Raw genomic sequence first — 142,975 nt, forward strand, 5'->3', positions numbered from 1 at the left:
CGCGCACCTCTGGATGACCTAAAAAAATAATCTTTAATATCTCTTAAACAAAAGTAGCACAAACAATATTTTTTTCTGCACAAATCTGCACTAACGTTGCACTAACCATTCAGTCTATTTGCAGAGTTTTTTGACGTGGGTGGGGTGTCAGCTTCACGCAGCTGCGCACGAGTCCTAACATGAAAAAAGGTTCATTGCGCGACCTAAGTAACGCGCAGTAACGGGGTGCCTGCAATGGTAACTGCGTTATAGTTACAGTCAAAGTAATTAGTTAGATTACTCGTTACTAACACAAGGTAACGGCGTTAGTAACGCCGTTACTTTCAACGCCGTTAGTCCCATCACTGCAAAGTAGTGTGTCTAAAAACAACTTTTCATATCAACAGAAATGCCTGTTTCTTTTTAAAGACAGAGCTGTATCGTTTTTTTAATGAAAATTCAAATGACCAATAGTAGCATATAATTTTGGTCACTTTTTGCTGGGGCATCTTTTGAAATGTTGAATTTTATATATTTTTTAATAAATTAAATTAAGTAACAAAATTAGCAGCATTGGATAAGAAAATTAAAAAGCAGTTTGGATTATTTGTTGGTATGAAGAAAACAAATGCAGGTTTGACTGTGTAATGAAAAATTATTTCTGCTAATGCATGTTGATGAACAAATTTGTCATTTAGAAATACATTTTTAAACTTTTTTGCTGGGCTATCTTTTGAAATTGTATCTTAAATATCACATTCTTAATTATTTTAACTAAATGAAATAGGAAAATGAAATTGCAATTTAAATAATCTAGTACCGATTTCATTTAGTCAAAAAAAGACTTCCTGTTAATGCATTTAATGTTTAAATTGGTTATTTCAAAATGCGTTTTTGCCACTTTTTGCAGGGACATAGGAAAATTCTATGTAAAAAGTTATTTTATTTATAATTTTTAAAAACTTACAAATTAAGTAATCTTTGAGAAGTTAATTAAAATGTTGCTGAAATTATTTATTTCTGATTTTATAAGTTAAAATTGCCTCTTCCTTTTAATAATGATAAAACAATTTTTTTCCATGTTACTAAAGCAGTTTTATTATTTTATTTTAACTTTACTTTACTTTAAATAAAGTTAATTATTAAGGTTGTATGGATGTAAAGTTTTTGTTTATTCTCAAACCTAAACATCTGTCTATCTATCTATCTATCTATCTATCTATCTATCTGTCTGTCTGTCTGTCTGTCTGTCTGTCTGTCTGTCTGTCTGTCTGTCTGTCTGTCTGTCTGTCTGTCTGTCTGTCTGTCTATCTATCTATCTATCTATAAACTGTCTTATCATGGGGAAATTATTTCTTCTTTATTCTAACTTATACAGGATTTTTGCTTCTATAACCTCTTTATAAATGTATAGTTTTCGATAGGATTGTGGTCACTTGTGAAATGTTGCATTTGGCCTGCAGTACATAAACACAAAACCTGATATGGATGGTATAATCTGAAGAAAAGCATTTTCTAGGTTTCTCTGTGGTGTTCTATATTTTGTGGCGTTTGGGGCATGTTTGACCACAGTGTTGATTTTTGAGCCGAGATGACAATGTTTTGAATCAATAGCTTCCTTTTCTTGCAAAATAAGGGTTGTTCGGAAAGTCGTTAGAGCTATAGAGCAAGTGTTTTAATTGTAAAAAACACATTTCAAGATAAATACTGTAATATTCTGTGATTTCTGTGGAGCAAAAATGTTGCTCAGCTGACATTTTTAATAGGGACCAAAATATCATATTTTAATTTTTTTTCCTTCAAGGGCAAATTGTCAACGAAAGCAGAGATATATATATATATATAAAAAAAGAAGACCCAGGCATGTTCCTGCAGGGGGAGCCTTGTTTCACAAACACTAGCTTATGCCCCGTCCAATTATGATGCTCAAGAGATTACTGCAGCAGCCTCTAAATAAAGCCTTCCCCTTCACTCAGCACTCAGTCGGTGGAAGAGCAGGAATCCACATTCAGCAGAGTTGACCTACCTGTTGCACGCAGTGATGACATTTTACTGTGTTCTCCTGCTGTTATCCGGTAAGTTGAAATGTTGTGCTTCTGATTTGACCGTGAAAGAAGGCTAAAGAATACTGAAGAAGTCAGAGTTGTTTTTTGTTAAAGCTTGTTGTGAGGTGTGTTGGCAGGCAAAGCAAATAAGTGGAATAGAGTTGGACCTGATTAGTTTTGGGATTTTTTTAATTACAATTAACTATTTTCTTTTACTTGTTAAAATTGTTATATAATGTTTGATTTTAACCATTTTTTGATAAAAGATAAGAGTGAGGTTAGCGTTCTAGAACTTGTGGATTTGCTGTTTGTTTCCCTTTGCAGTGGGTGTGGCCCTTGACACAGCGCACACTCCCCAAAGGACCAAAAGAGGGTTACTTGAGCTTGCAGGAGCTATCAGATGCAGCACCGGGAGATCTGCTTTAAATTACATGATGTACGGATGCTACTGCGGGCTGGGGGGTCAGGGCTGGCCCCGAGACAAGGCAGACTGGTAAAACAACTGCTGACTCTCTTAACTTTTACTCACATAATAGTATGTCTCTGCACCTGATGACAATGTGGACCAGAATTTAAGCAATCAGACTGGTTTGCACATGTATCCTGTGTTATGAAGCATGTAATTCAGAATCCATTAGTGTGTTTTCACTCCTTTCTGCGGGGATGGTATGCCGACTTTATTTGACCCTCTTGGTTGAGCTCAAGTCTTCCTTTTTCCAAAATAGGTGTAAGCAGTTTCCACTTCTAACTCTGACTGCTAAACCACAAACAGTGGAGAGAGGGGTGGAACGAGTGAATAATGTCAAAACACTTGCCCGGTCCAACTGGGATTTTAAAATAGGTCTGAGATACCACACCCGGATCCTAATTACTATCTCTTTGTTTTCTATCTTCACCACTAGACGTCTTATTCGTTAAAAAACATTTGACTGCCAACTAAGTTTAGTGTAAAACCAAAGTGGTGATCCTGGTCTGCTTTTAAAATACCTGTGGTGTTCCCTTACCACCCACCTACACTGCTGTCCTCACGCAGTCCGCTCCAGACGGAGGACTTAATGCTTTTACTCTGTTGTGTGTATAGGTGTTGCCACAAGCATGACTGCTGTTATGGAGATGCAGAAAATCTTGGTTGCTTCACCAAAACATCCCAATATCATTGGACTTGTGAGGACAGGAAAGCAGAATGTGGTAATGATTTTTACATATTCATTAAGTGAAAGATGTGTGCATAGGTGTTCATATTCTACAGCACCCCTTCAACATTAGTCTGACCCAGAAGACAGTTCCAGTGATGTTAAAGATCTCCTGTCTGGTTCCAGTTCCAAAAACACCTCAGGCAACAGTCCTCAGTGATTATAGACCTGTTGCCCTGACATCCCACATCCTGAAGGCCCTATAGAGATTTCTGTTGGTTCACCTCAGCAAACAAAGCAGCTATCAGGACCCCCTGCAGTTTGCTTTTGCAGTTGCAGTTGAAGATCCCATCATGCACCTGCTTTAACAAACCCACTGTCATTTAGACAAGGCAGACAGGACTGTGAGGATCATGTTCTTTGATTTCTCTAGTACATTTAACACAATTCAGCCTGACGCACTTTGTGAAATACTTTAGAAGACACAGGTGGAGGCATCAACAATTGCCTGGATAAAAAACTACCTAACAAACAGACCACAGCTTGTTAGACTGAAAGTTCAGCTGCCTCATCAAGCACTCAGCAGCACAGGACGCAACAAGTCATTTGCAAGAAGGGACAGAGCAGATTGTACTTCCTAAGGAAGCGTAGGCCATTCAGCATTAGCAGCAAGATGCTACATACAGGTGCTGGTCATAAAATTAGAATATCATGAAAAAGTAGATTGATTTCAGTAATTCCATTTAAAAAGTGAAACTTGTATATTATATTCATACATTACATACAAACTCATATATTTCAGATGTTTATTTTGTTTAATTTTGATGATTACAAATGACAACAAATGAAAATCTCAAATTCATCATATCAGAAAATTAGAATATTGTGAAAAGGTTCAAAATTGATGGCCCCTGGTGCCACACTCTAATCAGCTAACTAACTCAAACCACCTGCAAAAGCCTTTAAATGGTCTTTCAGTCTAGTTCTATAGGCTACACAATCATGGGGAAGACTGCTGACTTGACAGTTGTCCAAAAGACGACCATCGACACCTTGCACAAGGAGGGCAAGACACAAAAGGTCATCGCTAAAGAGGCTGGCTGTTCACAGAGCTCAGTGTCCAAGCACATTAATAGAGAGGCGAAGGGAAGGAAAAGATGTGGTCGAAAAAAGTGTACAAGCAAGAGAGATAACCGCACCCTGGAGAGGATTGTGAAACAAAACCCCTTCAAAAATGTGGGGGAGATTCACAAAGAGTGGACTGCAGCTGGAGTGAGTGCTTCAAGAACCACCACACACAGACGTATGAAAGACATGGGTTTCTGCTGTCGCATTCCTTGTGTCAAGCCACTCTTGAACCACAGACAGCGTCAGAAGCGTCTAAAGAGAAACAGGACTGGACTGCTGGTGAGTGGTCCAAAGTCATGTTCTCTGATGAAAGTAAATTTTGCATTTCCTTTGGAAATCAAGGTCCCAGAGTCTGGAGGAAAAGAAGAGAGGCACTTCATCCACGTTGCTTGAAGTCCAGTGTAAAGTTTCCACAGTCAGTGATGGTTTGGGGTGCCATGTCATCTGCTGGTGTTGGTCCATTGTGTTTTCTGAGGTCCAGGGTCAACGCAGCCACATACCAGGAAGTTTTAGAGCACTTCATGCTTCCTGCAGCTGACCAACTTTTTGGAGATGCAGATTTCATTTTCCAACAGGACTTGGCACCTGCACACAGTGCCAAAGCTACCAGTACCTGGTGGAAGGACCATGGTATCCCTGTTCTTAATTGGCCAGCAAACTCTCCTGACCTTAACCCCATAGAAAATCTATGGGGTATTGTGAAGAAGAAGATGCAATACACCAGACCCAACAATTCAGAAGAGCTAAAAGCCACTATTAGAGCAACCTGGGCTATCATAACACCTGAGCAGTGCCACAGACTGATCGACTCCATGCCACGCCGCATTGCTGCAGTAATACAGGCCAAAGGAGGCCCAACTAAATACTGAGTGCTGTACATGCTCATACTTTTCATGTTCATACTTTTCAGTTGGCCAACATTTCTATAAATCCTTTGTTTTTATTGGTCTTCAGTAATATTCTAATTTTCTGATATGATGAATTTGAGATTTTCATTTGTTGTCATTTGTAATCATCAAAATTAAACAAAATAAACATCTGAAATATATGAGTTTGTATGTAATGTATGAATATAATATACAAGTTTCACTTTTTGAATGGAATTACTGAAATCAATCTACTTTTTCATGATATTCTAATTTTATGACCAGCACCTGTAAGTCTGTTGTGGAGAGTATTATCTCTTCCTACATCATCTACTGGGGTTACAGCATCAAAGCAAATGACCTAAAAACATAAAATATGACCTCAGATTGTTTATAACTGTAGCTCAAAAGCAATACTTATGAAACATGGGAGTTGGATCAGAGCTTGTCTGCCTGGCTTTGTGTTTCCTGTACGGGGCCGCCTTTCTGCTCTTTGTATCTCTGCTTCTGTCTCCTTGAACCCCAGTTAGCCTCGGCAGATGGCCGCTCACACTGAGCCTGCTTCTGCTGGAGGTTTCTTCCTGTTTAAAGGGAGTTTTTCCTCTCCACTGTCGCTACAAGCATGCTTAGTGTGTGGGATTGTATCCCAGTCAATGAGTCGATACAATCAACTGTTTCCCTTGGATAGAAAACTTTGAATGAATAATGTAAAGTGCCTTGAGATGACGTGTTTTGAATTGGCCCTATATAAATAAACTGAATTGAATTGAAGTAACTTGGCCTTCACTAAAAAACATCTGCAAGTGTTTTTGAATAATTCTCTACCAGTTTTTTGTTTTTTTAATGCAGACTGGAATTTTTTATTTGCCCATTGCTTTTTTTTTAAACCAAAATTCTTAAACTTAATCAGATTAGATGGATAGAGTCAATAAACTCAATTTTCCAGGTTTACCTTAGATCCCTGATGCTGATTCGACATGGACTTTGATTAGGCCAGAAATATACTTTGATCTTAACTGTGTTTTGTTCTATTTTGTTCTATTTTTCTGCAAGTTGTATGATTATAGCCATTATCCTGCTGCCTCTATGCAAACACATTAATATGTCCATGCATTAATACATTTGAAGTGTTGTTCTTCTCTTTATAATATAAAGAGAATGTAATTTAATCTGAAAAGGTAACTTTTGAAATCAACCACATTAGGGTATCAGATCCAGAGAGTTTGAATAGAGATGAAGGACACACTTTCAAATCTTTATATGGAAATTCATATAATTTTCTTCCCATTAAATAGACATTTATTATGTTTTATTTGGTTTTTCACACAAAGTTCTAGTAAAATACACTGAATGCTGTGGTCTAAACCAAAGCTGGGTAAAGAACCCTAAATCTGTATTCAAGTAAAAGCAGTACTACTTCAATAACAACACTTTTTAACCTAAGTTAAAGGGATAATTAGCCATCCAAGAGGTTTCCTTTTTTAACTTTACAGTTGTGCCTACAAGTACCTGTACGGAAAATACTGTTTACTGTACACTAACTTGTTTACTGTATGTGAAGTTGAACGAAACTAAAACAGATGGACAGCAAGCTTCATTTAAACAATATGTTTCATTGAGTAACTCTGTCTGGAGCACTGCTGATTAAATATATATATATATATAAATATATATATATATATATATATTTTTTTTTTTTTTATCACGTAAAGATAATCATTGTTTTAGAGTAGTGAAACCTATAATAGCAAATTGTATGGTGCTTTCAAACCACTTCTAAGAGCATTTTTGTTAAAAATTGACTCAGAAATTCAAAAAAATAACCAGATTCCTCTCCCCGTTATTTAGAATATGTTGTATTGTAATGTTTTTCTATAGTTTGTTTTATGTTTTTAATTACTTAACTGTCTATTCTTTTAATTTCAGAGGATTTAGAGGACAAATGTGAGAAGTTTTTATGCAAGTGTGACAGAGAGGCGGCCAAGTGTTTGAGGAAAGCGCCATACATCAAGAAGTACGCTCTATGGCCAGATTTCATGTGTGGTAACGACCACCCAACGTGCAATATGTACTGATTCAATGCATCTTCATGTCCAATGTGCCTTTTGTGGAATAGGATAAAAAAAGACATATATTTTCACCATCATCTGTTTTCAATGAAACTTTGGGAAATTTATTAAGTAAAAGATTTTCTGATAACTTTTAGAAATTATTTTTTTTAACAATGAAAAAAAGAGGGATAGAGTGAAATAGAGTGAAAGGTGTTTTTGTTCACAATAGTTTAGCAGACTATACTGGTTCTGGCGTGTTCATTTAGTGCAACAGAGAAGCACCACTGGGAAAACAACACCTTCTCTGTGTTGTTTTCCATATTTGTCCCCAGGGTAGTCAGCTACGCTGCTGGAAACAAATACGCCTTTTTGTATTATTACAGACAATCCTTCCTTGTATTACTCAAAAAAAAAAAAAAAAGATAAACTGCAAATGCATGCTTGTATATACTGCAATTGCCTTATATTGTAATTTTTATCCCTTCAATATTTTTTTTTACACGCTGAGGTTGTTGGAACTGGGAAAAACTTTTATATTTTAAAAGCCAACTCAGCTGCCCCGAAGTCCACTCGTTGTGCTTTGTCAGTGTTTTGAACATAAAATCTATAATTAAAGACTTTTATTAAGCAAACAGCTTCAAGGATTCTGAGTCATCAACAGTTATGTGTTGCTGTAGAAAGGAGGGCTAGCTGCTCAGTGGTCCTGTCCCACAATTCTTGAGCCATGTCTAGCTAGTGAATAGCTGTCAGGTCACCTGATTTACATTTTTCTTTTAATCTATGATGAATTATGTTTATTTTCAGAGTTAACTTCATTCTTATCAGAATGTAAACATACCTTTACGCCACACAGCCCCACAAAGAGTGGGGCATTTCCAAAGTCACCAAACCAGTTTCAGCTTATCAGGTGTGAGTGACATCTACATGCATACCACTGGATGGTGCATAATCCTCCACCAACACAACCAGAGCAAAACATCCAAAAGTATGAGTTAACATTCCTTTCTGAAAGAGTTTGCATTTTGCTTTGCTTTTGTTTTGTTTTTTGTTTTTTTAGAGGAAGGCGTTCTTACTGATTAATCTTATCATTTTCCTCCTCTCTGCTATATAGCGAGCTGAACACAGCATTTAATCTAGCTGTCCTAGATGTTACTATAGAAAGCTGCTCCTCTTTACTAAGGAACACACAAATACACCGCTCCTTTGTTCTGTGCTCAGCTTATGTTTCTACTAAAATGAGAGATCCATGGGAGAATTAAATGAAAAGCATTCAGTTCACAGATGGAATTGGATATCTGGGTCAAGGCCTACAAATGTCTGCACAGAATCCACAATTGTAAATGGCAAAGACAAAACCATATTAGATTCTGAGTTTATTTTTTTAATTCTTGGGTTAATAGAATTTTGGTTTCATTTATTACATCATCCATTTTTTTCCTTAATCAAAAATGTTCTTTATATATATATTTCAAGTGGCACGAGAAGTATAACGCATTAAATTTATTTGGGATATCACTTCTGTCTCTGTCTGATGCTGTATGCTGTTTTAAACTGTAAATGAAAACCTTGCAGTCCTGCACTTCTTTTAAGAAACCTGTTCATCAGGTCTTTAAGTATTTATCTACTCAGTTTGTTTGGCTGTATCTGGGTAATTAAATGAAGAGTCATCCCTTTTGCTCTATGAAAAATGGCAAAGTGAGGTATAGTTGTCTTGCTCAAGCAGCCTAAAACTACAGAGATAGCTCAGGATAAGTTGAGCCTCCATGAGCTTTATCAAAAAAAAAGTTTTAAGCCAACGTAAATGTAGACAGGATGTGACTCACAGATTAGAACTGCTTGGGTTTTTTTTTTTCCCACAAGAACACTGCAGAAAAATAGGTGCATTTTTCTTGTTTCAAGCAAGTAGGTGAGACACTTTTCCAATGGATTTTAAAATATGAAAAAAAAAAAAAAAGAAACTACATTGCCGTATGTAAAATGCATATAATTGTCATTGACAAATCATCTTATTTACCTACTCAGAATAAGGGCAAACACATTTATTTTAACATGACTGTTCATGATTTTTAATCCATTTCCCTTTATTCTACATTCTGATTTCGTGTGCTTCAAATTAAGGAACAGCCAAACTTAATTTTACCCAGAAAATGACATCCAGTGAAGTCCCACCTAGGTTAAATGCTGAGCCTTTAGATTACAAGTGTCACAAAATGTGAGTAAAACAAAAAAAATAAATAAAATAAAAATACTTATAAAACACTGATAGATTGTAGGCAAAAGGTTTCAAGGGAAGAATTAATCGAGAGGATGTTTAATAGTTAGCTCCAAAGAGTGATAGTATGCAGTATTGTAATGAACTGATTGCTAATAAAGAATTTTATCTCACAGATCTCTAAAACAAAAACTGTAATGTAGTCACAATAATATTAAATCATCTGCAACCCCTTTTAGAAGAAATAGCAGCCATAAGAAACTGAATATGACAGTGATGCAGCATATCTGAAACAAAGATACTGCAGAACTGTGCATTACCCAGGAAACTGCAGTATTGTGTCAAGTTACGGACATTTGCGGATGCATGGTTGAATTATCCATTTCACGAAACTGCAGTTTTGTGTCCAGTTACGGCGGATGCATGGTTGAATTATCCAATTTACCTGATGATATGAAATTACTGTGTAAAAACAAGAAATGGCTGTATTTTCAAATTGGAATTTTATCATCAAAGCTGTCTATGTACTAGACGGTATGATGTGGTTCCATTCAAAAGGCACGGACGGGGTTCGAACCCGCGATCTTCGGTTTACGAGACCGACGCCTTACCACTTGGCCACCGCGCCTGCGCCGCATGGTCACACATAAACCTTTTTCTCCCTGGTGACAGATCGCCACCAGCGATCATTTCGTTCTCTGTTGTGTCATATATATATATATATATATATATATATATATATATATATATATATATATATATGTTTTTTTTCTGTTTCATGTACAAACGGTCTAATGATTACAGCGAGCGGCCTAGAGCAGGCGCAGCAGTTGCCGAGAAGGTGTGTTATCTGTACTGTACCAGAAGAGGGCGGTGTTAAAGTATTGTTTTTGTTGGAGTTCATTGGCGGTGCTGAATAAAAAGCATAAAAAAGTGACGGTTTTACTGTTTGTATTACGACTGAAACAAAGTTTTTTTTTTCTACTGCTGTTTCTACTGAGGGGACATTTGATATAGAATTTTTTTAAGTTTTGTTAAATGCTTTTAAATGGTTAAACTGTTTTCCTAAAATGATTGAGAACCCAAATAAAAAAATCATCCATGCACATTATGTATGTCTACATAATGAAAAAATTGTTTGGCCTTTTATTGCTCTATAACACGAGTCCTATCTGCACCTTTTCTTGTCTTGTTTGAAAAAAATAAAATGTTATATTAACACCAAAATTGGCACCAGTTAATCGGACAAGCTGTATAACCAATACTCAGGCTGGCTAGTTAAAGCAGGTTTAAATTGCTGGATGGCTTTAAAGTTTCCTTCTCATTTTGACTCCTGCTTTTGACAATAGATCACTGTAGCCGAAGAAATATTTACAGAAATCTCATGCATCTATTATTTTTTCATGCAAGAAATATTGAGCATTTCACTAAGGAACAGCAGTTGTTGTTAAACACTGCTTCCAGAAAAGTGCTGCCTTGAAATTGTACCTTTCGATCACTGAGATTATTTGTTTCAGTTTTACTTCCCACATTTTCCATTACACTACAGCTCCTGATATCTCTGCTGATTACAAATGATCCTGTTAACAAAAGTAGGTTTTACTAGATGTTCAAATATAATTAGTAGCTATGATTTAATAAGGAATAAAAATGGAAGATATAAATGTATTGCTATGAGATGTTACTGGTTTCTTGCAATGCAATAGTTGCAATATGCAATGCAAACAATATGCAATGACATATAAATAACTGATGATGAGATTAAACGTGCTCTATTGGAGTCATACTGTGGTAGGCACTCCCAGCTGACACAGATTAAAGTACCTATGATGCTAAAATTCAGAGAGAGCGTTAGAGCAACAGCAAATACAGAGGTTAGAAAGATAGTATTAATACAACTGACATTGTCTTTAGAATGTTGCCTACCTATTTCAACTCTACCAATCTAGGCTCATTGAACCAGATTTTTTGTCCCTGTCTATTGTCAATTTGGAGGAGCCTGTGGAGTCAAATGACAATAACCAGACCAGTAGCCCTCCCTGGGAAACTTTTGTTGCAAAGCCAAAAACCGAAGAATCCAACCCAGATTTTAAAAGATGCCTGACAAGCTGAAAGCCAAATCTAGATGATAAAAACTTGTCCAGACTTCAATGTATGTCTCCTACTCCAAATAACAATAGTTGCAAAAAGCTGTTTATTCTAAAACAAAGGGTAAGAAAGGTCCCACTGAAATTACTGAGAATACTTGGATTCCGCTAAATAACAGGTTGGCTGCCCAACTTGTTGCTGACCCTGAGGAGGACAGCCAGTTTCCAGACAATAGACAAAGGTATGAGGAAATTCAGCCCTCTAAAACAGCCTCGTAATAAAAAATAATCCAAGAACATTAATAGTAAATGATACTGTTACTAAGACTGAACTCTTTCGCAATAAGAACAACACAGACACAGTTAAAGGACATTTCCTTCTCTCTAAACAAAGTACATGATGCAAATGAAAATCTGATAGAGTGTCTCCCTGATGATAAACTAAATGTCACTCTGCTAAGGCATTGGAACCAGTGTTAATTTCCTCAACTTTTTTAAATTTAGTCTTAGTCACAATGACAAAAATCTGTTTAAGTCTTAGTCAAATTTTTGTTATTTTAGTCATTTTTTAGTCAACGCTGTAAAAAATAGAACTTCACCACACATTGCTTCTCTATTTTTCTATTTTATTTATATAACACTGCAGAACAGAACTTTTCCACACACTGATTCTCTTTTTTTAAATATATCACAATGTACAGAATAAAACTTCACACACCGATTCTCTTTTAAACATTTATCTGACTGTTCACATTGAACCTTCTGTCGATTGTTTCATTCTCAATGATCTTGCAGGCAGGCCAGAACGCCCAATAGTCTTTGCCATTGAGTTCTCCAGGGCTTTCTGCTCATTGGCGTGAGGTTTGTAAGGTGGGGGTGCTCCCAACATCTCTGCGACAGAACTACTATACCAAATCAATTTCAACACCAGGATGAAGATACAGGTGATACTACTACTAGGGCCTGTTAAATAGCTTTTAAGTACTGACAGACCCACACGTTCCTTACCTTCTTCCATATGGCAGCATGTTGGCACCTCATATGTCGCTTGAGTTTCTTTGTATTCTTTCCTGCCATTTTGAACCTCAGACTCTTTGGTGGCGTCCTTCCTCCAGTGTTTCCACATCTTGGCCACCACCAGCATCGGCAGCATGATCAATCATTATCATGCAGGTTGTTTTGTTGTCCTTTGCGTTGTAAACAAAATGGCCCCATACAGCCAAGCATTGTTTTTTCCCAGCTCCTTCAACAAACAGTACACCGGTATCCGATCCCAACGCCATGACTGCGAAGTTGAGCTAGCCACAGTTAACTACTACCAGTGATTCTAGGACTATAAGCCCTCTGCTACTACTGATTGAGTGGCGTGTAGGGACAAACAGGGCAACAACATATAATCTTCTATGAAGTTCAAGAAACACTTATATTAACAAATATAAAATAATTATGAACAATTACGTTTTTTAATGCGAATTCGTCCATGGCTTGTAAATTTCGTCTGGTCTTAGTCTCGTTTACAAAAATCATTTTTTATAATCATCTTATTTTTATTTTCTGAAAACAATTTTTGTGCGTCATAATCTTGTCATCGTCAAGGAAAAAAGGGGCCTTGACGAAATTTTTTTGTAATCGTTCTGGTTGACGAAATTAACACTGCTTGGAATTGGAACAAAAACGGAAGGATTAAAGGATAAAGGTCGCCAGCTGCCATCCATGACTGTTTTGTAGCACAGTCGCCATCCGTTGAACCCCGACAAACCAGAGTGAAATCCCGACAGAAGACTGAACTCCTCCCCTACAAGGCCTCCACAACGCCATCTCCTGTATCCAGCCCAACACTACAGCTCTATCTGTTCATGTAAAATCAACTTTCTGCTTATCCGATCTGTGACTCAAAACCGTGATACGATCAGAGCCATTCATTTTGTGATCAATTGCACCAATATCTGTAAGGAAAATCATTTTTGAAATCTTGATTTTATGCTTCTTACTGAGACATGGCTAAGTGAAAATAACAAGATACCAATTTTGTTGGAGACCATACCTCCCAATTACAATTTCTCCATCAGAGTGTTTAAAAAAGAGGGAGGACTGGTTACTCTGTTTAAAGATCCACTTAAGTGTAGAAAAGAGACCCTGGGGGACTTTGAATCATTTGAATTTCTGGCTGTCAAGTACAGGGCCCTATTTGAGCCACGTTTCTGAACGTTTTTAGGCCTCCAAAATAAACTTTTTAAATCATTTTAATGATTAAGGGGAGTGGCGGCTTAGTGGTTTAGAACTAGGGCATAGAACTTGGAATCCAGCGGTTGTGAGGTCGAGCCCCCATCTCATAGATTGCCCTATGGCTCTCTGAGCAAAGACCCTTAACCCCACACTGCTCCCCGGGTGCCACACAATGACAGCCCACTGCTCCTCAATGGGGGAAAAAACATGCAAAAAAAATGCAAAAAAACATTACCACACAGGAAAAAAAGGTGACTTTTTGGTGCAATAAACTCTATTTGAGTTTTTCTCATAATTTCTACTCTGTATTTCTAAGCTTCAGTAAAAACTTGTGTCTTGTGTCTGAAGTAAAATTAAACCTTTTTTTTTAATAAATTCTGGGGAAAGAGTAAGTTTTACTTAGATTTCCTTATACTATTTAGATGTTTAATAGCAGTACGTACATCAACCTAAAAATACTATATAAATTTTATTCTATAAATATTACGTTTTGTAACGCACGCACATATGTGCACTGTAGCTCACAGCAGGACTGATTCTACTCCGAGTCCAGGATCACACACAGAGAAACAGGTAGTCCCAACGACAGTCATTTTGGCAGGGTGCAACAGTACTGCAAATGTCTGCTCGCTGCTCATGGGACTGATATATGCCCTGAACTTAACATTCCCATGTTCCCAGTTCTCCATGTGACTCTGCTCCACTTTGCGCTGCACTTTTGAAATCTTCCAAAAACCTTTCCTGGAGTTGGACGGTTTTAAACTGTCCCCAAAAGTAAACACCCTGAAGTTGATGTTGCTTTCCTAAATGCATTCATGATTTTTTCATCTTAGGGTAAGAACATGTTGCATCAAAAGCCAAGAATTAGCAGTGGGTTCCAATTAATTTTAGTGGAAGGTTCTCATTAATGTTTTTTATTTTTTGCCAAATAAGGTAGACGTTATTTCGCAAAAAATAACAGATACGTTTATTCAAATATCTAGTAGAGATTTTACTCTTCATTGGGAATGGTTAGAAAGTTTAAGCTTTTAATTTTTAATTGTGTTGATTTAGTTTCGTTATTGTTGTAATGGCATTCTTAAAATGCAATTGCATTCTTAAAAACCTACACACTGTTTCAGTGTGTAGGTTTGTAAGATTTTTATCGCATATTTGAGTAGCGAGATAATACCAGATCTGTGTTGGATGTGCTGTAAATGAAATACTGTGTAATTATTGCTTACAAGTCATACCAATCTTTTTCTTTTTTTTTTTTGATACAAATTCTAATGCAGTACAACATAATGCAGTTTTACTCTTAATGCAATATTTGTAAATGTTTTTTCTTATTTAAATCGAGGCATACATAATCTTTACACCACTGATCACAGTTTAGGTGGCTGTTCTCTACTGACCCTCACCCAGAGGTTGTTTTGAGCATGTTTGTGTAAGTTTAATATTCTTGATCTTACATATGAGTATATTTCTGTTACGAATTTTGAAACTCTCAGTTTCAGAGGGTTGCAAATTTTTTGTCGCATATTCGAAAAGTACAATTCCATGTAGATGGCTGCTGAGGGACCCAGTGTCTGCTAGTGTCTGCTTGGGTGTGTTTGTGAATGGTTGTTTGTCTCTATGTTGCCTTTACTCAATTTGTTTGGATAAATTTAACTTTTACTTAATTAGATGTAATTAAGTAAATGTGATTAATATCCTCACACCTGTTATGTCACATGGAAGTAAAATTTACTTGATACTGGCAAGTGAGTGTTACTTGATATTGTAGCATTAAATTTTACTTTTCATTTGCATGCAAATACAATATATATTTTAAGTAAATCTTATGAGTTATTTTTTTTCAATGCAGTATCAAACCTACTTCAGATATATTTATAAATCCTGTTATCGAAACACCTTTTATATTTCTCTACAAGATGTTTTGTAGGCAATAGAAAAAGTTTAAATATTTTATTTCATGCTGAGATTTTGCATTTAACCTGAGTGTTGAGGCTTAGTCTCTTTCCCAGGTCCTTCAAAGATGATGGATCCATGAATTACCTTCATCAATAATCCACCTCATCGACAACATGTTCAGATTTTTGCTGACCATCAACGCTCAATCACTGCCTTTGTCAATTTGAGATCTTAAAAAAAGAAAAATCAATGAGCTGTTGAACTTTTTTTTTTTTTTACTTTTTTGGAAAAACAATGAACTATACTGTTAAAATAAAGTTAAAAAAAATGGCCATATAAAATGTTACAGTGATTAATGTAAGAATTATATACTAAATTCTTGAAAGTTCAACTGCCTTTGATTTATGTGATCAGAAACCAAAGGATAGCCTTCACAAATTTGGTGATAAAACTTCAGATAGGTTTAACTCTCGCTCAATCCTTAAACAACACTGGACTGATAGTGTGTCATTTTAAAAAATATCAAGGCAAAGTATGGCTTGTGTGCTTACCTGCAATGTTTAACATGATCCTTAAATTGGCTACAAAGGAGTTCCTCAGCATAAATCAGACATTTTTCCTTTGGCTCACATGCTGCAGTCTCATGTTCTGTCTATTGTTAGACTGCAACAGCTATTAGGATGGTCACTTGTTGGCACTGGAGGTGTCAAAAGTAAGTACAAGTATAAATCCTACTGTTTAAAAACACTTTTACAGAAGTAAGAGTAGCAACTTCAGGTTTTTACTCAAGTAAAAGTGTAAAAGTACAATTTTTAAAATCACTTAAAGTATTAAAGTTAGTAATGCAGGTTAAACTGTTAAGGACAAAAGCTTGAAAAGACTTAGACAGATTTAATTTTTTTTTCATTTTGTACACACAACTGTGAACAAAAAGAAATTTCATTCAGTACAGCTCTCTACACCGGCAACCCAGTCTCATGGGAAAATGTACCCCCACTACGTTGGTCCACACTGGAAAACGTAGTGGATGAGACTGGGTTGACACCGGAGGTGTTCAACCGGGGGTCCACAACCCCTAGGGGATCCACAGAGTTACTGCATGAGTGTCGCAAGTTTTGATTGATTAGACTTTTTTTATATTCTCCCTGCAATTTTTTCCACTAATTGAAATGTCTTTAAATCCACATTAACATGAATTCAACAGACTGTAGTAAACAGATAAATGGAGGCAGAAGATGTCTTTCAGTCATCAATGCACACATTCAGCGACACACAGGAGATCTTTCAAGCTGGGCACCATTTAATTCATAACACCTGTCCCATCAACCAGGAATCTATAGGACCAGTTTGATATATCGCAATTCCATAAAATATATATAATTAGGGGGTCCCTGCTACATCTCACCATCAGTTTGGGGGTCCTTGGCCTGGGAAACATTGAAGACCTCTTCTTTAAGGCAATCAGTTGCCATAAATATTTTAAGTTTGGAGTGAAATGATTTTGAGTTGTAATGAGTCTATGTTTTTGAGTCATGTTTAATGAGAAGAGTGAAAGAAAAAACTAATGAGGCCTAGAATGTTAAGTTCATTAAACATAAAATCCTCTGTCTTCTTACTTGAAATGATTAAGTTTGTTTGAGTTATTTCAATAAGAAAGATGACTGAACATTCTGTGTAGCAGAAACTGTGGAATTTTGAGTTGGCTTAATTGGTCAATTTTATTTAATTATGATTTAAATGTACATTTAAAATAAACTCCAAACATATAAGCTCTGTCATACTAAAATGTTTGAGTTTAAGAGCTCAAAAGAATTGTGGCAACTGACTGCCTTACTTTTTTGAGTACTGCTAACTTATTCGGGTAACAAAGTATTTGTAATTTGTTATTTGAAACCTCTGGTTGGCACTCAAACATTTGTTTTCTTTAAGATAAAAAAGATCTCGTAAAACAAAAAGGGTATGAAAGATGAAAAAGTAACACTAACAGGAGTTCTATTGATGTTTTTTTTATTGGATGAACGTAGATGAGGGCGCTTCTGATTTGTGTCCTAATAGATTTAATTGTTTATCCTATGTTTGTGCAGGGCATTGCACAGAGCTTTTTGTTACTTTGTCATCTTTGAGGATCTTAAAATCTCAAAGCCCCAACAGTCTCTAAGTTGTGGACAGGCTACCAAGATATGACATCCCAATTCATCAGCACGGTTTTCATCACCTGTAAAATAATTAACAGTGAATAGAAGCTATTACTAATTTCACGTCTCTGTGTAAAGTGAACCAAATTATTCTACCATAACTTACCAGCATGGAAAGCAAAAACATGGCTCATATGTTTTACATTACAGTAGTGTCATAAAACAGTAACAAGGCCTGTCTGTGGTGTTAGCAATTTACCAAAAAATTTTAGTGTCTCTTCTCTCCGACCAACAGCGTTTAGTTGAGCTTTTCTTCTGCTGTTGGGACCAATGTCTGATCAGTGTTGCTTTCAGAAAAGTATGATCTTGTAAAGCATAATCAAAGCCTTGCAACAACAATTGAGTCATTCAACCCACTTAAATTGTCCTCGGTCTTTGAAAATAAAACTGTATGCAGTATTTTATGAAAAACTTATGGACATAGAAATTATTTTGGGACCTTGGATGTATCATCTTCTTTGAATTCAATTCAATTCAATTCAGTTTATTTATATAGCGCCAAATTCACAACACATGTCATCTCAAGGCACTTTACAGTTCAACCAGATCATACAGTCAAATTGATACAAAGTTTTCTATCTAAGGAAAACCAGTTGATTGCATTGACTCATTGACTCAAATACAATCCCCCACACTAAGCATGCTTGTAGCGACAGTGGAGAGGAAAAACTCCCTTTTAACAGGAAGAAACCTCCAGCAGAACCAGGCTCAGTGTGAGCGGCCATCTGCCGAGGCCGACTGGGGTTCAAGGAGACAGAAGCAGAGATACAAAAAGCAGCTGTAAAAGGCGGCCCCGTCCAGGAAACACACAGCCAGGCAGACGAGCTCCAAGGCAGCTCCAATTCCAGAGGACGAAGAGAGCACATCCACTCAGTCACGGTCATAGAAACAGGACCACACTGGAAAACAGGCCGATCTCCAACATCTATAAACAAGGGTGTTGATGGAAGCAGCACAGCTGATGTTTCTTTCCAGGATGACGTCACAGCCAAACAGGAACAAACGAGGCAAAGCTACTCTGAGGAAAAGCAGAGAGAGCAGAAGGTTAGAGATTGAACTAACAGATTCTGCAGAATAGGAGAACAGAGAGAGAATGAAGCAGAATGATGAAATGGGGGTCCCTATGTCCTCCAGGAGTCTAAGCCTATAGCAGCATAACTATAGAGATAGCTCAGGATAACCTGAGCCACTCTAACTAGAAGCGTTATCAAAAAGGAAAGTTTTAAGTCTAGCCTTAAAAGTAGACAGGGTGTCTGCCTCACGGACTAAAACTGGTAGTTGGTTCCACAGGAGAGGAGCCTGATAACTTAAAGATCTGCCTCCCATTCTACTTTTAGAAATTCTAGGAACCACTAGTAAACCTGCAGATTGAGAGCGAAGTGCTCTGTTAGGAACATAAGGAACAATCAGATCTCTGATATAAGATGGAGCTTGGCCATTTAAGGCTTTATATGTGAGAAGGAGGATTTTAAATTCTATTCTTGATTTAACAGGAAGCCAATGAAGAGAAGCCAGGATAGGAGAGATATGATCTCTCTTTTTAATTTTCATCAGAACTCTGGCTGCAGCATTTTGGATCAGCTGAAGGCATTTAACTACAGTTTGTGGACTTCCTGATAGTAAAGAATTACAATAGTCCAGCCTTGAAGTAACAAATGCATGGACTAGTTTCTCAGCATCACCCCTGGACAGGAGATTTCTAATTTTTGAAATGTTCCTCAGATGAAAGAAGGAAATTCTAGAAACCTCTTTGATATGGGATTTAAATGACAGGTCCTGATCAAAAATAACACCAAGATTTTTTACTTTATTATCTGAAATCAGTTTAATCCCATCCAAATGAAGTGACTGGCTAATCAGCTTCTTTTTCAGAGACTCTGGTCCAAAGACTATAACTTCTGTTTTGTTTTTGGAGGACAAGGGTCTGCAAGTATGGCATTGGTATTTCTTATACAATTGCTATGTTTGAAATGTTTCTTTCTAGTCAGTTATGCAACAATGAAAAATATTTTTTATCTTAATATAAAAAGATGAGAGAAAATGGATGGATAGATTTTTAAAAAAGCACAACAGAAAAATGCTATCACAGTAACTTGTTTAAAACAAAATAACTACTTATTTGTAGTGGTGCTGGTTAAGCGGCTAAGTGTTCGACTCATGTACACAGCCGTCACATGTTTGAGAGCTGGCCTGGTGACAACTGCCACATGTCTATCCCCTCTCTCAGGTTTCATTTCCTGCCTGCCTATTTAAACAAAAAATAAAAAATATTAGTATTTAGTATATTATTAATATATTAATATTTAGTATTAGGCCTATATTATCTGGAAAATCAGACAATTTGGAGAAATATCTAACTGAAAACGTTTCAATCAGAGATTCCAACAGAAGTGAGTTAATGACTCATTCATTCTCGGCAGGATTGAAGTGTGACGATCAAGGTCAATGTCAACTTTATCGATATAGCACATTTACAAGAATAACACTGCAGTGCTGCACAAAATGCTTCACAACAAACATAGAAAAGCAAGGAATACAGTAAAAACTACATACAATAACAGCATAATAAACTATAGTGTCAAGAACAAAGAAACCGAAAATACAAATAAGAAACTACAGCTGTCCTGTAGCACACTGACAGAAACAAGGCTGCAAACACAGGCAGTGTACACAGCCTTTTTGAACTCTAGTTGCAGGACAACCTACCAGCATCCTACATCACTGTCACCACAAATTGTGATGTGGTGATGTTAAGTTTTACAGGTGCTGGTCATAAAATTAGAATATCATGAAAAAGTAGATTGATTTCAGTAATTCCATTTAAAAAGTGAAACTTGTATATTATATTCATACATTACATACAAACTCATATATTTCAGATGTTTATTTTGTTTAATTTTGATGATTACAAATGACAACAAATGAAAATCTCAAATTCATCATATCAGAAAATTAGAATATTACTGAAGACCAATAAAAACAAAGGATTTATAGAAATGTTGGCCAACTGAAAAGTATGAACATGAAAAGTATGAGCATGTACAGCACTCAGTATTTAGTTGGGCCTCCTTTGGCCTGTATTACTGCAGCAATGCGGCGTGGCATGGAGTCGATCAGTCTGTGGCACTGCTCAGGTGTTATGATAGCCCAGGTTGCTCTAATAGTGGCTTTTAGCTCTTCTGAATTGTTGGGTCTGGTGTATTGCATCTTCTTCTTCACAATACCCCATAGATTTTCTATGGGGTTAAGGTCAGGAGAGTTTGCTGGCCAATTAAGAACAGGGATACCATGGTCCTTCAACCAGGTACTGGTAGCTTTGGCACTGTGTGCAGGTGCCAAGTCCTGTTGGAAAATGAAATCTGCATCTCCAAAAAGTTGGTCAGCTGCAGGAAGCATGAAGTGCTCTAAAACTTCCTGGTATGTGGCTGCGTTGACCCTGGACCTCAGAAAACACAATGGACCAACACCAGCAGATGACATGGCACCCCAAACCATCACTGACTGTGGAAACTTTACACTGGACTTCAAGCAACGTGGATGAAGTGCCTCTCTTCTTTTCCTCCAGACTCTGGGACCTTGATTTCCAAAGGAAATGCAAAATTTACTTTCATCAGAGAACATGACTTTGGACCACTCACCAGCAGTCCAGTCCTGTTTCTCTTTAGCCCAGGCAAGACGCTTCTGACGCTGTCTGTGGTTCAAGAGTGGCTTGACACAAGGAATGCGACAGCAGAAACCCATGTCTTTCATACCTCTGTGTGTGGTGGTTCTTGAAGCACTCACTCCAGCTGCAGTCCACTCTTTGTGAATCTCCCCCACATTTTTGAATGGGTTTTGTTTCACAATCCTCTCCAGGGTGCGGTTATCTCTCTTGCTTGTACACTTTTTTCGACCACATCTTTTCCTTCCCTTCGCCTCTCTATTAATGTGCTTGGACACTGAGCTCTGTGAACAGCCAGCCTCTTTAGCGATGACCTTTTGTGTCTTGCCCTCCTTGTGCAAGGTGTCGATGGTCGTCTTTTGGACAACTGTCAAGTCAGCAGTCTTCCCCATGATTGTGTAGCCTATAGAACTAGACTGAAAGACCATTTAAAGGCTTTTGCAGGTGGTTTGAGTTAATTAGCTGATTAGAGTGTGGCACCAGGGGCCATCAATTTTGAACCTTTTCACAATATTCTAATTTTCTGATATGATGAATTTGAGATTTTCATTTGTTGTCATTTGTAATCATCAAAATTAAACAAAATAAACATCTGAAATATATGAGTTTGTATGTAATGTATGAATATAATATACAAGTTTCACTTTTTAAATGGAATTACTGAAATCAATCTACTTTTTCATGATATTCTAATTTTATGACCAGCACCTGTATATAATTAACATGAATGATAACAGCCAAGGCTTTGCTCATTCTTTGGTGAAAGACATTAGTTTTGCACTGTGAGTAGGTGGGTCTTCAACTCTGGCTCTCAATGATAATTCACACCAGTCCTCTTGTGGAGGAGATGATAGATGGTAGAGCTGTGTGTCTTGTACAATAAAAGTATGAACATAAAAAAAAAAAAAATAAATAAAACATATGATGGACCACTACTAAGGTTAAATTTTGCTTTTGCTGAAATCAAGATGGATGCAACTCCAGGAAATTTGTAAAGTTTTGCACAGGGTCAAGTTCTAACCTTTGATTTCACTTATTGTGTCTTTCTCAACTTTATTTTTCAGCTTTTTTTTAAAGATGTAAAGCTTAAATGACTACCATCAAAACTGACTTTTTAAGTAAAACATAAAGACGTGCATTTATTAGTATCTTTGTGGAAACTGGGAGTGTCTGTACACTATGAGTTAAACCACATGGCCACCGCAGATAGCTTCTATGAGCAGTGATAACAAGTTTCTACCATACAGTCTAAAAAAAAATTGGGCCCCCGCAGTGTTTCCTCAGCATGGGTAACATTTTTAAAATTGGTTGATTCTTTTTTTTTTTTTTTTTTTTTGATTTTAACCAAGATAATAAACCCAGATTTAAAATAGTTTTTCTGCTCATGTAGAATTTAGACCCATATAAAAAGCCTGTAGCTACAATGTGTTTTCTAAAATATCCATTATGAAAACATATCAATATATAAATACATTTGACTGTAAAAGTCCAAACAAAAATGATAGAGTCTTCATATTATTACAGAATGTGACAAAAATAAAATATAATAAAATAAGTGTGGGTGTTCTTTTTTATTTCTAGGCTGTGAAAAAAGATTTTAGGTAACATCACAGGAAACCTTCATTCTAGTTTTGAATATAAATCTTATTTATCGCTGAGTAAATATATAATATTTCATACTTATTATCCTCATTTAAGGTATGAGGATAATAAGTACCTCATAATTTAAGACATAGTGCTTTAGTCCTCCCAAGGGGGCACTTTAGCTCACGGTTTGGTTCCTGAGAGGGAACTTTAACATGGATTTTGACGCCCAAAGGAGCACTTAAGTAAACGTTTTGGCCCCTAAGGGCACGCTAGCATGTTTCTTGGATCCCAAGGGGGCACTTTAGCATGTGTTTTGGCTCCCGAGGGGGCACTTGAGGGCAATTTAGCATACATTTTAGCCTCCAAGAGGGTACTTAAGTGCACATTTTGGCTCCCAAGGATGGGCCCTTATTCCACATCTTCCAAATATTGGGCCACAAGATCGAGGTGGGGTGGGGTGCAGGCTATGTGCATGCCACTGCATCACAATGTCACCACGTGGATATGAACAGATCAATACATGTCCTGTTCCTTTAGAAGTGACTCTGCTTTAAAACATCCAAGTCCAATAATCAAGTCATTAGCATGACTCTACAGAACTTGATTTCAACTGAGGAGGTAAGTCAGCCATTGGATTCTAGTGTCTTGAAGCAGGGATGCCTCTAAAAGTTGCAGGGAACCAGCACTCCAGGAATGGAGTTTTTGGCCAGTGGTTTATTCTATTTCATTCTATGAAGTTAATGCATTCTTGGGGTGATCGTGCACAGGATGCAGAGGTTTGTCCTCTAATCGACGGGTTGCCAAGTTTAAGCTTCCCTGCTCCGTTTGTCTCTACCAATGGGTTATGAGGCAATACCATTCATCCATCTTTCCTTATGTTGGGACTGGTTTCTGCCAGTCTTGCCCAGAGCAGCAGTCGCTACAGTGTAGCTCAGTAATTCCCAACAGTGGGCACTCGTAACCCTAGTGGTCTGCGAATGCATTGCAAGGGGTACAAGAAAATATTCTATTTTTCGGGTAGTAAAATAAAAAAAAAAAGATATGAAAAATAAAACAAACCATTTTAAGCAAAAAGTGTATTATTCTTATACGTTTGAGTTCACTTTTCAGCGTTGGTACACATCAAAACCAGGCAGAGGAACAGCCTGGGATCAGCTGTTTTTTTTTGTTTTTTTTTACACACCTGAGCTCATCAAAGCAGCTCAGGTGTCATGAATGATGCAAACAGTGTAAAACAAATGGAGTTAGTCTAACTACATTTTTTGTTGAGTATTTTTTCTTCCCAGTTCCTCAACTTTAAATATGATCATTGGGGAGTTACTCAGAGGAGCTCCCGTTTTACAATGGCAGATTTATAGCATGATTTGTTTTTTGTATTTATGTTGATTCCTTATTAACTCAAATTTATAACAAATCAGTTTTTTTTTCCCATGAGTTAGAAAGAATAAAATGTGAAAGCATTAAATTCTCAACTTAAAACGATTAAATAAAATCAGAATCGGAATCAGAAATCCTTTAATAATCCCAGAGGGAAAAGACTTTATTACTTATTGTTATGAATGAGCTTTTTTTTTTTTTGTAGAATTTATTTATTTTTTTATTTTTGATAAATGCATCTAAATTTGAAGGGTAAAAGGAAAAAAAAGTTGTGTTGGGGGATTTAATTTGATCATTTAAACTGAAAAGCATATTTTTCTGACAGTGGGAGGAAGCTGGAGCATCCGAAAAGAACCCACGCCAGCACAAGGAGAACATGCAAAGTACATGCAGAAAAGTCTCTTCCTGCAAGGCACCAGTGCTGACCACTTTACCACCGTGCAGACTCACTCTATTTACCAGGGTAAAAACTTATTACCAGGGCAGAAATATGTCCCAGAAAAAGCCACTGGTAGAGAGGGAGTATTTTTTCATTGATAGATTGTTTTGAATAGTTGGGGGAGGTAGACATTTGGGATTGAATCATTGACATCTGCTTGCAGCCTTCAGTGGGAAACGGGTAAAATTCTCAACTCAAAGTGATCTTTGTTTCTTAAGCAGAAGCGACAACCAAAAAGGCCACATGGATCAATAGATTTACTGTTGCTGTAATGAAACATTTGGGATTATCCTAGACTTTCTCTAAAAGAGAGTTTAATAATGTAAACAAAGACCCAGATCCCATCTCCCATCTTGGGAACGAACACAAAAGAGGTTCTTGGAGAAAGCATTGCAGAGAAACAATACCTTCATGGTCTCATTGTTGAAGAATATCCATTTTTGTGTTGCAAGAGTTCAGGGTTAAAGGTAGAGAGTTTAAGGTTTTGGATGAGAATGATAAGCTGACAAAGGGGATGGGGGTTTGAAGGTTATGGTTTTGGAGTTTGGGTTCAGGAAGTATTTTTCTCAGTGTTATGGTTTGGTTGAAGGGATTTTTTAGGTTCAGCAGTGGTCAGTTTCCTTAGTGCGGTAGAACCTTTTTAGAGCTTCTAAAGACGTTTACGATTCTTTTCTTTTTCTTTTTTTTTTCTTGAAAATTATCCCTCTCCTGTTGCAGATGTTTCAGTTCATCCATCAGTCTCTCTGTTGATGTTTTACTCTCCTCCTCTATCTCTTTCAGAGCCTCCTTTGTTGATGGAAGAGTCTCTAGAAGGCAGTGCTTCTCTGTTAGCCACTGCTGCCTTTCTTTATGTAGAACCTCCTGAACAGCTTTCATAGCTACTTCTGCATTTCTAGGAGATTTCTGCTACCCTGTCAGGGAGGGGACTGGATTTCTCCTGGACCTAGAGCTGTCTCTCCAGATCTTGCTGAAATTTAACTAAATAAGTCTTTATTTCACTGGTTTCGTGCACTTGCTCTCAGATCGCAGTCTCTTTTGTTCAGGTCTTCTCAGCAACCAGGGTCATTTCCAGTCCAATCATATTTCTTGCAGCTTCTTGATTGTATTGATTCTATTTCTGCGACTCTAAACATAGAGCAGCTTTTTCCTGTTCAAACTCAAAATTTCACTTAAATTGAGCAAATTTCTATTTAGTGTAGAATTGACACCATATCCAGTGGAGAAAAGCTGGTAAAGAGATACCACAAAACGCTGCTGAAACGGCTGTAATTGCACTGAGAGTTTTTAAGTCAGGTGCCAAGTACAAGTATTATTCACACTTTAGAGTTTTTTTTATTCGCAAAAAATGTTTGATTGTCTTCGCTTTACTTTACAAAAATAAAAACTGATTGAACGCACAACAATTCATTGTATTTAAAGGTGTGTGCATCCCTTTTGTCCTTTATGTACCTCTCAGACTATAAGATTTGTTCGGACATATTACTGGTTTGTGTATTAAATATAACTTATTCTGTCAAGAAAGGGGAAGAAATTATTTTATTTAGTTTTGATATAATTAAAACAGCGTTGATGGCATGACTTTGCATGCTATATTATATACTTTGTCAGGATTGCCACTGCGGAATTTTTTTTTTATTTTTGAGCTGCACTTTGAATTACCTGAAAATGCATTTTTCTCTTTTTCTCCAGTCTGTCTAGCATCATGTGTCAGCAAAAGCAGCTACACCTTCAGCCAGTAGAGGAGGTCTCGTCTCGATGCTCCACATCTACATGCACTCCAACAAACAAGCGTATATTTTTTTGATTTTATGTTTTCGTATCACACCACATGGAACTACCCCATGCTATCTCTTATGTACATCAGAAGGGAATCCCCAGTTTGTAAACAAGATGACGTTAATAGATGTTCTCCTAATGGTACCACATTTTGGCCCTTTCTTGACCCTCTTTAGCCCATGTGGGCCCCTTAGAGGTTCAGTCTGTTTGTCCTTAGAATTGGGTCCTTCTGAAAGGGCGGTGCAGCCAAATTAGGGCTGGGATATCCCCGTCTCAAGGTGTCCAGTGAAGATAGAGATGTTTGTGTGTCATATGTACACCCTGCTGAGGAACCACAGGGGTTGTAGGGTACTGCACTTTAGCGCCGACGTACTTTCAGGTGGGTGTTCCCACTTACTTTGGGTCTTTCAGAGAACTTGTCTTTTCGTCTTTCTGGGCTCAGTTTGTCGCCGGGCTCGTTGAGGCAGACAGGGCATTGATCTTGTTTCCAGTGTCGGAGACCAGGTTGGATTACCTGCATTCAGGTAGGGGTGTGGCCACCTCTGGCTTGGGATTTAGATATGCTTAATGCAGAACTTGATGGAGAATATGTCTTGATGTAGAATAAAGTTACAATCCAGGAACTCCAAGTTCCAATTATTTCTTGCTAAATTGAGCTAATTCAATCATTTAATATATTTTTTAATAAAGCGTTTTGCTCTATGTATAACTGGATTTTTTTTACTGATTTCTAAAATAGAACATCATTATCTACAAACCGTTCAGATACCTGAAGATTTGTTGTTTTGAAATGTCGTCAATGTTCAGGAAAAAGATAATTTTGTCCTCAAGGTTCATATTTATCTGTTGGTTTTAAAAAAAAAATGTTAAAGTTAGACTCTTTTTGGTGGAAGTACAATTATAAGTTTTTAACAAAATGGGGTCATGTTTTGGTTAATATGCCAAAAAAATAAAACTACACAAAAAACAAAAGAGATTATGTTCAACCCTGTGTGTAACTTTATGCTGAGCAGCTGTAGAATCTAAAATTGGTCATTTTCATTCTCTCAGCCTGTGGAGAACATATGAGACTGGTTGAAGGGTGTAACCCCAAAGATAAGCCTCTAAAGTCTATTTAAACTATATCATGCTTCAAATTTCTAACGGACAGTTTATTATCAGACCAGGGTAGCATTTTACAAACAGACTCTGACTGTATGCTCTGAGGGCAGATTATTGTGATATTTTTTATCAGAACTGGTGTTTATCCTAAATAAGCGTATATCTACAGAAAGGGCTGAGAAACAATGGCTGCAGAAAATTGGACCTGATGACATAAATGTTGCAAAAGTTTGTACATTTGGGGTAACCTGTGACCTTTTCAGTATATTTTTTTTAATCACCCAGCAAGTTTAGCAGATCTGAGATAACCTGTACAGTACTGTAAGTCATGGATGTGCTTTTTGCTTTAGGGAATGCATTAAGTAGCTAAAAGTGGAGGCAAGTCAAGATCCATGGAGAACAACTTCACTTTTGAGGAGGTTGGTCTTTCTATTCGCTTTACCAACAAAGAAAAACTTGTACTTTTTTTAAACCTAATTTATATGCTCCCTGTCAGGGTAATTGATTTTTTTTTTTAACTTCCCTCTTATTTAGGGCAGTGACATGTCATATGAAGACAATGACTTGGCCTTCCCTTCTCCAGTAAAACTGTAAGTGCTTCATCTTCTTCAAGGCTCCCTCTTTAACACTGCGCCCCAAGAGTGAACATCTGCTCACTGTTCCTGATAAGATACAGGGAACTCTATCATTCGTGCCCAAGCCCCAGTTTTTAAATGTTTGCAGTGTGTGACACATTTCTGCTGCTGAAATTCATTGTTTAAATTTTTTTTATCATGTTTTGATTTATTCCGAACTGCTTTATTGAAGTAAACACAAATTATGTTGGACTGTTTTTACATGAAAGCTGATAGAGCAAAGCAAATTTAATAGAAAATAATAAAATACTAGAGTATTTTTATATAAATGTAATTGAATTTAATTAAAAAAAAAATGAAATTTAAAGACTTTGAATATCAAATCCTATGAAACGTTATGAGAAATTATTTCCAGCTTGTCTTATTTAATTATGTTTTTGTTTTTTTTCTTTGGTTGATAAGATTTTTAAAGGATCGAGCTTTTCTAAATCGGATGTTTTAAATTCCGCTGCAAAAAACATCCCCTTACATTTGAACTTACACTAGATGTTGCCCTGGGCCAATCGGAGATAAGAAGGAGGCAGCTGAGGGAGCATCTAGGCTGCCCTCTTGTGGTGATGCAAAGCATAGCACCAATTCCACAATTTATTTTGGCATATATAGACATATGTTTTAACCATTTCTAGTTTTAGGAAAAATAATTGCAGCCATTTCAGTAGGTAAAATAACAGGATATCTCAAAAAATAAAAAAATAACACCAGTAACATGTTATGTTATCTAAAACCTATTAGTATAAAGTAGAAGGATGGTTAATGTTCTTGTGCTTCAATACCCATTAGGACTTCCCAGGGCCAGAGTGACACCCTTGATGTCGAAAGTAATGCTGCGGAAAAGGAGGAAGAAACTGAGGCTCCTCCTGAAGCCATTGTCATTCCCAGTGATTCAGATGGTAAAATGTTTACACAGATTTTAATGAATAATCCTTTTAAGAACCAAAAAAAGAAAACAACCCAATGTCTACCTCCTAATTTCAGCTTTTCTGAATGTCAACACCAATGCCACCACGAGAGGGGATGCTCAGGTTGGTGGAAGCTTCTGAATTAATATAATTGATGTAATGTGCTGTTCAAAAGTGCACTAATCCCTGCAATGTGGTTGATTTTTATGGAGTAAAACATTTTTTCCACATACAGTAAAACATTCATCCTGATAAAAAAAATTGTCAACAAATGTGCACATGAACTGGCTTGATTCAGTTATCAGCCATGAGTGTTATTTTTTTTATTCTGCAATCTTGAAATTCTAATATTTAAGATTATCAAGCCATCTTTTATCCACAGAACTCTCCAGATGGTGCCAAAGATCAAACTTATTTCTAAACTCTGTGCTTACAAGTAATTGTTTTGTGAGGACATTATTTTACTGATTTAGATGCTTGTTTAAGATCATTATCATGCTAAAAAAGCAAATCTGTCTCAAGCTTTTAAAAAGACAAAGCGAGGGTTTTTAATCTCAACAGACCTATATTCTTAATTTCATCAAACCTGATTAAAAATCCAGTTCTACATCAAAACAAGAAGTAAACACCGTTCATGGTATGGTGTTCACTTATGTCAACAGGCATATGTTGAGTTAAATGAACTCCAGGGCAACATCTGGCAGGAGACCAGCCGATGGGTAGGCTATGAAGAGAACCTTGATCCTGCTACACAACAGTGGGGTCCTTCCCATGTGTCCTACCTCAGCTTTAGGAGCCTCCTTCAAGTCCGGAGGTTGATGCGCACAGGTAATTTTAGAACATCCACATTTTTCTTTAAACTGGACAGGGTGAACTATTCAAAGCTTTAGTGACCTTAAGCCTTGGTCCTCAGGAGCCATCATCTTTGACATGAATGCCAGCAGTCTGTCCTCTGTGGCTGAGAAAATAGTGGACGAGCTGGTGAGCAAGAATGAGATACGCTCCAGCGATCGAGACGCCCTGCTGAGAGCTCTCCTTATGAGACGCAGGTAACCCACAGAGGGGATGTTTCTGTTTCTTCTGCTACGACACAAAATCTCAACGCCTTTCTAAACCTGTGCTTCTATTGGTCCTGGCAGTCAAAATGATGGACCTGTGATTACTCCAGCTGGAGATATTCAAATGCAAACTTTTTCTGTTGTAAAGAAGGTAATGCCTTTAACTATTTAAACTCTATTTTTGTATGACATCAAAATATTTACTATACTTAAATCTACAATATTTTTTGCAGAGAGACAGCTCTGACAACATGGAGGCCTCAGTTGTCCTCACTGGTATGTTTCTTCAGATGCTACTTCCTACATGTAGTAAGCATGTTTTTGGTCCAGATCTAGTTTAAGGGAATTCCTTGCAGGTGTTCTGGACCTCCTGCAGAAGCCAGTGGTGGCTTTTGTCAGGCTTACTGACACTGTGGTGATGGAATCTGTCCTGGAGTCTTCAGTCCCCATTCGTTTTGTGTTCATGATGGTCGGCCCTACCATCAGTGACATGAACTACACTCAAACTGGGCGTGCCATGGGTGCTCTGATGGCGGACTGGGTATGAGATTAGTGTAGGGAAGGACAGACATCACTTTCTGTAGATCATACTCATCAAATAAAACTGTTTAATGCAGGTAGATTAAAGATACTTCTCGTCTAGGTGTTCAGTCTGGAAGCTCACCTCGCCCAAACTGAGAAAGATCTGACTGATGCTATTGCTGACTTCATGGACTGCAGCATCGTGATCCCTCCGACTGAAATCCAAGACAAGACCATGCTGGAGCCAATGATTGACTTCCAGAGGAAGATCCTGCGGGAAAGACTCCGGCCTACTGACACCCGCCTTGCCTTTGGAGAAAGGGCAGCAGGTAAGAATCCTTGATACATTTGCACCAAATTGGGTTAAACTGTAGAAAATAACTATTTCAGAAATTCCCTCAGGTAAAACTAAGCATAGAAATGCAAGGAATGTCATAGAATAAAATAGAAAATGATGTGATGGATTGGATATCTTTCTTTGTTTAGCTTTACAAATGATTCCTGAAGGGCCAAAGGAGGACCCTCTGGCCCGTACAGGCTATCCATTTGGTGGAATGGTGAGGGACATCAAGCGCCGATACCGCCACTACCTTAGCGACTACACAGATGCTCTGAACCCTCAGGTCCTCGCTGCCATCATCTTCATCTACTTCGCAGCCTTATCACCTGCCATCACTTTTGGGGGGCTTCTTGGTAAATAGAAAAACTCCCGACCACAAAGATATATATCATGATGAGTTTAATGACCATACAAGTAGTTAAGAAATTCTCTCTCTGGCTCTAAATCCAATCTAGCGGACAAAACTGAAAAAATGATGGGTGTCTCAGAGCTTATGGTCTCCACCAGCATCCAGGGTGTTATCTTCTGCTTCATTGCTGCCCAACCTGTCCTCGTCATTGGATTTTCTGGACCCCTGCTGCTGTTTGAGGAAGCTTTTTATGCCGTAAGAATAACTAGCTGATAAGATTTCAGAAAGAAAAGTTTTCAAAGAGCTACATCCCTCTCTAAAATCAGTCACCTTTTTTTTCTCCACCAGTTCTGCAAATCTCAGGACATGGAGTACATTGTGGGTCGTATTTGGGTGGGCATGTGGCTGATAGTGATCGTGGTTGTAGTTGTTGCAGTCGAAGGGAGCTTCTTGGTCCGATTCATTTCACGCTTCACCCAAGAAATCTTCTCCATCCTCATTTCACTCATCTTCATCTATGAGACGTTTGCCAAACTCATAAAGGTTCAAACAATTAATTCCCTTATCCGTCTCACACTGATAATTATTTTTGTTTTATCTAACTGGACCTGAAACCTGTTTCTTGTTTAGATCTTTCAGACCCATCCTTTGATCCTGAACTATGAACATGTTAACGACACACTGGAAAACCCCTTCCACCCAGTCATCCACACACACATAGAGATTCATGCAGATGGCAATGTGACCATTATAGAGAAGGAGACGGAAAGGCCGTACCCCAACACTGCCCTGTTGTCTATGTGCCTGATGTTTGGATGCTTCTCCATTGCATACTTCCTTCGTCAGTTCAAAAATGGAACCTACTTCCCTGGTCCGGTAAGATCAAGTTCCAAACAACACTCAAGTAAATCACCTCTATCAATTGATCCGAGTTTGTTAGGGATTAATCATTTCATTTTCCCTCCAGATTCGTCGCTTGATTGGAGATTTTGGGGTCCCTATTGCCATCTTCTTCATGATTGCAGTGGATATTAGCATTGCGGATGCTTATACGCAGGTGAGTTACAAATAGCAATTCAAATAAAAAGTCTTAAAGGGTTTTTTTTCCAGACTGTTTTTTGTTTCTGTGCTAAAACCCTTTGGGAAAAGGCTGGGGAGTTTTTCTGTGAGGAGAATGTCTGAGTTTCCCTCAGGGTCTGTTTCTCCAATAGCTAAATTCAGATACCATGTCTGGGCTTATGAGAAAAAATAACAACAACTTGACATATTTCTGCATCAAGCTTTGGTTAGAAAGCCTAATTTATTTTTAATGATGTTTGAATCTAAAACATACTGATTTTTTTGTTTCAAAAAATGGAAATTATCATCTTTTTTTCATGTATCATCCAATTTTTGTGACCTCTTGTAGAAACTGGTTGTGCCAAAAGGTGTTGAAGTGACCAACCCCAAAGCCAGAGGCTGGTTTATTAACCCAATGGGGGAAAAACAGCCCTTCCCTATTTGGATGATGGGTGCCTGCTGTGTACCTGCTCTTCTTGTCTTTATCCTCATCTTCATGGAGTCCCAGATTACTACGTGAGTAAAGTTGTGTACATGATATCATCAAGCTAACAAGCTATTTAAAGGATCTTTGTGTTCTCTGTTGAGCGCAGGCTAATTGTAAGCAAACCTGAAAGGAAAATGGTAAAAGGCTCTGGTTTTCATTTCGACCTGCTCCTTCTGGTCACCATGGGTGGAATTTCTTCCATCTTTGGAGTCCCCTGGCTGAGTGCTGCCACCGTTCGATCCGTCACCCATGCCAACGCTCTAACTGTCATGTCTAAGGGGCCAAAACCGGTGATTGAGAAGGTGATTGAGCAGAGGATCAGTGGTATATGCGTGGCCATCATGGTTGGTAGGTGCTGCCATCTACAGTGCTGATGCATTAACAAGCAATTATTTTTTTCCCGCTAATAACCATACTTTTTTCTTAATGTTTAGGAGTTTCAATTTTTATGGAACCAATCCTGAAGATGATTCCAATGACAGCTTTGTTTGGTATATTCCTGTACATGGGTATCACCTCTCTAAGCGGGGTCCAGATGTGGGACAGGATGCTTCTGCTAATTACACCAAAGAAATACCATCCATCTGACGCCTATGCTACCAGGGTATCAGTCCTACTAACATATACTGTTTATTTTTACCAAAGTGTTCCTTCTTTTTTTAGAATTAGTTATTTCAAAAGTTAGTTTTTAATGAAAATGTACCTCTGTTTGCAAAATGTTGCTCCTAGAAACACCAATATTTTTTGATGATTGTATGCTTTTTGTCTGTGCTGTCATTTACAGGTGCTGGTCATAAAATTAGAATATCATGAAAAAGTAGATTGATTTCAGTAATTCCATTTAAAAAGTGAAACTTGTATATTATATTCATACATTACATACAAACTCATATATTTCAGATGTTTATTTTGTTTAATTTTGATGATTACAAATGACAACAAATGAAAATCTCAAATTCATCATATCAGAAAATTAGAATATTGTGAAAAGGTTCAAAATTGATGGCCCCTGGTGCCACACTCTAATCAGCTAATTAACTCAAACCACCTGCAAAAGCCTTTAAATGGTCTTTCAGTCTAGTTCTATAGGCTACACAATCATGGGGAAGACTGCTGACTTGACAGTTGTCCAAAAGACGACCATCGACACCTTGCACAAGGAGGGCAAGACACAAAAGGTCATCGCTAAAGAGGCTGGCTGTTCACAGAGCTCAGTGTCCAAGCACATTAATAGAGAGGCGAAGGGAAGGAAAAGATGTGGTCGAAAAAAGTGTACAAGCAAGAGAGATAACCGCACCCTGGAGAGGATTGTGAAACAAAACCCATTCAAAAATGTGGGGGAGATTCAAAAAGAGTGGACTGCAGCTGGAGTGAGTGCTTCAAGAACCACCACACACAGAGGTATGAAAGACATGGGTTTCTGCTGTCGCATTCCTTGTGTCAAGCCACTCTTGAACCACAGACAGCGTCAGAAGCGTCTTGCCTGGGCTAAAGAGAAACAGAACTGGACTGCTGGTGAGTGGTCCAAAGTCATGTTCTCTGATGAAAGTAAATTTTGCATTTCCTTTGGAAATCAAGGTCCCAGAGTCTGGAGGAAAAGAAGAGAGGCACTTCATCCACGTTGCTTGAAGTCCAGTGTAAAGTTTCCACAGTCAGTGATGGTTTGGGGTGCCATGTCATCTGCTGGTGTTGGTCCATTGTGTTTTCTGAGGTCCAGGGTCAACGCAGCCACATACCAGGAAGTTTTAGAGCACTTCATGCTTCCTGCAGCTGACCAACTTTTTGGAGATGCAGATTTCATTTTCCAACAGGACTTGGCACCTGCACACAGTGCCAAAGCTACCAGTACCTGGTTGAAGGACCATGGTATCCCTGTTCTTAATTGGCCAGCAAACTCTCCTGACCTTAACCCCATAGAAAATCTATGGGGTATTGTGAAGAAGAAGATGCAATACACCAGACCCAACAATTCAGAAGAGCTAAAAGCCACTATTAGAGCAACCTGGGCTATCATAACACCTGAGCAGTGCCACAGACTGATCGACTCCATGCCACGCCGCATTGCTGCAGTAATACAGGCCAAAGGAGGCCCAACTAAATACTGAGTGCTGTACATGCTCATACTTTTCATGTTCATACTTTTCAGTTGGCCAACATTTCTATAAATCCTTTGTTTTTATTGGTCTTCAGTAATATTCTAATTTTCTGATATGATGAATTTGAGATTTTCATTTGTTGTCATTTGTAATCATCAAAATTAAACAAAATAAACATCTGAAATATATGAGTTTGTATGTAATGTATGAATATAATATACAAGTTTCACTTTTTAAATGGAATTACTGAAATCAATCTACTTTTTCATGATATTCTAATTTTATGACCAGCACCTGTACATTTGACCTGATTTATTAAAATCCACTTGAATTTTGGTTTAGAAGTCCCGTAAGCCTAATTTTGATTGTTTGTTTTTGCAGGTGAAAACTCTGCGGATGCATCTCTTTACATTTATCCAGCTTGTGTGTTTGGCCATCCTTTGGCTTGTCAAGCAGAGTGCCTTCTCTTTGGCTCTGCCTTTCTTTCTCATTCTCACCGTCCCCCTGCGGATGTTCATGACAGGACGACTCTTCACCCCCTTGGAGATGAAATGCGTAAGTTCTGGACAAAAGCAACAACAAAAAAATATCTCCTCAAACCATTTTGGTAAATGATCTCATCATATTGAAGTTGTTTTTGAAGTGTTAATGGGTGGATTTGTCTTGCAGCTGGATGCAGATGATGCCAAAGTGAAATTTGACGAGGAAGACATGGAGGAAGGATTGCCATAAACACCACTTTGAAGAAAAATCAATCATTAATTGTAATTATAAACTGTTGTTTTTTCTAGTTTTTAAAATCCAGCATTCATGCAACATTTCTGATGCTAAACCAGGATTTATTTGACAATAACAAAGGTTTACACAGAAAACAGTATTTAGATTCAAGACATTTTTTCCCCTTCTCCCTTCTATTACACATTTAACGTTTGGCTTTACTTGCTCAAGCTAACTTATTTAAAAATAAAGAATTTCAGGGAGACATTCAACAGTGCATTTTTGTCCCACCGCCTCTGGTATTTTTCTCAAGCATGTATTTCTGAAGTTTGCCTCATTTAATTACTCATGTGTCACTTATGTCATATTATTTCCTGTTCCTGTTTGAAATATGTGAAAGATGTGTGTTTCCATATTCAGATATTAGAGTGTACTTACTTTAAAAGTAGCTAAATAGATAGCCATTTTAGTTGTAAGATCAGGAAAGCATTGTTGTATATGATCTGAAACGCATTTTGTGCTATAAAATGTGTGTGCTTAAAAACTGTACATGGCTTTGGATTATTTTATTACAAATAAAATCAGTCTTTAAAAATTTTGGCTTTATAACTGCAACTGGAAAAGACTCTACCGCCCCTGATTAGTTATAGCTTTTAACCTATAAGCCTACAAATTTCAAGAGTGTACAAAACGTACTCTTTTTAGAAAACCATTTTCAAAAGTGTAAAAGGTTTATTTTCCCACATTGTTGTGGGGACTAAGAATCTGTGAGCATATGTGGTTACTATTTAATATTGTTTCTACCTGCTTACTTACAAACATGCTATATAAAAACATGTTCTTGATAAATTACAAAATAAAACAGAATGCACACAAACTTCAAATTGTCACTTTCACATCATACACTTTTTAAAATGCGGAAAATTGTGAACTTATCTGAATCAAAATGAGAATTTATTGTAAAGCCGAAATTATACATGCTACCTTCAAGGACATCAGGCAATTCTCAGATGTTCTATATCAGAACATTAAAAAGCTCTATCCAAAGCCACAAAGGCAACATTGATTTAATTTCAAAATTACTCAGCACAAGCCACATGTTCATCTATTTATAAATCCAAATTAGAGAGTTGAGTCAGTTTGAGATCGTTTCCATCTTTTCGGAAATGTGTACAGACTGGGAGCCTTTTAAATAACATGTAACACAGTTAGTAGTTTTCCCCTCCACATATTTTAATAACGATTTTATCACAATGAACACAACAGTTGAAATATAAACATCCTTTTTTTCCAAAATAGAACAGTCGCTTATTTCTGCATTGCTATTTTTCCTACGGCAAGTGAACCTATCAAAGTTTAACAAGACCGAGTGCCTGAGAGTCATTTGTTTTCGCTGAATCGGACTGACTTGATTGGACGGCCGGGGTTTACGCCCACAAACACACAAGGTGGAGTTGAAAAGAAAAAAAAACACACTGGGCAAAAATGAAGCTGTCAAACAAACAGCCGCGTAGAATAAAAAAAGGTTTGGAGCGAGTGGAAACAGCTTGAGCGCAGGACAATGAAGAAATGCTGATTTATTTCTAATTCAATTTCATTTAAAGTTGTTTTATGAACATAATGTGCTTGTAATGGTTTCATTAAATAGCAGAACCAAAGTTCCAACTATGCGTTTCATGACAACCGGAGTCCCGTCCTTAAATATCCGCGGGTGTAAAACTTCTCCCCGGGATGAAACAGGGTCTGCCTCGGGGAGCAGATAATGCGTTTTAAAAATCAGCGGCGCATAAAAAAAAAAATGGGGGAAATGGTTGGATGGAGAGGGGAAGAACAGCTCTCCTTTGAATGGAGGGAGACTGCGAGTGAGATGGAGGCGGAGGGGGAAGGACCGTCTCTGCGGGGACTGGAGCCCAGCATCGACGGCGCAGTGCTGGCTGTAGTTCAACCCTCCCCTTCTTCCTCCACAGCGACGCTGAGGCTCACGAGACAGGTAAGGCACCAACGGTTTTATATCGACGTTAAGAAAGCGTCGAAGATGAAATTGAATAAAATAGTTTAAAGTATAGTTTAGGGGGTTAATTAATATTTAAAGCTCTGTCGCGCTTTCGTTTCTTTGTAGCAGTGAAACACACCGACCGTTGTGGAAGGGTAGAGAGGAGGTCGGCCATTCCCGAATTACTTATCCAGAAACAGCGGGGAAGAATCTCGCTGTACGACTCCCAAGTTTTTTTTTGATGATTTTAACAACAAAAAAAGGGAAAATACAACTGTTTTAGGCAAAATAGTTTGATGGAAACGCGTGGCAATCGTGATGCAATGATGTTTTACGTGGGGAAGGGGTGCTTTCCGCACCGAGACCTCCACGCGGCTGTTGGCGGAACAGCCATCCGCCTCTCTCGGTCAGCCATCAGGGATCTCGGTTTAATATCTCACCGTACAGTGACTCGCCCTCCCTCTCCCCCTCACTCTCTCACCGAATGTAGCCCAGAAGCACCAGCGACGACCGAGCTCGAAGAACCCGCCTTCTCCCCCTTCGCTTATGCGCTTTTCGGATGTAGGGGAAGGGAGTCTGCAACGCCCCGGCTTTAGCTCTAAGCTCCGTTTTCAGTGTTTGCAGTGCGCCATTGGACCTTGTCACGGTAGGTTTCCTCACAGAAGCAGAGCAGAGCTGAAGCATGGCGGACCTGGAGCTGTTTTTGTCGCGCCAGAGAAGCAGCTCAGACTCGGATCTTCACACGGTTCTTTAAAGAAGCGATTCATCTTTTAGAATCTTTTTTTTTATTTCAGATTTTTTTAATAGTTCATTTGATAAAAGATAAAATTTTCGAACAAAACATTTGGTTAACGTCGTGCTGTTTGGCGGAACAATATTTAGAGTTTTCACATTTCTTCCTGCGGCTCCACGGACCATTTCAGTTAAAAAGGTTTGCTAATCTTCATATAATTGTTTTTAATAATACTAAAAAAAATGATTGTATAAAAAAGGATTTTCTGATTAAATCATTTGAAGAGAAAATAATCTAAATTACATTAACTTCTTAAAACGGCATAAACATGATTTTTAATCTTGTTTTTAACCGAAGTAAGCAGTCCTCGGCTGAGTGGACCGCTGTAGTTCATTTTCAAAACATCCATATTCTGTATTTTTTTGGGTAAGTTGTCTAAACTCGATGGTAGTGCTTCATATATTTAGTTTCTGGTTAAGAAAACGTGTTATTGACGGTAGTTTTGAAAAAGCTAGGTCACGCGCTTGAGCTGGGGCCATCAAGGACACGATGAACAACGAGCATCCGCCATCATGGAAGCACAGCTCGGCTACGCCTCGCTGTAGAATGCTCTCGGTTTGACTCCAAAGATCCGCCATGAACCGCTTAAATTAAAAAATAAATAAAAAAAATGCGCCCCAAACTGTTCATAATCGCATAAAAACGGATAATACGTGGACCTCCCCGTACCCTTAACGGGAAAGAAACGTTTTAAGGGACTCTCATGGCGGAGCTAGATCTGCATCCAGCGGTTAGGAGGCGCCTCTTCCGAGTGGCGCATTTGGCTGCAGTGCTTCCAAGCCACCATTCCTGCCTCTCGGAGACCGAAAGCAGATCCCCCCAGTCCGTGGTCAGCTGGTCGCCTACAGCTGCCTGCCTGTCTGTCCACGTCTATTCGCTTCCTCCTTCCGTGGATCCTCCCCAAAACCTCCGCTCCGACAGAAACGTCCTCCATTAGCGAGCAGACCGAGAGAGAAAATGGTCGCTGCTGTGAGTCCAGGATACTTTGGTTGCGGAATAAGGACAGCGCTAATTCGCCAAATTCCGGTTGGGGAGAAAAAAAATGGATCTGCTCAGACTCCTGTTGTCGTTGCTAGTTGTGCTAGTTTGAATCCCTCTGCGGTGTTATTTGAGATTTGAAGCCGTCACGAGCAATAGCCTATGTCTCAGCATGTAGCGTAAACGTTTTAGGGGCGGTGAAATGAACATAAACCATCATGTCGGAGCAGATTCCCATTCATCATGAAATAACACGATATTTCCAACACATTAAAAATCACAATCCACATTTTAAACAGAAAAACAAATTAAATAATCGATTTAATATGTTTTGTGTTCTTATTAAATATTATCCTAGGTTTCATTTTTGTCATTGTCTTGGAAAAACACGTTATTGTCATTGATTATTTGGTAATTTCCACACAAAGAAAAAAAAGCCTCCCAAACACATTTTTGAATTTGTTTTATAATGATAATAATCCAAAAACTGGAATTTCCTAATGTGCTTCAATTAAATCTTAATCTAGGCTACATTCATGTTTTTTGTATTTGTTTAAGGGATTTTTTGTAAAAGATGATGAAAAATGTGTTTTTCATACACGTTATGTTTAAATTAGCTAACACTGAAACAATAGGATTAATCATGATTAAGTGATTATTGAAATGATCAACTAATTTAGTAATCTATTAATCATAAAACTGGAGAATAGAGACTGGAAAACATGGCTTTAGCTGACAGAGCACCCCACTTAGATCAGTAATAATATCAAAACAGACAAAAAAGATAAAAGCACCTTTTTTGTCAAGATGTTTAATCCAGAACCCCTCAAGTGGAAACATTTTAATTAAACCTTGTTTAATTTAGTAAAAAAAAAATTTAAGGAACCTTAGGCTCTCCAATTGTTAATCAATTAATCGAAAAAAGAATGAAAAGGTTAATCAATTTGCAAAATAATGCAGCCCTAAAATTAACCTTTCATCGATCTTTTATTCAATAATTTATTCGTCGGTTTGTGATTTATCCATCTAGTGTCGATTGATGCTTTTTTTCATTAATTTTTTCATACACATAATTTGCAGTATAATCATTCTGAACCTTTATGAGTAGTTTTTTAAAAGAGGCTATAAATGATGGATACCTTTGATAGTCTTTGTTTGGAAAAGTGTAAATGTGGCCTTGGTCTAATATGTACCACTGGTAGATGGGATAAGCCATTTCTTCTAGTTGTATAGCCTATAAATAGCGGCTTTCACATTATTCAGAGCATTCTTGAAGGCCTAAACAACGATTGAGAAATCATTAAAAAATTGGGTACAGAGGAATTCCAAAACCTCGTGGGTTGTTTTGATGTTGAAATATTGATTTGTTTTGCAGATTCAAGACAGTTTAACCACAAATGAATGGAGAGATGGAGGTGGTGGCCCAGGACCAAGGTAGAATTTTTCTAAATGCCTAGTTGTTGTTTTTTTTATCCAAGAATATTTGCTTTTCTTACAGATCTATACAAGAAGCAACTCGTATGCATTCTGTCTCGGTTAATCTGATCTAGATGATTCCACCAATATGTTTGTGGAAGCCCTAATTATTTCAAAGAATTTGTGTTTGTTAAAAAAATTATTTTCGTAAAGTTCAGCACAACAATGTTTAGGAATCTATAGTAAGATATAACGAACTGAGTTTTTAATATATTAATAAAATAAAAACATGTCATTTCTGTTCTTCTTCTTTGACCTTATAGTGTGGGCGCAGGATGACCTCCTAAAGCTGCTAGATGCCATGAAAGTGGCTCTGCCTCAGAAGGATGTGACAAAATACAAAACCTCTGAGTCCCACCTGGACTGGCAGAAGGTTGCCTTCAATTCATACACAGCAGAGATGTGCAAGCAGAAATGGCTAGAAGTCTCAAAAGAGGTCAGCCACCTTAAATGACGCCTGTTTCAGAGACAATTATCAGAGGAAAACATATCTAGAACTAATCCATTTCTGTTGTATGTCAAACAGATTCGTAAATTCAGAACTCTAACCGAGCTCATCGTGGATGCAGAAGACTACATCAAGAACCCCTACAAAGGCAAGAAGTTAAAGGTGAGTTACAGTCAGTATTTGTAATCCCAAATGAGTCTCTAACCTTGTAATTTAAGCTCCAGACTAACTTTGTGTACCTGGTCCTAAAACAGAAACACCCAGATTTCCCCAAGAAGCCTTTGACTCCATATTTCCGTTTCTTCATGGAAAAGAGGGCCAAATATGCGAAGCTGCATCCTGAAATGAGCAACTTGGACCTCACCAAGATCCTTTCCAAGAAATACAGGGAGCTCCCTGACAAAAAGAAGGTCAGCCTTCAGGGGGGAACATTTTATACATAAAAAAAAAAAAGGCTGTTGTGTTTCCACCCATAAATGTGTCAATTCACTTCAATATAAAACATTATTTGTTCCTGCAGAAAAAATATGTTGAGGACTTCTTGCGTGAAAAGGAAGCATTTGTACAAAGCATGATGAAATTCAGGTGATTATCAAAGTGTTTTATTTTTTATTCTTTGCTGTGTGTAGATTGCTTTACACCTTTTACAACCATTAGAATGACAACTCTTCTCTAATTTTTTCTTTATCACCTTTGCAAACAGGGAAGAACATCCAGACCTCATGGAGAGCATGACCAAGAAGGCTTCAAATGTCCCAGAAAAGCCCAAGACGCCCCAACAGCTGTGGTACAACCATGAAAAGAAGGCATTCCTCAAGACGCACCCTGATGTAAGCCTCAGCTCCCAAAATTCACTTTAATTGACGCTCATTCTACTCCCAGAGATGTTGACCGTCTTTTTGTCTCAACCAGGCGACCACAAAAGACATCAAGGACAGTCTTGGTAAACAGTGGACACAGCTGTCTGACAAAAAGAGGCTCAAATGGATCGGCAAGTCCTTGGAGCAGCAAAAACTGTATGAGGTGCGGGTTGTTTTGGATTATGAAATGCAGCATCTGCATGACCTTTCTGGTACATTTTATATCTAGTTTTGCTGTTTGTTTTTCTAGGAAGCGATGCGGGAATACATACAGCAGCACCCGGAGCTAAACATGACCCAGGGAGCTATGAAGTCCACCCTGACCAAGGCGGAACGACACCTTAAAGACAAGTCGGACGGCCGGCCTGACAAACCCCCTCCGTAAGTTTAGTCAGACTGTATGCAGGGGGCTGCCGCTTCCAGCGACTTACTCATAACATCCGCACAAACGTTTACAGAAATGGTTACTCGATGTTCTGCGCTGAGCTGATGTCGAACATGAAGGACGTTCCGAGCACAGAGCGCATGATGATGTGCAGCCAGCGGTGGAAGCTTCTGAAGCAGAGCGAAAAGGATGCCTATCAGAAACGCTGCGAACAGGTCAGTTGGATGTTATGGTGTCACAGAGATGAAACATCCCCCCACAGTGTCTTTTCCCAGGTTTAATTTCATTCTTTTTGTGTCTCTCTTCTAGAGGAAAAAGGAGTATGAAATCGAGATGAACAGATTCCTCAGTGTAAGTTCGTCATGTGTTTCAGTTTTCTTATTTTCACTGAATAAGCACGTTTTTGGTGAAAGTGATTCTGACTTCATCTTATTGTTCCAGACCTTACCGGAAAAGGAGCAGCAGCGAGTTTTGGGGGAGGATAAGATTGGTTTTAAGAAGAACAACGCAGCCAGCAGCCCTGCCTCTAAAAAGAAAAATGCTAAAACAAACGTGAGTCTGCTATTCAAAAGTGCACTCTGTTCACGCTTTTCGTTTACCTCTATTGACTCCCGCATTTCATACCATTTATTGGGTTCTCAGGCAAGTCCAGAGAAACCCAAGAGGCCCATCTCTGCTATGTTCATATTTGCTGAGGAGAAACGAGCCAAGCTGCAGCAGGAGCGACCGGACCTTCCTGACAGCGAGCTCACCAGATTCCTGGCTCGCATGTGGAACGAGCTTCCAGACAAGAAGAAGGTAAAACGTCTGCTACATAAAAAAGGCGCTAATTGATGTCATGACACGTCTTTGTAGTAACACTTTCTGCTCGTCTTGTTGTCTTAATGATTCAGGAGAAGTACAAACGCGTGGAGGCTCTTCTGAAAGCTGAGTCTGAGAAGAAGGAAAGGGAGGATAGGAGTCGTCTGCCGGATCCGCCCAAAACGGCCCAAGAAATCTGGCAACAGAGTGTTATCGGGGACTACCTTGCTAGATTTAAGGTCGGTGTCACTCATGGCTTCACAGATGCAGCATTCTAGTGGCTCTGCTCTTACTTAGAGGGACTCTTTTTATTTTCAGAATGATCGACCGAAAGCGCATAAAGCAATGGAAACGGCGTGGAGCACCATGGAGAAGAAGGAGAAGATTATGTGGATCAAGAAGGCTGCAGAAGACCAGAAAAGATATGAAGTAAGATACAATATCATTCCCACAGAAATGTTTTACAGCCAGGTGTAACCCTAGACCGTATTCCTTAAGGCTGCACAATTTTCCTTAAACATACAATCATACGGTTAATTGGTGAGATTTGATCTGTAACTCAACCTTCTGTCTTTGACAGAGGGACCTGTGTGAGATGCGATCCCCTGCTAATGTTGTTGCTCCTATGAAGAAGATGAAGTTTGAAGGGGAACCCAAGAAGCCTCCATCGTAAGTTTATGACACAACACTTTTCAACTTCATAAGTGTTTTTAAAATCTTAATAAAAAAAAAAATCACCCTGTTGTTTTTTTTGCTAGAAATGGATACCAGAAGTTCTCCCAGGAGATGCTATCCAACGGGGAGCTGAATCATCTCCCAATGAAGGAGCGGATGGCTGAGATCGGCAGCCGGTGGCAGAGGTTGCCGCTAAAGGACAAGGAATGTTACAAGAAGATCGCAGAGGAGAAGCAGAGGCAGTACAAGGTCCTCCTGGAGCAGTGGCTGGCTGTAAGGAGCTGTTCAAAATTACACATAAAGGAATTAAACTAAGTTTGTTTTCGTAATTGTTTTTTTATTTTGATCCTCCAACAGAGCTTGTCTATGCAAGAGCGAAATATTTACAGAGAGTACAATTCACAGGTAGGTCTTTAAGCTGCTTCCGTAGCGCAGTCTGTTTGTTCTTTGTGCCGCTCCTCGCTGTCTTTGATCAGACCTTTAATTGTTTTTATTTGTTTCACAGAAAAGAAGAAATCCAGCAAAAGCAGGGGCGACCAAGGCGAAGCTGAAGAAATCTGTGAGTACTGGAGCCTGTTGGTTTAATGAAGACCTAAGGAGTTTTTCTGTTCTCCTTTCTGATAACCTGCTTTCTGACAGGACACTGAGGAGGAAGACGATGATGAGGAAGATGATGACGAGCAGGAGAAGGCCTCCTCTGATGCAGACTCATCCAGTGAGGAGGACGACGATGATGACGACGACGATGATGACGACGACGATGATGATGTGAGTGACGATCATTGTCGTTTTGAAGAAGAAGAAAAAAACGCAGGAAAGTAACAATTTATTTGTGTTTAAAAGAACGACGAGGATGACGAAGAAGAGGAGGATGACGAGGTTGAAGACAAAGAAAACAAATCGGATGACGAAAGCAGCAGCGAGTCCAACTCGGGGGAATCCTCAGAGTCGGACTCGGACTGAAACGGCCGAAGCCCTCCAGAGGCGAACTAAGCAGCGCTGAGCTGAGCCAAGAGTCCAGGGAGCTCTGCCACTGTGCCAACCCCGCCCTCCTCTCCCGCATCGCTTCATCCATCCCAAAACCAATTCATGTTGCTGCTGTGCTTTAAAAGAAAAATCAAAACAGCAAAAGTACTGAAAAAGGAAACCCGGCCCTGAAATCAGTCCGATTCCCTCCTGTGTGTGACGGTTGCCCACAGCTGACGTTATACCAAAAACAGCATCCCACTGGTTTGGTGATGTCATGGACGTTTTTTCTCTAATTTTGTTTTTCCATTTACAAGCTCTGTGGTGAATTCGTAAATGTGTCAGGTTAATCAGTTTCCCTCCAGTGTTTTTTTTTATTTTTCTGATAAGGAAGTTGTGAGCAGGCTTCAGAGCCAAAGATCACACTTCAGGAGGCAGGGGGGGGGGGGGGGGGGGGGGGGCGTGTGCAGGGCACTGAAAAAATTGCACTCTTTAGAATGTCTCCTTTCATTTTGTTCCACAGGCCGTTGTTGCTTTGTCCTGTATTTTCAGTCGGCGTTGGTGGTTTAGATTTGGTTCTTACAAAGGGTGGTATTTTTTTTTTTTATATATATATATATCTTATTTCTCGAGAAAAACCGATTAAGCCATTCTGAATGTCTGTTGGTCGCTTTTAATGTCTTAATTTAGCCCCATTCTTCATTGATGTTCAGTAGATTTAACGTATCTTCATCATTTCACAGCGAATGTGGCTAGTTCGACAATTGGGTTGCAATTTAAAGCCAAACTCTTCGTTTCTCGAAAGGTAATAAAAACAATCTAAAGGAGAGGTCATATACTGGGGGAAAAATATTTTATTTACATTTGAACAAAACATAGCATCTGAGATTATTTACATCATAGGAAAATCTCAATTGGCTTTACAGCATGAAACTGTTCCGCAAATACTGAAAACTTGATGCAAATAAAGATGTTAAATCTAAATCTAAGGGGGCTAAAAAAATCTGTTCCTCCACTTCAGTAGAAATAAAACTCATGCAATATCAGGTAAACCCACTTAGCTTTGGCATAACAAATACTGGAATTTTACCGCTGTTACAGTCAGTTTTTACGAAAGCATCGGACCATAGGAGTCACAGGAAAAGGGAAACATCTGAAAATTGTTACTCTGAAGTAAAGGTTATGGTTTTTTTCTCATTGTAATTTGCTGACATTTCCTACACACTTTGTCCCATTTTTTGTGATGGAATATATACAGTTGTGTGATTAACTAAATCCCAAGGTTAAAAAAAAAAAGTTTTCTTTCCTTGCATTTGTATATATTTGGTAAAATCAGAGGCTTTGAGTTTGTCACTAAAAGCAAAGTCTCACTCTGGTTGAAGCTGTTTTTTCAGCCGTTAATCCTAACCTCAAAAGGAGGAATTTTGTTAACGGTGCAGCCGTTCATTTCTAGCATTTTCAAGGCAATATACCGATACTTAATTTGGTGTATTACTTACAGGTTTTTGAGAGCATCATTGTTCTGCTGAGGACCGCAATTGTTTCAACTTTTAAACTCTTTTTAATTTTTTTTTTCTTAATGGCTGCCATGTGTTTGGTTATTGTCTGATGCCCCCCTCCCAGAAAGTGTGCACTTAATGTAAATGTTCTCCTCCTGATGATGTGTGCACGCATGCACATTGCTGTGTATATAAAACGACGTGTGCGTTTCTCTTTGCTTTAATGTCTAGCTGTTTTCTTGCAAACAGAGCTGTGAATACAGCGTGCATATTCGTGCCTGCTTGGGGGCATCATAGCAACACCATGAATGTACATGCTGTTTAGTTTTTGGATTTCCTTGCTCCCCACCCCCATTGTGTCATTATTCACCTAATTATGGATTAATGGCAAAACTTCCATCTTTATTCTGATTGATTGGTATGTGATGGAATATTTGGACTGTCCCATTGAGTAAAACAAAAACCAACGTCGGCCATTTAAATACCTGGGAAGGAAGAGTGACTGAGTCAAAAGGGAGTTGCTGGCATATGGGTTACCTGAAGAGTTGGAGTAAAAAAAAAATGTAATTTTTCTGTAAATACTGTTTTTTTTTTTTTTTTTTGTATTGAGTGTGTTTTGTTTAATTAGTATTTTGATTTTGCAAACCCTCCTCTGACTTCAAGGGCCAGTGAGTCTTCCGCTCACGGAGAAGAGTTTTTAGTTCAAGGTCACCAGTTTTACTTGTTTTTCTCTCTTCCCCTATGTTGGTTTCTAGAGATCTGTAAGACAGAAGCTTTACAAGTTTGTACTGCTGATCATTTGACAGGATTTGATGTTTTCTATAGAGGAGGATGTTCTTATGTCCTTGTAGTTCAAGTATTTGGGCGAATAAAGACAATTATCTTATTGTCTTACTGACTGGGTGGAGCATATATTATTTTAGAAAAAAATTTTTTTACTGATCAATTTATCTTTTAGGCTGGACTAAAGGAACCATATCAGTGTTGCAGTAAATGTTTATCTTACTATAATCAAATCATAGTGAACAGTTTCCCAGATAAAGTTCTGTTACCTTTCAGGTGATTAACCCTCCCCTATATATTTGGTTATAATTTTCTCTTTGGAATATGTGCAGAATTTTATCGTCTCAGCTGTGTTACAGAGGTCTACAAGATGTTTCCAAAACTGCCAGAACCTGAGCCAGATACTCTCAATACCTGTGACTGTACCAGCTTTATTGTCTCAGTAATTTAGATTATACATTAGCAAACACCTTTCAATTACATCTTTCCATTATTAATATACCACCAATTTGTACTCTGTTATGTTAAGAGACGAATCAGACAAGATCATAAAGAAAATATTAGTTTTAACTTTTAAAAATCATCTCTGTGTTTGTTTTACTCTTGCAGGACCTAATTTACCAGATGCAATTAGAAGAAAACAAAAAGTGCATCCTAAAATTTGTTTTATCTGAAAAAATGGAGCTTCCCTACATTCGGAAGAGTATTAGGGCCACTGACAAAAAAAAAGAAAAGTTTATTGATTTTTAAATTGTATTTCAGTTTAATATGGGAAAAAAGTCAGAATTTTGACTTTAATCTCAGAATTCTTTCATTTTCTCAGAATTCTGACTTTTTTCCCATATTAAACTGAAATAAAATTTAAATATCAGTTAACTTTTTTTTTTCCAGTGGCCCTAATCCTCTTCGGTACCTACCAACTCTAAAAATTTATTTAAAAAAATAAAATGAATATGCAGCTGCATGAAATACTTTTAATTTGGATAGGGCTGCATATTTACAGGTTAATACTGAACAATTAAACAGAGCATTTTTAAAATAATTTTAAAAATAAAAATCCGTCAGTTTTATGAATAAGAAACTCTTATTTCTAAAAGTTCAAACCGGAAGTTGATCGGTGAGGGCCATATACCGCTTCCTGTTTCTCTGAGGGGTTTTTTCTGTTGGCCTCTTCGGTGAAACTGGTTCTCTAACGTCTTAGTTTATCTTGCTGACACCTGCCTCAGTTTTCCTTTTAAACACGGACACTGCTCGACCCGCAACACCAAAGATGGCGCCAGCCTAAGAGCAGTTATTTTATTTAGTTGTGTGAACGGAACGGGGATGTTGCCTGCCTCAGGTAAACTGCCGGATTTCGTTAGAGTTTTTTTTTTTTTTGGTATGAAGAAGGAAGGAAACAGCTTCTGTTTAAATTATGACTCTTTGCGAAGCTACTCAAATTATCCTTATATCACATATTTAAATCATAGAGTAGTAGACTAATAGGACTAGAATATAATAAAGCCAAAGTGCTATATGCTAGAAAATACAGGTAAGTGGTTCGTTGCTAAATCTTTTAGCGTTTGAATTAATAAATCATTTACTGTACAGTGGATTTCTTATGCAGCTGATTTTAATAAGATAATGTTGGGATAGATTTCCACCAGTTTCCTTTTGCTTTAATGAATGAATGACAGTGTTTATCAGCCTGTCAAATGACATATGAATATCGATCAAGGTTTAATCTGCAGTCAGATTTATTATCTACTTCAAAAGTAGATATTCTGATTTCATTTTAACTTGCTGATGGGACATTAAGTTCTGGACAGACTTGTATAGTTTCTTACTTTGCCAGTTGTTTGCTGTTTTGTTGGGAGCCAATATATACTCTTCAAAATCTGTCAAAACAAGCTTTTAGTGCACACATCATGGGCTGACATCCCATCAGTTCACCAGGAAGCTTTGTTAGATTAATTGTTCTTGTTTTGTTTGTTTTTTCGCATTTTAATGATTGTATGAATGTTGATGGTTCATGGGATCCAAACCGAGGAAAAAAAGTCAAACAAAATATGTACCAATTCAAGTTAGAAGGGTTGTAATTGACTTTGTTTGCCTCAGATTTATCATTATTGACAGTGGGGGGTCATTTGAGCCAGACTGTGTCTGGTTGATCCTGATGTCGCATCTAACTAATAATTAATCATGGTTTATAAGCCTGACTCAGCCTATAGTAATGTCATCTGCCCAAAAAAAACAAAAAACAAATATAAAGCAAAGCTGGGTTCCTTATACCCCCTTATGTTAAAATATATTAAAATCCTGTATCAGGCTGGCCTATATGCAAAAGATTTAAGATCTTATCACAATATTTGGTGATGTTATTAATAAAAACAAAACTGACGATTTGGAGTGTGTCTTGGGTAACTGCTGTGACTGTTTATTACAGCCATCATAGCCCCACAATCACAAATAATGCTCTTAAATAATAAACACATTTAAATGTGTCTTATTTAGGGCATCGGTTACATAAAAAAATATGTGATTTTATATTGTTAAAAATCTCAGTAATGGCGTAGTTCATTCTACCGAGGAAATAAATGAAATAATAAAACAAAGCAAAAAAAATGTCATAATTCTCTTAGTTTCTAAAATGTTTAAACATTGATTCTAATTTATGGTTTGTGTCATGACTAGAAACTTATAACAATAAAGGATACGATAAATGCCTTACTCTAACCTTGCAGTATCTAAAGTTAAGCTTCAGCTGGGTTTTTTTTTTGTCTGTATGGATTTATTAGTGTAAGATGGTGTAGTATCCCTGCCATATGGCTTTATTTTTATCTTCTGTGTTCCCAGGTCAGCATCTTAACAGTTTACTATCCAGAGGTCCATCCCAGATTTTCAAATGAAAATGGAGGAAAAGCCCCTCTCAGGCCCAGACAACACCAGGCTGGAGGTGATTACTGATAACAGCTGATATTGATTTATTTTTAACTGTTGTCTTTCCAGTTTGCCCATGGGGATGTGTTTTCTTTGCAGACTCTGGTACAGGACATCTACTCTGAGCTGGTGGAAGATGCCTGTTTGGGCCTGTGTTTCGAGGTGCATCGTGCTGTGAAGCAGGGCTATTTCTTCTTGGATGAAACGGACCAAGATAGCATAAAGGAGTTTGGTCGGTGCCTGTCGGGCTTTTTTTTCCTTTCAGTACTTTCTCTTTCACCATTTCCATTCACTATGTCTGTTTACTCCTCCAGAGATTGTGGATCAGCCAGGAGTGGACATATTTGGTCAGGTGTTTAATCAGTGGAAGAATAAAGAGTGTGAGTGTCCCAACTGCAAAAGGTTAATAGCAGCTTCCCGCTTTGCTCCGCACCTGGAAAAATGTCTAGGAATGGGACGCAACAGCAGTCGCATCGCCAACCTCAGGTCAGTCAGTTATGGTTAGTGGAACTGATTTAAGTTTCATTTGAAACGCTGAACTTATCTTGTTTGTCTGGTTTTTAAAGGCTTGCTAGCAATAACAACATCAGCAAATCTGAGAGCGATCAGGAAGACAATGATGACCTTAACGACAATGACTGGTCATATGGAGCTGAAAAGAAATGTGAGAACCTAAAAAAAAAACTTTGAATTCGGTCGATGCTGTGTTTTACATACTAAAGATGTTTCTAATCCATCTTTTGCAGCTAAGAAGAGAAGATCAGATAAGGTAGATTTATTTTACTGCTTCCACACAGAGTTAAAGCACTTGGATATTTTTTTCGTTTGCATGGAGGAGTTTTAATCACAACATTTTCCTTGTGCAGAATCAGAACTCCCCAAGAAGATCCAAATCTCTGAAACACAAGAACGGTAGGTTGAAACAGTAATCTTTAACCCCTCTTACTGTTATCAGGATGTTCTGTATGAACATTTTTTCTCAGTCACAGGAAGCTGAGCTCAATATAGGTTTGTATTCCTTGTCGACCACAAAAAGATTAGAAGATAAGCAGTTTAACTTCTCTATCATGCTGACACGTGGTTAGTCAAACTAGTTCGTAATGGTTGGAAACTTGGATTCTTAAACAACTTATTTCACATTTAACATTTAATTTAGATTTTAACGATACTTAAATACTTAAAACTTTTTTTCTGGTATTGCACTAATTTGTTTGTACACAGTTAGCCTAGAGGAAAAGATACAGAGGCTACATCTTATTTAAATAAAAACAGGGACCCATTTTTAAAACCTAAACATGTAGATGAATTGTGAAATAATTTATTTTCAGGTGAGCTTGGGACCAGCATCAGTTCAGATCCCTACAAGGTAACACATTTTTTAAATTTTTTATTCCTTTTTTTCTACCAAAGTGTTTGATTTTTAGTGCTGATTACTGTTTTATCTTTCACAGCAGTACAACTACAACGCTGGCGTCAGTTATGAAAGCTTGGGCCCAAATGAAGTCAGATTGCTGTTGACAACCGTGAGCAACCCTCATAAAATCATGCATTTATTTGAGTGGTGCGTTCACAACGGAGGCGGTGGGTGTGGAAAACGCGGTGGATTTACAAAATTCCCAAACATACCTTGTGAGGAGGCAGAGAGCAGTGAACTCCACGGAGTGAGAGCATTCACTGCTCCGCTCTCACCTCATGCTACTAAATAGAGCTGAGGTGTCAAACAGCAGCACCACATTGAAAGAAATGATCGCTGAAGTCTAAACGAGCTCAACATTTCTATGAAATAGCTAAGCTGTTTTCACTTAAAATGGAATTCAGATATATACAATATTAACGAAGGTAGAGACAAGGTATGCGCTCAAGAGGTCTTTACGTGGCTTTAAAAAAGCCACTTTAATTTAGTCCTAGAAGGACTGTTAATCGTCCTCACTTAACCTCCAGTACAGAGCCCGGTCTGTCACTGCGCACTACCCAGCATCGGTGCTTTCTTCAGGACTAGATTTACAAGATAGTCCCTCTGAATTTGACCGAAACAGCTGCGTCTGGATAAACTTTTAGGGGCTTTTAGGACTTACACCTGTGCTTTTATTGTGAAATGCTGACAGACAGCAAAACCTTGACAGGAAATGACATGGAAGGGCAAGGGCAGGTCCAAAATTAAAAGTCTGGAAGGCTGATGATTTATTAAATATTAAAAAATTATTCCAGCCACTAAATATGGTAAACATGCCCAGTGTTATTTTCAATGCCATCACAGGAATGAAGTTATGCAATATATTTATATCAGGGAATGAGTGCAGCACTAACATCTGCTGGGATGGTGACGTCGTCGATTGTAATTAAAAGTCATTGAAACAACAGCAGCACATTTGATCATTCTTTCATTTATTTCTTATTTTTTCATTTTTAAAGGTACACTATGCAACCGGTGTTGATTTTCCAGCGAGGCTCCCCCCAGAGGGCGAAAGTAAAAGTGCACTGTCGTAAATATGCACAGCTGTTCTCCTGGTTTCTCCGTCAAGCCAGAGCTTAGCAGCGAATGACTAATGCTGCGTTCACACTGGACGTAGCTGGCGCGACAGAAGCAGCGAGTTTACATGCAAAGTCAATGGTTGATGCGCGTCAAGGCGCAGCAAAAGGTCCCGCGGCGCGTTTTGAGATGCAGGCGCAGCACGTCTGAGCAGCTGAAGCAGCGCGTTTAAGCATCTGACGCAGGGAGAGAGACACAGCGCTGTTTATTGACGCCTAAATTAACTGAAAATGCAGAAATCTGCCGGCAGAATATGCAGTTTGGATTATTTAGATGAAAAACACCTACCAGCTGCCGCGGTGAACTGCGAGGAGGCAACCCGGCCAGAGGCTGCTGATGACGGGATCCCTGCTGTCGGCGCATACCTGGTATGTGGGGGTCTGAGCGGCTCCGACAGAAAAAATATTGAAGGCAGGATAATAATCTGAATGAACTGACTGCACTGATTACGTTTTCAGGTGGATTTTCTCACTTAAAAACATATTAAAACTACTTTATTCCCACTGATCACAGCAAATATAGCTGCAAGGCAGAGAAAGGATGAAGCTCCGTCCAACGCGCGTCAGACACACTTTTGCAGCCAGAGCAGCAAAGCTGCTTCAGCCACGCGTCAGAACTAACTGGTACAAGCAGCAAAAATGAAGCAGCAGACGCGATTTTGCTGCTTTTGCTGCGTGAACGTAGCATAACTGCACAAAGATCGCCACTGTGCTAGCAACGAGAATGCTTTTAACTGGGGGCGTCTAGGAGTTCTCGCCGTAAAGCAAGACTGACTCTCGTGAGACTTCTGAGCGTGTGGGTGCGGGTCGGTGCTCCTGCAGTTGCAAGTGCAGTATTTCCCCCACAGACCACCAGGGCGGCCGAGAATACCTTTGTTCAACCTGAAATGACTCATTTAGTCATCCATATCGTTATGGAACACATTAATTAACTGAAAAATGTTGCATAGTGTGCCTTTAAGCTTCACGCAGCTGTAGCTCCTCCTATTTGATGATGCGGCCCTGGGTATAAACAATATGAATCTGAAACGCAGAGCGGTGAGCTACTTGCTGGGCTCTTGAAAATCACCGCCTCCACCGCGTGCGGTCTGAACGCACCACAAGAGTCTGTGTGTTTGTTAAATGTTGATGGTTAATGAAAGTGACGTGTTTCTGCAGCAATGTGGGGTGATCTCTGAGCACACCAAGAAGATGTGCACAAGGTAATCCATGGGAAACCTTGGTTGATCTCATTCTTAGTGGGAAGGGGGGGGGGGGTGTGTGGGCGTAATGAAAAATAAAAAGCACACAGGATGATGGATCGATCTGAGCTGGGTCTGGGTGGCCCGTCAGTTAGGGTTTTGTAATGCCACCTTGTGTTCCTCCAGGTCTCACCGATGTCCACAGCACACAGATGATCAGAGGAGGGCAATCAGGCTGTACCTCCTGGGGCCGTCCGCGTGAGTGTGCCCCGCCCCCTTCCTCACTCAAATCAAAGTGTGCTCAGAAGGAAACATGTTGGAGTTTTAGTCCTTAAAGGAATAGTACACCCAAAACATGATTAGCCTTCATTTTCTACTCACCTCCATGCTGAACAACACTCTGGAGTACTTTTTTGATATCTCAAATGCATCTGGAGATCTGGGAGACTTCTTGCTGTCTGCTGACATTCAAATAATGGAGGTCTATGGCGCCCGAGACAGAAAGGTCCACAAAAGTCCACAAAAACTTGTCAATATTCCTCCATACTGCTCGTCCAATGTAATCCAAGTGTCCTGAGTGGGTAGCATCCAGAATTTACTCGAAACGAAGTCATTTAGAACGTTTTAGAGCCTAAACAGTAGTGTATAGGATTTCCTAATAGCGCCCCCATGCGCGCTCACGATTCTACGGAAGCCGGCAGACCAAACCAGCGCATTCAGCTCGGCAAAGAACTCATGCTCTTCCTCAACACTGAAGTCCTCAGACATTTTTCTTTCGTTGTTTCTTTCTTTGCACAGGTAAACAGCACATTTCTTCTTCTACGCTTGCATTATCGGCAGACCAGACGCTGAATGCGCACTTCCTTCCGGTTTGGTCTGCCGGCTTCCGTAGAATCGTGAGCGCGCATGGGGGCGCTATTAGGAAATCCTATACACTACTGTTTATGCTCTAAAAACATTCTAAATTACTTCGTTTCGAGTAAATTCTGGATGCTACCCACTCAGGACACTTGGATTACATTGGACGAGCAGTATGGAGGAATATTGACACGTTTTTGTGGACTTTTATGGACCTTTCTGTCTCGGGCGCCATGGACCTCCATTATTTGAATGTCAGCAGACAGCAAGAAGCCTCCCAGATCTCCAGATGCATTTGAGATATCAAAAAAGTACTCCAGAGTGTTGTTCAGCATGGAGGTGAGTAGAAAATGAAGGCTAATCATGTTTTGGGTGTACTATTCCTTTAAGTCCCTCATAAGTCGGGGGGGTTAAAGATGCAACCTGATGACTATCTTAGAAGCTCTTTTCTTGGTTTTGAGTTGAAATGAGACATTGACCATTAGAATATTTGCATCTATCTACAAGTATATATATATATATATATATATTTGCCATTAAAGGGTTGACTGTTTAGTTTTAGGAAGCTGGTCAAGTCATTATTTGATTGAACATTTGAATGAATGCAAACCATTTCCTCTGTATTGAAGTTTTCAGACCTGAGTAAATAGAAAAAAGCTGTGTGCAAATGATGGTTTTAAGTATTTAAGGGAAAGCTTTATAAACCAAGCTAATCTTAAGGGTAAAATATTCTCTCCAACTCAACCTAATAACTGGCTCTGCCACTTTAGGAGGCAATGATAGCTATCTAGACTAAAAAGAGTGGGAGAGGTCACAAACCAGTCTGATTCTGGCTGATTCAGCCTACAACCAAAAATGGGAAAATCCAACACAGGAGTGGGAGTGAGGCTACGAGTGACACCAACAGCCAGATGCTTGTCTGGACCTCTTGTTCGCCTGGTGGGTGGAGCTTATCCCATTTAAACTCCTGCCAGCCAATCAGCTACAGGGGAGAACAAACAATTGGTCCGGCTTTGTTGATAAAAGAGAGACAGGACAGGCCACAGTGTGTTTAGATAAAGCTCCTCCTACTTGGGATTTACTCATTCTACAGTTAGAGGATCTGGGAAACAATAATGACACTCAATCAATTCAATGCAATTGTTTTTAACAAGATTGGCAGTCTATTTTCTACCATGACCAGGTTGACTTGGGCTGGTTTATTACCTTTTAGTAAATGAAACCATAATTTAAATACACTAAACGAGCTTGTCTTTGATATTAAAATCAATATAATCAGAATTGGACAAATTTGAGCTATACAGGAGGAATGTACCAGAGCATAAATACTTTTAAAACACTGTAGGCTTTAGTTAATTATTTTAGTTGGTTTTTTGCCAACCTTTTCCTTTTTGAGCAAATGTAACCAGAGCCAAACCTAATTTAATCCATCTAACTTTAAATATAATATCAAAGGCGTAAAGTACACCTTTGAGCATCCAAAAAAGTATAGCCTAATAAACGATTTTAATCCTATTGTTTAAAATGTTACATATTTTTTTCTAAAACTCCCGTTGAACAGTGTTATGACTGATTATCATTAAAAATTTCATCTATAATATTCCTTAAGTTTCCAACGATGTGGAAAAAGTTTTGTTTGGTTTAACGATTAAACATAGTTTTTCTTAAATCAATTCTAAAACAAACTGAATAAAAGAACCAAAATTCAGCGCTTTGGTTTTTTTTCTAACAGGATGACGCTTCCTGATGCTGACGTGGGAGGTGACTGCTTCGACGTTCCTACTGATGGACAGGCCCTACTGAGCCGCATGCAGTGGGAGGACTCCCCCGACATCTCCCCTTCTGACTCCGCCTCATCAAAAGCCAGTAAGAAAGGGTCCGCTCTGTTAGTCACTTTTATGACAATGCGGATGATTGTCTAATTAACATACACACCTCTTTATCTCACAGGCACCAACCATTCGGATTCCAGGAGGCCCAAGAAGAAGAAGAAGTCAGCCCTGAGCATGAACAGCGGAGGAGGAGGTGTGAATCTGACTGGAGTCGGCAGCTCCAGCTTTCAGAGTAATATCAGCTTATCGACCAAAAAAAAGAAGCCCAAAACAGCAGCACCTTTGGTTCCAAGCATCTATGATCAATTAAACTAAGGACTCTTTTCATGCCGTTTAGGACATACTCATCTTTAAAAGTAGGATTCCTTCTCATCAGAAACACTCATCTAGCATCAGTTCTATTATCTTGAGGCATTTAATTGCATAACTCCACTTTAGTGTATGAGAAGCTTAGATCTGCAAAATTAGTTGGACTTTTTGTGAGTGAAGGATTAATCTCAGGGGGGTTTTGTGATCCTTTGATTTTATTCTTTAATTTCCTTACTAAGAACGGGGGAAACAAGAACAGAACTTTACAATTAATTTTCATATTTTTACACAATTAAGTAGAACAAAAGACTTCATCCAATGATGACAATGTACAACCTGTTAAAAGATAAAAGTGGGAACCGAGTCTTATGTAGTGGAAATGGTCTATTACAGAGAGATGTAGGAGTTATCAAACATGTATCCACATATTTAAAGTATACACACTTTGACAAAAATGCTATACTGTATGTTATGACATTTCAAAGCTTTATTTCACCTTTAATGTGACAAATATGTAATTTAATAGAAAAGTACGTCTTTTAAGGCAGTGGCTCTGAGTCCCGGTACTTGGGGGGGCTACTTTCCTTCTCTGCTGTCCTGATTCAGATGATTGCACACCGCAGGATTGTGCTCCGTAGTTCTAAGGGGGAAATGTAAAAACCAGAAAAGCAGCAATGAACCGACGCCATCGGTTTGAACATTTACTTAGTTAAAGCACCTTTTAGTTTGGTTTGGCAATTGAAACTCCTTTTCAGCTTTCTATCCTTTGACACCTTTTGACAAAGACCCAATTTAATAGAAACTAATGCCAGATCATGACGCAGCCGTCATTATGTATTACCTTCGGTTGTGGTGATGCTTCGTTTTGCTCCTTTACCACAGAGCCCTTTAGTTGGAGATCAGTTGTATGCATTAAATAGGCGATAAATGTCACATCAAAGCAGGAAAAGTTTTGACTTTTTCATTTTTATGGTCAGTGATATGTCCACTTTAATTTCATGTTGTTGTTTTTTAATTGTTTCAAACAGCAGCTTTGCCAGATTTAAATGGTTTGGTAAGAAAAAAAAAAATCGGCGTGAAGAAACAAAATAAAAAAAACGTATTTAGCTTTTGGTGAATCCAGGTGTAACAGCATGAAAACCTCTCATTTAGCTTCCCGACATCTTTAGTTCTCTCTCATCTGTTGTTTTGTGGTGACTTCCTTCTTTTCATGAGCGTTTCCTAACAGACAGGCTGTTAGGAAACGCTCATGACTCATCTGTGGCTTAATGCTGGCATTGTGTTGCACAATTGTGTTTGTGTGTCTGAGGGCTGATTTGCATTCAGTGTGAATATCACTTTGCTGTGTGTGTTCGTTTAGCAAATTCATTGAAATCAATAATTTGTGAAAGGACTTTGGCCATTTTAAATATTTACCTTTGTTTACATTATGTGAGTTTAACTTGTGAATCCTGTATACTAGGGTTTCTTTATCATTTGTGTGATTGTGGAGATTTGGGGCCGTTGGGCTTTGATGGCACATGTAAATAAGATAAAGTAGCTTAAATGAACTCTTAATCCAGTGTATTTTGTATGCTTTTATTTTCGGAGGGCACTTTCTGCTTACAAGTGATAAATATCAATGCTGCAGTAAGAGTGACGGGTCTTCATTTTGTTACTGTACATCCTTAGAAGTAATCTTGCTACAGTTTAATGGAGAAAAAAAAGCTTTAAATCAACTAGAAGAGGTGAGGCATTTGACTTTTTGTTTTTTACTGACAGTTGGACCAAAAACTCAATTATTGTGGAGCTGGTTTTTAATGTTTTTATGAGCTTCATATATAGCAATTCCAATTAGATATGATTATTATGCGTACTTGGGTTATTAATTCTGCACTTTCTTTGAATGGACTGATTATACAAGGTTTAACTTTGGATATTTACCCATTCTTTATGTATCTAAATGGGTATAGTTCATGTAAACTGGTTGTTTCTAAAGCACAGACGCAACCTTTAAGCGTTAACCACTCATATGGAAGCGGATTAGGTCAGGGGCTTTTACCAGAGTGTTCTAAAAGCTTCCTGGTAGCCTTTCGTGAGAAGTTTTTGGTAACATTATGCTTTAAAGATTTCCTCCCATTAGATTATACTCAACACTTTGAGACACACCCATACCACTTGTTGAAAAATTGTCAACTTTTCTTTAAAATGTTCATATAAAAAATTAATTGTGACAAGTTTTATGAAGAAATGTAAATTTTAATTACCTAAAATTTGTTTCACTTGCATCATTAAAGGCCTAAAATGTGTCCTTAAGAGTGCCTGTAAGCTTGATCAGAAGTGGATATGGTGCAGATGCCAATCAGCGGATGCCTCATTACGTTTTCAGGGAAAAGCTTAACTTGTTTTGCACACATTTTGCTGTAACATTGATTTTTCCCTTCATAAACCCAAACCAGTTACAGCTCATTATGTGCACTGTCAACATTATGTTGTAACAAAGTAATTATGTGAATAAAGATAACAGCTGTTTTGCATTGACTGAAAATGCAACATTGACTGACCTCTAACAAGCACAAAGGAGAGCATGTGTTGAAATGTAAGGCTTTTCTTTAATGCCATGATGTGTTTGTGAATAAATGTTTATTGCAGCAACAGTCGAATGAAACCGACTTGGCTGGAATTATTTTTTTTATTCTAGATAAAGCTGAAACAAGACAGGTCCAGTTTTAATCAGGAGGAATGTCCCACTGCCGCTCTGTAAGTGCCAGATGTAGATTCATCAGATGGATTCTATTTTATATACAGAAAATACAACCTATGTACAGCCTCTCTTGCAATGACTTTGTTTTTACAGAACTTTAAGGTGTTGATATGAAGCAACAAAAAATGTCTTGAAAGTTGTACAGATTGTGTTCATCCACAGAAAGCCTTTTACATTCTATCAACATAAGTCAACTTTACTTTTTCCTAAAACAATTTATAGGAGTAAGACAAGATAGATCCATAAATCTTCCAGTATCAAACAAAAACAGGATAAAGCTAAAGTGTTTTAAGGTGATTGTGACCACTTAGGTGCTAAATTCTCTTGATCTGAGCTTGAACCGTATTCACCTTTTCTCTGGATGTGCTTAGACACACGCAATAAGCAGCTGCAGCAATGGCATTGAGCCACTTTGTTTTTTTTATTTAATGAGTCCATCTCTTCTGGTTACCATCTGACTACTGCAGTTTTGTTTTTCTTTATATCGATCTGCATCGCTGAGCCATGTCTCTGTCTCCTCAGCGGCTGTGCATTCCAAATATCAGAAAGCTAAAAAACACAGTGACTCCAACCAGGGAGATGGTCGCAGGGGCGGTGAAGAACTGCCTGTAGTTGATGCGGAAGTACCAGACAACAGCCAGGATCACCACAAACACAGGCACCACCAGGCTACTGGTGTTTATGGCCACGCTGGCAGCCCTGAATCCTCCAGGACCCCCCGGTCCAACTCCAGTTCCTGCTCCAGGTTGAGCCCCTTCCTCTGGGTTGGGTCCCTGCATGGCCTGGGAGATGTGGCAGTGGATCACGCTGTTGTTTGTGATGTTTAAAGAAAAAAGCGTTTTCTTAGGATCCTGCAGAAGCTGGCCTCGGTAGATCAACTTAACCTGATGCTCTCGTCCTGAAAAACATTTGCTGAAAAAGGGAGAGAAATTAGATAAAAGATGCGTTAAAGGATTAATTCTGCTTTAGATATGCTTAAATGTTGTGATTTGGTCACAGTAGAGGTAATACCATCCAGAATGAGCTTTTTGTACCCAACTAAAAGGATCTTAACTAAACAAGGTAAAACCATTTTAACATTTGTTTCTGCCTGTAGGCCTGCTACAGAAACCTGGTTTAGTTTTGAGATATTTGTGTTGTCAGCTTTAAACGATGATGCAAAACCTGAAGAGTGGCTTTTTGTTTTTTAGCTTTGGGAGAATTCCCAAGCTAAATGTTTACCAGCCTCTTTGCTTTCTAAGCTTAAGGTTTTTAAATATTTTTGATCTACAAACCTTGTCAGTATTCCCACTGTATCTTCTGGCTCTACAACAGCGACCTCCTCTGTGTCATTCAAAAACTTTAGCCGGACGGAGATGGAAGTGGAAGCACAGTGGACCATGGTGCTCAAACTCTCAACAGCCTTCAAAGGCTGCTGTTCTGCCATTCTCAGCTCATCTTCTTCATCCTCATTCTCCTCATCCTCCTCGCCATCAGAAGAATGCAACATCCCCACCTGAGGTTGTTTGCTCTGTATGTCCAGCCGCAGGTCAGTCCAGATGTCCTCGGTTCCCTCCCCGTCACCCTCTCCTCTGTCATTTGAAGGCTCACCATCATCCGGCTTGTTCTCCTGTGAAGGTTGAGCAGCCTGCTGCTCAGGAGCGTCAGCACCATTAGGCCCTCCACTATAGTTATCATGGGCTCCCAGGCCTATCAAAGAGGCATGGGCGCCCACAGTGAGGATGGTGCCCAGTATGTGGTCTCCCCGATCTGCCACATGGGTTGAAAGCCAGGCCATGATGAGGGCCAGGGCCAGAAGCAGTGCGCCGCCTGCGGCCACCACTTCGTTTTCCATCCCCTCCAACATGGTCAGTGCACACACCGCCATCTCTGTCCTTTAAGCCTGTGGGAGACGAGATTGTTTGAGGGGATGGTTAGGGGAGATTCACCACACAAATTATAACCTTATGTCGGTTTTCTGCTTTATATACAATAAATAAAAATGAAATGACAGTAAAACTAAAATCAAGACACCTGTGACATTCTAATAAATATTTTAATGCCATAAGTTTTGATTGGGGTTATTCGATGATTTCTCACTGTAATGGGGACCATTTATTTTAGTTTCACTTCCAGACCTTCTATTTCACTGCTTGCTTTAAGATCTGTGGTGAGATCTTTAAGCCACATGGTAAAAAATGCCTAAGATGAAACTTCTGTTCATCTTGGCTTTCAAACTAAATGAAAGAGCAATCAGGCATTAGTCCTTTAGTCATATCAAAGTAAGGTTTAGTAGCTCTGTCAAAGCAACCTGATTACTTAACCAGATAATGAGGCTTTATGCCAGTGTTACTCTAGAAAACAAAAATATTCTATTTGGAAGTGTTTATTTTAGATGTCTACTAGTCTGTTTAATTAAATGATACATAAAAAGTATATATAAAGAGTGTTATAATACTATAATAACAGAAATAAAATAGCCCAAAATTAGGATAAGAATTAAATGCCTTATTTGAGATCACATAATTTGTGTAATGCTGCACACATTTCTCCAAATACTGAAGTGATTTACTCACGGAAATCAATAAAAAGGACTGCTATTACAACTGGCTTTAAAAACTCTAATAAGCAAAACAAATTCCTATTTATACCTATATATTAACACTAATGTAAGTTACTCCCGAGCCAATGCTTATAGATGTACAGGTTTTCCAGTACTTTTTGTGCAAAGAGTCTATTGCAATGGTTATTATGCATACTAATTATTAAAAAGGCATGAGATATTTAAATTCTGAACTATTATCAAGCTAAAATTAAATGTATGAAGTGGATAATGAGCTAATATAAATGTAAAAAAAAATTTGAAAGAGAATATGCTTGTCTTAGGAAAATACAGAAACTGTGATGCGTTTAAGTGACGAAAGAAACCGGAAAAACCAGCTTCACTGCTGACATTCTTTAAAGCTTAGGTATACTCCATGATTACCTCAAAGCACAGACACACGGTTCCGATCAAGATATTTTCTGGTAGATGTTATTTATTTTAGGATCACTTTGCAGATTAAAAAGTCAGTAAGGACGTGATTAGTTCCGTTTAAAAAGCCCAGCAGCAAAATAGGCAACATTAAGTGACTGCCAACGTTGTTTCTCGCGTTATTTATGTCGTATTAACACTAAGCATTTGTTCTAAAGCTTTAAAAACTAAGAAATGTATTCTGTTTATTTGTCAGACTGTCATTCTGCTCTCATTAGCTGCTTAGCTTACCAGCTAGCCTTTCTAGCTTGATGGAAAACGACCTTCCGCTGTTTACGAGCCGCAGAGCTAGCTGTCTTCTGTCGCAACAGAGTTCACATTGAGCGCAGGCTTCGAGCAAACATTTAAAAGTCCTTTATAAACGGTATCCCGGCTGTTCTTACCTGCCAACTGTAAAATCAACGCATGTTTAAAACACCAGGCTCGGTTCTAGTTAGCAGCTTCGGCTCAAAAACCCCAGAATAAACACAGTGCAAGCTCAGTTACGTCACCAGTCGGAGGTGGGAGCGGTTGTTATAGAAACAGGACACGCCTCCTGCTCCTCCTACCGTTTGATTTACGACATTACAGGAGAGCAAGATGGAAAAGTTCTGTAAACATCAACCTAAGTGTCTCTAAAATGAAATCCAGTGTCTCAGTCTATGGTGGACCAGGAGAGTCACCGAAAAAGAAAAATATTTCAACTTTAACATTTAAATAAAATTAGAAATCCAGCTTGAAAATTGTTTTCTGATTATACAGCATCACATACTTCACAAAATGACCAATGGGAAAGCTGGCTAGCTAAATCTGGGGAGTAACTCATTGGTTTAACTGATTTTCTGTGCTCAGGGACCAGATGGGTCACAAAAAAGGTTAAATGTAGAGGGTAGTATAAAAAGATCCAATGGCAAAATGGAAATTGAAATTGCAAGGTGAAAACAGAAATGGAATAAGGAATTACATTTTTAAATGAGTGGTTAGGAAAGGCATTTATAATTAGATTTATGGTTTCTAAATATTCAATTCGATTCAGTTGATTTATATGGTGGGAATTCACACCACATGTAATCTACAGGCTCAATACAGACAATTCAATAAGATCAGATTGGTTCAAGGTTTTAACGGAACCACTTGCTGATTGGGTCAACTCATCAACTTGACAGCAATCCCTCTCACAGAGCATCCATGCAGCAACAGTAGAGAATAAAAACTCCCTTTTCACGGAGAGAAACCTCAAGTTGATGTTATAAAAACTGTTTCAAAACATTTAATGACAGAAAATAACATAACAGAAATGCAGGCTGTTGAGGATAGTCGGACCGCAGCAGCTGCAGGGGGGCGAGGCGCCACCCATCACTGGCATTCTGGATGTGAGAGAAACACAGGTAAGTGACCACAATCATCTACAGGAGATGATTATCAGTGTGAGTCACTTACCTGGTTTAACAGTTCAGTCCATCTTCCTTTAAAGAGGTGCGATCCAGCCGATGGGCTGCCAACAAGACGCGGCGTGCGCCGCTCAGAGTCTCCCAGGTGCTGCAGCCCCGGCGAACATGCAGGAAGCCGATCCCAGTCTGGGGGATCCAGGCTTCCAGGAATCCTCAGAGCATGAAGGCAGGTTCAGACGGGTCCAGAGGCATGCCCAGACAGACACACAGATAAAGTCAGGCGGACTCAGTGGTATAGATACACATAAACAAGATGTGGTTCCAGGATAAATGCAGAACTTTAAGCTGGTCTACACCTTGGAGCCAAGCTTACAGGAATTAAAATGGAACTCCCCTGCACGCCGAGCCAAAACCTTAGGGCTCATTGAAGAGCCAGGACACGACCAGCAGACAAACGTTAAACTCTCTCAATCCACTGGCCTTCCAGAGTCAGGACATGAACCAGAAACTTAACTAAAACTCATGAAAAAAACATGAATAACTGACACAAATAAACCCTGATAGCTGGGCTCAACCTTATATATATATATATATATATATATATATATATATATATATATATATATATATATATATATATATATATATATATATAGGAGAGGAAGCAGGTGAAATGATAATAGAGAGCGGGGAGGGTACAGCAGGTGAATGAAGCGAGTAATCAGAGAAGCTGTCGGGGCTGAGATCATAGCAGAAGAACTCAGTATGAATGACATAGAAGACACAAGCTGACATAGAAAACAAACATAGAAGCTCTGATCTATAAATACTTTTTATGTTGGAAAAGGTAAAAGTAAACTAGTTCCATAGGGGGCTCTGTATGGGAAAGAAGCAGTTTAGCAGACAAGGTCTGAGACAGTTTTCATGGCAAAGGATAAAAGGAAGCACACACATTTAGTAAAAGCTAAGCCCATAGCTATGTTGGGAGAGAAACAGCAATAAGCACTGAAAAACAGGCCCAAATCTATCATCTATAATCTAAGGTGTTGATGGCAGGACCACAGCTGATATTTCTCTCCAGGATGGTCCCACAGCCTAACAGGAACAGACCAGATTAATCTACTATGAGAAAAAGCAGAGAGAGCACAGAAATAGTTGAACTAACAAATACTGCGGGATTGGAAAAAAAGCAGAATTAAGAGAAGTGGTCCATATGTCCTCCAATAGCCTAAACCTATAGCAGCATAACTAAATATACATATAAAATAGGATTTGAAAATACATTTTTAAATTACAGGTTTATATAAATACAATAATTACAGATAAATACAATTTCAAATTCCTCTATATTAATTCAAAGTAAAATCTACAATTAGAAAACACTTTTCAAGGTAGATTTCTCATTGTATGATTTAAATGTTAAATATTTTCCTTGACTCTTTACTGCATACTCAACTTACTCTTTTTGTAAAACCAAAAAACTCCCTTGGGTCACGTAAAGAACAACATGTTATGGAAAGATGTAATATCTGCTTTTTAATTTTGATGTGCATTCCTGTCCTATCCACTATAAATATGTATATATATATATATATATATATATATATATATATATATATATATATATATATATATATATATATATATATATATATATATATATATATATATATATATATATATATATATATATATATATATATATATACTGTATATATATATTTATATATATATATATATATATATATATACTGTATATATACATTATAAATGACAGGCTTCTGCATACACATGCATGTGGTATCAAAACCCTGAGGAAGACTCTGGATCACTTACATTAATTGCCTTTTCCTCTCTATAAGCTGAAGGTTTGGCAACAGCTTTTTCCCCACTGCCAATAAGGCTGTTGAACTGTTGAAACTCTAATCAAGTCACAAATCCAGACTCTGTATCACACTTGTAATCATCACATTTGCATTAGATTGCGAATTTTCAAATCCTTTAAAAATTCAGTGTTCTACTGCATTTTATGAATATCATTTATACACATGAAGTTTTCAGCACTGTGAGATCTTGTTCAGGAGTGAATATAAGATGGATCAATATGTGGATAGGTTGAGGTTTCCTCAACAGTGGTGCTGATGTTGTTCCAGTCTATTAATGAATATCAAGGTGAAAATCATTTATCCCAAGAAACCAAGAGTGGTAGTGCTGCTACAAAGGTTCAGGTATCTCTCAGGATGAATCATAACATCAGCCAGTAAATGCAAAGCAGGGAAACAGAAGAATGTACAGGTTGGTCCACATATGAAAAATAGAATACCGCAACTAAAGATAAATATATTTGAGCACTCATACAACTTTATACTCCATTGCTGTAGGTACATTGAGAAAATAATTAAATATTTCAAGTCCTGTTCCATGGAATTTAGATGAGAATTGATGGAGATAATGAAGACTCAAAATTTCTATTCCAGGGAATTACTTTAAGATCAATAAAAAAAAAAAAGGTAATGTAAAGGCTTTTTATATGCATTTAATAATCAGAGGGGTCTTCTTTTCTGTGGCTCAAGCTGTGGCTCTGCTGACCTGTTCATGAAGCTCAGCTTTCTATGATGGGGAATAGATCCTCCATGATCTCCATGTTAAGGGTCATTACTAACACCAGTAACACCATGTTTAATGAACCAGGTTCAGCAGGGCTGTCAGGTACCAGATCCTACTGGAAAATTTGCATCTCTGTAAAGTTAAACAGATGGGATGAAGTTATTTTAAAATCTTGGTAGATAGAGAAGACAGTGGACCATCACCTGGAGATGACATAGTGCCATTGATCATCACTGACAGAGGGAATTTCATACTAGACTTCAAGCAATGAGTATTCTGGGATTCTCTACTTGGGACTTTGATTTCCAAACAGAATGAATTATTACATTTGATCTAACAAGAAGTCTTCTGACCACAACAGTCCAGCTCTTCTTCTGCTTTAGTCGAGGAAAGATGCTTGCAGCTCCATGCGTGGGATTCATCTGTGTGACGTGGTTCTGATTTGCTCCAGGGTCTGATTTTCTCCATGGTAAAAAAGGGTTAAATTCCAATGCATGCAACATTTTCACATTTTTATTTGTGAACATTTTTTTCTTATGACATAACAGGAAAAAGTAATTTTAAAGGTAACATATATCAGGCTGAACTCCATCGGCTGTGAAGACTTTTAAAACAATATATCACAGTTTAAATTAAAAATAAAAAAATATATATTTTTGAAGATTTTGAGGCTTTGAAAAGCTTCATAAAAGTATATAATTACTGTGAAGAATCAACATTCACTGCAGTGTCCTGTTGTTGCACAATAGCAGATAATCTCTCACTGAAGCAGGAATGTCCAGCTTACAGACAGCTGAGTGACACTGGGCTCCTAAATGCTGACGTAAAGCACATCGACAAAGATGCTGCAGGGATCGAGGCTGACCCGTCCACTGGCGCACTGACAGGAAGAACAGCAGGTCCTCCTGGGGCAACTTTGAGGAGAAATAGAGACATAACAGCCCTGAGCGAAAACGACAAGAGGAGAGAGGATTTAAAACCTCAGAGAGCTCACCTTGTCAGGAGGCAGGGATTCTAACCAATCACAGGGCGGGATGGAGGTGTAGGAGTTCAGCATTAGCCCCAGAACATCAGGATAGAAGGCCAGCTGTTTCAGCATCTGAGACTGATAAAAGTTGAGTCATTAGCACAGCAACAGATGCATCATACTTCTTCTCATCAGAAGGTTTTCAGATAAGAGCTCACTAGAAATCACCCAGTGGGGGTAGAAACCTATTTATTCAGTTGCTTGTTAAGCTTTAATAAGTTCCAACTGGATACAAGTTCTACTTGTTCTGTTATTTATGCACAGCACAGCAAGACTGGGCCGTTAATTGTAACTTAAGAGTAAAAATATAGTTTTTTTAAATCTTTTTAAAATTTTTCAGACCGCAGACATACTGTATGTTTTAATAATCACTCATCCAATTTTAAATGATTTAAAACATAATTAAGCATATAAAATTAGGTCTAAAAAAGTAATGAAAAAATATCACTCCCCCAGCGTCTCTGCTCTGAGATGCTGAGGGGTGTCTACTAGAAAAAACGCGACCACATCCTATTCCTTTTGAATGGAACAGTTTGAAAGGGAAAAATACACTAAATATTATATTTGCATTCTGATTTTAATTCAGGGGGATCAGTGGAAGCTGAGTGCATACAGTATGTGCGACATGTTGAATGGGGAAAAGGAAAGTCACTCTGCTCACTGACTGCAAACACAGGCTGCAGCTGCTGCATCTTAGTCCCTGTATTTTGGAGGAGCTGGGGGCTTGTTGTCTGTTTGCATAAGACAGTTAACTCAGACTGATCAGTTCTCTATGTGTTCACACCAAAGTCTCGACAGAAAAAAATGTGTTAGATTTGCTGCTAGTCATTTTTTTTTTTAAGTTTCTAAAGGGGTTGAATAAAGGAGCTCAATGTAGTAACAAAGTCACTCAGTTGGCAACATTGCAGAAGCAGCCTTGCTGTTCGGTTTTATACTGCTCGACCAAAAGGGGGTGGGGCCTGTGTTGAAGGAGGCCACATGACCACATGAGGCCGCGCTTTTATAAGCACCTAAAAAATCCTGAAACAGAAATATTGAAACTGAAATTTTATTCTAGTGCCATCATAAAAGGTTGGGAGACTTTTTAATTATGTAGAAAAAATATTGATGACATTTATAATATATTTAGAATAAAATGGGGAATTCTCTCTACACAGGGTTCAAAGGTATAGTGGAGGATGTTCTTTTCCCGGGTGGATCATCAAAATAAGTGGTCCTTCTAATTGTCAGTAATTCTGGTGATATGTTTAAGTAAGGCTGACCTTCCTACGAGTTCGTCCCCATTTTCACTTACAGTTAGTGAGTCTGACATAGTGGAAAAATTGTAAATCTTCTTTTGGAAAGTAAGCTTGTATGAGCGATAAAAACAGCAACTTTCAAACAGAGAGATTACAAGGAGATTTGGGCTAGTGCATGCTCTCACGCACATTTAATAGGCGGTCCCTCTCGGGAGCGGGTACAAGGTTCTGCATGTGCATTTTTTTCTACAGTGGAGAGGGCAGGTCTTTCAAAAAAATTCCCTAAATTCCTTCACTATATCTTTAAGAGCAGTAACAGAAGTTGAAAACTGACAGACTCTAGGAAAGCTTGAAGAACTGTCAACCAAAACCACCTCTAAAGATTACAGGAAATTTGGGCGGCTTAGCAGCAAGATCTAAAAATAAATAAATAAATAAAAAAACAAAGGGTAACTAAAAGCTTTTAAGAAATCAATATCTTTGAAAAACAAAACAAAACAGGTGTTGTTTTTTTAGTGTGTGTACAAAATCTTAGTGTTGGTTGAACCTTTGGTGAAACAGGTTTGGCTCCATAGTTTAGAAGGGATCTTGCTATCGCCTCACACTGCTGCACCGGGTAATCTTCCACAATCTCAAAATAAAAGAAACACAAAAAAAATGAAAAGCCTTATATAGTGCTCCTTTTATTAATAATAATATTGGTTTTGTAATTTTTGTAATTCAGAACATCTAGTACCTGGAGCAAACAGTCCATTGGTGTGTAACCTGCACAGTTCTCAACATCAGCCTTAGCTCCGTGCTCCAGGAGGACATGTACAATCCTCGGGCAACAGTTTGCACAGGCATTGTGCAGTGGGGTGTGTTGCTTCCTGCCTGCAGTTTGAGGATTAGCTCCTGCATCCAGCAGCTTCTGGATCACACGCAGGTACCTCCCAGCTTCAGACGGCCTCTCGGCTCCAGAGCATGCAGCATTCAGGGGCGTCTCCCCCTCTCGGTTAGTGGCCAAAACATCCGCTCCAAGGCTTAGAAAGAGCTCCAGGTGCTCCTCCAGGCCCCTCTGAGCAGCCACATGCAGAGGTGTGAGCCTCGACTCCCTGCTTCTCACATTGATGTCTGCGCCTCCCTCTAAAAGCAGCTTAGCACATCTTGAAAACAATCACAGGTTACCACTTGATTAGAGCTTTTATCAATTTATTTTGTGTTGATAACCAATTTGGATTTTATTTTTCTGTGGTTTTAGAACTTTTTCAATTTTTATAAAAGTGTAGACACTCATGTAAATATGTCAAGATTTCAAATAACTTAAAAACATTCTTTTCTGTTTATGCAACATCATTCCTTGATTGACATCTTCCATTATCTGTACTGACCACTTTGGGAAAATGGGTTAAACTAAGATTTTCAGTATAAACAGCTTGACCACCTACTGGAATGACTGGGCAGAGGTACAGAGGTGAAGGGGAGCACTACCATCTGCAGCCAGCACATCTGGATCTGCTCCATGGGAGAGAAGCAGCTGGACACAGACAGAGTGGCCGCCTATGCAGGCATCATGGAGTGCAGTGTTGCCTCTGGGGTCGGTGTTCACCTCAGCTCCACGAAACAGCAGCTCCTCCACACATGCTGTGTGTCCCCGGCTGGCAGCCAGGCGTAAGGCCGATGTTTGTTTCACCTTGGAGCTCAGTGTCCACATACCTGAGAGAGAAGATGTTCAAAGTTACTGACAATACTATCCCATTCAAACTATATACCAAAGCTTCTGAAGGCATACCCATTTCTGGAGCCCACACCATCTCTTCATGCACTGTCTCCATCAGGGCATTAACCATCCCAGGGTCCTTCAGCACAGCATAAACCCCCTTTATGTCCCCATACATAAAGGTGTTATGGATGCTTGTGTCTCTGCAGCGGATCTGTGGTGGAGGGGCTCTGACCTCCTGGAGCCGCTGCTGCCTTGGAGGGAGTCTGGGTGGCAGAGGCAGTGGGGGCCTGATCATCGCCCTCCTATTAGCCAAGGCTCTCCGTTCATCCTCCCAATCCTGAAGCTCCTGTTCCAGTCTCAGAGAGCGTAGGGAGGTAGAGGAGAATGGAAATGTGTCCTTGGACATAACACCCTGCAGTCATTCCCATAAAAGCAAAGATCTGTGTAAAAGCTTGGCACTCATACCGATCATTAATAATGCTTATATTTTCAATTATTAACTCCACTTAAACATCTTGCCTTTAAGCAATGAGCAGTGCTGCTTATATGGATATCAACAAACAGCTTTTACTTACCCGTCACTGGAAGTGCCCTGAGTTTCAATGGAATTTAAACTGGTTTGAAGCCAATTAAAGAACCTGGACCCATTTCTCTTCTAAGTTGAACTTATACGAATAAACTTCTGAATCAAACGCCCTTCATTTGTGCACATAGCCACAGGATAACTGCTCAAATAAGTTCTACTTGTGATATTTTTAGATCAGAATGCAAACTGATACTCGCAGTTTGAGACCTGACCACTAGATGGCAGTGTTAGCCCAACCTTTACCTCCAGAGAAATGTTGAGACATTTTAATGGATTTGGAAAAATTTGTTTTTAATGATATATTTGTATTCTTTAAATTATTTGTTTATTTAAATCGGTCTATAAATAGATTAAAGAACGGATAAAAGCAGTATCAGTGTGATTTATTGTTCGAAGTTAAGAAAAAAAAGATGTCTTTAAATGAAGGAATAATTGCTTCGGTTTTCTCCACCTTATGTTCATACAAACTGAGCAGAAAAATATATATTATGCTATATATTTATAATAAAATCCCCGGGAATAAAATCGTTAATTTTTTTGGAAAGCAAAGTGTTTAAATCTTTTTTTTTTTCCACACTTTGTCATGTATTCTTAGATTCAGCGTAGGAAAAGAGAGTGCCTCTTGTATTAGTTGAGCGACGCCACCCTGACGAGCAGGGAACGCTCTTGACTTGACGCCAACTCCACGCGTGGTGACGTCATCACGTCAGCATGTCGACTTTGAACGTGTCGGCGCGGTCCCAAGCAGCGGTAGATCCTTGAAAACTTATGCAGTGTTTGGTCGCCGTTTATCGACTTATGAGGAAGTTTTCAGATAAAAAAACAAACGGTTTTATTCACTGTCAGTTATTGAATGGCACTCGATTTGACTTTGGTGTGATTATCTGAACTAAACAGACTCTGCTTTCATCGTGATATTCCATGACTGCGATGGTAAGTTACTGCTAAAAAATGGAACAGCTAACTGAGCTAACAACTGCTGGTGTATGGCGACTTTTTAAGTCTGTTAAAGTTGTATTAGTTTTTTTTTTTTATGTAAAAGACTGTTGTCTTTATTGCAGACCTGCAAACTGAGTGGCTTGTTCAGCCTGGATGAGGACTTTGATGATGAGGTAACACCTGATTTCACCTGGCCTCCCTCCTCCTGTTCTGTCATCTGTTTATCTCTGTTTCTTTTTGTCCCAGGATGTACTGGGGACAGACTGGAGCGCCTGCCCAGTCCCAGGATCAGCCAACATGGCAGCTGCTGTGCCATCATGCACGCTGCGGGCTTCCTCTGTTGCTCACAGAGAACAGGAGAAAATATGCCACAAGCCAACGGGAGAAAAACCGGCTGGACTGTGCAATGGCATGGTGTCAAGGGGCAGTGGTGCTGCACAAACTGTTGCTTTAGGTTTGAGGCAGATCTCTTCCTCCTCCACTACGCCTGCCTCCCCTCTCCTTTCCAACTGTATGCCTCTACAGCCTCTGGCCCACACCGAGGGGCCGAGGACTCCCTGTGCGCCTCAGGATGATTTTGATGATTGGGATGTCGACCTGGCTGACTTAGATGAATGTGACAACCAAACGATGCTGCTGTCGAAGCCTGTAGCAGCCGAGCCTCCGTCATCAGTAGAGACATTGAGACCTTCCACCTATGTAAGCAGCCAGATGCCTCCTAATAAGAGCCTACGGGGGACAAGTGTTACATCTCAGACTCCAAACTGTTCTAGTTATAAAGCACCTTCCCAAAGCCTCTCTGCTACACATCTTCGATCTCCAAGTTCCTGTCCTACTTTCCCTGCTGTTCCTCCACGGAGTCCTGCTGTTTGCCTGGCTGCGACCTCCCCAGCACCCAGCAGCTCTTTCAGCTATACTCGGCTGCAGAAACCTTTGGCTACTCCACAAGCGTCCTCTCTTGCTCGCAGCCTCTTTAATACTGTCTCCCCAGCACCAGCCCCTTCAGCGAACGCCTCCGCCCTGAGCCCCCATCCCATGCACACGCCGGTCCTCACCAATCACCTGGTCCAGCTGGTGTCTGCATCCAGCAAGCTGCCCAAGAAGAGGCGTTGCTCTGAGGCTCACCAGCCCAGGACGAGGCGCTTCCCCGGTCCTGCAGGACTTCTGCCTCAGCAGGTTGGATCTTTTTTTTGTTCTTTTTAGAGCGTCAATTTCAAAGCAATAACAACTAATTTTTAAAGATCTTTATCTATTCTATTTCTTAGCCTCAGGGTCAGAATCTGGACCAGATCGTGGTTTCGGTTCCTCACACTCCTGTTCACGGGGCTGTGGCTCGACAGCCGAGTCAGGTAAAGGAAACCCAGAGGCAAAGCACCTTCACAATGTTTGACCTCATAGAGTATACAAGCACTAATCAGGCTTTGTCTGAATTAACAAGTTTTTTGCAAATTCCAACCCAACAGTTCTGGTCTTGAATCATTACAATTTTTTCTTATTTTCTAAGGACACTTATAAACTTGAAAGTTGAGTTAGTTTTATATTATGTGTAGCAAATCTTGAGCATGAAAGGTAGAAGAAATGTGCTTCCGAGTTCTTGATTGAGACAAACAACTTTGTAAATGTGAACAAGTCAATGATAAATTTATTTATTAAAGCGCTTTCAAACAAAGTGCTGAAAAGTTATTAGAAGATAGAAGAATAAAACAATGATTTAAAACAAAACCAAGATGCAACATAATCAGTAAAATCAGCATAAGAAGTAAAATGCAACAGTTTTTCTTCCAGCTGTAGGACTTTTTATAAGACCAGTGTCCTGAGATCAGAAAGCACACGGTAGAACATGCAGCTGCAAATCATCGGCCACATAGGAAGGCACCAGGGAGTTTAGAGGCTTGTTGGTGAGAAGCAAGACCTTAAATCTGGCAAATATGAAGGGATATCAGATTTGGATCAAATGCAAGCAAACACATTTTAGACATTCTGCAACTATTTTCCTCTCTAACCAAGAAAGGAGAGCAGGGCAGTAATCAGAGCAATTCTCAGCAGTAGTGGGAAAGGCCTTGTGTTCAGGATGGAGAAAGACTCGTTTTGCTTTTACCACAAAGGCTGAGGAGTAGCTGCTATGAACTGGGCTGGGTTGAGTTGGTCATGTCCAGATTCATATGAACGATTCAGATCTGATGACCAGCAGACTTATTTCCCAAATTGGCTGTCAGGTTTGATCTGCATGATTTATTGTTTCCCCTCTTAGGTTAACTAGAACCAACTGCAAACCGTAACAAAATTATTTCAGATATGCTTTCATACAGTCTGTAAGCCTGGATAAGAGTGTTATCAAAGCATAAATGCTTTTAGCTTTTTGAAGGAAACCTTTTTTTTCCTATTGGGCATCTGTCAAACTTTCTTTATCATCCACTCGTTTTCATGTCGTTCTGGGAAATTGTTGCTTTTAGGTTGTTTTTCTTCTCTGACAGTCTTCTTGTGGTGTTTTTTTTCGCCTCCCATCATCAGTGGCCGCCTGTGTCTGTGCACAGCATGACACAATGACTTTCCCTCCTGAGTGATTAGGATGAAAGACGTAAGCAAAAAACAACTATATATACTTATTTTCCTCACTATATATATATATATATATATATATATATATATATATATATATACACTATATTGCCAAAAGTATTTGCTCACCCATCCAAATTATTGGAATCAGGTGTTCCAATCACTTCCATGGCCACAGGTGTATAAATTCAAGCACCTAGGCATGCAGACTGTTTTTACAAACATTTGTGAAAGAATGGGTCGCTCTCAGGAGCTCAGTGAATTCCAGCGTGGAACTGTGATAGGATGCCACCTGTGCAACAAATCCAGTCGTGAAATTTCCTCGCTCCTAAATATTCCACAGTCAACTGTCAGCTGTATTATAAGAAAATGGAAGTGTTTGGGAACGACAGCAACTCAGCCACGAAGAGGTAGGCCACGTAAACTGACGGAGCGGGGTCAGCGGATGCTGACGCGCATAGTGCGAAGAGGTCGCCAACTTTCTGCAGAGTCAATCACTACAGACCTCCAAACTTCATGTGGCCTTCAGATTAGCTCAAGAACAGTGCGCAGAGAGCTTCATGGAATGGGTTTCCATGGTCGAGCAGCTGCATCCAAGCCATACATCACCAAGTGCAATGCAAAGCGTCGGATGCGGTGGTGTAAAGCACGCCGCCACTGGACTCTAGAGCAGTGGAGACGCGTTCTCTGGAGTGACGAATCGCGCTTCTCCATCTGGCAATCTGATGGACGGGTCTGGGTTTGGCGGTTGCCAGGAGAACGGTACTTGTCTGACTGCATTGTGCCAAGTGTAAAGTTTGGTGGAGGGGGGATTATGGTGTGAGGTTGTTTTTCAGGAGCTGGGCTTGGCCCCTTAGTTCCAGTGAAAGGAACTCTGAATGCTTCAGCATACCAAGACATTTTGGACAATTCCATGCTCCCAACTTTGTGGGAACAGTTTGGAGCTGGCCCCTTCCTCTTCCAACATGACTGTGCACCAGTGCACAAAGCAAGGTCCATAAAGACATGGATGACAGAGTCTGGTGTGGATGAACTTGACTGGCCTGCACAGAGTCCTGACCTCAACCCGATAGAACACCTTTGGGATGAATTAGAGCGGAGACTGAGAGCCAGGCCTTCTCGTCCAACATCAGTGTGCGACCTCACAAATGCGCTTCTGGAAGAATGGTCAAAAATTCCCATAAACACACTCCTAAACCTTGTGGACAGCCTTCCCAGAAGAGTTGAAGCTGTTCTAGCTGCAAAGGGTGGACCGACGTCATATTGAACCCTATGGATTAGGAACGGGATGTCACTTAAGCTCATATGTGAGTCAAGGCAGGTGAGCAAATACTTTTGGCAATATAGTGTATATATATAGTGAGGAAAATAAGTATTTGAACACCCAAGTTCTCCAACTTAGAAATGATGGAGTGGTCTGAAATTGTCACATAGTGTGAGACAGTTTAAAAAAAAAATCCAGCAATCACATTATATATTATATTTTACTATTTATCTGTACGATTCTGCTGCAAATAGGTGTTTGAACACCTGTTCATAATCTAGAATTCTGACCCTCAAAGACCTGTTAGTCTCTCTTTAAAAATGTCCACCTCCACTACATTTATTAACCTAAATTAAATGCACCTGTTTGAGGTTGTTAGCTGCATAAAAACACCTGTCCACCCTATACAATCAGTAATAACCCAACATGACCAAAGTTCCAAAGAGCTGTTCATTGACACTAGAGACAAAATTGTACACCTCAACAAGGCCTGAAAGGGCTATGGGGAAATTGCCAACCAGCTTGGAGAAAAAAGGTTAAATACCGGAGTAATTATTAGAGAATGTAAGAAGCTAAACATGACTGTCAGTCTGCTTGAGACTTGGGCTTCATTCAAGATCTCACCTTGTGGGGTCTCAATGATCCTGTGGAAAGGTTGGATATCAGCCCAGAACAACTTGGGAGGACCTGAAAAGAGCTGGGATCCGTTTCCAAGGTTACTGCTGGTAATACACTTAAGACGTCGTGGTTTGTAATCATGCATGGCACGGAAGGTTCCCCTACTTAAACCAGCACATCCTCAAGGCCCATCTTAAGTTTGCCAATGATCATTTGGATAGTTATTCGAGAAAGTAGTGTGGCAAGATGAGACCAAAGCAGAACTTTTTGGTCATAATTCCACTATCCGTGTTTGGCGGAAGAAAAACAATGATGAGTACCTTCCCAAGAACACCGTCCCTACTGTGAAACATGGGGGTGGTAGCATCATGCTTTTAGGGCAAATGCACTGTATTAAGGAGAGGATGACAAATTTTTGGGGAACAACCTCCTTCCCTCATCAGAGCATTAAAGTTGGGTCGAGGCTTCCAAAATGAAGCACACAGCCAGGATAATCAAGGAGTGGCTCTGTGAGAATCATATCAAAATTCTGGCGTGGCCTAGCCAGTCTCTAGACCTAAACCCAATAGAGAATCTTTGGAAGGAGCTCAAACTTTTTTTCAGCGACAGCCTAGAAACCTGACTGATTTAGAGAAGATCTGTGTGGAGGAGTGGGCCAAAATCCCTCCTGCGGTGTTTGCAAACCTGGTGAAAAACTAAAGGAAATGTTTGAACCCTGGATTTGCAAACAAAGGCTACTGTACCAAATATTTACATTGATTTTGATCAGGTGTTTATCATCATACAAATAGTAAAAAAAAAAATACATTGTGATTTCTGGATTTCTTTTTTATCACTGTTTTTTATCAAGTTTAAGTTCAGATATGCTTTCATACAGTATATATTAGTGCTGTCAATCAATTAAATTTTTTTAATCGCATCAATGCCTGAGTTAACTCGCGATTAATCGCAAATTTTTTTTCTGATTGAAAATCATTTAAATACTCTCGATGACATACAAAAAATACATACAGGCTAGGTTTGTGCCAATGTTCTTTTTTTTTAAATGAAAACAGGTCACAGACACTGATTTATGCCATAGAAACATATGGCAAGAAGATGGGGAGGCATGTAGCAAAAAATAACAAATATGTAGCCAAAAAAAGGCCCTGAAAACAGGCTGATGTAAAAGACAGTCTTTACAGTTAATACAGTCTTTTGAACAAAGACAAGCATTTTACCCTACTGCTATAAAATGTAGTTCAGTTAACATTAGATGTTAATTAACCAAGGTAATAATGAACAATTTTCAATCAATACATCAAAATCAATAGACCGACATCACTAGATGGAGGTAGTCTATGCTCTAGAAAGTTACTTTTCAGCCTCTTAACAAAAATGAGAACACACACACACACCCACCCACCCACACACACGATACCGACCTGTGGCGTACACAGACAGCAAGAGTGCCGTAGCAGATTCCATTTCACCTCAGTAATCTTTTCTCAGCGTATTTCAGTTTGCTATAGGCACCAGACACTCAACTTGTTTGTTGGTGGTAGGGCTTAAAGAAAAGGCACTAGCGCTACCCAGTGTATGAGCGTCTTTTTTCCTTGAGGAGTTCCGCTCTGGAAGCCTATGGAAAATGCATAGACTGGGGGAAAATAGCCCCGCCTTCCCGCAGGCTGCAGCGGGATGTACTTGGAAAATTGTACCATAAAACCACATAGCGTTAATCTCACGTTAAAAAAATTATCGCCATTAAAATGGCCTCGCGTTAACGCGATAATAACTCGATAATTTTGACAGCACTAATATATATATATATATATATATATACACTATATTGCCAAAAGTATTTGCTCACCCATCCAAATTATTGGAATCAGGTGTTCCAATCACTTCCATGGCCACAGGTGTATAAATTCAAGCACCTAGGCATGCAGACTGTTTTTACAAACATTTGTGAAAGAATGGGTCGCTCTCAGGAGCTCAGTGAATTCCAGCGTGGAACTGTGATAGGATGCCACCTGTGCAACAAATCCAGTCGTGAAATTTCCTCGCTCCTAAATATTCCACAGTCAACTGTCAGCTGTATTATAAGAAAATGGAAGTGTTTGGGAACGACAGCAACTCAGCCACGAAGTGGTAGGCCACGTAAACTGACGGAGCGGGGTCAGCGGATGCTGACGCGCATAGTGCGAAGAGGTCGCCAACTTTCTGCAGAGTCAATCACTACAGACCTCCAAACTTCATGTGGCCTTCAGATTAGCTCAAGAACAGTGCGCAGAGAGCTTCATGGAATGGGTTTCCATGGTCGAGCAGCTGCATCCAAGCCATACATCACCAAGTGCAATGCAAAGCGTCGGATGCGGTGGTGTAAAGCACGCCGCCACTGGACTCTAGAGCAGTGGAGACGCGTTCTCTGGAGTGACGAATCGCGCTTCTCCATCTGGCAATCTGATGGACGGGTCTGGGTTTGGCGGTTGCCAGGAGAACGGTACTTGTCTGACTGCATTGTGCCAAGTGTAAAGTTTGGTGGAGGGGGGATTATGGTGTGGGGTTGTTTTTCAGGAGCTGGGCTTGGCCCCTTAGTTCCAGTGAAAGGAACTCTGAATGCTTCAGCATACCAAGACATTTTGGACAATTCCATGCTCCCAACTTTGTGGGAACAGTTTGGAGCTGGCCCCTTCCTCTTCCAACATGACTGTGCACCAGTGCACAAAGCAAGGTCCATAAAGACATGGATGACAGAGTCTGGTGTGGATGAACTTGACTGGCCTGCACAGAGTCCTGACCTCAACCCGATAGAACACCTTTGGGATGAATTAGAGCGGAGACTGAGAGCCAGGCCTTCTCGTCCAACATCAGTGTGCGACCTCACAAATGCGCTTCTGGAAGAATGGTCAAAAATTCCCATAAACACACTCCTAAACCTTGTGGACAGCCTTCCCAGAAGAGTTGAAGCTGTTCTAGCTGCAAAGGGTGGACCGACGTCATATTGAACCCTATGGATTAGGAACGGGATGTCACTTAAGCTCATATGTGAGTCAAGGCAGGTGAGCAAATACTTTTGGCAATATAGTGTATATATATATATATATATATATATATATATATATATATATATATAAATATATAAATATATAAATATATTTAAAAAAAAAATATATATATATATATATATTTAAAAAAAAAAAAATATATATATATATATATATATATATATATATATATATATATAAAAGCTTCCAATTTCTGCTGGACAGAACAATGGCTGTTTGGTTCCTGGATTTTGTTTCCATGTTTTGCAAGTTCCACGTTTGGGCCTCTAGCAACAATGAAAAGAAAATAGGACATTTATTATTCTGCTTTCTCTTTTCACTGCGGAGTCATTACACATTTTTGTAATATTCATTTTTCTCCACAGTTCCTTCCTAAATCAGCTGTCTTCAAGGCTAACCTCTGTTTAATTCAAACCAGCGGGATGCAAATATATTATGGTTATTATAGTGCTTTCAGGGGTTTAATAATAATAATAGAACAAAAAAAAGATGAGCAAATGTTTAATTTATTTTCTAAGTCCCAGAGGCAGACAGTGTTGGTGGTGAACAGAAAACAGCAATTTCAAGAATCCGATTACCTCGATCAGGTTGTTTTTTTTTTAAATAAAAATCATTCTTATGGGTGAAAGACTTCTGGTCTGCAATAAATAAGTAATGTTTTAGGATCTGACTTGGCAAAAAACTTTTAGTTTTGTATAACTGCACTATTACACACCTGCTGTTCCTCGTTGAGGTGTCTCTGCCCTTTAATTTGATCGACAGACAGACTTAAGTACCATATGATTGTGGATTGGAGAGAAAAGAATTAGTGTTTAAGTAAAAACTGAAAAAAACAGATGTGTCCACTTGAATACCTTGGAATTAAATCTCATCCATAAGGTTGTTTTCAAAGGTCACCCAATGTGTAAACAGCTGAATGGTAGTATAAATGCAGCAGTTCTGGGAAGGTCTCAAAAAACAAACGGCATCACGCAGACTAGGTGAGGCATCTGTGAAGGATTTTTTTTTTTAACAATATCCCCATCTTTGATCATCTCTCAGAACAGCAAAAAGGAGAATGACCTTCTGAACCCTGAAAAAGTCCACAGGAGCCCACAAAAGTCTGTTCGACCAGACTAACAATCACAAAAGTCATAGTAACTGCAGGAGGAGGAGTCTCAGCATCTAAGAATCTGACATTCTAATTATTCCTACAATTTACAAAGCAAGAAGAAAGAAAAGTATCTCCTTTTTAAAGTCTGTCACAAGCCATTAAAACAGCACAGCAAACATGAAAGACGGTGTGTTTGGACCTGAACTGACCCTGCAGATCGCTCTACACAACCACGCCTTAAACGGCGGGAGCCACATGTAGCTGTAGAATTAATGTTCGTCAGCAGAGACCTGGAAGATAAACAATCTAGATGCTAAAAAAAGACGAGTTCCTCCTTACAGAAGGACAATCATCATAAACATGCAGCAAGAGCTCCGGTGGATCTCCTGTCTCACCTCTTGATTCATTTTTTACAGCTTCACAATAATAGTAAACTGTGAGATCCAGATATTGTTAAATACTTTAATGAATCCATTTTTTCTTTCTTCTCAATCATTTTATGCCTCCAGCTCTCCTTTAGTATCATAACACCATCCATCAGGTGGTGTTCTTGCTGCAGGGAGACGTGGCCAACAAATTCAATACGTTATTAGCAAATCAATTACAACTCAGCTCCTAACCATCCTTTAAATCCACCATGGTAATGGCGCATACTGACTCAAAATTTAGTATTATTAACATTATCAGGTAGCGTGAAGGGAAGAGATGTGTTTATTTTGGAGAAACTAATGTCAAAAGACTTAAAGATGTAGTTCTAAGTATTGAAGAGAGCGGCTAAATAAAAAATGCAAAACACAATTTTTATGTTTTAGGGGGGGAAAAAATCCCTTTATAGTCCTTTAAACAGTTATAGAATATTTGTGTTGGAATGCCATCAATGCCCAATCAAATTCTTTGAGGTGTGCAGCTCTGTGGTGAAAATGCTCCTGCAGCTTTCCTGTGGTAACAGACTTTGTTTTGACTCGATGCATCCAGCAGATGTTGAGTTGGAGAGCTTGGATTTTATCCCTGCCGTCACGTGCTGTGTGAATTCTGATGTCATCTTTAACTCCCGTCATCTCGTCCTCCAGTGTTCCAGCTCACAGTCTGAGGAAGAGGAGTTCAGCGGCCGTGCCTGGGCAGCGATGAAGGCTGAGATGGGTTTGGATGAGAGGAATCCTTCATGCTTCCTGCACACCTACAGCGTCGTCATGGTGCTAAGAAAGGTAACCCTGCAATAATCGAAGGCCGCCCATGCGTTCAGGTACAAACTGGCTCCTGTGTTTCCTGTCAGAGCTGCTGGATCTCAGCTCGTATTTGGGTGTGATGATTCATGGTCCATGATTGTCGTCCTCTACGAGAGCTGGAGGACTGCCTGGATAATTGAGATAAACGGCAGCATGGCTCTGGATGTATTCTGTGATTATAAAATATGATCAATAATCAGTCTAACTAATGACGTTGCTGTTGCTTTGTTCTCTCTGTGGGTTAAACCACTTGGGCCAGCTCGAGTGAATCTGAGCGCATGCTGTTGGCCTCTCTACTGACCCCCCCTGAGCTTGACGAGGTTAAGCTCTTCGCAATAATATCATCTTCCCAAAATCTGTGTTTGCATCACTGAACAAATTAGCACGCAGCTTGAGCTTGTTCCCTCTAATGAAGTGGAAAGGCAGGATCATCCCAGCGGTAAATCCGACTCAGATCAGTGTATTTATACATCGAAGCATCCTTATAGCTGCTGCTTGTGTTAATAAATCAACAATGAAAGCGGTGATATTTAAGGCTGAGGTGATTAAGACGCTTAGTTGTAGATTTATTAGAGATGAAAGCTGAATGAATTAAGGGCTGAGTTTCCTTTCAGCCAATCTGCCTCATAGTAAGAGCTGCAGCAGCACCGGCAAACTCTACTGTAGATGGAGGAATCAAACAACCAGTAAGATCTGATACATTTGAATTCAATGTGTCTTTGCTCAGTTCAATTAAAATAAATATGATGTACTTCAGATTATTAGAGACGGTTAATGAATGGGACAGTGGTTGTTTCCCAGATGGACTGATTGGTGATCAGCAGGGTCAAATACCCGCAGATCTGCTGCCACTTTTTATACACGTCAACAAATGATGGGAGATTTATTTTATTCGATTATTTAAAAGATTTTTCATTCTTAGATGCTACAATCTTTACATTTTTCAGTCTAAAAATCAGAACACTGCAAAAAAAAAATTTAATCTTTAGTCAGTCTCTTAAGATTAATGCAAGTTTTCTTGAGTTAAGCAGTTAAAAGACAATTTGCCGATGGTATAAATCAATTTCCTTATAAAATAAGATAAAGCAATTGCATTATTTCAAGTGTAATAATAATAATATCTAATTATCTTATTGGAAGAGCAAAAATATTCATCCTGTTGACAGATCATCTTATTTATCTACTCTAATTGCTGGTAAATACACTTAAATAAGAAATGCTAACTTACTTTGAAATAGTTTTTGCAGTGAATGAACCAGAAACGCTTTTATAAACCAACTTTCTTTACCATCTACTCATCTATTTGATCAAACTCGCACAGTCAAGAGCTCTGTAGGGTTTTGTAAAGGAAACCCACAGACTGGCAGAAACGGATGATCCCTGATTTCCAGGTCTGTTCCTGATCTTCCAGGGAGGCAGCTCTCCTATTAGATGCCCATATTACTCCAATCTCCTCACCTGCTTTCCATGGCTGATGTTGAATACACAGTAGCTTGTATCTGGTGGGGTTTTTACAATATTAAATCTTTAAACAAGATACCCAGGAAAATATATGATACTTGATACCATTTTCACTCCTATGGGAATAAAAACTATGAAAAAAGGGCAGGAAAAAATATTTGGAATGATATGAAAACTAACCTTTTTTCCAACCTCAACTGCAGTACATGCCCAAAGTGCTCAACAAAAGGATCGAATGTTAAGTAAGTGTGCAAAGAAAAGAAAATAATGGATGGATAGATGGATTTGCTATAGATACAATGAACTATCTTTGACAAAGAACAGCCCTTGTATCTGGAATATTTTCCCTTGGTCTCTATTAAAGTCTTACAGCCAGAGAGGAGGATTATGATATAAAGAAGCTAACTAAGCATCTGTTTTTATTACCATGGACCTAGGGCTGCGACTAACGATTATTTTGCAAATCAATTAACCTGTCAATTATTTTTTTGATTAATTGATTTATAATTGGATATCCAAAGATTCCATACAGAAGATTTTTTTTTACAGAATTAAACCAGGTCAAATAAAAACTTTCCACTTGTGGGGTTCAGGATAGAGCATGTTGACAGATGAAAAAGCTTTTTTCAGAAATGTAAAATATATATGCAGTGTTTTCTTATAATTACGGCTCAAAGTGTGTCACTTTGTCGGCTAAAGGTCTCTATGCTCCAGTTAATGATTATTAAATTACTACTTCATTACTAAATTAGTTGACAATTATTTCAATAATCGATTAATCCGATTGTCTCAGCCCTTCATGGACCGGTTCCTGAACGAATCTGTTAGCAGCAGAGTTTGAATCCATCCTGCTGTCGCTACATTATCATGTTTAAGCTGTATAAACCTGACTGAAATCTGTCCAGAATGTTGTTTTACTTCTGTTTTTCATTGTCCTGTTTTTATTGTTCATTATTCAATGTAAAATATAAGTTGCAACCTGTGTTGTTAGACATGGTGCATAAAAACATAGCTTATAAGAGATGTAAAAATGTATTTATATCTTTTAACTGTGGAAAAAAAAAAAAAAAAACATTGAAAGATATGTTGAAGTGGCACACAGTGACTTTGATGTTGAAACACGAAACCTTTCCCTGAAAAACAATAAAGAAAGATGTTTTTTTTTTTCTTCCTTGCTCCAGGCTGCTCTCAAACAGCTACCAAGAAACAAAGTGCCCAACATGGCCGTGCTGCTGAAGAGCATCATCCACACCAACGCAGACGCTAAGGCTGTGTTTAAAGACCCTACAGGTAAATCACACAAGTAGTCCCCCAAGTGGGGCTTTTCCAGCTGAAATGTAAACATCTTCTGTTGGGATTTGTTGAATCTGGTGAAACGCTGCAAACTTGCATCACATGCTGGTGGAAAACAAGCTTTCTGATTTTTAAGAGGGAGATATTCCAACCCACAGGGAAAGCAGTGAGCTGTTCTCTTCGCTTTGACATTTGCTCTTGCAGCATTGGCCTCGCTCCACGTGGCATCGACAGCAAAGTTCAGCCACTGTAACGAGCTCGGCTGAACACACACACACGTATTAGTGCATGCAGTCCAGATGTGTCCCCCATCTGCACCAAGCTTCTTAATTTCCCGAACTCCTCTCCTCTGCGGCGTCACCCTAAGCCTTCACGCCATCCTCTGATCCACCTCCAGCGTCCGTTCTGTTGCCATGGCCTCCTGAGCGCCGCTGCATCTGCTGAGCTGATTATCAGCAGAAGTGGATGTTTTTCAGCTCTGGACTTAAGTGCCTATTAGTGATTCAGTTGTAGCGGACTGACTCCTGTGGTGGGCGGGTATTAGGTGCTTCTGACACCAAGAGTGACTGTTCTCTTCGTAATGAGCCTGCCGCCCACTGGAAGCTCCACAGCTTGTTTCCAAAAGACCCGCAACATTTTCTCACCCTTCAATCGGATTCCAGTAGGAGGAGTTTATTTCAGCTTAATAACATTTCAAAGCCTTCTGTTACAAAACATATTATTTCTGTAACTTGAGAACATTTAAAAAACTCATATTTCTTGTCATAACACAAGATAAATATGCTCTGCTGTCATTTTCTACATCTTGTGGTCACTGTTGGTGGAAATGTTGAGTTAGTGGTTGGAGAGCAGACGTTTAGAGGCGCAGCAGGTTTGCTGGTTCAAATCTGAGGCTGACTGTGGTGTCAACTCACTGCCTCCTGGGAGATCGGTTAAACACTGAGGGATCATAAGCCTCTTTCTCGCTGAAATAAGCGGGTTTACCCGGGTTTTTCAGACATGGGTTGACCCGCTAACAATCAGCATTTGGTTTCCTTTTCATTGTAAAAAAAAAAGCTGGGTCTAACCCCTCACTGGCAAGGCCTCTGTCCCATTGTGGCTGCGTATCTGGTGACACTAGCACACTAGGTTAGCACTGATGATGTTACCAGTGCGACAGAAATCACAACAGAAAATAATGTAGAGCAACATGTCAGGAAGCCAGGACTTAATAAGTATACTTTACTGTTTTGCTCTTTTGTCCCTGTGAATCCCTCCCACCAGCACAGTGCTGTTTATCGAATGTAAACGGGGCCGTTTCGGCTTGTCAGATCAGAAGCTTTTGGAGGTGTGTTGAAATCCGTACGTTGCGTTCAATGTTGTTGCATAATTTAGCTGATCAACCCAGGTCTGGGGTTCCCACTGCTCGCCAATCAGAGCTGCAGCGATTTTAACGCGGGCTGCTTGCTGAGTTGTTCGACCTGATTAGACGCCAGTGTCAGTGAGGTGTTCCTAGTGCCACTAAAAGCCGATTGTTCCTGGTTTAAGACGGGATTTTCAGCCGGGTGATAAAGGGATCTTTCCTTTCTGTGGTTGACAGCAGAGGGATCATGTTTGCTTTAAAGTCTGAAACTGTTGTAGAAACAGGCAAGTTAGACTCTGCATACATTGCTGTGAAAAAATATTTCCTACTAAGCAGAATTCTGTTTTTTTGCAAAAATAGTTTGACTGTACAGCTCCAAAAACATTCGGATCAGTTCGAAAAACCACAACCAAGTCTGATCACTATTAGATCTGTGCTATCCAGAAATGTATTCAGTGGTACCTGTGTGTCAACATGAAGTAGGCTGAAAAAAAACTCAAAATGAATCCTGCTCATACATAAATAATAAGTAAATAACAAATGAGAACGGACAAAAAAAATAGCAAACCAAAAACACAACATCTTCCAGTCTGGGAAGAGTGAAGAAGGCTTGGAGCTCATGGACAGCTCATCCAGGAGGTCAGAAAAAGAAGAACATCTAAAGCAGGGAAGATGTTGTTCTGTTTAACTTAATCCAGTTTTGATTTGCGTCCTGTTGCAGTAACCAGGATATAGATCTACATTTTTATCAGAATTCTTGGTTTTTATCTCAGTCCTATAATACTGTTAAAATGTTCCCTTAGTTTTGTTTGAGAAAACCCAAACATCTATTGTTTCCTTAGCTAACTTTTTTTTATTTTCATCCAGCGGCTGTGAAAGCGTTCCAGAGCTTTTACTGCAGGAGACGACACTCCCTGATATTTCTTTTCTGCAGACGACATCTTGTCTCTAACCTCAGTCTTGTGGATTGTTGTGTGATTTCAAGTCATCAAGGAGCTTCCTAAAGTGCTGGAAAGTGTTTTTTTTTTTCACACCCTTTCTAAGAGAATCCACATTTTAGAGCAAATGTCCTGCTGTGAAAAAGCTGTCTGCTGCACTTAATGTAAACGCTAGAAGCAATTTGCCAGATTGGTTTTCTGAACTTGCCTGGCATTAAGGCATTAAAGTCACTCTTTTCTCAAATTCATCCCTTTTTATAAAGTTTATTGATCCTGCAGACCTTAATGAGGATTCAGAGCACTAGAAAGAATCTTCTTTTGGGTCTCTATTGTCCCTGTTGACCTGGGTTTAGGTTTTGTTATAATATTTACTCCCTGAATAAAGTACAAACCTTAACCAAGAAGTCTGACTGAACAGTAAATATTTCTAGATTTTCAGTGCATTATTAGTATGTTGATCTAGAGAGACACTAATCATAGCGCCAGTGATCAGAGTCGCCAGTGATCAGAGAGTTCTCTGTTCTGAACTTTGATCACACGGTTAAAGCCGATTTAAATAAATCAAAGCAAAACTCCCACTAGTTTTGGAACATGAAAACCTCAACCAAGAGCATTTTCTTTGAACTTCAAGTTGAACAAAAAACCCAAAACAGATAAAGATTAAAAATAAATGCTTTGATGCATAAATGGAGGAGATTGTATTTGAAATGCTGCCTTCTTTTTTTTTTCTTTTTTAATATCTTTGTTTGATTTAAAGCTCTGCTTCTCTCAGAATCTGCAGCACACTTCTTCATTTTTTTTTTTTAATCTTAAACTGCTTTTTTTATCTTTCATGCTTTGGCGCTGAAGGGGAGATTCAGGGAACTGTGCATCGGCGTCTTTTAGAAGAAAGATCTGAGGATTTAAAAGCTGGAGTTGTGCTGCTCCTAAAACAGGTGAGACTAACTAGAAAGTGCTTCATGTGCTCCACCTAAAATTAGCCGTCGCTATAAATCTGCTTTCTTTCCTTTTGGGATTAGGTGGGTGTTTTCTCTCCATCCCACCGTAACCACTACCTGAACGTGACGGCCAACAACCTGCTGAGGATCTACTCCCCCGACGGAGTCAGTCTGTCCACTCAGCTCCCCCCGTTAGTCTTGGTGAGGACCAGCTGGAATCAGTAATCACAGTTAATGCATAAAATGTTCTTTTAAAACCCGCTTAATGGGCTTTTAAATCCCTTTTGTCCCACTCCAGGAGCCAGCCACGTCGCCACCTGCCGGGGCTCCAGGCATCCCCCGGGGGCCTGTGTCTCGGATGCAGCTGGAGTTCGATGAAGAGGAGGACGAGGGAAAAAAGGCTGAGGAAGGCAGAGCCAATCAGGGGCAGGAGGACAAATCGGTCAGCCCCAGCACAGATCTCCATCGGAGTTTTGGGAATCCAGCTCAGCAGGACGCAGACTGGGATGCAGGTCAGACTAAACTGATACTGAGGGAGCAGCACCTGTAGATGTTTATTTAGGAAGTGATTACTTGCTTTTAAACAACTTAAGACAACAAGCCTCCTGTGACATAAATATTTCTTTGATTTTTATCTTTAAGATAAAATGTAAATTCAGGTTTTAATTTTGTGACTTTATTAGATAGAAATACTTTTAACTCATGCATAGTAGGAAAGCCATCCACTACAGCGGCACCATGTTAGAAGTTATTTATATGCAAAGTGGAAATTTACAACACTTGGTTAATAATAAAGAACGGGCATTGCATTTCAAACAGTCCTTTGCAATATTTAAAGTGCAGAGACTCCAATATTCAGATAATGACGCTTTATTAACAATCTGCTCTGTAGCTCCTATATGTATGCATAGTTAACTCGCTTGATTTATAGGTTTATAATGATTAATTTAACTGCATCGCTGCAATAAATAAACTAGACCTAAATGTTCCTTTTGCATGATTGCATCTCTACATTTCTACATTAAAAAGCTAAAGGTTTTATCAATGCCTCAGTGAGATTTTGGTGTATAAATGAGTCCTTCCTGTGTCAGCTATATTTTGCCCTGCAGCATTTACCTGCAGGCTAACACATTTGGCTGCATTTCATCAGGTGTTGCGTATCTTACCGCCTATAAAACCATATTTTTGTAAGGTACATTTGCCAGTAATGCAGACCGAGATGGCATCTTTTACCTGCAATAAAAGGTTTTCTCACTTACTGCAGAAAGCAGAATATCTAAACTGACAACTTTCAAGCCAAGATTTGTATTTTAGCTCGATAATATTTGACAGCCATCAATTAATTTTATCAACTGACACTTCAAAACTTTATTCTATTTGTTCTCCAATCATTCCTCTGTCTTGTCTTTGTGCAGATGATGACCTGGATGAACTGCTGGGAGAGATACAGGAAGACACGTTCAGCTTTTGACATCGACTTTACATCAAACCATCACCGTTCACATCTTTAGCTGGCTCGATCTGCTAACATTAAAGTCACCTTCAAAAGTATCTGTAAAAATATGTATATTTTATGTTCCTTTTTGATAAACCAACTGTATTTAAGTTCTGGAATGACTCTCATGTATCACTGAATACTGATGTCACCTTAAGGAAGCAAATGCTCTTTAGTTCCACCACTTCAGACCACTGACTGACAGCAGTTTGTTTTTGTAATTATGCTGCATTAAAGGGGAGCCTTTGTTACCTGCTGGACCTTCTTGTTGGTTTGTCCTTCACCTACATACTTCTCACTGTCCCTTGATGGAAGGACAGTTACTCAGTGGAGTCCCAGTGTCTCTAACGGGCTCTTATGGAGGGATTTCCTTCTCACATCCAGACTCCTCCACTACGACTGCCTCACTGTAGCAGATTCAGGTTAATCCTCAGCCTCTTTGTCATTCTGAGGAAGGAGCAGCAGCTTTAGTGTCCCATTTTATGCTTAAGAGGGAGAGGGAATTAGAAGATAAAATGTGTCTTGTTTGCAGAACATCCTCTTTGTTAGAAGGCGTTCACACATTTAAACAGCTTCTGTTTGAGCTCCATCATCTCTTATATAGGGACTGAATAGAGCCATTATTTTATGGGAAAAACCAAGGGTTGATTTTAAATGTCGGTGTCAGGCAGATTACAGATGAGCTCTTATCATCTATATGTTTCAAACGCCTCTTAAAGGAAACAGGGTTTTTCATTTTACTGATAAGTGAGCATATCAAGCCAGCTAAAATATGTTTTGGTTAATGATGCTACAAATCACAATTCTGTTTGCCAACAAAAACAATATAGATATCAAATCCAGATTTTTCCCAGAAAAAATAAACAAGTTTTTTTTTTTTCCACAGCTATGGGTTGCCCCTAAACATTGATTAAAAAACCTTAAAATAAAAAAATCCAACATTTAATGGGACAGTAAGAAATGGCTTCATAATAAATGCACTTCATAAAAGACAGATCTTTATAGCAATCATAGGCAATTAAATTTTGATTACACACACAGTGACTAATTGAGTTTAATTACATTTAGCTAAAATTAGGGGTGAACCAGTTGCAGGTTTCTGGCCGATAAATGATTCCTGGTCTTTAAAAAGCCTGAAATGCCTTGAAACAGGTTGTTTTTAATAACATTGTTGTTATAAGATCACAAAACTCCTTAAATATGTCATTCTTATCTTATTGAAAGGAATCAGTTACTTAGAAACTGTAAAAACTTCTGAAAGTACTGCTCTCAAATGTAGATCAATGTTTAGAACATTGATTTTCAGACCTTTGCAGCGATGGAAAAGATCAGTTTCACACCCAAGCATTGGCAGATCACCCATCTCCCACAATTTAGGAAATCGGTGCCGATCAATCATTTCACCCCAACCTAGAATGATTTGCCAATCTGGTAAAAATTTGATCTTGTTTCAAGATATAGCCTGCAAGTGCTTCTTATCCTAAACTCGCCTCTTATTCCATGACAAAGTTTACTTAAAATCATACATGGAGGATAATGAGACCAAAATACTGGATTGTATTTACTATAGATAAGTTTGGGTTAAAACAGGATGCACATGTGTATTCAAACACTAATGCTAAATTATGGTCAAGGATCCATCATGCTGTGGGCCAGTTTTTCTTCCAAAGGTCCTGGGAACTTTGGCCGTCAGCATGGCATTGTGAGCTCTGATAACAACTAACCTGGTGGTCTCTTTATATACTGGGTCATTATGTGATCTTTGGCCAGATCTAGCACAGATTTGTCCTTTTTAATTAACCACCATTTCAAATTTTAGGTTTTAAAAAATGAAGGGAAAAACTTGAATGGGTTGATGAAATTTGTGGTAAAATTCTGTTAAAAAAACAAGTTCACTTATAAAAGATAAAATATATATATATTTATGTTATAGTTAGAGTAAAATCCTTTTGGATGTGTAATACAATTACATTTAATTATTAAAAAGAATAAGCTGGCTCTTTATCATTTTTTACCAAAAGTTGCAGACACCTGCTCTAAATTTTAATGTTGAGTATGTTTTCTAATTAAAGGCTCATAGCTCTGGGGGGAAAAATATTTTGCAAGAAGATGTGACCTCAAAACTACGAAGCTTTTGGGTTCTGATTATTTTTTAATATAAGGATTGTTTCTGTTATCTAGGAAGCTTTAACTCCTGAAGACTAGATTCTTTTTTAATGTTAGGTCTGTTAAAGAAAATGTATTAATGAGTTCTGTAAATATCAACAAGCTAATTTGAGGGCTTTATTTCCAACAAAGGAAATTAACTTTGACAGAAGAAAAACAAGCGTGAGTACTATGGATAATAAGACCAAACCTGATATCATTCTTGCATCATAACCAGCAGATGGTAGCATTTTCTACCCTCCTTTAAAGTTCAGGTCCCGGCAGACCTTGTTAGCTCTGCTCAGATAAGGCAGATAAGATCTTGTTTATAAAACTCTGAATGACAATGGATAGTAATTGACCAGAGTGTCTCCGATGGCTTTGTGAGCATGGAGGTGTTTGCTCCTCATTCTTTTTTGAATCAATTCAGGAACGTCTCAATTTCCAGCAAGTCTACAGATTTTGTCTCAGGCAATAGAATAATTTGCTCTGAATAAATGAGCTAAACACAATTTGGTCAAAATATACATCCTAATGTTAAACTCATAGGACCATCTTCTGTCTCTGTCTGAGCAGTCAAATACCATCGCATGGAAGCAAAAAAATATATTTTTTACAGATGTATTGCAATTTGGAATGAGAAGAAAGTTTCTTATTTCTGTTGTGAAGTGCTGTGAACTCCCTGAATTGGCAACAAACAAATCCCACTGACACCAACTACTTTTTAACAAGCCTTGGCTTACCTGTTTGCTTCAAACCAGGGTCTATAAAAATGGAAAAAAAAAAAACTTAAAGTTCAACAAGCTGTACTGCTATGATATAATGCTGGAAATGAAGACAACCATTATCTGTAAGAGCAGCCAGATAAATACATTTAAAAGAAAAATATATAAATAGACCCAGCTAACCCTTCATTAATGTGTGAAGCTTTGAAATGTGGATTACATCATAAAATAAATTAGGCTGGTTTCCTATAATAGGATCTAAAATTAATAAATAAACCCTAAAGGCAGTTGGTGTTTATTTTCTCTAAATGTCAAAGCACCAAGAATATTTATGCTTCTATATTTCACTTTGCATTAAAGTGTTATCACCTTTCAAATTAAAAAGAGAACCATAAATAAATGCTGAAAATCTGGATTAATTAATCATATAAATAGCAAGTTCTTTGGATGCAGGAGGATAAGATTGCTGGAGTATTAGGCTTAATTTTAAACCCAGGAGATTGTTTAATCTCTGTAAAACTACGCTCATTACCTCAGTGGTTAAAAAAAAAGCAAGATTTGCTTAATTAAGTTGTTAAGAAACCAGAAAGCCCTGCAGCTGTCTGGGACCATGGAAAATTTGATTTGGGAAAAAAGGCCACGTGATCGACAGTCATTGTGTGAAAGGCTGTGTGTTGGGAGCAGAAACATAGATTATCTTTTAACTTTCTTCACTTTTAATGAGGGCTTTGGTGCAATGGGGTAAACTCAGACGAAGAGTTCAAAGGGATGGAAAAAAATCTCTAATATGGCTTTCAAAATGATGATGCTACAAGCAGCATTTAAAGCTCCCTCTATAAAATAAAGTTAGTTTTAAAAAATTATTTTGATTTTCCGAATTGATTTTGGTTGGAGCTTATTACTAATTCCACATTTCAAAAAAAGGACCTTTACAAAACAAAACAACTTGTCCACTTAAATTAACCGAACTTTATTTAAATGTCAACGCAATTTATTAGCATACATATGGTAATAAGGTCAATTTGTAATCCGATAACACACAGCTTAAATAAAATTGATTTTGCATATTGCATATGGATTAAGAGCATATGTCATGAAGTATAATAGTTTCTACTGAAGAAAAACTGGGAGCTGAACGTGCAAGAAAAGAGCCTTTTAAGAGAGAAAGCTTCCTGCTTTTCGTCTGATTTCACATCAAGCCTGCTTTCTGTGAGCCAAGTGCTCTGTAGGGAAAGAATGGATCTGATGGTTCTTTCACACAGAACTTGACTGGGCTATTCAGTTTTTCTTCCTAAGAAAATTTTCAATTTCTATTGTGGATTTCCCAGCAAGCTGGGGGAAAACTGAAGAAACAAGATCTCCTTAAGACAAAAGTTTAAATAAATTTGACACAGTGTCTAACAAATTCATTAATAACCTTTAATTTTTGACTTGCAAAGATTTAAATCCATGTTTCAATTTGCATTTATACCTCACAGTTCTTTCCTCTTTTTAAAATTGATTCATTTATTTGTCCCAACAATTATGTTGGTTCTACAGTAATTTCCACAGTTTGATTTGTGTGTTGGTTTTAATGTAAAATTTGTATTCCAGATGGGAAAGAGAATCTCTCACTTTTGCTGGTTTTCTGATCATTACCTAAAATTCTATATGGCTGCTTTGCATATAAAAGTAAATCATAGCCACAGGAATGTGTTTTTTTTTTTTTCTATCTAGTTTAATCTTTTAAACATATTAAGACAGTTTTTGAAAGTTTGAAACACAGATACATTTATTGCTATTAGCTGGAATTCTTAATGCCATTACATAGTCACAGAGGTTATCAATAACATTACTGGTTTTTAAACTCTGAGGTTTAGATGAGTTTGACATGATTCCATTATGCAGAGTAGACATTTGTAAGCTTTTGTAAAGGAGTGTTGGCTTAGTGGTTAGAGCGGTGCGCTTGTGCTCTGAGAAGGTTGCTAGAACCCCACACTGCTCCCTAAGCGCTGCACAATGGAAGCCCACTGCTCCCAAACAGGATGGGTTAAATGTAGAGAGCAAATATCCTCATTGGGGGACAATAAAGTCCAAAAAATTTACATTACATTACATTTATGTCACCATCATAGATTTTAGTTTGAATGTTTTGGGGGTTTTGCACTCAGTTGGCTACTCTACTGATCCCTTGCAGGGTTATTAAAGGAAACAAAAAATATTACCCTTAGCAGGACCCCAATTCAGTTTTCCTGTAAAAGCTTCAAACTGCAGAAATGGAGAAACTGCTTTGGAATTGCTTTACGATATCCATTTCTTAAAAGAATATCAAAATATATGCTGACATTCATCTTATTGTTCAGCTTACATTTAGTCACTATTGTTCCCTTGGTATGTATTGATGTTACCACAATATTACCCCATACACTTACCATCAATAGTTATCATTATTTGATGTTTGATGATTCCAACAGCCTCTAACCTTTTTATTTCTTTATACATACAAAACTTTCATATTGCTGCACACTGCTCCTTCTGTTCCTATTTTTATTTCCGCTGTTGTCTGTGCTCAGAGCTCCTGTAACCAAAGTCAAATTCCTTAATTCATGGCCAATAATGCAGAAGTGGATTAGGGCCACTGAAAAAATAAAAAAAGTTAACAGATTTTTAAATATTATTTCAGTTTAATACGGGAAAAAAGTCAGAATTCTGAGAAAAAAGTCAGAATTCCTAGAGTAAAGGCAGAATTCTGAGATTAAAGTCAGAAGTCTGAGAACTCTGACTTTTTTCTCATATTATACTGAAATAAAAAGAAAAAATAAACTTTTTTAAAATAACTTTTTTTGTTTTTTTCAGTGGCTCTAATCTTCTTCCGTACAATAAAGCTGATACTAATTAATATACACTATATTGCCAAAAGTATTTGCTCACCTGCCTTGACTCACATATGAGCTTAAGTGACATCCCGTTCCTAATCCATAGGGTTCAATATGACGTCGGTCCACCCTTTGCAGCTAGAACAGCTTCAACTCTTCTGGGAAGGCTGTCCACAAGGTTTAGGAGTGTGTTTATGGGAATTTTTGACCATTCTTCCAGAAGCGCATTTGTGAGGTCGCACACTGATGTTGGACGAGAAGGCCTGGCTCTCAGTCTCCGCTCTAATTCATCCCAAAGGTGTTCTATCGGGTTGAGGTCAGGACTCTGTGCAGGCCAGTCAAGTTCATCCACACCAGACTCTGTCATCCATGTCTTTATGGACCTTGCTTTGTGCACTGGTGCACAGTCATGTTGGAAGAGGAAGGGGCCAGCTCCAAACTGTTCCCACAAAGTTGGGAGCATGGAATTGTCCAAAATGTCTTGGTATGCTGAAGCATTCAGAGTTCCTTTCACTGGAACTAAGGGGCCAAGCCCAGCTCCTGAAAAACAACCCCACACCATAATCCCCCCTCCACCAAACTTTACACTTGGCACAATGCAGTCAGACAAGTACCGTTCTCCTGGCAACCGCCAAACCCAGACCCGTCCATCAGATTGCCAGATGGAGAAGCGCGATTCGTCACTCCAGAGAACGCGTCTCCACTGCTCTAGAGTCCAGTGGCGGCGTGCTTTACACCACCGCATCCGACGCTTTGCATTGCACTTGGTGATGTATGGCTTGGATGCAGCTGCTCGACCATGGAAACCCATTCCATGAAGCTCTCTGCGCACTGTTCTTGAGCTAATCTGAAGGCCACATGAAGTTTGGAGGTCTGTAGTGATTGACTCTGCAGAAAGTTGGCGACCTCTTCGCACTATGCGCTTCAGCATCCGCTGACCCCGCTCCGTCAGTTTACGTGGCCTACCACTTCGTGGCTGAGTTGCTGTCGTTCCCAAACACTTCCATTTTCTGATAATACAGCTGACAGTTGACTGTGGAATATTTAGGAGCGAGGAAATTTCACGACTGGATTTGTTGCACAGGTGGCATCCTATCACAGTTCCACGCTGGAATTCACTGAGCTCCTGAGAGCGACCCATTCTTTCACAAATGTTTGTAAAAACAGTCTGCATGCCTAGGTGCTTGAATTTATACACCTGTGGCCATGGAAGTGATTGGAACACCTGATTCCAATAATTTGGATGGGTGAGCAAATACTTTTGGCAATATAGTGTATTTCTGCAACTTCTCGCCCCGCGCATGCGCAATAGCCTAATCCCCTCGCCAGTAGGACACACCGGTGGAGAGTTTACTGTATCCCAGTTTCTTAAAGTTTCTGCATAACGCAAGTTTTTCGGAAGTCAATTTGTTTAATTTTAGTCTGAATATGTCTGGAAAAAGATGAGATTAAAGTTTCGAAAAGAAAAGGTTTGGATTAAGGAGTTCATCACAACAGAAAGGGGTAAGTTAATTAACCCAACAGGTGCGTAACTTTCACAATTAGACAAACTTCGGTTAAAAAAACAAACAAACAAAGTCCAGTACTGTTTGTTATCTTGGAAAAAAAATAAACTTGTTGCAAAGAAAGCTATTATTCCTTTAATATGATTAGTTTGGAGTGATTATTTACGCTCAGCCATAATTTTCTCTCAGCCTTTTTGAATGTGTTTGACTTCATTAAACTTAACGCTTTAATTAAACTGCTTAAACTTCAGAGAAACTCCTAAAGGTATTAAGATATAATTTCCTAACGAGCTGTTTCATTTTTTACTCCCCATTATGTTTTAATCACCTAATTATGGATATACAGTAATTGCTCAGTCAGTAATTGAAGAAAATGAGCTAAAAGTATTCTGGGATTTGGCAGGGATTTTATTTAATTTCAGACCGCAACTGAAAAGTAAAAACATATTTCCCTACCCAGTGAGTAAAGCTAAACCTTTAATTATGAGATTTTGTTTAAATATCTGTTCTTGTCTTGATTTTTGAGACTAAGACTCTTAAAATCGCGTCTATTTAAAATATTGGTATTAATGTAAGTTGAAAGTCAACTGGCAGGAGTAAAGAGAGTTATGCAGAGTTATGCTGTGCAACTATTTTATTATTTACACATAATTTCCTGTGGGTGATTTTCATTTCCGTAATAAAACATAATCTACGAGTTAAAAAATATACCTTATACTGCAACTTTTGCCTCCCTTATAATTTAAACCCAGGTTATAACATTGAGGTTTTTTAAAATACATTTTATCCAAAACTCAAATTACTTAATTCATCATAGTTGAAAGATTTGAAAGTAAAACTTACTCAGATCCATAATCAATATAGTATAAATGAATCGATACAAAGACAAAAAAGAGGGCTACAGTGAATCCTGTATCTTACATAGTAAAGTATGCTGATACGATTGATAAATGGGGATTGCTTATTTTACATGGAAGTGGGCTTCTTTGTGTCAGACACATTAGGTGTCTTGGCTTGTCTTTTTGACGAAGATCCAAATCGATGTAGGAGCAGCATTCATTTGCAGAGAATAAAATTTTCATCAGGAGAGGTTTTTCAGACCAGGCATAGATGTCTTTTCGTATTCAAAGTTATCTTAATGAGTGCATTAAGCGCATTGCACATTACACAAACTTCCTAAACAGTTAGTTGGGGGATACAGAAGGAGGATGTTAAAGTGTACAGTTGCATATCCATCCATCTTCTCCTGCTCATTCCATCACAGTTGAGCTGGTGCCCATGTCAAGCAGTCAGGTTGCCAGTGTGTTGCAGGTGTGGCACAGTTGCATGTAAACTGCACAGAACGGCCGTCTTGTTTTAACTGAGCATTTAACTGAGTTTTAACTATGTGTCAATCGGTGGAGGTTGAAAGAACCCCCCCCAGCTGCTGCCCAGCCACATTCTGTTAACAGGAATAGGTATGTGTTAGTACAGTACCTCAGTGGAAAAAAATCTGTGTCAGGTAGAATAAGTTTAATTCTTTAACAGAACTTCATTCCACTGAGAGCATATTGATGGATGATAGTGCATTATAGAAAATACCTGCACAGTCAAATGGCCACTTAGTATGATGGAATGTAAAAGAGTAAGAACTGCATAAGATGATACACAGACCCCACCTGTTTTTTTTTATACTTCATATTCACCTGCTGCCAGGTGTGCTTCTTTCCCATCTGATTGCACCTAAATAAAATCACACTTATATGCTACCATCCACTTAAGTGGTTCCCCCTGTTATGTTAGTGTGTACTCGGGCAGCCAAACTCTGCCACACTGTCTTCTTCTCCTTTAGAGTTTGTTGAAACCCCTTTTGTGAAATGGACCCAAGCTGCGAAATCAATGGGAGAGAGAGACTGGTGCTTTATGTGCGTAGGGATAGAAGCCAACAGTTTAAAGCTTGCTGTAAGGGGTTAAAATTTGGATGCTGACCTAACAAAACCTAATTGTGAGCTCAAGGAAAGCCTTGTTTCCATCTAACAGTTAAACACATTACAAGTGCGTTAGATCATCATATTCTTTCTTATTAGTGAAGCAGCTCCTACACTTCAGGTATGCATGTAGACAAAAAAAAAGTGGCTTAATAAAATGGGAAAACGATGCAAAAGGAGTTCTTTCTTTTTTCATCTGTGCTGACCCTGAAATCAAACATCGGGTTAGTTGCAGAATAAATAAAATAGATTAATGATTACCAAGTTAGCCATAATATTTCTTTATTATTTTCTTAATCCCAAAGGGAAATTAAAGCTACAGTGTGTAATAATTACAGGGATATACAGTCAGAAATGTAATATATTATACATAACTGTTATTTATCATCATCTACGAGTTCAGCCTCTTAACCTTAATATTTGCGTTGCCTTAGAATTCGTTATTTCTAATTACATAGGAGCGGGTCTCGCAGCCATGGAGGCAGACATCTTTGCGCTACGGCAGCGCAGAGCCAACAAACTAGCGATTGCGAGATCGCCAAAACGTCACAACGATGTAGAAAAATAACGTGTATATTTATTATCTTAAATCTACATGAAATCTATACCCTACACAGACTAATGAAATACTATCTGTAAAATGATCTATGTAAACAAACCTCATCACTTGAGGAGGTAGGTGATGCGGACGTCGTGGAAGACATTTTGTCCCGTAACGCTCGCCGTACTGTTGGGGGGGAGAAGCGGTGGGGGGGAGATGTTCATGTTGCTGCAGTCTGCAGTCTGACCGCTAGATGTCGCTAAAAGTTACACACTGTAGCTTTAAATAAAACACATTTAGTATATAACATGACAAAGGATGAGGATCTCTGTTATCATTTCAAAACATCAACTGTAAAACGTTTTGTGTATACAGAAAAAAATTTGAAAGATTGCAAAAAAGTTATTTCAACAGGGCAAGTAAAAATGGTTTCTTCCTAGGAAAACTGAAAGGTTGGAAAGTTGCAGTAAAACGGAGCAGATTCATAAATGAAAGGACATATTTTCCAAATCCGTAAATGTAAAATGTCATATATTTTTATTTCAGCATAGTTTCTGAAATTGATAGGCAGGGCTTTAGTCCGCTATCTTCAAACTACTGATTGCTGTATTTGTTGAATCATGTGTTGTCATTTTTCCTAACCAAATTATGGTGCACAATATAAAAACGTAGAAAATTGAGTAATTTTGGGATGCTGTGATGGACATCCTGGAAATGTGAAATATTTAACTTAAAAAAAAAAGTGACGCATTTTATTTAACTGTTTAACTGACATGGAACAGTAAAATGTCAAAGAAAGGCACAGGGAAGCAAAAGCATTACTCATGTTAATATAAAGGATCCAAATAAATAAATAGGTTGGTGGCTTTACACCACCTCACCCCCCCCCCACCCCCCCATGCTAGGCCCAAAGTTATTTGAAAAGCTTCATTTATGTATGTTTCTGTCTTGTAATGATGTCCATAAAGCTAAGAGCTGCCGGGATTAGACACAGCAGCCCTAAGTTAATTTCTACCATGATGTGGTTCTTATTGTTAAATCCATAAAACACGAAGGAAGGCGAACTAGGGGATACAATTTGTCCAAATCAGAATCATCAGCATTTGGCCTGATCCAATCTGCTGTATTTCCTTAGAAAACTTTAAACCAATCTTTCTGAATGATTTGATTGCACTGACTCTGTTGATATAGCATTTTGTGAATTGGTGCTATAAATACTAAATGGAATAAAAGCATTTTGTTCTTTTCACAGAGTTTAGAGACTTAAAAAAATGTTAAGTTTGCGTAATGAAAATTGCTGTTTTGGGTACTTTTTTGGATTTATCTTGAACATACACTACATTTAAAACATGTCAGTTTCTGGGATCTCTAGATTTAGCTTAAACTCTAACAAAAACCAACATAATCACTTTGTTTTGGTCTAGTTAAACTTTAATGTAGGTTTCCATTATTCATTTAGCTGTGAAGCAGAATGGCCTTTTTTCCCCTTAATCCCATAAAAGCATCAGTTCTTAATTTGAGCCTCTAAATTTTGTTAAAACATGGGCTAATGGACCTGCGATGAAGACGACATTTATAGAGCTGATATTTGAGAAAGTACAATGTAAGTGCAAATAGGGGGAAATCCAGCTCCATCTGGCTCCCACTTAAAAGTGTAATAGCCTTAGAAGTTGGATCATTAATTGCCATCAGTGCTAGAATAGCAGACAAGTGAAGCATTACTTCATGTAGCATATTTAAATTGTACTGGGTTCTAGTTTAAGTTCAGTTGTCTTGGTGTGCTGCTGTACAGTGCCTTGTGGGTGTATTCGCATGTAATTAACATTTGCTTTGATTGAAATCGTACACCTTATAACTTATTGAGTTTTTTAATCCACCAATTTAAATTAGTGGGTAGTCATGAAGGGGAAGGAAAGTATGAAATAAAAAGTGCAAAACAAAAGGGCAAATTTGTTTTATTTACAAATGAATGTGAATATTTAAACCATCAAGGTTTGGGTTATTTGCAATCATACTAAATCTGAAAAATAGGAGGAAATTTATTTAATCTCAACAACATGCTTTTTTTTTCTTTTTTTCTTTTGGTCTAACTGATGAGAAGGGACGACATCACTAAAAAAAGAACAAAATACCTGTTTAAAAAGGTTTTGGTGCTTTAATTTGGGGAAAATTTGATGATGACATTGTGGTTCAGGAAATTTGGTCAAACTAAAATAAGGAAGTGTTTGTTCTTCAAACCATTAAGGTGAAAAAAAAAAACTTATCTGTAGCTGAGAGCAGAACCTTTACTCCGATCCAAACTAACTTTTAAGATCAACCTATTTCTGATGTTTTAGTGTAAGAGAATAAGTTATTATGGCAAACCCAAAGTCCTTGACATATATTCATTGCTGAATAAGATGGAACCAGAAAAGCTTTATTAGAGGATAACTGCATAAAAAGTAGTTTGGCTTAATGGTATTTTATATTTTGCTCAAATATGGTCAGATCTTCAACTAGAGTTAGATCGATGCATCATTGGCTTGTAGCAGCTTTTTTTCCCCCTTGCATCGGTTGATACATCCATGCATTTGTCGATTCATTAGTGCAATCTGCAGCCTTGAGATCACATCAGACGATGCTTTGCATTTCCCCCATTAACTATCAATTGTTAATGTTTTTTTGATTTGTTAATACAATTTAAATTTTATTTAAATTTAGACCTTTGTAATATTTATTATCAAGAATAATGTAAGCAAAGCCCCAGTATAAAGTTCTTATTTTTCACTCTGATTGTAAACACTTACGTCTATCATGTTGTTTTATGGTCTATGCAGTGCCCTCTAAAAATTACAGGATAGGAGAACCTCGTCATGTCATGTCATGTAAAACATTTAACCTTTGTTCCATTCTGGTGATGCATTTTCTGCAACATTTCTAACAGCTGCCACTACAGGCCCAAATTTGAAATGAACCACCTGCCAGGATTCAATTTCTGGAGTTTATTTTCCAGGTTTCTGAAGAATTTCCCTTCAGACCAGGTTATCCATAGTGTTTAAATGGCTATTTGGAGGAGCTAGCTTGGATCAGATGGTACACCAGGTGGCCAGTGTTTTACATGGCATTCACTTTTAAATTTAGTTTAATTACTTTCTTTTCTGTAAAAACTGGCCTAAAATTAAGTATCCTGCAAGGGAACAAAGGTTGCATAATGGATCACTATCCAGCAGAGCAAGTTGTTACTGACTTTTGTATATTTTATTTCTCCAAAAACGGTATCTGTAGAGTGCAGTTTTGACATGATTACATTTTTATTTAGAAAAATAAGTTAACCTATTTTAAACATGAGATATAAAGAACAAATAAAGATTTGTTAAAGGTACAGACAATAACTGTATAAGGAACCTTCAGTTAGAGTCCTTCTTTTGCAGAAACTCAAAGTAAAAGAAATTTACAGGCAATGATCTAAAAGCAAACAACATAATGCAAGTCAAATAAGAAGTAAATACTAAAGCTTTTACTATCACCAGGCATTTCCTGAATGTTTAACCAAAAATAATATGGTTTGCTTAAATAATCCCCATTTACTTCTCCTATAACAAATGATCCCTTCGTTGTATCTTGCATTAAAAATGCAGAAAAAAGATCAGCCTTTTACTTTAATATATTTCCCTGCTGGAGAAATTAAACCCCACATTGGATATTTTTTGTAGCTAAATCAGATTTTGTGAATGGATTATATGTTTCTCCCAACACATGGTATTGTGCCCCTCTGGGAAAGGCTCTTAACCACAACTTCCCTACAAATCAAGTGTAAATGTGAGTGTTTGTGAGTGGCTTGGGGCATAAGAAGCACAGTGTAAAGGCCCTTTAAGTGGTGGGCTGAAAAAGCTCAATACAACCTAAATCCAATTCCCATTTATTCTGTCTTCTCATACAACATTTCACATGCTTGGAACATAAAGAGAGAGGATCTTTGGTTTAACTTCTTTGCATGATCTCTCTGGAACATTTAGAGCTCTGGGTTCTTTTTATGCTCTTCAGTTCCTCCTACATGTTTTCAGAAGGATTTGGCAAGGGTGGATTTTTTTTTTCCTCTGTCCTATTAGCAATAAGTTTGGATCATTATGACATATTAAATTGACCTGGGCTAAGCTCCTAGTTTTACTAGAACATAGTTTTATTCAAAACGTCATGTAATGTCAAACAGCTCCGTACATTTTAAGACAATTATCAGAGCCTTTAGAAGAAATACCTTACAGGAAAGACTACATTTATTTATTTATTTTTAGATCAGACCCAACTGAAGTGTTTAACTGTTTTGACTAAATCTCCTAGTTTGCTTTTAAGTCCCGGCAGAGTTTTAGCAAACTCCACAGGTCTATATTTGTTATGGATTCACATTAAAGGCTATTTGTGTCATCTTTCCAAAAAGACTGGTTGACATGTTCAGTTTTAAAATACTTGGTGACCAAAAGTGGCACTGTCATTCTGTTTTTGAGATCTATACCATTTTTCAGGAGAGATTTGGGCTGTTGTCTCACCCTTCTGGTGAGCTGTCCAGTCTCCACATCTTTGTCATTACTCCACCCATTAGAACACATCCCATTTGAATTGTTAACCATATTCTCTCGAATTTTCCATTTAAGTTTCTTGATATTTAACCAGCTGGATAACGGGAGATTAAGTAAGTTTTGTTTGCATGAAAAAAAAAAAAAAAAAGTTGGAGCGAAGGAAACTGTATCGTTGAGCTCCAGCCCTCAGGCAGTAATTGACTTGTGGGATTTGCATACATATTCTTAATTATGGTGCTTTTTCTAATTGCTGAGTCTATCAAACTGAAGAAGTCATAATTAATGCTGTCATTTTGTTTTCATTATGTACATCTAGACTTTTTTCCAGTTCAAAAATTTGCAATACTTGCACTATTGTACAATGCTCATAGAATATTCTCCTTAATGCCTTGTTATATCTGTGTTATTTGTTTTACACCAACACTCTCACACTCTTCTGTTATTTCTGTCCTCACGCTTTCCTCCTCTCGTCTCTTTGTAACACTCAACACTTAGACTCTGTCTTTTGATACATTTTCTGGTTTGAAGAAATATCAAAACTCTTAAAGTCCTTATCTATGCTAAAGGTTGGAACACTCTGTGTACCTTTTAGTCTTCTTACATCAGTGTCCCTCACCTCTGAATTCCTGAGGGTGACATCCTTGTTCAGGCTGTGTGACCACATTTCCCTGCTTGCATTTTTTTTTTCAGTTTCCTGTCTTATTTTTGTCCTCAACCTAGATCTCCCTGCTTTTGCTCCTCCATCTCCACTTCTGCTTCACCACCCATGACACTCACCCCTCCCAGCCTATCCCACTCCCCTCCTCAACTATGAAACCACCACTGTTCCCCTCTCCAGTATCTCTCTCCAGCTGATAGTCTACTGTTTTTTTTTTCCCGGTCCTTCACTTTTTTTTATGATGTCTAGATGCAAAATATGGAAAATAGATAGAAAAGTAGGCGTAGGGAGGAAAAAACATATTCAATTGGCAATTTTGCTTTGGGGAGATCAGGCGAGGAGAGTGTTGGCTTCCCTCCTTTCTCTCCCCTCTCCTCTCTCTCACTGCTCTGGCTCAGTGCAAAGCATGTGTGTTAGTGTGTGCGTCTCTCCCGGCTCGGCTGTTGTTCGCCGCCGCCACAGATGAGCGGGGAAGAGGAGGTAAAGCTGATGTCTCTGGCCAAAGGAAAACAGGAGGAGTTTGGACCGACAAGCGAGACTAACCTGAGGCTCTGATCATCAACGGCTCTCAATCCATCTTTTCTATACAAACACACACGTGCGCTGTCACGCTCTCTCTCACACACTCACTCACGCCAGCTGGATGTCTCCTCACTAGGCGGAACGGGAGAGAGAGGTGCTTTGGCTTGTCATTAGTTGAGGGCACGGGAGAACACGAGAAACCTTGACGCGTGTGTAGTGTTTCTGAATAGAGATGATCTGGTACTCTACTTACACAGGGGCTGCTTTTATTTGCTCACGGCTGAAGTGACTCTAACCTCCTGCTCGGAGTGTCACACAGGACTTAACTCTATTTTAGTCAATGAAACTGAGCAGCCGCGGGGGGCAATGGAGGATGAAAAAGGAGGAGAGGCATGTTGGGATTTGGGTGTGTGGGTTGAGTGGTAGTTTGGGGGTGTAATGGGAGCCACAGGCGGGCTGGCTGGCTACCACAGTAACTCAGTTCAGGGAAGTGAATAAGAGTGGAAGTAGGGAGGAGAGGGATGTCCTGAGGGAGCATCTTTCTCCTCATTCGCTGATTCTCAGTGGTACTTCCTCCCGTTTAAAAAGTCTCAGCCTCCCTCCTCGTTTACCCCTTGTTTAGCAGTTGCTTCATGGCTTTGAATTTTCTGTTTTTGTGGCATTTCGCCATGTCCCTTGGAAATCATCTTTTACCCTATCCATTTCTCTTTTGGTCTTTAACTTTTGTTTTCCTTGCCTCTGTTATATAGTCTGTGATGGATCCTAATTCTCTAACTGATGCTTCATTTCTCTGTCCAGGTGTGATTGCACAAAGGCTCCCTGGCTGAGGAGCTGGAAGGCAAACTATGGATCTAAAGGAGAGTTGTGGCAGTCAAGGGAGCCATGAGAGCTTCAGTTTGCGCCCCACCTCCTGGCAAGCATTTGCCAGTACCAGCACGCTGCATGGCCTGCGCTTCATTTTCCCATATGGTCAGACCGGTGCACGCCGCTTGCTCTGGGCGGCAGCTCTGCTGGCCTGCCTGGGACTGTTGGCTTTGGAGAGTGCAGAGAGGCTTGCATATTTCCTTTCATACCCTCACCTGACTAGCGTTGATGCTATTGTGTCTAGCAGTCTGGTTTTCCCCGCTGTGACCATTTGTAACCTCAACACTTACCGCTTCAGCCGCCTCACCAGCAACGACCTGTATCACGCTGGAGAGCTTCTGGCCCTACTGGATGTAGACCTGGCAATCCCACAGCCACACCTGGCTGAGCCGGATGTGCTTACTTTTCTTCAGGAAAGAACCAACTTCACAGCCTACAAGGCCAAAGCGTTCAGCATGAAGGAGTTCATGGATCGGGTTGGCCATGACCTCAAGGAGATGATGCTCTACTGCAGATATCAAGGCCAGGACTGCAGCCACAGTGACTTCAAAACCGTGAGTCAACTCGTATAGTTTTCTTCTTTAAATCTGACCTTTTGTCTGTGCTTATAGCAGGAGTTGGACTTTTTTCTAAGTTTTCTCTTTTCTTGTGAATTATATAATATGCATCATTTGAATTTTTCCAGTTTTTAGAGAAGGATTTTTTTCAGCAAATATTATGGCTTGATGTATACTGATAGCAGTACTTTCCCTCCCACGGTGCTCAGCTGGGAGTCTCCAACTGGCTTTCTCTGTGCTACTCCTGTTTTGCTTCACAGGCTGCCTCTATGTTCCTGTAACACATTATTTGCTGCTGTCTTGTTTTTGTTAAGATATTTAGCTTTGTGCTTTATCAGACATGCAACACTGAGAAGTGCAGTATTTTTAATCACTGGAGCAAAGTAATGTATTTATCTTGGGACAATACCACTTTGACTTCCTTCACAATCATGAAGCTTATTTTTAATTCTGCATTCAAGGATTTTATTTAGAATTTTAAGCGTTGCAATTTTGTTCCCAATCCTGCAATTTTAGAGAAAACAGAGTATTTGCTTGGATATATGTGGTTTACGACGTCTTTGGTTGGGGGGTAGCCCCCTGCTGGTTGCAAAATGAAAACCTTTTCCTGGGTTGTATGTTGATGCATTTCTGTCCTTTAAGCTTTTAGTATTCATCTTTATTCCAGGGCGAAGTTAGCAGATTTTGGCACAAGCGTAGTTTGGTTCTTGACATCCACTTGTTGCACAGTTGAACTCCCTCTGAGTGCTTGCGGGGTCCACTAGTGATTAGTTGTGCTACCCATGGGATACAGAACAAGAAACTAGAGAGGAGAATACCGAAGCTTATAGTTTGTACTCATTTGTTCTTATCAACTTTAGTCCTGTTTTGTTTTTTGTTATACAGGTGATTGTCCTTTTGTAATAAAGGGGTTATTACCTCAAATCTCGTACAAGACATATTAATGCTTTTTCTTTTAAATATGAATGCCCGGTTTGCTTATGTGTTTATTCTATTGTTTGCAAATGTTTGTTGTATAATCCACTCTTGTAGCTTAAGGCATAATCACTTGGGATATTCATATATGCCAAAATCAGTTATAAGCATTCTTACAAGTAACAAGATTACTGCTACTTTTCAGAAAAACAAAACGAAACAACATGAATATACACTCACCGGCCACTTTATTAGGAACCCCATGCTAGTAACGGGTTGGACCCCCTTTTGCCTTCGGAACTGCCTCAATTCTTCGTGGCATAGATTCAACAAGGTGCTGGAAGCATTCCACAGGGAGTTTGGTCCATATTGACATGATGGCATCACACAGTTGCCGCAGATTTGTCGGCTGCACATCCATGATGCGAATCTCCCGTTCCACCACATCCCAAAGATGCTCTATTGGATTGAGATCTGGTGACTGTGGAGGCCATTTGAGTACAGTGAACTCATTGTCATGTTCAAGAAACCAGTCTGAGATGATTCCAGCTTTATGACATGGCGCATTATCCTGCTGAAAGTAGCCATCAGAAGTTGGGTACATTGTGGTCATAAAGGGATGGACATGGTCAGCAACAATACTCAGGTAGGCTGTGGCGTTGCAACGATGCTCAATTGGTACCAAGGGGCCCAAAGAGTGCCAAGAAAATATTCCCCACACCATGACACCACCACCACCAGCCTGAACCGTTGATACAAGGCAGGATGGATCCATGCTTTCATGTTGTAGACGCCAAATTCTGACCCTACCATCCGAATGTCGCAGCAGAAATCGAGACTCATCAGACCAGGCAACGTTTTTCCAATCTTCTATTGTCCAATTTCCATGAGCTTGTGCAAATTGTAGCCTCAGTTTCCTGTTCTTAGCTGAAAGGAGTGGCACCCGGTGTGGTCTTCTGCTGCTGTAGCCCATCTGCCTCAAAGTTCCATGTACTGTGCGTTCAGAGATGCTCTTCTGCCCACCTTGGTTGTAACGGGTGGTTATTTGAGTCACTGTTGCCCTTCTATCAGCTCCAACCAGTCTGGCCATTCTCCTCTGACCTCTGGCATCAACAAGGCATTTCCGCCCACAGAACTGCCGCTCACTGGATGTTTTTTCTTTTTCGGACCATTCTCTGTAAAGCCTAGAGATGGTTGTGCGTGAAAATCCCAGTAGATCAGCAGTTTCTGAAATACTCAGACCAGCCCTTCTGGCACCAACAATCATGCCACGTTCAAAGTCACTCAAATCACCTTTCTTCCCCATACTGATGCTCGGTTTGAACTGCAGGAGATTGTCTTGACCATGTCTACATGCCTAAATGCACTGAGTTGAATTAAGTGTTAACGAGCAGTTGGACAGGTGTACCTAATAAAGTGGCCGGTGAGTGTACAAAGCATGCATGCTGAAAATACTATAACTATAAACTTGTTTGTCTTACCTAGTTGTCCGACTTAGTTTGGGTTTGCAATATTTGTTCATATTTAAGCATAAAAAAGATGAGAAATATGGGTTATTCCCTTCCTTATACATGATGGGCCATCAATTCTGTTGAATATAGGGGCAGTGCAAAGTTGTTAGATTGTGCGATGCTATTTTTAGAGGTCTGCCTCAAATGGTGTGCTGTAGTGTGAGTGTTTATAGTTTTCTAATGTATTGTTGGCTTGCTGTTGACCTTTCTTTAAAAGCATGTTATTGTAGACTGAAATGGCAATATCTGTAGCTGTATAATGTTGAAAGTGTGAAAACTGATGATGCATTTGCTTCTTGAATGATATCCCAGTTCTTAAGGGAGAACTTTTTTCCATTTAAAATTAACAGCATAGAAGACACACAAAATTAGCAACAGGAACTCTTTATCGATAGAGCAGTGTATAGGTAAAGGGTATTATACCTCAAATAAAAAAACAGGGTTCTATAAAAAACAACAACAACAAAAAAACATTTGTGGATGAAAATGGTGGTGATATTTCGACCTTAAACATTTCATTTTTTAAAAATTTCAAATACAGTTACTTGAGCTCTAACTTTCTATGTTGCCACGTCAAATGCATCTTTATCAGGGAATGTTTGTAATTTGGTTTGATAATTTTCCAGGCATGGGAAAAATATTGAAAAAAAACAAATCGATTACAGAAACATTTCAAATACTCCAGACTTTTTTTTCTCCTATTTCAATGGTAAAGTTTAGCAATGTTTGATAAATGCAGGGGTTTTCTCTTATCCTTAAATTACCAATAAATCAATATTTACGTTTGGACTTAATTAAACATTGAATGAGCTCTCAGAAATTGTGTTACTGCCCATTTGGTTAACTTAAAATTCAAACTATAACCAGGCTTCCTTATCCGGTTCTAAAGTGCTAAACAAAGAATTATGGTAGTGTGTATATATATATATATATATATATATATATATATATATATATATATATATATATATATATATATTAGTGCTGTCAAAATTATCGCGTTATTAACGCGTTAACGCGAGGCCATTTTAACGGCGATAATTTTTTTAACGCGAGATTAACGCTATGTGGTTTTATGGTACAATTTTCCAAGTGCATCCCGCTGCAGCCTGCGGGAAGGCGGGGCTATTTTCCCCCAGTCTATGCATTTCTCATAGGCTTCCAGAGCGGAGCTCCTCAAGGAAAAAAGACGCTCATACACTGGGTGGCGCTAGTGCCTTTTCTTTAACCCCCACCACCAACAAACAAGTTGAGTGTCTGGTAACTAGTAGCAACCTGAAATACGCTGAGAAAACAGATTACTGAGGTGAAATGGAATCTGCTACGGCACTCTTGTCGGTATCGTGTGTGTGTGTGTGTGTGTGTGGGTGGGTGTGTCTGTGTGTGGGTGAGTGGGTGAGTGGGTGTTCTCATTTTTGTTAAGAGGCTGAAAAGTAACTTTCTAGAGAGCATAGACTACCTTCATCTAGTGATGTTGGTCTATTGATTTTGATGTATTGATTGAAAATTGTTCATTATTACCTTGGTTAATTAACATCTAATGTTAATTCTACTAAATTTTATAGCAGTAGGGTAAAATGCTTGTCTTTGTTCAAAAGACTGTATTAACTGTAAAGACTGTCTTTTACATCAGCCTGTTTTCAGGGCCTTTTTTTTGGCTACATATTTGTTATTTTTTGCTACATGCCTCCCCATCTTCTTGCCATATGTTTCTATGGCATAAATCAGTATCTGTGACCTGTTTTCATTTTAAAAAAAGAACATTGGCACAAACCTAGCCTGTATGTATTTTTTTGTATGTCATCCAGAGTATTTAAATGATTTTCAATCAGGAAAAAAAATGTGCGATTAAAATGCGATTAATCGCGAGTTAACTCAGGCATTGATGCGATTAATCGCGATTAAAAAATTTAATCGATTGACAGCACTAATATATATATATATATATATATATATATATATATATATATATATATATATATATATATATATAAATAAAATAAATGATTCTTCAATAGTGCTTTAAAGGTGCTGTATTTAAACTAGAAAACTATTCAATATAGATAAACAAATGAGTGGAGCATAATTTTATAGTTACATAATTTGAAAAAATGGTGGAATAAGCATATTTAAAGTCTAGAGATGGCTTAACTACTATTGAAACAGATTTAACAATAATGGTTTATTTACAAATGTCTTAAATGCAGATGAACACAAAATGAACCTTGTGAGTAGGAGCTGTAAAGCTCTGCAACTAGCTTACATCTATTAACTTGACATATAGTAAAGGAAAAATCACAGTTTATTTAATTAGAAGGAGAATTCTTATTGATCCTTTTAAATAAAAGCTTTTTTTAATGTATGTGTAACACGGGGGAATTACCCGGATTGTGACCGAGGACGTGGCCCTAAACCAACTAGTAGACCACTAAAAGTATCAAGTAGCCTAGGGTCTCCCAATTAAATGTACCTAGGTAAGTCTGGCTTGAAATGAGGAAACAGATTTAGTATACAAATTATATATTTTATTTATGGATTATTTTACAATTGGAAGACAACTTTATTATTCTATTTTAAAATCCAATAAGGCACAAGAACCCGTGACAGAAGAAGCAATCTGAGACTCTAGAAAACACTGCAAACCACGTTAGTAGCACACAAGATCAAACAAGATTATATTAATTTAGAAGAACACGAATCTCACGTTGCGTCCTATAGAGCTGCGCCCAATCAGCTTATTAATAAAATAAATAAATGGTCGTTCTGGTTCTGTAGTGCCCGTGCTGCAACTCTAGCTCCAGAGAAAACCTTTTACCAAGAGCATAACAAAAAAAAGGGGTCTCAATGGTGAGAGCATAATAAAAAAGGGGTCTCAATGGTGAGAGCATAATAAGCAACAGCAGCAATCTTCATCAGCCTCAGACAGGGATATATGCAGACGCTTCCATGAAAACTTTTCCAGCAGCGCAGTACCAAGATCCAAATTCTGTGTAGCAGCACGGCTCCCAATGCTCAGAAGAATCTACTGCACACCAAACTAAGCCGACTCTCATAGCTTGCTTGCACACCTGGTGCCTATATACGCTAATGAGCCTGTCAATTCTGTAAAGCAGACGTGAAGGTAAAGAAACGGAGCTGTGATGTGTTCAAGGACCCAAAACGGGTGGGAATTTACACCCACTAGACCACCCGGTTACATCCTACCCCCCCTCTGTGGATCGGTGGCCCAACGATAAAGTCTAGGACCAAGGCCGAAAAATGGCTGTAGCTAAGCTGCTGGCACCAGGGATCAGAGAAGCAGCAGCCCCACTATCTTCATTCCTTGCAGGTACTGGGAGACGATGGGGATTGGAGTGTTTTCCAGCAGTTTTACGAGTTGATCTTCTAGGCCCAACCCTACTGCTTTGAGAGGTTTGTGGAGACTGTGGCACTTCAACAGGCGTCCGAACTGTAGGGATATCTGATGGTTCTTGTACCAATGGCATGGCTGCATTACTGCCAGTCTCTCGGAGCACCAACCAAGATCCAGACGCCACATCATCCTCATCAATGTTCTCCTCAGGTGCCTGCTGTGACCAATCATTGCAGGTCTCCGTGATCGACAGGGCAGGCTTTATAGAGGTACGATGTACTTGTCTAACCAGATGGAGCTTGTCAACAGGAGCAATTGAATAGACCACACCGTCGGAACTTGGTGCTTTCACGACCTGGTACACCGTGGAGCCCCATGCATCCTGGATCTTTCGGCGCCCTGGGCCAACATCACGCAGATACACTCTTTGCCCAACTTCCAGTGGCTCGCAGGTGACCTTTTCATCATGTCTCACTTTTCTCCTGTGGGCTGCCAACTCCACTCTGCCTTTAACAACGTCAATGGCCATATTTAGACGCCTCCTGTGCTCTGCCACCCAATCACAAACTTTAGATCCTGTGGGCTCAGGAAGATGGCCAAGCAGAAAGTCCACTGGCAGGTGGGGCTCTTGTCCAAACATGAGGAAGTGAGGTGATTCACCAGTCGACTGATGGGCAGTGGTGTTGTAATAGAAGACAAGCTGTGGGAGATGTTCTGGCCAATTTCGTTTTTCCTCTGGTGCTAGGGAACGAAGCAGATTGAACATAGTTCGATTGAACCTTTCACATTGTCCATTTCCCTGTGGATGGTAGGGTGTAGTGCGACTCTTCTGCACTCCATACAACTCACATAGCTGTTGTACCAGGACACTTTCAAAGTTCCTCCCCTGATCCGAGTGGATACGGGCCGGCACCCCAAAACGGTAGAACCACTCACGAACCAGAACCTTTGCCACAGTTGTTGCTTTCTGATCACGTGTTGGGACAGCTTGGGTGAACTTTGAAAATACATCTGTCATCACCATCACCAGCTCCCTTCCATCACGGGCTGGTTCCAGAAGTGTGAAATCAATGGCCAACAGCTGATTTGGTCTTGAAGCGAGAAGGTGACCCATAGGGGCTCGAACTCTTGGCTGGGTGTTCTTAGCAAGGGTACACCTCTCACACTGTTCGCACCAATCCTTTACATCTTTGTCCACTCCCGGCCAGAAACATCTCTGCTTCACCACATTAATCGTCCTCTCGACCCCCTGGTGGCCATGATGTTGATGAAGCTCCTGCAACACCTCTGTTTTTAAACTCTGTGGGAGAAGAACCTGAAAAACTTCTTCTCCACCATCTGGTCTCCACGTGCGCCGGTACAAGACGCCTTCCTTCTGGACAATTCGGTCCCACTGTTTCAGAAGTCCACGTGCGCCTGGCCCCAAACGCTCCTTTTCAGCCCGGCTCGGCACCCTTTGTTGCTGCCAAAAGTCCAGGAAGGCTGAAATGGCTGGATCAGCTCCTTGAAGTATGCACAGATCTTCTCTGCTGCGAGATGGAAGGGCAATAATTGCCAACTGGGCTGCATCCTCCTGTAGCCCACCAGCCCTCTCACAGATTTCTGGAACTGCTGTCCCAGGGAGGTGGTGCTGTAGTTGTATTCGGTCCCCATTTATTGATTGTCTTGAGAGGGCATCAGCATTCTTATTCACACGACCTGGACGATACCTGACTGTATAGTCAAATGCAGAAAGTTCAGCAACCCACCGATGCTCCGTGGCCCCCAGTTTGGCAGTGTCCAAATGGCTCAATGGGTTATTGTCAGTCCAGACGACACATCGGTGGCCCCACAGGTACTCTTTGAACTTTTCAGTCATGGCCCACTTCATGGCCAACATCTCAAGTTTCATGGAGCTGTAACTTTTCTCAGCAGCATGCAAGCTGCGGCTGGCATATGCAATTGGTCGTACCCGTCCACTCTGCTCCTGCGACAGCACGGCTCCCAACCCACTGTGGCTGGCGTCTACCTCTAAAATGAAGGGCAATGAGAAATCAGCAAAAGCAAGAGTGGGAGCACTTACAAGCTTGGCCTTTAGTTCCTGGAAGCTCCTTTCACAGTCTTCTGACCACGCTCCTTCCAATAGTTTCCCTTGTCCTCGACGCGTCTTCGAGGCAGGATGTCTGGAAACAAGGCGATGAAGGGGGCCAGCCAATTGAGAGAATCCTTCAACAAACCTCCGGTAATAATTGGCAAACCCAAGGAAGGACCGGAGCTCTGAGACATTGGTAGGGTGAGGCCAGTTTGACACTGCTGCGATCTTGCCTGGATCTGTGGCCACACCGTCCTCAGAGATGCAATGTCCCAGGTACTGAACCTGCTTTTTGAAGAAGTCACATTTCTCCAACTTGACCTTCAGTCCTTCTTGTTTTAGACGACTTAACACCACCTCGAGCCGTGCCAGGTGTTGATCAACACTGGAAGAGAACACAACAATATCATCCAGGTATAACAAGAGTGACTGACCATGCTGAGCCCCAAACATCCTCTCCATCAAACGTTGAAAAGTTCCTGGTGCATTGCACAACCCGAATGGCATTCGATTGAATTCAAAGAGGCCAAACGGCGTGCAGAAGGCAGTTTTTGGGCGATCATTTTCTGCAACTGGAACCTGGTTATAACCACAAGCAAGGTCCATGGTTGTGAACCAACGAGCACCCGATAGAGAGTCCAATGTTTCTTCTATTCGAGGCAATGGGAAAGCATCCTTTCTGGTCTTTTTATTGAGCTGTCTGTAGTCCACACAAAGGCGAAGACTGCCGTCCTTCTTTCGAACCAGGACAATTGGCGAGGCATAAGGGCTACTGCTTTCACGAATGACCTGGGTTGCCAGCAGCTGGTTAATATGTGACTTAACTGCTTCGTACTCAGATGGAGGGATACGCCGATACCGCTGCCGTACAGGAACAGTGTCTAACAGTGGGATGGTATGCTCGATCAAGTTGGTAACCCCAAGGTCGCCATCAAAAGCAGAGAACACAGACTCGTATTTTAGCAATAACGCTCTCACTTTATGCTGCTCTTCCCTATCCAGCATAGAGAGATTAAGTGACGTTATCTTTTCTCCAACCGACCCAGTCTGAGCAGTATGAGATCTGACTGCAGCCACAACTTGCTCCTGTACACAAGGGACTTCCTGCAATTCTGACGGTAAGCTGACCACTTCTACAGGGGACACGACACCCAAAGCACAACGGGGTTTTAGTGAAACGGTACATACCCCTACATTCACCACAGGGACATAAACAGTGCCCCTAAAAACCTGTAGAAGGGAAGGAGACACCAACAAACCCTCAGGTAAGCCAAACCTATCTAACGGCTCAATTAATGCGCCCCCAGCCTGCGTCAACATGGCTGAACAAGTGGCAGGTACAAATTTAGTAGTGCCTGCAGGGACCACAACAGGTCTTCTACCACGAAGCTTTGCAACACTGGTTTGAATTTGGTCTTTTTGACTCTCAGCCTGTTGACATAGCTGAAAGGCAGGAAGCCAGGAAGTAGGGGCCCCCAAAACAGAAGTGAGTTTAAACAAATCAGGGCCATGCTGGTCAAATAGCTGAAGATAATGGGCTTTTATTATATTCATCCCAATTATGCCTGGTACCTGGGGTAACTTTGCTTGGCATGGAGGGTCCCTAACAACAAGGATCCCTCTTCTGGGGATGACTACCCCACACACCTCAATATCAGGCTCAAGATAGCCCAAGTAAGGGATACTCAACCCATTTGCTGCTCTCAACTCCAACCAATGGCATGCCTTTAGCTTATCTGGAAAATGCTTTTTAAAGAAACTCTCTGAAATGGTAGAAACCATAGACCCAGTGTCAAGAATACATTGTACTGGAACTCCAGATAGTTTCACAGTAACTTCAGGGCAAGGTGCAATTAAACACTCAGCCACCTCATCCATTTGAGGACCCTCTGAGCCTGGACCACCCCCTCCTAATGTCTGGCTCCTAACACTAGGGGGAGTTAGTTTCCCTGCAACTGAGAACTAGTGGTGGCTTGGACCTGAGGGGTACCACTGGCACACGGGGGCTTAAAACGGCCACGAACTGTACAATACCGAGCAATGTGGCCTGGCTGCTGACATTTGTGACATATCACACTACTAGGACTGAGAGGCCTAGCCACCGAAACCTGCTGCATAGCTGCAAGACATTGAGTAATCTGATCCAACTGTTCCTGCTGTTTTTGCACAATTGAATTAAGAGTAGCAAGTTGAGAAGCAACACAACTGGAAGGAGGGTCAGTTAAGGAAGGGGGCACACTGGCACTCTGTACAGCACAAAAGGAGGGGACCACCCTACTTTTATTTTCCACCCCACCCTCACGCTCCCACATAATGGCCTCCGCTCTAACCTCAAGTAATGTACACCTTGGATTATCACGAGCATAACGTTTTAGCTCTCTACGCAGGTCAGAACTACTAACATTCTGAATAAATTGATCACGAAGTAAAATGTCTGCATTTAACACAGCATGGGGAGCACTAGATTTAACTTTGTCCATTAAGCAAAACAATGAATGAGAGAATTCCTGCAAAGATTCACCATCTAACTGTCTCCGTGAAAAGAAGTCCTCCTGTAATGAGACATACGACTGTTGGCAACCATACAGTTCCTTTAAAATGGTGAAAACAGTTTCTGGATCCTCACGTTCAGATGATGACCTATATTTGATCTCATCTCGAGCTTCCCCTTCAAGATGGTCAAAAATGAAAGCAGCCTGATCTGTGGGTCCAACATGGCGGACTCGCATACTGGTGCGAACCTCTTCTATCCAGTCCTCCACCCCAACACCATGAGTTCCTCTGAAGATTGGACATTTTCTCTCTCTTGGTAGGTAGATTATGCGATCAGCCCCCCTGTTCGTCGGAGTGCCACTTGTACTTGGGCCAGCTTGTACATCATCCTGTCGATTTGAACTTGCTAATGCAGAATCCCTCTCCTGCTGCAGACGGCTCCTTTCGGCCTCCAACTGCTGGACTCGAACACGGAGTTCTTGAAGTTCCTCATCCATCGCACCAGGAAATGATGATCCTTGGTCACAGCTTCGTCTATCCAGCTAGGTCCCACGATGTGCTTACTGTTGCACTATTATGCTCTCACCCAAAAAAAAAAAATCTATAAGGATCTCTACTAGAGCACCACAGAACCAGCACAATTAAAATCAAGAGAAGAAAGAAGAGGAAAAAAAAAAGGATCTATACACACAAACACTATCTGTTCCAACTGCCAGATCCTACCAGCAACGCCAGAAAATTGTAACACGGGGGAATTACCCGGATTGTGACCGAGGACGTGGCCCTAAACCAACTAGTAGACCACTAAAAGTATCAAGTAGCCTAGGGTCTCCCAATTAAATGTACCTAGGTAAGTCTGGCTTGAAATGAGGAAACAGATTTAGTATACAAATTATATATTTTATTTATGGATTATTTTACAATTGGAAGACAACTTTATTATTCTATTTTAAAATCCAATAAGGCACAAGAACCCGTGACAGAAGAAGCAATCTGAGACTCTAGAAAACACTGCAAACCACGTTAGTAGCACACAAGATCAAACAAGATTATATTAATTTAGAAGAACACGAATCTCACGTTGCGTCCTATAGAGCTGCGCCCAATCAGCTTATTAATAAAATAAATAAATGGTCGTTCTGGTTCTGTAGTGCCCGTGCTGCAACTCTAGCTCCAGAGAAAACCTTTTACCAAGAGCATAACAAAAAAAAGGGGTCTCAATGGTGAGAGCATAATAAAAAAGGGGTCTCAATGGTGAGAGCATAATAAGCAACAGCAGCAATCTGTAACAACCAAAAAAACAATAAAGTGTCTGCGGACCATTATACAGGAAATACAGAAATAAAAGAAAACAATGTACCTTCATCAGCCTCAGACAGGGATATATGCAGACGCTTCCATGAAAACTTTTCCAGCAGCGCAGTACCAAGATCCAAATTCTGTGTAGCAGCACGGCTCCCAATGCTCAGAAGAATCTACTGCACACCAAACTAAGCCGACTCTCATAGCTTGCTTGCACACCTGGTGCCTATATACGCTAATGAGCCTGTCAATTCTGTAAAGCAGACGTGAAGGTAAAGAAACGGAGCTGTGATGTGTTCAAGGACCCAAAACGGGTGGGAATTTACACCCACTAGACCACCCGGTTACATATGTAAAGTTTTAATTTGTAAATTTTAGCTATCAAAGCTGAAAGACTGCCTTTATAACACATCCCTAAGTAAATCAGCCATATGATTTCATCATTTTCTCTTCAGAAAGATTTTGTTTTCGACGAGAAGACAGAGTTCTGTGAGCATCTGATGAAACACAACATGAGTAAATGACTCAGGAGTGCTACCACAGCAGATGTCAACCACTAAAACAGTGGGGAGTCTATATACTCCATTCAGTGAGTCGCAGCCTCTAAGCTGTGCGTGCATGTTTTGCAGTCTATGTTGTCACATTTATTAACCTTTTTAAACCAGAAGCTGGTGGCTGTATTCTTGCACGGATTAAAGAGTTGACTTAACTTCATTGAACTGTTGATTGTTTTCATTTCTGTGTAATGATGGTGCAGCTGATACAGATGTAGCTTTAAGCAGCCTAATGAGAGTGTCCTCAGGTTTGATCTCCTTTCATTAGCTCTTTGTTTTGTGTGGAGTGAACTCTTGTTGCCATTGACAAAGTGGATCACTGGCATTATTCTGCCTCGGCTGTGTGAAATTCAAGTCATTAAATCCTTTAGGTTTGTTTTTCGTTTACTATTGGATTGATGTCTTCAGTTGTTATCTTGAGATGTGCTCAATTCAGAGAAGCTAATTGGAAAAACAACAATTGTGAATCACACGCTGGCTGTAGTGATGATCAATTCACGCCTTCAGATGAATGCTTGCCCTGCAGCTGATCCATATTGCAGTGACCTGTAGAAACTCCACAAGTGTCGGGACAGCATGTGATTTTCATGAGGAAAAGTGTTGATGCAAATCTATCTTTGCTCTGGATTATCTCCACCATGTAGCCCACTGGGGCTCAGTGTAGCTCCCCCTTAGCCACCATCTTACATGTAGTGTGACACTTCTTTCACCTCAAACCATGTTCAAAGATAATCATGTTGACAGAGAGGCTACTAGAAGGCACTGTCATCCTCTTTGCCCTCTGCCTGTTTCTGCTGCTGAGGTCCTCATGATTTCTTATTTCTGTCTAACAACTTGTTCAATCTTTGTTTTAACACTCCTTTATCTATTTCAGGGGAACGTAGATAAATGAGAAAAAAAAAAAGCTAGGAAAATTAGAAACATGGCTGCTCTGAAATTCCCAAATTTGGAAAGAAGTGGTTTCAGTGAAATACATACATACATGAATAAGCACACACATGGTGAAATTATATTAGCATGACACTCCAGGGACCCGAGTCAGCGTTTGAGTAGCACTGTGATGAATGACCGTGGGGATTATTATGGGGACGCGGGAGTCGGTGTGATGTGAGTGATGGAACTGGAGCATTGCACTGTACACAGGGGGAAATGGAAAACTGTGCTCATTCCCACTAATATGTGCAATGAGTCACCTCGAATAGTTTGAAGCATTTTTCAAAATGCAGACTGCTCCTTTTTAATTTATGTTCATACCTGAGTGCCTTTGCAACCTACTTGACATGATTCTCTCTAAATGAGCACTTTGTTTTTTTTTAGAAGGTAGCTTAAAAAAAAGGAGGCCGGATCTCAAAGAAGAGTTTACATAAAGTTCTCTAAAATAAAGGGTGATGTGATGAGTTTTAAATGAATTTGTTTTAAGTATTTTCACCTTCTTAAAATGTATTATTATTTTTGATATTTAATTAATACAACCATATTACAACAACCATCTATTTCTAGACATAAAAATGTTTTACAAAACAGCAGACAGTCGTTTTCAGTGAACGTGGATTTTTCTGGTTTTATCGGACAGAACCTTTGGAAATATTAAACCATCAGAGCAATTGTGTTCTATTTTTTCCAGACATCTGGAGATGACCACAGAGCCGTTTACTTGTTGAAAACATGGAGTTTTGAGTGCTAATGTTGATATTAATCGAGTTTAAACAGACATGATTATCCTCAGGTTAGGCAAACGTGTTGCGTTGAAATGATAACTTACAATACCGTGTAAAAAAAAAAAAACAAACAAACAAAAAAAAGGCATCTTCCTCTTGAAACTGAACTCTTCTTTAGTTGTGTAATAAGGGCAGAGATGTGTACAGAAACAAAAGAGAGGCAGAAATAAATATTTAATAAATAAAATGGTATTAAAAAGATTAATCGGCTCCTCCAATTCTGGGACCATTATTCTTGGTGGAAAAAGGTAGATTGTCCCCTTTAAAGGAATAGTACACCCAAAACATGATTAGCCTTCATTTTCTACTCACCTCCATGCTGAACAACACTCTGGAGTACTTTTTTGATATCTCAAATGCATCTGGAGATCTGGGAGGCTTCTTGCTGTCTGCTGACATTCAAATAATGGAGGTCCATGGCGCCCGAGACAGAAAGGTCCATAAAAGTCCACAAAAACGTGTCAATATTCCTCCATACTGCTCGTCCAATGTAATCCAAGTGTCCTGAGTGGGTAGCATCCAGAATTTACTCGAAACGAAGTCATTTAGAATGTTTTTAGAGCATAAACAGTAGTGTATAGGATTTCCTAATAGCGCCCCCATGCGCGCTCACGATTCTACGGAAGCCGGCAGACCAAACCAGCGCATTCAGCTCGGCAAAGAACTCATGCTCTTCCTCAACACTGAAGTCCTCAGACATTTTTCTTTCGTTGTTTCTTTCTTTGCACAGGTAAACAGCACATTTCTTCTTCTACGCTTGCATTATCGGCAGACCAGACGCTGAATGCGCACTTTCTTCCGGTTTGGTCTGCCGGCTTCCGTAGAATCGTGAGCGCGCATGGGGGCGCTATTAGGAAATCCTATACACTACTGTTTATGCTCTAAAAACATTCTAAATGACTTCGTTTCGAGTAAATTCTGGATGCTACCCACTCAGGACACTTGGATTACATTGGACGAGCAGTATGGAGGAATATTGACACGTTTTTGTGGACTTTTATGGACCTTTCTGTCTCGGGCGCCATGGACCTCCATTATTTGAATGTCAGCAGACAGCAAGAAGCCTCCCAGATCTCCAGATGCATTTGAGATATCAAAAAAGTACTCCAGAGTGTTGTTCAGCATGGAGGTGAGTAGAAAATGAAGGCTAATCATGTTTTGGGTGTACTATTCCTTTAAAATATGTTGGGTGCCTGCTGAAGAGTGAGGGAAGAATGGAGCCAGAGATCGATAGACGGATTGGTGTTGCTGCCACATAATGTGGATGCTGCACCTGTCTCTTTTGGTGAAAGGTGTGCTAAATTAAAAGGCAAAGCCATGACTATTTTCTAACTTATCGGTTTCCGCTGCTCTGAAAATACTGGCTAGTGTGGACATGGAATTGAGAAGAACACTTGTTGGAGGCGTTGAGTTGGGGACACCAAGTGATCATGATGCACATTAGAGGTGCTAAGGTTCAAGGGATGCCAGGTGCTCTGTCCAGCTTTGATTTTTATATGGAGCTTAAATGCTGATGTAGCATTCAATATTTATTCAGGATGGCTCTTTTTTTCTATTTTAAATTTAGTTCTGATTGTTCTAGCAGACCAAATAAAAAGATCATTTATGAAGCATTTAGAAATTGGATTGCTCATCATAATTTAATGTAAACTAGCACAGATATAATAACAAACATCAGGAGGAAAAAATGCAGAACATTTTCAGTTCTTTTTGGTGAAAATTGTCAAATTCTCTCTGTCTTCTAAAATAGTCTCAAGAAGTTACTAATTGGTCGTAGACTAGCGCCTCAGGTTGGAGATGTTGGCTGGCATCCATTGCAGTGAAAAGGAGCTGGAGGAGTGGAGAGGAGCGCAATGCGAAATGATAACTTACAATACCGTGTAAAAAAAAAAAAAAAACAAACAAAAAAAGGCATCTTCCTCTTGAAACTGAACTCTTCTTTAGTTGTGTAATAAGGGCAGAGATGTGTACAGAAACAAAAGAGAGGCAGAAATAAATATTTAATAAATAAAATGGTATTAAAAAGATTAATGGGTATAAACACATAGAATATAATATACAGAAATATTAAAGCAAATGGAAAGAAATGCATTTTAAAAAGTTGAAAAGTAAAGTTCACATTTTTTACGCAGTGCATCAGAAGATCCTACAATATCCTCTGGCCACAAAAACAGCGCCTCAAACGTGAGGATTTAAAAAATATATACTCAATCATGTATCTTACAGTGCAGTATCACACTGTGCTGATTTCTCAGTTAGAAAATTGGACAGCTACAGTCATCCTGACCTTATGGTTGTAATAATCTATGGTGTGAAACTTGCATGCTGTAAAATAAGAGCTACTTGGTGTACAACTCTATTACTAAAAAATGACACTGTGTGTGTGACCTGAGAAATGAATAAAATTTGTAAAATATCACATTGAGGATGCCCATGAATACTGCTCTAACAGGCTATTTGTTGCAACAGGTAGTTACTGAATAACAATATTGTGTGTGTTTCAAGCCTGTATGCAGTGTGTTGTGGCAAAGCTTGATAATGAGAAGCTTCAGTTGGGTCAGGGTTACTGCTTTGATAAATAGAAACTATGCATTGCATCTTGGGAAGTCAATGGGATTTTTCAAATCTGGTAAATCAGAGTAATGCTTGCCTTAACTTCCAGTTGAATAAACTAATAGAATTATTATTGCATAAAGCAGGCTGAGATAACCCAGAGATGTTTTCTGTACCATAAAATCAGAGAAATTGCTTCCTTACACATCTTCACTCTGTTTTTTGTCCACCTTGGGTGATTTTTTTTCTGATGGTTACTTTATCCTTTTTTTTTTTAAGAAACATGAAGATAACTTGCTGTACAGGGTTGCAAGTCATGCAAAAAATAATAAATTAAATGCAGCCTGACAGAGCACTTGGTATTATGCAGATTTCAAACCACATAAAATATATTTTATCATTGTTTACAGTTTCACAGTTTTTTTTTTTTTTAGCTTTCTGTGGCAGTAAATAGATAAGGACTCAAATATCTGAAACTTTTTATTGCTTCCAACAATCGATGAGAATTGACAGAAATCACTGTGTCCTGGAAATGACTTGCCATTCCCTGCTGTCTGACATTTACTTTGATTGGAATATTGGATCTAAAATTAAGTTTTCAATCTTAATCTTCAAAATAATCTGTAGCTCAGTAGATTAAAAACAATGTAGAGAGTAATAAAAGTCTGAGTACACTGCCCTGTCATGCTGGGATTTATCAAGCAAAGTTACACTGTGCTTTGGCATGCACAACAAAGCTAGGTAATGTGACAAGTCAACAAGAAAAATAAGATGACTTGTTTTTTTCTAAACTTTTTTTGCTATTATATTGCACATGCAGCATAGGCACATCCTTGTCTAGCTACATGTGTGATTGCATTACGAAGGTTAAGCTACTTAAATATTAACACTATATGGTTTTGTTCCATACTCCTTCAACTTTGCTTCCAATAATTTCTGTTACGCTTTAAAATAACCTATTTGTAAATCAAATATGTAATGCATTAAAGCAGCATTTCAGTGTACCAAGTCTTGTCTATATAACTGCTTGATTTTAGATTGCCCTTTTTTTCCCACCTGAAAGTCTGTATCTTATCTGCTATATGAAAAATTCAGAGTATTCAATGTTTAAAGGATGTTGGAAATCTGTTAATTTAAGAACTAACGCTAATATTATAATTGTCAAAACATTTTTAACCAAACTGTGCATAGCCATCCATTCTGAGTATTTTATGTAGGTCATCTGTTATCTTAATGAAACGGATTAGCTACCTTTAATGTGTGATTATGTGGTAGATCACATGTGTGTTTTACTGGACTTCCTGTGGTCCATGTTTGTTTTGCTGGGTGTTATTACCACCTTGATTAAATGCTGATTGATTACTCCGACAAGGCAAATCAGCTTGCTTCCCACAGTGAATCAGCTCAGATTGCCTCTCCAGCACTCCTGCAAGCTTTGGTTATGTATAAAAATACCCCTTGAGATAAGCGGGCCAGGGGGGATGCTATCATGCCTCCAGCCTTAATTTGAAGCCTGATAGCAGCCAGATCTTGCATCAAACAGAAGCTAATTAGCTACTCATCCCTTACTCTAACCTTAGCCTCATTGGATAGTCACCATCAGTATAAATGGATTTGGCTGGTTAGAGTAAGTAATTAGCTGGTACAAGCAACCTGTGGCCTTAGCACGTTAGTGGATGATTATTGGCCACATTTGCTCTAGTTCAGCCAATGGCAACCCTCAGGATGTCACTAACCCATTATATAAGCATTTCATGGCCTTTTCCTCCCGCCTCTATCTCACCAACTGCATTTTAGCACTTTCAGAAATGTTTCTCAGCATTTAAAAGCTTGGCGCATCACATTAGGTTTTAGCGGATGTACTGTATTAATCATCAAGCCGATGTGGCATTACTGTGGCATTTAATATTCCCAGCAGGCATTATGGCTCATATTTTAAAGGCCAGGGAAAGTACCACCACCCACAAGATATTTCCCACCTAACATGTCCTGGATTGGCAGTAGAAATCCTGCAGCTCAAGAAAAACTAGAGTATAATAACTGATATCCCAATATGGATACTACTTTTTGTGGTAGACAGTGTAGGTGTCTGGCATGCCAGGTGATAGTAGCTTAATGATAGGTTGTGTTGTGATGAGGTATTACAGAGCAGGACGTCTCCAAACAAAGGCTTTATGTTAATGGCCAAAGCCTGCTATCTCGCTGTCTGAATTTAGCCAGAAAACATTGTTTTTTTTTTGTTTGTTTTTAGTTATTATTAATCCAATTCACAACTAAAAGAGGGCTAATCTTAAAACTAAAAATTATGAATTTGTAAACAAATTAACATTGATTTTCTTTAAGAATGTCCACCCTGTTTACTTAGTCTTTAAGTCAATTTAGTCAACTTATTAAAAGTGATTAATAACACAGAATTATAGAATAAACTCAAATTAATACAGTTCATTGGGGTTCAACTTTTGTAGTGAAAACTTGAGGACCTAATAATGATTCATGTGGTACACATCAATTGAGACTGACCAAAACAGATTAGTTTGACAGTGCTGATTAGTTGGAGAACAATGCAGGTAATGGGCGAAGGAGATCAAAAAAACAACACGTTTGCCAAAAATATTGTCCGGCTGATGAGTCGGTCTCTCTCTATAACAAAATCAATTTTCCAATATGTTGCATGCATGTTACCTGGACTATCTACTCTTGTCTGTTTTTTTTATTTGGCTTTTTTTCCAATTTAACATAATCTCCTTGATTGCCTCTTTTTCTAACTTACGTCCCTGTTTTTGCACGAAGTGTTCCTGCTGGCTCCTACCGGTCCTGCTGACCGAGACCTAGAGCATACACTTGGACAGTTTACAGCACTGTGAGTCTGCAGGGATGAGAATCGGCTCCTCCAATTCTGGGACCATTATTCTTGGTGGAAAAAGGTAGATTGTCCCCTTTAAAATATGTTGGGTGCCTGCTGAAGAGTGAGGGAAGAATGGAGCCAGAGATCGATAGACGGATTGGTGTTGCTGCCACATAATGTGGATGCTGCACCTGTCTCTTTTGGTGAAAGGTGTGCTAAATAAAAAGGCAAAGCCATGACTATTTTCTAACTTATCGGTTTCCGCTGCTCTGAAAATACTGGCTAGTGTGGACATGGAATTGAGAAGAACACTTGTTGGAGGCGTTGAGTTGGGGACACCAAGTGATCATGATGCACATTAGAGGTGCTAAGGTTCAAGGGATGCCAGGTGCTCTGTCCAGCTTTGATTTTTATATGGAGCTTAAATGCTGATGTAGCATTCAATATTTATTCAGGATGGCTCTTTTTTTCTATTTTAAATTTAGTTCTGATTGTTCTAGCAGACCAAATAAAAAGATCATTTATGAAGCATTTAGAAATTGGATTGCTCATCATAATTTAATGTAAACTAGCACAGATATAATAACAAACATCAGGAGGAAAAAATGCAGAACATTTTCAGTTCTTTTTGGTGAAAATTGTCAAATTCTCTCTGTCTTCTAAAATAGTCTCAAGAAGTTACTAATTGGTCGTAGACTAGCGCCTCAGGTTGGAGATGTTGGCTGGCATCCATTGCAGTGAAAAGGAGCTGGAGGAGTGGAGAGGAGCGCACAGACCATTACCTCTGCATGCTGTCTGGGTACCCACTTCATAGTGGCCCCAGGAGGAAGAGGACATGAAGCGTGCCTTTGTGTGTGTTGCTTACTCCTGTGTTTTTTTTTTTTTTTTTGTAGAGCTGATGTGTGTTTATATTTTTGCAAGAGGGTTTGCTTTATAATGTGCTGTCACATATAGTCAGGATCGTATTGTTTTTCATGTCTGGGATGCAAACTGCTTGATTAATTTGCAATGAAGTGCTTTTAGCACATATTGACTTATGAAATCAAAGGTCAAATGACTACTTATCTAATTTCTTTGGCTTGTTTGGATGCTGCTCAGTGGAAATTAAATACTGTCTGATACATTAGCTCATCTACAATCTCTTGAGTTCATCAATTGTTTTAAAAAATTTAATTTCTTGTTTACCTCTGTATGCAGACCGTTCAGTCTCATGAACCACAGAGGAAATAATGTTGGCAGAGTTGGTGAAACTCAATGTTTAGCATGTTCAAATTTAATACATTTATTTTAATGAACATAAAATATATTTTGGTAAAATCTACTCCATTTAACAAAGTGCTCTACCCTAACAAATATAACAGCAGTAGGTTCTATCACCAAATTAATCCTAACCCTGAAGTAATTAAATTTTCTCTGCAGAATTTATATATGTATGTGTAATCTGAAAGTACGTTCAGTAGTTCTTCATAAACCGTAAAAGGAAAAAGATACTCATGTTAAATAAACCAAAAACAAATAAATTTCAGATTCTGTCAACTGAGTTGCAGAATCCTCTCCCTATGAATATTTAATTCTCTGTGAATTAATGGTGATCATTCTTTAAAAGGATCCTCACCAATTGCCCATGCAATGTTTATTTTTAAAACATAATTTCACTAAGGGACCAAGTGAAAGATTTTATTTTAAATATATGCGCAAAGTCTCCCAACTAAATCAGGAAATAAAAAAACAGAATTGGCTTTAGGGAGAGTGGAGACAGAGAACACTGTTGGGAGAATGTTGCTACAGTAACAGATACACCTGTTGTTTGAAATGAACCCGTTATGATCCACAGAGTCCTTATCATTTGGAGAACAAGCTTTTAAAGATTGAACAGTTTAACTACTATTAAATCTCAGAGCATGTGCAGGGCATTAACTTTTAATTTGTAGGCCTGACTGCCTTATTCTTCAAAGTAGCAGTAGGAAAAACTGTTGAACCACATTTTAATGTTGATGCTATTAGCGAAGTGGCTGTTTGCCTTTAGATATAGTTTACAAACTACACATCTGCTCTGTAAATATCAGTTTAACTGGCTTAAAATTTAGCTATGGTTTGTAACGACCTTTTGGTGCCAGCTTTATTTACGGATTATGTATAGTTTTTTTTTTTTTCTTTCCCAGACATGTGTTTGATGTGGTGGAATGGGTCATTAATTCCATTGTTTGGTTTTAACTTTGAGTTTATATTTTTGTTGCCCTCCCATGTCGTAGGGCATTCAGACTGTGATTAAGTGCAGTTTTACTTTAAAAATATTGTAAGTTGTCAATTAAAATGTAACATTTACATGCACTGTATAAAAATATCCATAAACATTTTCTTTTTGTCTGAAACTGAATCAAAATCAACTTTCCACCATCTTAAATTAAGATTAAGAAAACTGCTTTTAGATGTAACATTTCTTTTTATAGAAATTCCTCCCTAACGTCAATGCTCAACAAACATCTCAAGGAAGTTTGCTTTTATACAAACGACTTCAATATGGCAGATATTTATTACCCTATGAAACTATTAAATGAACAAAAAAGCTTTCTTGTTTAATTAAATATAGCTGAAATTGACTTCCAATATTAGGCTATAAGGTTGACATTTTCCTAGTAATATTATATTGTTACCAAGAAATGCAGTTGGCAGTTCCAGAAGCAGCAGAACTGTTTGATCTAAGAATATTGTTCTCCTTAGCTGTTGAGTAAAAATATTCCTAATTTATTGGAGGAAAGAAAAAGTAAATGAAGCGAATGAGGGATACATCTGTATTGTAAAAATATACTTTTGGTAAAATCCTGCGTAATTGTAACCCTGAAGCTTAATTTCTTAATAATTCTTGTTATACCTTGATGTATATTGTTATTATACCTGCTATACCTTCCATGATGTTTATGAAAATATTTTTTTGTCCTGAAAGAGCCATGTGTGGGCAAGAAAGCACAGGGGATTGTTCAGAAAAAGGCCAGACACATTTCCAAAGATGCCACCCATCTGAACAATGACCTTTTCCTCCCACCTCCATCAGGAAAACAATTTAGGAAAATTAAACCCAAAACAAATCGACTTGGGAACAGTTTTGTTCTCAAAACTGAAGGCATTCATCCTCCTGGAGTCAGACAATGCGATCCCACTTTCACAGGGTTGGAGACACACACACACACACACACACACACACACACACACACACACACACACACACACACACACACACACACACACACACACACACACACACACACACACACACACACACACACACAAGATCACCTCAACATAAGCTGCACTTCAATAAACGTCTTTGTTGTATCTACTATATGCATGTCTGATTTTTCTTGGAAGAGTGAGCAAAAAGGTTTAATATTGTTTAATTCTTTGTTGTTTTTCTTCTTATTAGGATATATATATATATATATATATATTTTTTTTTTTACATTTTTGAGGTTGTCATCTAAAGATGTGCATTTAAAAAAAGGTATTTTTGTCAACCCCACGCCACCGACCCCACCCCCCCCCCCACCCACCCACCCACCCACCTATAGCTGTTGTTTTAGCTGCTCTCTCTTGCCCTTTCCCTTGCATTATTTACTTTTTCCCTCACTTAACTGTGGGGTTACATGAAGAACATATTTTTTAGGATGCAAAAAAAGTCCCTCCAGGGAAAAAAACTTTCAAGATAACCTACGCAGCTAAATATATTATTACCTCAGATCAATGAATATATATGCAACATTTTGCTTTGGCCATTTCGTTTTCTGCAACAAAGTAAGATGTTTTACAAAGCCCCAGTATTTTATATTTACCAAGCACTTGTGCATTGTGGATAGCCTTTGGCCATGACATTTTTAGCTTAATCTTTTATTGTTATATAATCTGAGCTGGGGGAGCATGACGATATTGATAAAGAGGACCCTTAAGAGGGACCCTTGTGGAACCCCACTAATGTAAAATATCAAAAAATGATCCATGGAAATATTGAACCAGTAACACAAATTTCAGCTGTAAGGGTTGTGCTGTATACTAGGAATGTTAACAAATAATTGACTTAATTATTGATAAAAAAATTATATGCAAAACATTTGTAACACCATCTAAAAAAAACAGGAAACAAGGTCAATTGATTGGAAAGGCTTTTGTGAGTTAATGCGTTTATTTGAGCAATGGTTTAACATTTCTATAAGTAGAGATTTCAAGAGTATTCATACTCTTTACTTAAGTACAACTACAGATATGTGTGTAGAACAAGTACCAAACTGAACTACTTTGAGTAAAAGTAAAGTACAGGTGCTCTATTGTATTTAAATATTGTGATAATTTCGTATTAAATGATTGAAAATGACTTAAAACTTTTTTCTTAAGCAAAATTCTATGCACAGGAAATTGGTTACATTTTCTCATTTGTTCACTGTGTTAGAGAGAACATAAAATGCTGACTGTCTAGTTCAATTCTAAATGAAAATTTCAGACGGGATAATCTAGACGGAACTGAACAGAGGTCCTGAATGAGCTGCTGAATACTTAAGAGTTCTTGTGTTTATGTGCTTTATCACAATATGCTGTTTTATACATTTGTTTCCTGACAATAAAATTATTTCAGATATCACAAATTCTGTCAAAATGATTTGCGTTCGGTTTACAAGTCTAGTAAACATGCAGTATCATCCACCAGTTCAACACAATATCAACTTACAAAAACTGAATATAATTTAACTTTTCACTTTTAAGCATTTACATAAACATATTTTTAAATAATAAAAAAATAATACATCTTTTCACTATAGTCTTGTGCCTTGTCAATTTCAAAATAAATGTTAATGATGGCGATGTGGATGGATGCATTCCTTTTGCATCAATGCAGTTGATCATTTAAGCTGAGTCTTCACAGCCATAACTTAACAGCTTGGCATTTAGGGACAAAATGTGGAAAAAATTGGAGCGCTCTCATGGCAATACTTTTACAGACTCCCCTTGTTTACCTCTTTTTTTTTTTTTATCTTTAATCTCTGTAAGATGTCAAGGAGCTCTCTTGATCTTAGCTTACTCCCCTCAGAGCTGTGTGCTCAGAGCTGTATGTTTGTTTGATCGATTTAAGATTTCAGAGTGCTTTGATAGAAAGTGACCACTGACCAAATGTATTTCGAGTTATTTAGTTTTGTCAACTTTAGTCATCTTTTCCCTCATCTTATTTAACACTAGATTGGATGTTTTTATTTTGCAAAAATAATTGCTAATTTTGTGAGAATCCAGTCTTTTAATTTGAGCTTTCATTATTGGTAAATGTCTGAGCACTTTCCAAATCTCCAAAGTCTTTTTCTACCATATACAACATTTGTGTGTTACTTTATTAGTAGCTGCTGCATTTTTTCACCCTTCACCAAGACTTATCTGTTTGCTAAAATAAATACCAGACTAAAACTTGCCAAGAGATGCCTTTGACAGCTCTCCTGCCAGCGCTTCCCCTGCCTGTCTCCAGGTAGGACCGCTGTGCTGATGGAAAGCATCTCAGAGTGGTGTCAGGACAATGTGTGGCCTTTTTGTCAAAATGATGCTCGTGTTCATGACTGGAAAATCTGTTCCATCGGCCCCACAAGCCCAGTGCTCGATTGATTCCCTGTCTTCCAAATTCATTTGTTTATTCATAATCTGTCTTTCAAGAAAATATCTGGCTGCATTTTTTTTTTTAAAGATGTCTGTCTTAATATGTCTGTTTGGACTGAGCTTGGTTAAAGCCAAAAGTTTGTTGACAATAGATAAATGTGCAGAAAGCTTTAAAAAGGTGCTGATTTGGGTAAATAAAAAGCAGTGATAAACACTGTTGCTAGAGTCTTACCAGTATGTTGGATGGGTTTGGGGACAGAAAGGGGCATCAGGATTTGATGCTACCAAGTTTAGATACACAACCTCTCACACGGTTACAAAAGCAAAAAAAATTATTTACTCAGTATTTCATAAACATTTGTTAATTTATACACACTTAACTCGAGGAACTCCAAAACAGACAGAGAACTGGCTCAAAGAACTTGAAGGCCTCCCGTATTAGAATGATACTAAGTAAAGAGTCTTGCTCTTGGTTGAAAGGCTTATTTCATTTCCTCAAGGGCACTATTACCACCATCACCTTGATTGTGTCTAATTTTAGCCCCTAGCTACAGTTTCTAGTTCCTTCACCTTTTTAATGAAGTCAACTCTATTGTGGATAGGAAAAGAACTCCGGACTGCTGAGGTTATTTTGGTCAGCGTTTAACTCTTATATTTTTGCACGGTGTAAACACACAAGGATAATGCTAATGTGATCTGGTACTACAACCTCCTGAAAAATAATCTACAAAAAATACAGGTTGCACAAATGTATTGAGTGGCGGAAGCTTTATGTTAGTTGTTTGTCACATTGTACCTCAGGATTGTTATCCTGCAGGTTTTAGATGCATCCTGGATCAAACAAACCTGATTTAAGTAATTACACGAATAGGAGGAATCAGTATGCATAGCTGCATACTGAGGAGGTGATTCAACCATTTGATTTGTATCTTGGACCAAGGATACATCTGTAAATTGCAGGAGACCAGGCCTCAAAACCCGGAATATCTCACCTCTGCAATGGTACTAGTTTGCAAAATCTCTCCTCTCTGGATACTTTGGTTCATTTCTGTGAGGTGGGCCCTGCCTATTTGGTATGTTGTTGTAGAACTCTTTTTGCCCGGTCCAAATCTGATGGAGATATTTTTTCTCAGATTGCGTACACAAAGGAGGAAACATGGTTAAGTATTAACAGTATTTATGTTTAACAAAATCATTAATACAAGGACAAAGTGAAGAGGAATCTAACGGGCCCCTACATTCCGGTCATTTCCAAGGGGAGACCCCTCTGAAAAAGGAGAGAGTTTCTGCACCCTTTCCCTTTTTATCTAAAAGCATGTCTCCCTCCCAAAGCAACCCAGCTTATGGCATTACCATATAAGATGATGCTTGAGTTGCTCTGGCCACCATAGTGGTCAGTCGCACTGATCCGCAGAGAAACTTGAACAGATATAGATATACCGTATTTTCACGACCATAAGGCGCACCGGACTAAAAGGCGCACTCTCAGTTATGTGTCCCATTTCTGTATTTAACACACACATAAGGCGCACCGGACTATAGGGCGCGTTTTTTATATACAGGTACAAGTCCTCTACTACCTTTAAATACACTATATTGCCAAAAGTATTTGCTCACCCATCCAAATTATTGGAATCAGGTGTTCCAATCACTTCCATGGCCACAGGTGTATAAATTCAAGCACCTAGGCATGCAGACTGTTTTTACAAACATTTGTGAAAGAATGGGTCGCTCTCAGGAGCTCAGTGAATTCCAGCGTGGAACTGTGATAGGATGCCACCTGTGCAACAAATCCAGTCGTGAAATTTCCTCGCTCCTAAATATTCCACAGTCAACTGTCAGCTGTATTATAAGAAAATGGAAGTGTTTGGGAACGACAGCAACTCAGCCACGAAGTGGTAGGCCACGTAAACTGACGGAGCGGGGTCAGCGGATGCTGACGCGCATAGTGCGAAGAGGTCGCCAACTTTCTGCAGAGTCAATCACTACAGACCTCCAAACTTCATGTGGCCTTCAGATTAGCTCAAGAACAGTGCGCAGAGAGCTTCATGGAATGGGTTTCCATGGTCGAGCAGCTGCATCCAAGCCATACATCACCAAGTGCAATGCAAAGCGTCGGATGCGGTGGTGTAAAGCACGCCGCCACTGGACTCTAGAGCAGTGGAGACGCGTTCTCTGGAGTGACGAATCGCGCTTCTCCATCTGGCAATCTGATGGACGGGTCTGGGTTTGGCGGTTGCCAGGAGAACGGTACTTGTCTGACTGCATTGTGCCAAGTGTAAAGTTTGGTGGAGGGGGGATTATGGTGTGGGGTTGTTTTTCAGGAGCTGGGCTTGGCCCCTTAGTTCCAGTGAAAGGAACTCTGAATGCTTCAGCATACCAAGACATTTTGGACAATTCCATGCTCCCAACTTTGTGGGAACAGTTTGGAGCTGGCCCCTTCCTCTTCCAACATGACTGTGCACCAGTGCACAAAGCAAGGTCCATAAAGACATGGATGACAGAGTCTGGTGTGGATGAACTTGACTGGCCTGCACAGAGTCCTGACCTCAACCCGATAGAACACCTTTGGGATGAATTAGAGCGGAGACTGAGAGCCAGGCCTTCTCGTCCAACATCAGTGTGCGACCTCACAAATGCGCTTCTGGAAGAATGGTCAAAAATTCCCATAAACACACTCCTAAACCTTGTGGACAGCCTTCCCAGAAGAGTTGAAGCTGTTCTAGCTGCAAAGGGTGGACCGACGTCATATTGAACCCTATGGATTAGGAACGGGATGTCACTTAAGCTCATATGTGAGTCAAGGCAGGTGAGCAAATACTTTTGGCAATATAGTGTACCTCTACTGCGTATTTAAAAATACAGCGGGGGCAAAACTGAGTATGACTGTGCTTTATTCATGTATTTATTACAAAGTATTAATCAAACCTGGCAGCTGGCCGTGAGACAGATGACACAGCGCTGTGATCACTCCTAAATTAACTTAAAATCCTGAAACCTGCTGACGGAATATGTTCGCTTTTATTGCCGGTATCCTGGTGCCTGCAGCTAAAATTATTTAGATGAAAAACACCTGCCAGCAGCCGCGGTGAAGGCTGCCCAGCCTACAGGCTGCTGATGAAGAGATTTCTGCTGTCAGCGCACCGCTGGTATGTGGGGGTCTGAGCGCCTCCGACAGAAATAGATAATCTGGATGAACTGACTGCAATTATGAAGTTTTCAGGTGGACTTTCTCACTTAAAAACATATTAAAACTACTTTATTCCCACTGATCACAGCAAATATAGCTGCAAGATTTAGATTATTTAGATGAAAAACACCTGCCAGCAGCCGCGGTGAACGAAAGGATTTCTCCTGTCGGCGCACCGCTGGTATGTGGGGGTCTGAGCGCCTCCGACAGAAATAGATAATCTGGATGAACTGACTGCAATTATGAAGTTTTCAGGTGGACTTTCTCACTTAAAAACATATTAAAACTACTTTATTCCCACTGATCACAGCAAATATAGCTGCAAGGTTTAGATTATTTAGATGAAAAACACCTGCCAGCAGCCGCGGTGAACGAAAGGATTTCTCCTGTCGGCGCACCGCTGGTATGTGGGGGTCTGAGCGCCTCCGACAGAAATAGATAATCTGGATGAACTGACTGCAATTATTAAGTTTTCAGGTGGCCTTTCTCACTTAAAAACATATTTATACTTATTTATTCCCACTGATCACAGCAAATATAGCTGCAAGATTTAGATTATTTAGATGAAAAAACACCTGCCAGCCACCGCGGTGAAGCGGAGGAGACGCGCTCAGAGGCTGCCATTGAATTAAGCTTTCAGGGAGAAAAATACAGCGGGAGCAAACCTGAGTATGATTGTGCTTTATTCATGTATTTATTACAAAGTATTAATCAAACCCATCAAAGTCATCATCCTCTGTTATCCTCAGCATTCCTCTGAATAAAACAGCTGCGCTAAATCAGACATGCCAGTTTCCCCTTCTGCGCTGTCAGAGTTAGTTTCCGTGCAGCGCAGCTCCTCAGAAATAATGCCGGCTTTTGCGAAAGCTTGAACAACAGAGCCAGCAGACACAGTCCATCTACAATCCATCCGCAAACGGTGGCGTAACTTGCCCGGCGCTGCCTTCCATTTATCCTGAAACTGTGGTCTCCGTCTGTCATCCATCGCTCCCACGCCGCTCGCAGCCTTACTGTGAACGGCCGCTTCACACCGATGTCGAGCGGTTGAAGTTCCTTTGTCAGACCCCCCAGGATAACGGCGAGCACAGCGTTCATTTGATTCATCTTTTTTTTCACATCGGCTGTGAGATGGGCACGCAGCGATGGTGATGCGTTGAAAAAAGCACCTGGTCTTCTCAGATACACCTGCCTCAGCCACGCATCCACCGAGCCTTTTCATTTGCGTTAATATCATATGTCATCAGAGCGCTGTCTGTCTCGCTGCCAGCTCCCAGATCAGCTTCTCTGATTGGTTGATGCGGCGCGTCCAGCAGCAAAACTTCAATTTTTCCATCTGAGCAGCAGCAGCGCGTTGGCGGTGCATCAGATGCTTAAACGCTCCCGACGTGCTGCACCAAAACACGCTGCGGGACCTTTTGCTGTGCCTATACGCGCGTCAACCATTGACTTTGCATGTAAACTCGCTGCTTCTGCTGCACCTGCTGGGTCCGGTTCACACCGATGTCGAGCGGTTGAACAGCGAGCACAGCGTTAATTTGTTTCCCCATGTTTTTCACATCAGCTGTGAGATGGGCACGCATGGAGTCACAGATTAATGGTGATGAGTGGAAAAAAAACACCTGGTCTCCTTACATTCAGCCACTCTTTCATCATCTCCTCAATGAGGTGGTCTCAAAAGTCTCAGTTACAACACACATAGGGCGCACCGCACCATAGGGCGCACCGCACATTTTGAGGGAAAAAAAAAGACGTTTAAGTGCGCCTTATAGTCGTGAAAATACGGTAAACAGATGAAACATTTATTTAAAACAGAAAATAAAACAACATAAAAATAAATTCATCTTCAACAATGTCACAAAAAGGATTGCGGGATTCAGCAGGTCTTTAATGCTACAGAGGGCTCCATATTCTAAAGGAATTATACTAAACATACAAGCTCTGTTTCCAACCTCTCTCCTTACAGCCAGCACTAGGTAGATGGCAGTTTTTTGCAAATGCTGACACATATCCTTTGGCTGAAGGACCCTTAACAATTGAACAATTTTGGACACGGCCCTTGACTATCCACAGCTTCTGTGTTTGCTATTTTCAGGCATACAGTATGTATTTTAAAAAACTGATCATTGCACATCTTATTGATGATGCTGTGATTTGGGAGTTCAATGTGTACCCATTTTACTGCTTTGCTGTACATACTGTTCTCAAATTTGATACTTGTTTATCCAACTTTAAATGTAGGACACATTCCCCTTACTCAGCAAAGACTTTTCTGTAGACTATTGTGGCACTTGGTATGGTAATCCCTGTATGCATGCCAATGCTGTTACCAAGCTATTCTGTCTTGGGTTGTTTTAGAAGCATCTTTGCACATTCTACATCATAGAGCTATAAGGACAGGGGTTTGCAACAACAGACAGAAATCTGTTAATGTATGTTTTCTCAATAACCTTTTGCACTTTTACTAACTCATACCCAACCCCCTTTGCACAGAAGTTGTCTCTTATAGTAACTTGTCATCATTCACAATTTGGTTCTCTGATGTACCCAGAGGATTCCTCCATCAGTGTCAGTAAACAGTCAGTCTACTGTCTTCTTTGTATATTTGTTTGTCACTGTTTGCATCCAGGTTCAACCCTTTGGTTTTTGCATTACATTAATATTAAAATTGTATTTTTAACTTTGTAAATAATTATTTTCCTTTTTTAAGATAAGTCTAATATTTTTGATCAAGTGACATTTAAACAAAGATAACAATCAAAAAACAGTAAAGTAATTAATAGAATACAAACAATATTTCACTGTAATGTCTAGGTTAGGCAACAATTTCACATAGCATTGATTGAGGTAGCCGATTCCTCAAAAGAAGAGGAGCAGCAGACATCTTTCTCTTTTCCCTCCACCACTGCAGCCACTGGGTGTGGTCTGATCTTCCCTTCTCTGTAGGGGTGTGCATTGGCACTGCCCTCACGATTCAATTCGATTACGATTCACCAGGTAACGATTCGATTCAATTCGATTCTACGATGCATTGCGATGCATCAAAATCCCATTGACTTCGTAAAATCCGAAATGTGCCCAGATATCCGCTTTCCAAGCTTTTGGTGCGTTTTTAATTAGGCCTACCTGTGTATCGCGGTCATCTCCCTCTGCCTCAGCCATCTTGATTGTTGTTGGAAGTAATTGAAACTTCACAACTTGTCCATTTGAGGCCAGAAAATAAACAGTGACATAATCGATTATGGCACGTTGCCGCATCGATGCTGAATCGTGCATGCCCCGCATTGCAATGCATCGCTGAATCGATTATTGTTGACACCCCTACTTCTCTGAGCCCTAGATAGGGCCATCCTAATATGGGATCGCCTTTGTTGTGACATTGTGCACCAACCAGTTGCAACCTTTGCCCTCCTTCTCCACATTGTCTTAAAATGTCTTTTTAAAATCTTTCTTTTGGTTGATTACAGCCTGTGGCCTCTCCACCCAGCTACATGTCACCACATTTTGTTTTGGAAAAAATCCAAGAGCAGGGCATGCTAATTAAAACAACAGGTGTTATGTGATTGGTCAACAACACAACACTTGCTCAGTTGTCTTATTGGCTACTGGGCAACATGGCAGGTAGATTGACAGTGGTCCAATTTCATGCCCTGGTTGTTGCCGTTTATGTAGATTGTAGATTTGATATGTCCTTACCAGTTCACAAAATTTGCAATGACCTCTTTGTGTTCAGTCATATACCACTGTGACTCATGCCCAACAAAGACAGTGATCTTTTAAACTTTCATAGATGAGAGTAAACTGAAGTGTGACGTAAAAAGGACAAATGACTCTCCCTTCCCCCTTCATAGCAGACCATCCGAATCTTTGTACTGAGGTCTGTTGACATGCAGTCTGTGCAAGTGGACAAAAGCCCATTTCTAGATTTTACAATCAGTGTCTGCATTCTCCTTAAACTGGATTTTCATGCAAACCTAGTTTAATGAAGTGCAACCACTTATATATAATAAATTTGGGATATATGGAAATGCAAATTCCTGGCTGCAGCAGAAAAATCAGGAAACCAAGGCTGAAAACAAAAATGCAAATGTTAGGAAAAATATAAAGATCATATCATTTTGGGCTAAAACGTGTACTAACTCTATTAAAAAAAACTCATATTTTTTTTAACTCAAGGCATTTCAATTAATTACCAACTATTCAATGTCAAAAGTACCAAAATATTTTTCTAACCACTGACTTTTTTTTGTTTTGTTGCCTTTAACCTTAGCAGAATCACTGGGAAACTTTCTTGCATTTTCAAACATGTCTGCCACAGACTGAGGGGGCATGTTCAGTGTCAGTTTCCTTATTCATGTTACATTTTCTCATATTCAGAATGGGGATGAGGATGTTTGGATTTATAACTTTTTTTTTTTTTGCCAATAACCTGAGACCAATGTGTAGCGTTTAAACTAGAGCATGAAACGGGCCTTGAAAGTCAGCCCGAAACCGACCCGAGTCCGAAAGAACCAGGCCCGTGCCCGGCCCGGCCCGTTATGATTGACAGCTTCGTAGAGCCCGATCCGTTTGCAGCTCGACATTTTTCAATTGTGCGCATATCACAATCAGTCATTGCGTATAGATCGAACGTTATCACATGATAATTTATTTGCCGCGCATATAACGGTTTAAAGCCCGAGCCCGGCCCGGCCCGAATGAAATAATAAAAAGTACAGCCCGAACCCGCCCGAACCCGGCAGGACCTCTCGGGTCCCGTCGGGTTCGGGCTAATATTCCCTGCTCTAGTTTAAACTCTCACCCCCTCAACTCAGAACCTGTCAGCTGCATGCTCAACTCTGATAAACTCTGTTCTATCTGTGCTCTCTCGCTTCAGTGCTTAACAGGCTTGATAAAGTTTCTGCGTGTTGGCTGTGCTGTTTGTTGTGTTTCAACCCTTTTATTTTTGGTGTTAAATGGCTGAAAACTAAAAATGCACTTTTTGGTCTTTTTTTCGGCCGAAAAATTTCAGCTGTTGAATTTTCAGTGCACCCATCATATAAATACATAACTATGATTTTATGGTTTCAACACTGCCTCCATCTTCTACTTGATATAAATATTTACTTATGATTATAATGTAAAAATATTAATTATTATGACAAATGAAACAGAAGGATGGTAATCCGTTTTTAGTAGTTTCTGTAAATAAAACATGCAGTTATAAAGCAGCAGCTCTGGCCAGATGCAAGGTGGAAAAAGTTAATAATTTAAACATTTTATGCTTATAGTGGGTTTGCAGTAAAGGGAAGACGAGTTGTGTGTTCTTATTACCACCATCCGCTGGATTAAAGGTGAAGTGCAATTTATCTCGGGTTGAATGTCCTGGGGCTCTCAGGGTAATAGGAAAGCACACCAAGGACTTCCACAGGATTCCTATTACTTGGGTAATATAAGTCCTGGGGCTTTAAATACTGGGGCTTCAATGGAAAAGGGGTTATTTTGCAAATTGCTACCTTTTGCAAAGAAAAATATTTGTTTTTCTTTTGGTCATTGGTCCCTGTGGGGCATTATGTTCACTTGGTAGAAACTACTTTATAAAGTCAATGTGTTTTGACTTAAAGGAATAAAATCACAATTAGTTAACTGAGGAGCCCACCAGTCATGATCCAAAGCCTGTTGAATTGAATGCCATTTTTAACTAATTAACTTTAACATTGGTTAAATGTTCTTCTGTGTCTTAAATACCATAAATTATTCTTCTGAAAATGCCTGTTTAAAAAACAAAACAAAAACAGCCTTGTCTATTTATATAGGTAGCTTTGGTTTTATAAAAATGGAGGTTTTGTTCTACCGAGACCTAATGTCTCAATTGATGTTTTTACAGCCTTACTTCTTCAGAGTGCACTGGAGAAAATCCAACAGAACCTACGCAAACAATTTCTTCCCCAACCATTGTTTGATGGTGAATAGCAAATGCTTTCTGCTGTGATGAAAAACATTTAGAATAAATTTGTATTCTTTCCAGCTTTAAATTGACTATTAAGTTTAAGTTTTAAATGAACTATTAAGTTTTCATATGGAGCCTTTTGACTCCATGGAATGCCAGAGATATACTGCACCCATGTAAGAAAACTTGAGCAGATTGCAGAAGCATTTTTCACACTGGAAGACAGTTAAAAGTTTTGACGACAAAATTTTAGGCATCTTCATGATTCAAATTTATACTTGTGTCTTGCAGATCTAAAGCTTTACTGTAATATTTTGTTAATTCCTGTGCTATGTCTGGAGGTAAATAATTTTGTTTGGTCTGTACACCAAATAGAGTGGACTGGTTGTGGATAGCTTTTTTTATTCTTTAACCACAACATTAATTTTTTTACAGAAAAAGTTAATGCTTGTAGATCAGCTGTTGGTTCACAACAAATCTGTTACCCAATGGGAGAGCAAAAAAAATATAATTGTCCTCCCAGGTGCAGCACCACCTGGTAATTGGAGCTGCTACAGGTGTAACTACTCAGAACTGATTCACAGTGTAGCAGAGGGAGGAGGGAGGGATATTATGACACTGCTCACAGCAGCTTCACAGGCAGGAACAGACGGGAATCATTACAGTCATGTGGGATGGGTTTATCATGATGACAGAGATCCATGGGATCCAAAGAGCCTTGATGTCAAAGAGCCTTGAGCATTAATTTGTAGTGCACCTTACCCCAAGAAAAGCAGAGCCTTTTTTTCTTTCCTCTTAATTTCCATCTTGGCAGATACCTGTCTTGTTTCCCATGTTGTCTGGATGGAATGACAAACTCTTTTTAGATCATTTTAGGTGTAAATTCAATCATTTATTCATATGGTATATCCCAACAACTGAACACCCGAGTAAGAAATCTGAACACTTTATTGTTTACCAAAGTAAAATATCACTGCTTTCCCATCTAGTTGAGTGAAATTGAAGTACAGTAAACAATGTTGAGAAAATAACTTTTGTAATTTGCTGTTTTTTTTTATTACTTCAGCTCTAGGACTTGGTCAAGAATCGCAGTCAGAATTAGGTTTATAAAATAAAATAATTGTCCTATACGGCTGTAGTACCTGCAGCAACAGACAGTGGGTATGTATAAAAGTGTTTTCTTTAAAAAAAAAGAAAGCTTAATGTAAAAGTTAAACTCTCTGGAAAGAAGAATTCATAAGATTATATTGGAGTTTGTATGTTTAGTATTAATATACTGGTTGAAAATAACTGATTATTTATAGTAACCTTTACTCAGAGTTAGATGTTGAAGGACTTGAATTTCATTGAAAAGTTCAGAGCATTTCATCCAGACAGAACTCTGGTAAATCAGCTTGTATAGACTATGTAGAATTTTATAATCCTTCCTCTTAAAAGAATTAGAATCAAGAATTGATTCAGAATATGAACCGGGATCCCTCACATTCAAATGATGCCCAACCCTCTGCAGGACCAAGTGCACTGGTTCCATTGGAACCGGCTCATAAATATTTTAATTATATTAATGTAGGTAAATATTTAACTGTCAGATTTGCTACTAATTCATCAAACTGAATATCGGAGGACCCAACCCAGGTAGACAGAGTCCTTGGAAGTTGCAGCATCTGAAATCGAACACACCCTGTGTGTTTGCGGGGATTGGCGGTTTAGAAAGGCAGGATCAGTGCTCCGCCAAATTTTTTTTCCCTCAGCTGTTAGCAGCAAAAATATAATATTTATGTGGCTACATTTTAGCTGAAGTCGATTAATAAGCCAGATGCTAAAATCTGCCTGATCGGTCAGGCTCTAGTCAGGACTGCTTCCTCCATGTACTGGCACTCTATTGCACTTGCAGTTGCAATTTTACTTTTTCCTCCGATTAATTTTTCAAAACAAAATTGCCTGCATGTCCTGGATCTGAATCCAAACTAACATACTAGATTAAGCCTTATAGAGTAATTATTACCATCAGTAACTGTCTGTTACGTCATGAAAACAATAACAATACACACAGGGCTTCCTGTGATTCTAGCTGCTGTTTTTTGATGGGTGTATTCTTGTAAAGTGAATAGGTTTTGTTTTCTTCTTCAGCTGTGATCAAAGAATATTTGCCCTTTTGGCATTTGCTTTTTAAACATGCACCAACAGAAGAGTTGCTCATGGAGTGTTTGATTTTTACATCTTATGTTACTCAACATGAGCACTTCTTACCGTCTTAGAATTCCTCACTCATAACAAAATGATGTGTGTATTATCTAATTTTAAACTATATTTACCTCAGATTTGGAAT

The 142,975-nt window shown here is 39.1% G+C and overlaps 8 protein-coding genes, 1 long non-coding RNA gene and 1 other non-coding gene across 14 annotated transcripts; 6 read left to right on the forward strand and 4 right to left on the reverse strand.

The window, feature by feature from the left end:
• The first annotated feature begins 1,902 nt into the window (after positions 1-1,902).
• zgc:92162 (group 10 secretory phospholipase A2) lies at positions 1,903-8,717 on the forward strand. Its single transcript, XM_038287979.1, has 4 exons — positions 1,903-2,054; positions 2,349-2,517; positions 3,106-3,212; positions 7,078-8,717. Exons 1-4 carry the CDS (start codon positions 2,021-2,023, stop codon positions 7,224-7,226), a joined length of 459 nt encoding a protein of 152 aa, XP_038143907.1. The 5' UTR covers positions 1,903-2,020; the 3' UTR covers positions 7,227-8,717.
• A 1,253-nt stretch (positions 8,718-9,970) lies between these two features.
• On the reverse strand, positions 9,971-10,042 carry trnat-cgu. Its single transcript has one exon. It is a non-coding gene; the product is annotated as a tRNA-Thr (tRNA).
• A 16,920-nt stretch (positions 10,043-26,962) lies between these two features.
• On the forward strand, positions 26,963-36,513 carry slc4a1a (solute carrier family 4 member 1a (Diego blood group)). Of its 2 annotated transcripts, none has more exons than XM_038287840.1 (21): positions 26,963-27,034; positions 28,107-28,175; positions 28,291-28,346; positions 29,172-29,281; positions 29,367-29,413; positions 29,953-30,118; positions 30,204-30,339; positions 30,430-30,499; positions 30,582-30,624; positions 30,705-30,889; positions 30,992-31,199; positions 31,357-31,563; positions 31,666-31,814; positions 31,908-32,102; positions 32,190-32,435; positions 32,527-32,616; positions 32,968-33,134; positions 33,212-33,453; positions 33,540-33,709; positions 35,583-35,756; positions 35,871-36,513. In XM_038287840.1, exons 2-21 carry the CDS (start codon positions 28,149-28,151, stop codon positions 35,931-35,933), a joined length of 2,751 nt encoding a protein of 916 aa, XP_038143768.1. In that variant the 5' UTR covers positions 26,963-27,034; positions 28,107-28,148; the 3' UTR covers positions 35,934-36,513. The 2 variants fall into 2 exon arrangements, with proteins under 2 accessions (XP_038143768.1, XP_038143767.1); XM_038287839.1 differs by lacking the exon at positions 26,963-27,034 and adding an exon at positions 27,041-27,179.
• Positions 36,514-41,079: 4,566 nt separating this feature from the next.
• Positions 41,080-47,690, forward strand: ubtf (upstream binding transcription factor). Its single transcript, XM_038287841.1, has 20 exons — positions 41,080-41,116; positions 41,422-41,594; positions 41,685-41,768; positions 41,861-42,016; positions 42,127-42,191; positions 42,310-42,436; positions 42,519-42,629; positions 42,717-42,847; positions 42,925-43,066; positions 43,161-43,202; positions 43,293-43,403; positions 43,494-43,649; positions 43,745-43,891; positions 43,971-44,081; positions 44,233-44,321; positions 44,411-44,600; positions 44,685-44,732; positions 44,833-44,886; positions 44,967-45,095; positions 45,171-47,690. Exons 1-20 carry the CDS (start codon positions 41,080-41,082, stop codon positions 45,288-45,290), a joined length of 2,223 nt encoding a protein of 740 aa, XP_038143769.1. The 3' UTR covers positions 45,291-47,690.
• Positions 47,691-48,688: 998 nt separating this feature from the next.
• Positions 48,689-57,382, forward strand: atxn7l3a (ataxin 7 like 3a). Of its 3 annotated transcripts, none has more exons than XM_038287851.1 (13): positions 48,690-48,914; positions 50,411-50,510; positions 50,594-50,726; positions 50,809-50,980; positions 51,061-51,158; positions 51,241-51,263; positions 51,361-51,406; positions 51,823-51,860; positions 51,946-52,017; positions 54,182-54,225; positions 54,391-54,462; positions 56,795-56,928; positions 57,013-57,382. In XM_038287851.1, exons 2-13 carry the CDS (start codon positions 50,460-50,462, stop codon positions 57,207-57,209), a joined length of 1,080 nt encoding a protein of 359 aa, XP_038143779.1. In that variant the 5' UTR covers positions 48,690-48,914; positions 50,411-50,459; the 3' UTR covers positions 57,210-57,382. The 3 variants fall into 3 exon arrangements, 2 of the variants coding, with proteins under 2 accessions (XP_038143779.1, XP_038143781.1); XM_038287853.1 differs by having other exon boundaries at positions 51,949-52,017; XR_005281027.1 differs by lacking the exons at positions 56,795-56,928; positions 57,013-57,382 and adding an exon at positions 55,448-56,775 and having other exon boundaries at positions 48,689-48,914; positions 54,391-54,535.
• Positions 57,383-59,855: 2,473 nt separating this feature from the next.
• tmub2 (transmembrane and ubiquitin-like domain containing 2) lies at positions 59,856-63,496 on the reverse strand. Of its 2 annotated transcripts, none has more exons than XM_038287854.1 (3): positions 63,343-63,496; positions 61,221-61,828; positions 59,856-60,858 (listed from the first exon to the last, which is right to left on the reverse strand). In XM_038287854.1, exons 2-3 carry the CDS (start codon positions 61,811-61,813, stop codon positions 60,465-60,467), a joined length of 987 nt encoding a protein of 328 aa, XP_038143782.1. In that variant the 5' UTR covers positions 61,814-61,828; positions 63,343-63,496; the 3' UTR covers positions 59,856-60,464. The 2 variants fall into 2 exon arrangements, with proteins under 2 accessions (XP_038143782.1, XP_038143783.1); XM_038287855.1 differs by lacking the exon at positions 63,343-63,496 and adding an exon at positions 63,191-63,336.
• Positions 63,497-63,911: 415 nt separating this feature from the next.
• On the reverse strand, positions 63,912-64,622 carry LOC119785367. Its single transcript, XR_005281030.1, has 2 exons — positions 64,379-64,622; positions 63,912-64,305 (listed from the first exon to the last, which is right to left on the reverse strand). It is a non-coding gene; the product is annotated as an uncharacterized LOC119785367 (long non-coding RNA).
• A 2,812-nt stretch (positions 64,623-67,434) lies between these two features.
• Positions 67,435-71,672, reverse strand: asb16 (ankyrin repeat and SOCS box containing 16). Its single transcript, XM_038287942.1, has 7 exons — positions 71,479-71,672; positions 70,973-71,315; positions 70,629-70,896; positions 69,938-70,346; positions 69,749-69,832; positions 67,931-68,035; positions 67,435-67,850 (listed from the first exon to the last, which is right to left on the reverse strand). The coding sequence occupies exons 2-7, from the start codon at positions 71,307-71,309 to the stop codon at positions 67,656-67,658; spliced, it is 1,398 nt and encodes a 465-aa protein (XP_038143870.1). The 5' UTR covers positions 71,310-71,315; positions 71,479-71,672; the 3' UTR covers positions 67,435-67,655.
• Positions 71,673-72,192: 520 nt separating this feature from the next.
• On the forward strand, positions 72,193-89,962 carry hrob (homologous recombination factor with OB-fold). The gene is made up of 10 exons (XM_038287803.1): positions 72,193-72,422; positions 72,551-72,601; positions 72,675-73,604; positions 73,694-73,777; positions 82,080-82,214; positions 84,878-84,986; positions 88,119-88,204; positions 88,289-88,408; positions 88,506-88,719; positions 89,623-89,962. The coding sequence occupies exons 1-10, from the start codon at positions 72,411-72,413 to the stop codon at positions 89,676-89,678; spliced, it is 1,797 nt and encodes a 598-aa protein (XP_038143731.1). The 5' UTR covers positions 72,193-72,410; the 3' UTR covers positions 89,679-89,962.
• Positions 89,963-104,904: 14,942 nt separating this feature from the next.
• Positions 104,905-106,875, forward strand: LOC119785373 (acid-sensing ion channel 2-like). The gene is made up of 3 exons (XM_038288000.1): positions 104,905-105,327; positions 105,972-106,591; positions 106,855-106,875. The coding sequence occupies exons 2-3, from the start codon at positions 106,019-106,021 to the stop codon at positions 106,873-106,875; spliced, it is 594 nt and encodes a 197-aa protein (XP_038143928.1). The 5' UTR covers positions 104,905-105,327; positions 105,972-106,018.
• Positions 106,876-142,975: the final 36,100 nt, after the last annotated feature.

The sequence above is a fragment of the Cyprinodon tularosa genome, unplaced genomic scaffold, assembly GCF_016077235.1.
Source record: "Cyprinodon tularosa strain WSP-4 unplaced genomic scaffold, ASM1607723v1 ctg246, whole genome shotgun sequence".
NCBI lineage: Eukaryota > Metazoa > Chordata > Actinopteri > Cyprinodontiformes > Cyprinodontidae > Cyprinodon > Cyprinodon tularosa.

Bases quoted from the DNA above. Each gene is read 5' to 3' on its own strand.
- slc4a1a (XM_038287840.1), top strand. From the start codon at position 28,149: ATGGAGAACAACTTCACTTTTGAGGAG. The intron at 30,340-30,429 runs GTAACCCACAGA...TGGTCCTGGCAG, and splicing joins GCTCTCCTTATGAGACGCAG to TCAAAATGATGGACCTGTGA. The intron at 32,436-32,526 runs GTAAGATCAAGT...TTTTCCCTCCAG, and splicing joins GAACCTACTTCCCTGGTCCG to ATTCGTCGCTTGATTGGAGA.
- zgc:92162 (XM_038287979.1), top strand. From the start codon at position 2,021: ATGACATTTTACTGTGTTCTCCTGCTGTTATCCG. The intron at 2,055-2,348 runs GTAAGTTGAAAT...TTCCCTTTGCAG, and splicing joins TGTTCTCCTGCTGTTATCCG to TGGGTGTGGCCCTTGACACA. The intron at 3,213-7,077 runs GTAATGATTTTT...TTTTAATTTCAG, and splicing joins GGACAGGAAAGCAGAATGTG to AGGATTTAGAGGACAAATGT.
- hrob (XM_038287803.1), top strand. The intron at 84,987-88,118 runs GTAAATCACACA...TTGGCGCTGAAG, and splicing joins TGTGTTTAAAGACCCTACAG to GGGAGATTCAGGGAACTGTG. The intron at 88,720-89,622 runs GTCAGACTAAAC...GTCTTTGTGCAG, and splicing joins GGACGCAGACTGGGATGCAG to ATGATGACCTGGATGAACTG.
- ubtf (XM_038287841.1), top strand. From the start codon at position 41,080: ATGAATGGAGAGATGGAGGTGGTGGCCCAGGACCAAG. The intron at 42,848-42,924 runs GTAAGTTTAGTC...AAACGTTTACAG, and splicing joins CGGCCTGACAAACCCCCTCC to AAATGGTTACTCGATGTTCT. The intron at 43,203-43,292 runs GTAAGTTCGTCA...TTATTGTTCCAG, and splicing joins AGATGAACAGATTCCTCAGT to ACCTTACCGGAAAAGGAGCA.
- tmub2 (XM_038287854.1), bottom strand. From the start codon at position 61,813: ATGGCGGTGTGTGCACTGACCATGTTGGAGGGGATGGAAAACGAAGTG. The intron at 60,859-61,220 runs GTTTGTAGATCA...TCCCTTTTTCAG, and splicing joins ACAGTGGGAATACTGACAAG to CAAATGTTTTTCAGGACGAG.
- atxn7l3a (XM_038287851.1), top strand. From the start codon at position 50,460: ATGAAAATGGAGGAAAAGCCCCTCTCAGGCCCAGACAACACCAGGCTG. The intron at 51,861-51,945 runs GTAACACATTTT...TATCTTTCACAG, and splicing joins TCAGTTCAGATCCCTACAAG to CAGTACAACTACAACGCTGG. The intron at 56,929-57,012 runs GTAAGAAAGGGT...TTTATCTCACAG, and splicing joins CTCCGCCTCATCAAAAGCCA to GCACCAACCATTCGGATTCC.
- LOC119785373 (XM_038288000.1), top strand. From the start codon at position 106,019: ATGGATCTAAAGGAGAGTTGTGGCAGTCAAGGGAGCCATGAGAGCTTC. The intron at 106,592-106,854 runs GTGAGTCAACTC...TTTGCTTCACAG, and splicing joins GCCACAGTGACTTCAAAACC to GCTGCCTCTATGTTCCTGTA.
- asb16 (XM_038287942.1), bottom strand. From the start codon at position 71,309: ATGTCCAAGGACACATTTCCATTCTCCTCTACCTCCCTACGCTCTCTG. The intron at 68,036-69,748 runs GTTCAACCAACA...TATCAGTCTCAG, and splicing joins CCAAACCTGTTTCACCAAAG to ATGCTGAAACAGCTGGCCTT. The intron at 67,851-67,930 runs GTGAGCTCTCTG...TTCTCCTCAAAG, and splicing joins AATCCCTGCCTCCTGACAAG to TTGCCCCAGGAGGACCTGCT.